This window comes from Apodemus sylvaticus, chromosome 10 (genome assembly GCF_947179515.1).
Source record: "Apodemus sylvaticus chromosome 10, mApoSyl1.1, whole genome shotgun sequence".
NCBI classification, from domain to species: Eukaryota; Metazoa; Chordata; class Mammalia; order Rodentia; family Muridae; genus Apodemus; species Apodemus sylvaticus.
This window is the reverse complement of record NC_067481.1, coordinates 6,273,808-6,405,532: the sequence shown is the minus strand read 5'-3', so window position 1 is coordinate 6,405,532 and position 131,725 is coordinate 6,273,808. Positions and strand designations below refer to the sequence as shown.

Here is a 131,725-nt window from a genome sequence, read left to right as displayed (position 1 = left end):
AAAATTGGGCCTTTTTCTAGTTCTTATGGAAGCAGCTTACCTTTTCTGTCTTGTGCTTTTTTTTATGCGCATGGTTTTTTGTTGTTGTTCGTTTTGTTTTGCTTTTTGAGACAGCGTCTTATGTAGCCCAAGTTGGCTTAGAATTCCTTCTGTAGCCAAAAATAAAAAAAATAAAATAAAATAAATAAAAATGATCTTGAGCTTGGGACTCTCCTGTTTCTACTTCCTGAGGCTAAGTTTACAAGCACGTGCCACCATGCCCAGTACCAGCTTTTGGGTTGTGTGTTGGCAGGGGTAATAATATTTTTTTTAATTTAAAAAATTTTGCAAAGTATTTATGTATACATATCCACACGTATGCCTGCATGCCAGAAGAGGGCATCAGATCCCATTACAGATGGTTGTGAGCCACCATGTGGTTGCTGGGATTTGAACTCAGATCTCTGGAAGAGCAGTCAGTGCTCTTAACCACTGAGCTATGTCTCCAGCTCTCTGTGTTTGGTTTTAGATATAGATTCTCAGTGTGTAACTTAGGTCAACCTAAGACTCCTACCCTTCCCTGTCTGATGTTGAATTGTTGGCATGCCCTTCGGTTCATAGGTTCTCTTTCTCTTTCTCTTTCTCTTTCTCTTTCTCTTTCTCTTTCTCTTTCTCTTTCTCTTTCTCTTTCTCTTTCTCTTTCTCTTTCTCTTTCTCTTTCTCTTTCTCTTTCTCTTTCTCTTTCTCTTTCTTTCTCTCTTTAAATTTATATATATATATATATATATATATATATATATATATATATATATATATATATATATATAGTTTTAAAATTTATTTTTAGCTCATGTGCATTGGTGCTTTGTATGTATGTCTTTGTTAGGGTGTTGGATCCTCTGGAACTGGAGTTACAGATAGTCGTGAACCACAATGTAGGTCCTAGGACCTAAACCTGGGTTGTCTGAAAGAGCAGCCAGTGCTCTTAACCACTAAGCCTTCTCTCCAGCCGGCTCATGGGTTTCCCAACAGTCTGTGTTTAGGACTGCTGTGAACTCAGCAGGTGTACCGGTGCAGGCTGGGGTGGGGATCAAGGCCTGTTGGTTATGCATATAGCTTGGACTGAGGAGGCATCATGGCTAGACTCAGTGGGAAGCGAAGAACTTGACAACGCTTCAGGAGAGGAATTTAGGAGGCTCACTAGTGGTTCAGCCTCCTGTCTTGCTCCCACACAGTGGCATGTGGTTGCTCGGGGTGGGGAGGGTGGCCCTGAGATGTGATTTGGAGTGAGTCAAAGGATCAGAGGAGAGACAGTGCTGGGATTTGACATTTGTAACACCTAGCTTCCCACTAGCTATGTGAGCAGGAGCGAATCTATATAAATAATTAACTAGGAGCTGGTCCTGGGTGATGGATGGCATGCACCTCCAATCCCAGGGCTTGAGAAGGAAACGCAGAAGGATTCTGAGATTGAGGCCCGCCTAGGCTGTTTAGGTAACTAACATAGAAAAACCAGAAGCTATTCTAAGGATTCTAAAGACAACAGGCACCACTCTCAAGCCCAGAAGACCAAAAGGAATGTTGGAATTCTTGCAACAGAAACTTCCTTACGGAAGGAACCCTCCCCTCACCAGGGCTGAGAAGGCACCTGTGCCCAGGGCTGGTGTGTCTCTGCTGCTGCTGGGGGCCTAGCATGCCAGGGCTAGGAAAGCAGGGTCAGGGTCCGACAGCTGCTGGGGAGCTAACTGTACCTGCCCTGTGAAGATCCCGGAAGCAGTGAGCAGACTGGAAACAGCCAGCCTTTCCCAGAGCTCCAGAGGTCCAGCAGCGGCGGCAACAGGAAAACTAAGACACTTTCCAAGAAGAGAACCTCAGGAACAATTCCTCACTAGGGAGAGCTCCAGGCAAAGATCAAGATGGAGGCCAACAAGCCAAGGATTGTGGCTTGCCAAACGAGGCCAGCAGGCCATCTACCAGATGTGGATCGTTCCTTAGCCAAGGAAGTGGGAAAGTGGACACAGTGAGGAGCTCTTGGGCTCCCACAGAGAGTAACCGAAGAAACAGTCCTGGTGTTACCAATTCCTCCGACCATGTGAACCACAGGTTGTTATTCCATAGGAGAAAACATGGCCCACAAAAGAACATGCCTGAGGTTAAATTCCTTATCTTTTTGTAAAAAGGTGGCTTTTTGGTTTCTTCTCCTGATGGCTGTGATAAAATATTCTGACATAGGTCTGGAGAGATGGCTCAGTGGTTAAGAGTACTGACTGTTCTTCTGAAGGTCCTGAGTTCAAATCCCAGCAACCACATGGTGGCTCACAACCATCTGTAATGAGATATGACACCCTCCTTTGGAGTGTCTGAAGACAGCTACAGTGTAGTTAATAAATAAATATGTCTTTAAAAAATATTCTGAGCCGGGCACTGGTGGCGCACGCCTTTAATCCCAGTACTTGGGAGGCAGAGGCAGGTGGATTTTTGAGTTTGAGGCCAGCCTGGTCTACAGAGTGAGTTCCAGGACAGCCAGGGCTACACAGAAACCCTGTCTGAGGTAAAAAAAGAAAGAGAGAGAGACCAAAATGGATACCTCCCCCACACTGGGATAAACCCTATAGTTTGTGTTTACTAGGCAACCCCCCCCCAATGGACTCTTTTAAAAGCAGATTTTTATTAAATTTATTTGGTTAGTGTATGTGTGCACATGTTTGTACACACATATTTATATGTGTGTACATGTGTATGTGTTCATGCATGCGTGTGTGCCTTCGTGGGCATGCATAGGCTAGAGGAAACCTTCCACGGTGTAGAGTCCAGTGACTGAACTCAGGTGGAGCCAAGACACCTTGCTGTCTGGATTTCTCTTATGCCTGAGGGCTATGAAATTATTCCTTTCTTTTTTCTTCCCTGGTCAGTTGTCTTCCAAATAAACTAAGGGAAGACGATTCTTGGAAGAGCCTCCTCCACAGTGCCCTTGCCGTGGGCCGAGCTGAGGTGGAGCCGCGTTTGCCATGCGATGGCTGTGTGGATCTGGGCTATTTCAGGGCAAGGCCTTTTTTGGCCACATGTATTTGAGGAACACCAGGTCCCTGCTCCTTCATCAGCGGGCAGGGCCAGCACATGTTGCTCTTTTTCGTTGCTATGAGCCGGAGCCCCACCCTTGGGCTCTCAGCCTGAACCTCTGTCCACTTCCAAATCCCCAGACACAGCTGCAGTTTGTTCTGAGTGATTGTTGATGGAGGAGTGTTTGTGCAAGTCTTTGCTGGACACTTCATTGCTGTGCCCCCCCACACCCCCAAAGATGACTCCAATACTGTTACTGAGGAGTTAGGGCAAATTGGGGAAGATTGCCACAAATTCAAGGATACGCTGAGCTATGTAGTAAGATACTGAGGCTCTGTCCTCAGTGTGTGTGTGTGTGTGTGTGTGTGTGCTGGTACACATGTGTATTCATGTGCTGAGGGGGGAGGTTGGTATTGGGTGTCCTTGTCCCCCACACTTTCTTGGGTTTTCTGAGACAGGGTCTCTCCCTGAACCTAGGGTTAAGCCCCAAGGATCTCCTGGCTGCAGCTCCCCAGTGCTGGGATTCCAGGCCCTGCCCAGTGCTGGATTTTCAGTGTTAGGATCTCCTGTTCTAACGTTCTCATGTTAGCATGTTGAATGCTTTGCTGCCCCGGCCGTCCCTCCAGCTCTGAGTGGAGACTTTCTAGTTCCACACTTTTCAGTACTGAGATAAATAAATACTTACAGCCTCTTGCTCGTCTCTTTCTCTTTAGGTTTTATCTATGTATTTATTTAGGCTTTTTAAAGACTGGGTTTCTCAGCGTAGCTTTGGCTATCCTGGAACTCACTCTGTAGACCAGGCTGGCCTCGAACTCAGAGTTCTGCCTGCCTCTATTTCCTGAGTGTGTCACCATTACCCCGCGATTTTGTTTTGTTTGTTTGTTTTGTTTTTTTTGGGGGGGGGGGATTTGCTTTTTTTCAAGACAGGGTTTCTCTGTGTAGCCCTGGCTGTCCTGGAACTCACTCTGTATGTAGACCAGGCTGGCCTCGAACTCAGAAATCCGCCTGTCTCTGCCTCCCAAGTGCTGGGATTACAGGTGTGCGCCACCACCGACCGGCTGATTTTGTTTATTTTTATTTTATGTGTATGGGTGTTTTCCCTGTCTGTATGTCTGTGTACCACATTCGTGCAGTGCCAAGGAGGCCAGAAGCGGGGTCAGATCTCTGGGACGGGAGTTACAGACCTTTGTGAGCCACAGTGTGGGCCCTGGGAACTGAACCTGGGTCCTCTGGAAGAGCAGCAAGCACTTCTAATTGTTGAGCCGTCTCTCCAGCCCTCCTTTAGTTTTTTTGTTTCTTTGATAGTGCCAGGGATGGAATCTCTGACATCCCACACCCTGGGTAAGCATTCTCCACAGGAGCCCCTTCCAGGGCGCAATCACATCTTTAGGGTGAGAACCTGAAAGCGCAGGGCAGGCACTTCTTGTTGGCACTGGGTGGGAACATGTGTGCTGGCTGTACACGGACGGACGGACGGACGGGACAGTGACTCTGCAACTAAATGTTCTTTTCCTTCCTGGGCCCCGGGAACGAGCTGCAGCCCAGTCCTGCTCTCAGGCTCTCCGCAAACCTCAGCCACACCCAGTTCAGCCCTTCTTTCTGGCCAGGCCCTGTCGCTTAGACACCGGCTCTGTCTGGGAGGAGGGGAAGCAAGTGTTCCCGGGGCGCAGGAGGACTGAGGGCCTCTTTCCTCCTGGAGGGCCAGCAGGGAGGTCCTGGGGCGGCCAGCAGGGCGGCCAGCAGGGCCTGGCAGTGCGCAGCTGCCAAGAGCGAGTGCGCCCCAAGTCCGTCCTCGTCCTCTGGCTGTTGTTTGGACTCTGAAGCTTATTTCCCCACAGAAACAAAGCTCAAGTAGAAGCTGGCTCCTTGCCTGGCCCTGAGGAATTGTATTCAGTTCAGAGCTACGGCCTCAAACCTTTACCCCTCCACATTGTCTGGGACTCGCTAGGGCTCTAGAGGGAGCCGCTAAGACCGCAGACCCGCCGGCACCTCTGCCAGGCTCTGGGGCTGTGGGAACGGGGCCCACAGAGAACCAATCTCGTTTAAGTCTTTTGCTTTGTTTTTCTTTTCCTTTCTGGGGGTGCTAGGGATCTAACCCAGGGCTTCTTTGTCCCTAAGGCTCATGGTCTACCACCACTGACGCTCACCTGAGCCAGGGTGTCCCGGACAGGAAGCCCTACCCTGCCGTGTAAGCGATCATCCTTTCACATTATAAAAGGCACTGGGGCCAGGTCCACAATTCCCTAGTTTTGTTTTGTTTTGTTTTTCTCTCCTCTTAACATTTTCTCACGGTGGTGTATGTTTACAGTCCCAGTACTTGGGAGACAGAGGCAGGAGGATTGCCAGGAGCTGGAGGCCAGCTTCGGCTGCAAAGCTCATTCCCAAGACAGTGTGGGCTGCAGAGTGAGACCTTATCTTTAAAAAAATTCTTTTTTTTTTTTTAAGAATAATCTTTTGTTTCTGTTTTGTTTAAGATAGGGACCACTGACTGACTCTGCAGCTCAGGCTGGCGTAAACGATGAGTATCTAGTGCCCCGAGTGCTGCAGTTCCTCGTGTGGGCTGCTACTCTGGGCTTCAAGCGGTTTTGAATAAAACAGATTAAAGCTTTGGTTAGGGGGTAAAGGGATAGACCATCTCATACTACCTATGGGGTAGGTGGTGATGCACTATGTTGCTGTACTTCTTCCTAAATGTTCTTGGAGGAATGCTGGAAAATTCTCAGGACTGGACACACCCCCTTACACAAGTATTCAACCAGGCAGACATCTACACGTACATATATGTATATATACACAACACACATGCATGGATGCAGACGGACACTAGCCCACATTGGCATAAGCTTAAAGTGCAGAGCTGTGTATCCCATTCCCGATGAGAAGGGTGTGTGTGTGTGTGTGTGTGTGTGTTCTGAACCCTGGGGTTTCTCAGCCCCCTGCACAGCCATGGGCCAGCCCACAGCACTCTGTTCTCCATTTTGGAGAACTCTGTCCTCCATTTGAAAGCTGCACTATAGGGACTTGGGATAATGAAGCTTATTTCTTTTCCTTTTTGACACTTGTTCATGTTACGTGTGCACACGCATGTGTGTGGGTGCACACAGGCCACAGCCCAGGCACGGGAAATTACAGAAGTGGACTGGTCGATTCTCTTCTACTGTGTGGATTCTGGAACTCAAACGCAGGGAGGGCATCAGGCTTGGCGGCGTTTACCAACCGAGCCATCTCACCGGCTTCCTGGACGGTCTTTGGAAACTGAAAGTCATTCTGCAAGCGAGACACTCGTAAGTGGCTGAAACCATCGCCATGAATGGTAGGGCCAGATTCTGCCAGGGAAGCTCCGGCCGTGGGGCCCTTGTCTGCCATGCTTACATTCCGGGGCATGCCAGGGCCTCCTGCACTTGGGGAAGCCCAGGCTTAGGGCTGTGGGGTGGGACGTGCCCAGCTGGGGGAGGAGCGAAGACAGCGCAGGCGGTCTAGGGATGCCAGGGTTCTGTGGAAGATGGAGGCTGTTTGCAGGTGAGAAAAGACTCTAGGAAGCCCGAGCTCACCTCCTGTGTGGGCCGGTGGAAGGGTCTCCTGTCAGCCCCGAGGTTGGATGCAGAGGGACCTGTGGGACCTGTAGCTGCCATGGGAACCGGGTTGAGAACACAACCCAGCAGGAGCAGTGAGGCCCCACCCGGAAAAAAAACATCCTGGCTGCTGGGGCCAGGCAGGCTCTGTGGGAGGGGTTATTTTTAGCAGTTTAGGCGGCTGGGGTTGGACTTGTATGGCCTTGTGTCTGGCTGTATAACTCACCCATTGTCCTGTCTGACCTTGGAGAGCTGAGGGAGGCCTCTCTGTCTGCCCCTTGCCCTCTAGGATGCATCTGGGGCACAAAGAATCTAGCGAGGGAGCTGGCCTGGAAATAGAGTCTCCCTCTATAGCCCCGGGTTGATCCCAGACAGGGCAGAGAGTTTCTGGGGTGGTGGGGGGTGTTGAGTCTTCCTGGAAACCAGCCAGGAGCTCTCCTGAGGCAGAGTACTGGAAAAGTGCTGTGTGAAGTCAGAGGACACAGGTCCCTTTATTGTAGATGTCTTTTCATTCCACGCACACCCGGGGTGGAGTGTGTGTGTGTGTGTGTGTGTGTGTAAGAAGCCCAGGTTGTCTTCTCATTTCTCTCGCCCACACCCAAGCACCCTGCTCAGCTCTTGGCTTTGGGCGTGTGACTTCTGTGTTTAATTCTGGATACAGTACACTCCAAGCAGGTCTAGAATTGGCAGGCACCAAGCATGAGAAACACTTGTGAGACAGCCTCAGCCAAAGCCATGTGGGCGGCAGGGATGAGCATGGTGCTGGGTTCTAGGAGACCCCAAGTCTGTCTAGCCAGGGTCCTGCGGAAGGACAGGCAGTCTGCTTCCGCCCGTCCTCCTGGGCCAGGGCAGCTCTACTCGCTCCTACCTGCTCATTCTGGTTTTTTGTTTTGTTTCATTTTTGTTTGTTTTGATGTGCGTGTGCGTGCGTGTGCGTGTGCGTGCGTGCGTGTGTGTGTGTGTGTGTGTGTGTGTGTGTGTGTGTGTGTGTGTAAAAGGTCTTGGATGTCATATCCATCTACCTTATTTTTTGAGAAACGGTTTCTTACCTGAAGCTCACCTATTACCTCAGGCTAGCACCCAATGAGCCCCAGTGACCTGCCTGTCTCTCTCTCTCTCCAGTGTGGACATTACAGGTATGATTGTCTTTGGGGACTCGAACTCAGGTCCTCCTGATCCTCATAGCAGTCACTGTACCAGCTGTGCTATCTCCCAGCCCTATCTGTTTTGCTTTGCTTTGCATTAATCTGTATTTATTCACCGTGTATGCATGTGTCCCCGCCTGTGCTTGCAGCTCAGGCACCAGTGGAAGTCAGAGAACAAGTTGCAAGTGTCCCTTCTCTTTTTCTACCATGTATGGCCCAGGAGTCAAACTGAGGTCCTACAACTTGGCCGCAAGCACCTTTACTGGTAGATTCTTCTTGCCTGTCTCAGTCCTCAGACTTTTTTTTTTTTTTTTCGAGACAAGGTTTCTCTGTGTAGCCCTGGCTGTCCTGGAACTCACTCTGTAGACCAGGCTGGATTCCAACTCAGAAATCTGCCTGCCTCTGCCTCCCAAGTGCTGGGATTAAAGGCATACATCACCACCACCTGGCTTTTTTTGGGGGGGTGCGGGGGGAGTCCTCAGACTTGAAGGCTGAGGAGTCATAGGAGTTTTTGGTAGATCAGGAAGAAAAAGGGGAGTCGTTCATTCAACAAATGTTTATTGAGCACCTACTGTGTGCCAGGTAGTTCTAGAGACCTGGAAAAGAAGGGACTGGGGCAGACTGGAGTTGTCCCAGCTAAAGATCTGTTCTCAAAACAAGTCCTGCAAGAGGCAGGGGGTGAGCACCCCTGCGGTGCAAAGTGGAAGGTATAGTTACAGAGGCGGGGAGGGCTCCAGAAGGAAGACAGCGAGGAGTCCGGGTCTCTGAGGCTAGAGGCTTCTCCCAGCAATTATGGGCAAAGCCTCTGCGGGAAGAGAGAGCCCCGCATCACCTCCTCTTCAGCACGGATATGCACGATTTCTTGAGGGGTCCGATCTGAAGGTGGGCGTCCACACTCTCCAGGAAGAAGGCAGGCTTGAGCCTGTGGTTGAAGAGCCCTGAAAAATGGCTGTCCAGGCGACTCTGGAAAGGGTCAGTGGGGGAAGCCAGGGCACCGCTGCGGCGAGGCCGGGAGGCTTTGAGCCTCCGAAGAAGGCTCAGCTTTCCGTCTCGAACAGCGTAGAAGGCTAGGGCATGGTCAGCATACTCCAGGCAGACCCCGACAGTAGGCGAAAAGGCGTGGGGTAGCGGGGCCTCCAGTCCGCAGAACCAGACTGAGAAGCCACGCCCATTCCACTGCAGACAGCACGAGTGCGCGTTTCTGCCCAGCCGGCCCCGGTCGTAGGGCTCTTGCGGGGAGAAGCCCTCGGCCATGACGCCCACACTGACCCATCCTTCGATGATCTCCACCTCCCAGTAGTAGGTGCCCCGGTCCAGGGCGCCCTCTCCCAGCACCTGCTCGCAGTGCGTGAAGCGGGTGGGTGACTCCGGGTAGTTGATGGGACATAGTACTCTCTTGACACCTTTGGTTCCAAAAAGCTGCAGGAACTTGTCTGCGGTGTCGCTGTCCAGGTCCACGATGTAGGCAACTGACCCCAGGGACGGGATAGAGACGCAGATCACAGCCAGGCTCAGATGGAATCGTTCCCCTCCCGTCCCACCCCGCCCCACCCCGCCCCGCCCCGCCCCGCCCCGCCCCAGCCAACCCTCCCCCAAACACAGCCATGGCCTTTCTTTAGGACTGGTGAGACTCAGAACTAATGGAGACCACCCACGGAGATGACCTTGTTCACCCCAGAGATTAAGGAGAGTGTTTTCCCAAGCTCTGTGGTCCCAGGCCCTGTTTCTGAAGCCTAACAGCTAAACGGAGGTCCCTTGGTGGCAGCAGGCTGCCTACTTACACTTGAGGAAATAATCCCTGGGAGCCTCACTGTCCAGCAGGTTGGTGCTGTCAGGGTCCTGGGACTCCACATCACCTGCAGAAGGAGAGTGACGGGGAAGCCACCTCTCTGGCATACCTGTGGCTGACTGCAGGACTACCCTTGGCAGTGCCCCGCCCCCACCTGTAGATGTAATCCCCTCCCATCCTTCCCTCCTCCCAAAGCCCCCAGCCACCTGGGGACAGACACCCATATGGGACCATGTTCTCGTGCATGGGTGGTGTTTGAGCGCCCCTCCCACCCCCTGCCTCCGTGCATGCAGGGCCTTGATCCAGGGGAGAACCAGAAGAGTCCCCTCTGCCCCCTGGAGGCATTGCTTCAGTTTCTGGCAGGTTTACGGCCCTTCCCCTAGTGCCAGACACTTTGCCTCCTTCACGCCTGGATGGACACCAGATATCTGGGGGCCCAAATGGCCTATCTGGGGGAAGTGAGTCATCGTGGAGGGGCACCCACCTTCTGAGCCAAGTTTCTGCAGCCCATCCTCGTCACTGCCCAGCCCCCGCAGCTGCTCCCACTGGCTGGCACAGGCTGAGACGAGGATGTCTCTCACTGCTCTGACCACTTGGGAGGACTTGGTGAAGCTGAGTTCCCTGGGGGGCCCGGGCCCAGGGCCGCTCCCCTCCTCCAGGGCCAGCCGTAGTGCCAGGAGCTCCTGTGCCAGACAAACAAATGCCCAGTAGGTCTGCTGACCACAGCATCTCCCAGCCAGGGAAGGTGGCAACTGTCCTGGAATTGCGTCTGCCATCATTTCTCAGCCCCACCCCATCCTATCAATTCCTGGTTTTGGGGTTTTGTTTGTTTGTTTGTTTGTTTTTTGAGACAGGGTTTCTCTGTGTAGCTCTGGCTGTCCTGGAACTCACTTTGTAGACCAGGCTGGCCTCCAACTCAGAAATCCTCCTGCCTCTGCCTCCCAAGTTCTGGGATTACAGGTGTGCGCTGCCGCCCCACCACCACCTGGCTCATCCTCTCAATTCCTTCTAAGGCTCCTGAGCCGCCCTCACCTGGAGAAAGCTGACCGAATCCGCCTCTGGAACCTGACTGAGGTTGTGACGTGCCCTGCTCAGGCGGCTGCGCTGTTCCTCTTGTCTACGCAGGTCACCCTGGGACCGGCCCAACATAGTAGCCTCTCCCTCCTCGATGAACCCCAGCACCTCGGTCTGGAAGCTCTGAAGGGTGGCTGTGGCCTCAGCAAACATCTGGCTCACCCTCTCCCGCTCTGCCACGGCTGCGCTCTGCAGGAGAGCAACAGTAAGGGCAAAGGCCAGGCCTGCCCGCTGCTTGTGCCCACCCAGCCCCACCCAGCCCCACCGGGAGGGCAGAGGGCCAGCCCCAGCCTGCTCTGGATCTGAGCTAGGCTGCAGGAAACAAGGTGTTGGGATGAGCAGTGAATCGGGCACGTCTCGAGTGGGTCGTACCACAGCAAAAGCTTATGCGTGAGTTCAGAGGCCTGCTTGGGGGGTGCACAGGGGGGTTAGGGTGGGCCCTGACCTTGATGAGGGCCACAGTACGGCGGGACTGCGCGATGCCGGCGCCCAGCTCATCCATGCGGTCCTCCACGGCGCTCAGGACTTTGGACTGCTCTGCCTGTGGACCAAGTTTTGTGAGATTGGTGTCTGACAAGGGTCCTTGACCTGCAGCAGATCTCAGAATTTTGGGGTCTTGGTGGTGACATTTGTGAATGAAAGGACTGGAAATGGCTATGATATCCCAGAATATGCCCAAGGCAGCTCTGGCCCAAACTGGTGCCATTTCCAAATGCCTGGCAAGAAAACAGGCTGTGGGCATCTGACTACCTGTTGACCTGAGTAGCCAGTATAGGGCCACCTATGATTCTCTATTTGGGATTGTTTTTCCCAGTGGGGAAGAGGCAAAGTGTGAGAGGGTGGGGTTGGGTGTGGCTGAACCAGAAGAGAGGACACTAAATAGTCCCGGGGATTAGTTTCAAAAGAGCCTTCACCCCCAATCCAGCTCTGAAAAATGGGGATTCCGGGCAAATCCCTCGGGTCTTATGAGTCACGGCTCCAGGCAGGAGAGGCGGAAAATCCCAAAGCCAGAGGCGCCAAGACCGGGATGGAGGCCAAAGGAAACTGGGGGCGGGAGGTAGCGGGACACTGGGCACATGCTCCCAACGGCCCCAGAGCACTCGGACAGAGGGGATCTGTGTGGCCAGCTCAATCTCCACCGCTCTCCCGGTGCCCGCCACACCCATCCAAAGTGGCTGACTCAGTTCGCGACAAATCTGAATTGGGACCAACAAGAAGAGGGCACCAGCTACGGGGCCCGGTCCGCACCCAGCGGCTCCTGATCCCCACAGCCTCTAAGGGCCCAATGCAGATCCCTCTCCGGCTTTCCACCGACACGAACCTAGCTTCAGAGCCCGCGCGCGCGCACACACATACACACGCACACATTCTTTCGGCTTTTTGCCACTCTTTCGCCTACTCACTGGTCCCTGCTCCCTCTCCTTCCATCCACACCAGCTCCAGCAAATGGCAGTGTAGACCGAAAGAGGGTTCAAAGGTCCTCCGTATGGAGGAGGAAACTACGGCAGGGTCTATTGAGTCAGAGAGATGAAGCCCATGAAAAGACGGGAGGAGAGCACCAACCCTACAAAGTTGCTTCCTTGATCTCCGTGTGCACAGCTACAGTGATAAAAACAAATTTTAAACAGACACACCCGGAGAAGAGCGAGGGACTAAATAGCTCTCCTGCCCTGCCTGTCACCCAGCTCCACGTGCCCGCTCAAGGCGCCCCACCTCCTGAAGCGCGCGCTCCTGCTCCAGCGGCACGAGCTCATGGCCGCGATGCTCCTGAGTGGCACAGGCCTCGCACAGACACACACGCTCCACGCGACAGTAGCGCTCCAGCGGCCGCAGGTGGCGCGGACACAGGCTCTCCTCCAGCCGGCGCAGCGGGGGCACCAGGCGGTGGCCGCGCAGGGCGGGGCTGCGTTCGTGCGGGGCCAGATGCGCGGAGCAGAAGGAGGCGAGACAGGAGAGGCAGGAGAGCGCGGCGGGCAGGGCGGCGCCCTCGGGGCACGCGTCGCAGCGCACCGGCTCCTCACCCGCGGGCCACGGCTCGGGCGCGCAGGGTGCTGATGGCTCCGGAGCCGGAGAGGGTGCGCTGGGCGCGGAGGGCTCGGGCGTGGCGCCCCGGGCCGAGCCTGAAGCCGGGGCGGACATGGATCCCGGGCCCGAGCCCTGGCGGAGCTGCAGCAACTCGGACAGCGTGTGGTTCTTGCGAAGCTGCAGGCCGTCGGGGAAAGGCTCCTGGCAAAGTGGGCAGCGAGCCGGACCTCCGGAACCACCGGTGCCGCCTGCGCTCCGGTGCGGCCAGAGTGCGCCCAGGCAAGCGAGGCAGAAGTTGTGGCCGCAGGGTAGTGTCACCGGCTCCCGGAGCGGTTCCAGGCAGATGGGGCAGCTGAAAGGCCCGCTGCCGTCCATGGCTCCGCCGCTACCCGGGCACCGCCTGTGCTGCTCCCGCCTGGGAGGGACGTGGGACGGTTCGCGCCCAGCACCGCCCCCTGGGACCCTGGCCAAGGGTCCGGCCCCCTCCTACCCCTCCGCCGCCGCTCTGCTCGCCCCAACGCGGCTCGCCGCCACCGCGGCACCCACCAGCCAGCAGACGCCGCGGGGCAGGCCAGCCTTCCAGGGGAGGACGACCCTCTTGAACCCCCTACCCAGCGTGGGCGGAGGCAGTGGGACTGCAGAGAGGGCCATGAAAAGGAGAGGACCCGAGCGAGAATGTGAGGGGATACAAGGGAAGGAGGCGGAGAGGACATTTGATTCTCCTCCACCTTGGTCAGCCAGGTGCCATGGGAGAGGTGGGCATGCACAGCCGTGTAGCCAGCACCTTTCCCCTCCAGACCCCACCCCGGTACAGTTAGCAAAGTTTCCGAGTTGCTGACATATAGAAAAAAATTACTGCTGGTATGTGTCTGTTTTGACATCTTAGCGACTCTGTTTACCCGCGCTGGGGAACTTAGCCATGTCTAGATCTGAAATGGGAAGCTGACATCATTTGACAAATCCTGTGTCTGAGGAATTTACTTCCGTTCATGGATACTCGCGGGTGCCTGTAGTTCCCCAAAAGGAGACACCGGTTAAGACCTGCCCAGCTATGCATTTACAACAGTGCGTCTGGTTGCCAGGACGTGTGCTTGAGATTTATTCTCTGTATGTAGCATCCTCATTCTCCTGCCTCAGCCTCCTGAGTGCTGGGATCACAGGCTGACGCTGTATGTCGGGCTTTTTCGTGTTGGTTTTGAGGTAGGGTCTTTCTTACATAGCCATGGTTAGCCCAGAGCTTATGTTGGCTTTGATTCCCACTCCTCCGCTTCTCCAGTGCTGAGATTTCAGGTGCACGCCACCACGTCGGGGAAACTGACACTGTAAATTATACTTCAATAATGCAATAATGTTAAGCTTTAAGCTCTGTAGAATTCAAATTGTCAAAATTATTTTTAATGGTTATTTATTTATTTTATGTATATGAGCACACTGTCCCTGTCTTCAGACACACCAGAAGAGGGCATCAGATCCCATTACAGATGGTTGTGAGCCACCATGGGGTTGCTGGGGATTGAACTCAGGACCTCTGGGAGAGCAGTCGGTGCTCTAACTGCCTGCTGAGCCATCTCACCAGGCTATTATTATTATTAAAAGAGTGGAGCTCACAGGTTATTATTATTTTAAATTATTATTTAAAAGAGTAGAGCCCACAGGTCCCTATTATTATTATTATTATTATTATTATTATTATTATGAGTGGAGCCCATAGTTGGTAAGGTGTAAGGGTCTGAGTTAGACTCTAGCCCCCGGTTAAAGGCTGAGCATGGTGTCCAGCAGAGTGGGTGGAGTAGTGTTATAACCCTCGATGAGGAAAATAAGCATCCACTGGGCAGCAGTGGTGCACACCTTTAGTCCCAGCACTTGGGAGGCAGAGGCAGGTGCTACCTCCCAAGTGCCACCATTACATTTGTGGGCCACCATGCGGAAGCCTGGCTGAAAACGTTTGTTTGTGGTGGTAAAGTGTTGCCTAACTCACACAAAGAACTGGATTCAGTCTCCAGCAGGGACAAAACAACAAAACAAAAAGCAACAAAACAAGCCAGTAGGGCAAGCTGGGACGTGTGTGTGTGTGTGTGTGTGTGTGTGTGTATGTGTGTGTGTGTGTGCCCGCACGCGCGCAAAGCTCACCAGTTAAGAGCACTGGCTGCTTCTGCTGAGGACTCAGGTTCAAGTCACAGCACCCACGTCATCATGGTGCTTGCCACTCCATCTGCGACTGCAGTTTCAGGGAATCCAGTGCCCTCATCTGGCCTCTGAGGTGCGCGACACTCGGTGCACATAAATGCAAGCAGGTAGAAACGTGTGCACATAGAAGAGGTAAAGACAGCAGGTTTATCTAACACAACGAAGTCATGGAGGCAGTTCTTACTGTAGCCGGCTAACCTCCGAGTACTGAGAGGGGTGCTGGTGCATGTCTTTAATCCCAGCACTTGGAGGTAGATGGATCTCATTAAACTCGAGGCCAGCCTGGTCTACAGAGCTAGTTTTAGAACATTCAGGGCTACACAGAGAAACCCTGTCTCAAAAAACCAAACCAAACAATCTTTATATGTATGGGTGTTTCGCCCATGTGCACAGGACAGCAGAGGTCACTGGATTCCCTGGGGCTGGAGTTACCAACTGTGTGGAGCACCCAAGTGGGTGCTGGGAATCGAAATCCCGGGCATCTGGCAGAGCAGAGCAGCCAGCGAGCGCTCTTACCCAGGAGCCCTCCCTGCAACCCCTTTACCACGAGGGTTCAAGGTCTGGAAGTCAGCAAGCACCTTCAGCTGGTGAGCCATATCTCCCGCCCAGAAGGCCCTCTTAAAGAAATAAGTAGGGCTGGGCTGGAGAGCCGGCTCAGGGCTTAAGACCATGTTCCCAACACTCACACCAGGCAGTTCACAACCACTCGTAACTCCAGCTCCAGGGGATGCCTCTAACCTCAGGCACATGCACATGCACAGACACGCACATGCACAGACACGCCATTCTGTACATGTGAATCAATAATACTGCCGATAACACATTTTTTAAAATAAATAAACCCAATACATTTCTCTGTATATAAAGACACAAGAAAATGAGTTAGGAACCACCCCACTCTAGTATGCTCTCATTCTAACTTGATTATGGTTGCCAAGACCCTATTTCCAAATAATGTTCCAGCCCTGGGCTTGAGGGTTAGGACCTGAACATATTATTAATGGGAGGCACACATTAATAGCGTGCACGTGAGGGAGAGGGTAGCGCCATCCCTCAGGGCTGCACAGAGGTGGCTATTCACGTCTCTCCTAGCTTCCCATCTCTATGTTCTGGGCCCCCACTTCTTGCACATCTCTTTGCACCCCAACTTCTTGTCCACTCTCAGCCAGACATGTGTCCATGCCTCTGTGTCCCCAGCTATTTGTGCTTAGAGAGGAAAATTTTCCCTTCGGTTTCTGAGACCAGGTTGGAAACTTTTAGTAAGTACTTAAGTTAGGAACCGAAGGGGAAACATAAACAAAATAGCAGCACAGAGTAGGCCCCATTCATACACACACATCCATGCACATGCACACACACATGCACACACATACATATACATGCATGCGCACACATACACACACATGCACACACATACACACATGCATATGCGTACACACACATGCACATGCACACACACACATGGACACACACATGCACACACACACACACACACACACACGTCCCAGTTTGCCCTGCTGGGTTGTTTTGTTTTGTTTTTTGGCCCTGCTGGAGATTGAATCCAGTTCTTTGTGCATGTTAGGCTGTTAGGCAAGCACTTTACCACCGAGTTACACCCAGTGCTGGCTGGGTTATGTCAACGTGACACAAGCTGGAGTCATTTGGGAAGAGGGAACCTCAACTAAGAAAATGTCTCCATCAGACTGGTCTCTCTCTCTCTCTCTCTCTCTCTCTCTCAAGATTTATTTATTTTATGTATGAGTACACTGTAGCTGTCTTCAGACACACCAGGAGAGAGCATCAGATCTCATTACAGATGGTTGTGAGCCACTATGTGGTTGCTGGGAATTGAACTCAGGACCTCTGAAAGAGCAGTCAGTGCTCTTAACCGCTGAGCCATCTCTCCAGAGGGTTTCTCTGTGTAGCCTTGGCTGCCCTGGAACTCACTCTGTAGACTACGCTGGCTTCAGACTCACAGAGATCCTCCTGCCTCTGCCTCCCAAGTGCCGGGATTAAAGGCATGCACCACCACACCGTGCTGCAGTGTACAGCTCATTTTCTTAATTAGTGATTGATGTGGGAGATTCCCGCCCACTGTGGGGCCGTCGTCCCTGGGAAGTGAGTGTTGGAATGCTGTGAGAAAGCAGCTGAACAACCACAGAGAACAAATCAGTAAGTGACACTCGTCCACGGCCTCTGCATCCATCCCTGCCCCGGATTCTCTGGCTGATTGACTGTGACAAGCTGAAATAAACTCCAGGTTGCTTTTAGCTATGGTGTTTTATTACAGCAATAGAAATATAACATAGCTGGATGGTGGTGGCGCACACCTGTAATCCCAGCACTTGGGAGGCAGAGGCAGGCAGATTTCTGAGTTCAAGGCCAGCCTGGTCTACAGAGTGAGTTCCAGGATAGCCAAGGGCTACACAGAGAAACCCTGTCTCGAAAAAACAAAAACAAACAAGCAAAAAACCAAAAAAAAAAAGTCTTCATAATTTTAAAGTTGTTTTTTAAATCAAGCTTTATATCAATAACAGATATTTAAAAAAGATTTATTTATTCTATATAAGAACACTGTAGCTGTCTTCAGACACACCAGAAGAGGGAGTCAGATCTCATTACAGATGGTTGTGAGCCACCATGAGGTTGCTGGGACTTGAACTCAGGGCCCCTGGAAGACTAGTCAGTGGTCTTAACCACTGAGCCATCGCTCCAGCCCCTAAAATTGTTTTTCTTTTATTTGTATTTGATGTGTATGAGGTCTTGCCTGTCTGTATGTCTGGGCATCGAGAGCATGTCTGGTACTGTGGAAGTCAGAAGTGGGCAGTGGATCCCCTGAAGCTGGAGTTATGGGCAGTTGTCAGGCATGGTGTGGGTGCTGGGAATTGAATCCAGATTCTCTGGAAGAGCAGCCAGTGCTCTTAACCACTGGGCCATCTCTATAGCTGTTGCCTCCTCCTCCCCGCCTCTCCCTCTTTCTTCATTCTGTATATGTATGCATGTGTATATGTGTGTATATGTGTGTATGTGTGTATGTTATATGTGTGTATGTGTGTATGTGTGTATATGTGTATGTGTGTATGTTATATGTGTGTGTATGTGTGTATATGTGTATGTGTGTATATGTGTATGTGTATATGTGTATATGTATGTGTATATGTATATGTGTGTATGTGTGTATGTGTATATGTGTATATGTGTATGTGTATATGTGTATATGTATGTGTATATGTATATGTGTGTATGTGTGTATGTGTATATGTGTATATGTGCATGTGAGGGCTTAATGTTTGCAGGCACCTGGGTGTTGGATCCCCTGGAGCTGGAGTGACTCTTAGCTATTTGCCTTGGTTCCTGGGAGAAGAATTGATATTGTAGAAGAGCAGGAAATGGGGCTGGAGAGATAGCACAGTGGTTAAGAGCATCGACTGCTCTTCTGAAGGTCCTGAGTTCATTTCCCAGCAACCACATGGTGGCTCACAACCATCTGTAATGAGATCTGATGCCCTCTTCTGGTGTGTCTGAAGACAGCGACAGTGTGCTTATATATAATAAATAAACTTAAATAAAATAAAATAAAAAACAACTTTAAAATTATGAAGACTTTTAAATGGTGAGTACCTCTCTAGCCTCTAATATTAGTTTTTATTTATGTATATGTTTCCGTGTAAGTATATGCTGTGTGAGCTTAAAGAGGCCAGAAGAGACCATCTAATCCCCAAGAGCTGGAATCATATATAGGTGGTTGGGAGCCACTGGCTGTTGATGCTTTAATCCATAATTTGTAGATAGGAAACAAAAACCAAAACAGAAGCACAGTGATCCTGGGGGTTCCTGGGTGACGAGACGTCAGACCAGCATGCTCACAAACTACCAGAACTCGGGCGATAGGGATGAGGTGGGAAAGGCCTTCTGGACAGAAGGAGCTGTGTGGGAGACGGCCTGGGTGGACCCTGCTTGGCAGGGAAGTCGATAATGAGTTCCATACGTTGGTCTCCGCAGGAACTCCTGGTAGTGACTGTGTCCCAGTGCTCGCCAAGCTCCGGGCGTGGCTGGGAGGCTGAGCCACACGCGGCACCGCCCTTCTCTGTGGTTTGGTGGCCAGGCAGCTTGGGCTTGCACAGATGGTAGATTCGCCTGGTTCTGAAGAGGAGGAGGTGTTTTTAGGTTGAGGATGAGTGACCCTGGTGTTCTCATACAGAGACTCACTGTCCTCTTTGCCCTGCTCCCGAATATGGAATCTTTTAATTTTTAAAAATGTCTCTGTGTGTGCACGCACACGCGTATGTTTCACATGTTTCCGACAAAGATTCCAAGGACTGAACTCAGGGTCATCGGCCTTGCATGGCAAGAACCCCTGAAGTATCTTGTTGGCCCAGGATAGGCATTGCTAAACATATTTAAAATTCTTGGGGCCTGGAGAGATGGTCCAGCAGTTAAGAGCACTGGCTGCTTTTCCTTAGGACTCCAGATTTTATTCCCCTTGTACCTGTGTGGTAGCTCACTTATAACCCAGTCCCAGAGGATTAGATGCCCTCATCTGGCTTCCTTGGGCATTGCACACATATTGTGCACAGACTTACAAGCAGGCAAAACACCCATACACAGAAAATAAGGGAATGAACTTTCCTTCCTTCCTTCCTTCCTTCCTTCCTTCCTTCCTTCCTTCCTTCCTTTTCTTCTTTCTTTCCTTCCTTCCTTTTCTCTCCTCCTCCACCCCCTCTCTCTTTTTATTCTTTTAAGTTTTAAGCATTAGAGAGATGGCTCAGTGGTTCAAGTATAGTAGTACATCTGTGAAGACCAAAGAACCCAAAAGAAAAAGAGATAAAGTTCCCGAACTTTGATATGTCTGTAAATGAGGCTTTTGTAAGTTACCTTTTAATTTAATGCCATTGTTAAGAATTCTTTCCTTTAGCAGTAGTTATTGTTGGTAGCACTAGCTTGTGCTTTTGATATTCATATGTAGAAGTAATATCACATCTAGATCTATATATCACATATGTAGATAGTGATATACTGTCACATGACTCATAATTCATACTATTAATTAAACTGACTGTCAAGTTGACGCAGCCTGGGAAGGCAAGCCTCAACTGAGAATCACCTTGATCAGGTTGGCTGTGGGCATGCCTACCGGGGGTTGTCCTTGCCGTCTGTGGGAGGTACCATTCCCTGAGCAGGTGGTCCAGGTCTGTATAGAAAAGCTACCTGAGGGAAACTGTAATCAAGACACATTGTATACACACACACACACACACACACACACATAATATATATATATGAAATTTATTTTTAATTTTTGTGCCTTGGTGTTTTGCCTGCATGTGTGTCTGTGTGAGGGTGTCAGATCCCCTGGACTAGGAGTACAGACAGCTGTGAGAGTTACAGACAGCTGTGCTGGGAATTCAACTCCAGCCCTCAGAAAGAATAGCCAACCTTCTTTCTTTCTTTCTTTCTTTCTTTCTTTCTTTCTTTCTTTCTTTCTTTCTTTCTTTCTTTCTTTCTTTCTTTCTTTCTTTCTTTCTTCCTTCCTTCCTTCCTTCCTTTCTTTCTTTCTTTCCTTTCTTTCTTTTTTTCTTTTACATATTCTTTATTTACATTTCAAAAGATTTCCTCTTTCCTAGATCCTCCCTCCCTGAAAGTCCCATAAGCCTTCTTCCCTCCCTCTGCTCCCATTCAATCCACCCCTTCCTGCTTCCCTGTCCTGGTATTCCTCTATACTGCTGCACTGAGCCTTTCCAGGACCAGGGGCCTCTCCTTCCTTCTTCTTGGGCATCATTTGATATGTGAATTGTGTCTTGGGTATTCTAAGCTTCTAGGCTAATATCCACTTATCAGTGAGTGCATACCATGAGTGTTCTTTTGTGATTGGGTTACCTCACTTAGGATGATATTCTCCAGGTCCATCCATTTGTCTAAGAATTTCATGAATTGGGCTGGAGAGATGGCTCAGAGGTTAAGAGCACTGACTGCTCTTCTAGAGGTCCTGAGTTCAAATCCCAGCAACCACATGGTGGCTCACAACCATCTGTAATGGGTTCTGATGCCCTCTTCTGGTGTATTTGAAGACAGCAACAGTGTACTTACATATAAAATAAATAAATCTTAAAAAAAAAAAAAAAAGAAAGAAAAAAAAAGAAAGAAAAGAAAATGCCAGTTATTTAAAAAAAAAAAAAAAAAAAAAAAAGAATTTCATGAATTCATTGTTTCTAATGGCTGAATAGTACTCCATTGTGTACATATACCACATTTTCTGTATCCATTCCTCCATTGAGGGACATCTGGGTTCTTTCCAGCTTCTGGCTATTATAAATAAGGCTGCTATGAACATAGTGGAGCATGTGTCCTTATTACTTGCTGGGGAATCCTCTGGGTACATGCCCAGGAGTGGTATAGTGGGATCCTCTTGTAGTATCATGCCCAGTTTTCTGAGGAACTGCCAGACTGATTTCCAGAGTGCTTGTACAAGCTTGCAATCCCACCAGCAGTGGAGGAGTGTTCCATGTGGTTTTTTCTTTGAGTTTGTTTATGTAGTAGATTAAATTGACAGATTTCCGTATATTGAACCATCCCTGCATCCCTGGGATGAAACCTACTTGATCATGGTGAATGATCGTTTTGATGTGTTCTTGGATTCGGTTGGCAAGAATTTTATTGAGCCGAGCAGTGGTAGCGCACGCCTTTAATCCCAGAAGAGGCAGAGGGAGGCAGATTTCTGGGTTCGAGGCCAGCCTGGTCTACAGAGAGAGTTCCAGGACAGCCAGGACTATACCAAGAAACTCTGTCTCAAAAAAAAAAAAAAAAAAAAGGAATTTTATTGAGTATTTTTGCATCAATAAAGGTTCTTTTTTTTTTTTTTTTTTTTTTTTTTTGGATCTTTGTGTGGTTTTGGTATCAGCGAAATTGTGGCTTCATAGAACAGGTATTGGTATTAGGTCTCCTTTGAAGGTCTGATAGAATTCTGCACTAAAACCATCAGGTCCTGTGCATTTTTTGGTTGGGAGACTGTCAATGACCACTTTTATTTCTTTAGGTGTCATGGGACCATTTAGATTGTCTGTCTGATCCTGATTAAATTTTGGTAGTTGGTATCTGTCTAGGAAATTGTCCATTTCATCCAGATTTTCCAGTTGTGTTGAGTATAGGCTGTTGTAGTAGGAGCTGCTCATTTTTTGAATTTCTTCAGTTTCTGTTGTTATTTCTCCCTTTTCATTTCTGACTTTGTTAATTTGGATAGTGTCTCTGTGCCCTCTGGTTAGTCTGGCTAAAGGCTTATCTATCTTGTTGATTTTCTCAAAGATCCAGCTCCTGGTTTTGTTGATTCTTTGTATAGTTCTTTTTGTTTCTACTTGGTTGATTTCAGCCCTGAGTTTGATGACTTCCTGCCTTCTACTCCTCTTGGGTGTATTAGCTTCTTTCTGTTCTAAAGCTTTCAGGTGTGCTGTTAAGCTACTAGTGTATGGCCTCTCCAGATTCTTTTTGGAGGCACTTAGAGCTATGAGTTTTCCTCTTAGCACTGTTTTCATAGTATGCCATAAATTTGGGTATGTTGTGCCTTCATTTTCATTACATTCTAAAAAAGGTTTTGATTTCTTTCCTTATTTCTTCCTTGACCAAGGTATCATTGAGTAGAGCATTGTTCAGTTTCCATGTGTATGTGGGCTTTCTGGTTTTTTGTTTGTTTGTTTGTTTGTTTTGTTTTTTTGCTATTGAAGACCACCTTTACTCTATAGTAATCTGATAGGAGGAGGCATGGACTTAGTTCGATCTTCTTATAACTGTTGAGGTCTGTTTTATGACCAATTATATGGTCAGTTTTGGAGAAGGTACCATGAGGTGCTGAGAAGAAGGTATATTCTTTTGATTTAGGATGAAATGTTCTATAGATGGCTATTAAATCCATTTAGTCAAAAACTTCTGTTAGTTTCACTGTGTCTCTGTTTAGTTTGTGTTCCTTCATCTGTCCATTGAGGAAAGTAGGGTGTTGAAGTCACCCACAATTATTGTGTGGGGTGCGACGTGTGCTTTAAGTTTTAGTAAAGTTTCCTTTACGAATGAGGGTGCCCTTGTATTTGGGGCATAGATGTTCAAAATTGAGAGTTCTTCCTGGTAGATTTTTCCATTGATGAGTATAAAGTGTCCTTCTGTGTCTTTTTTGATGACTACTCTAGGGGCTGGAGAGATGGTTCAGCGGTTAAAAGTACCGACTGTTCTTCCAAAAGTCCTGAGTTCAAATCCCAGCAACCACATGGTGGCTCACAACCATCCATAACAAGATCTGATGCCCTCTTCTGGAGTGTCTGAAGAGAGCTACACTGTACTTACATATAATAAATAAATCTCTCTTAAAAAAAAAAGAGTGGCTACTCTAGTTTGTTCCGTTTGCTTGGAAAACTGTTTTCCAGCCTTTTACTCTGAGGTAGTATTTGTCTTTGACACTAAGATGCGTTTCCTGTATGTAGCAAAATGTTGGGTCTTGTTTACGAATCTAGTCTGTTAGTCTATGTCTTTTTTTATTGGGGAATTGAGTTCATTGATGTAAGAGACATTAAGGAATAGTGGTTGTTGCTTCCTGCTATTTTTGATGTAATTCTTATGTTTGTGTGGTTATCTTCTTCTGGGTTTGTTGAAAGAAGATTAATTTCTTGCTTTTTCTTGTGTGTAGTTTTCCTCTTTTTGTTGGTGTTTTCCATTCATTATCCTTTGAAGGGCTGGATTTGTGGAAAGATACTGTGTAAATTTGTTTTTGTCGTGAAATACCTTAGTTTCTCCATCTATGATAATTGAGAAATTTGCTGGATATAGCAGTCTGGGTTGGCATTTGTGTTCCCTTAGGGTCTGCATGATGTCTGCCCAGACTCTTCTGGCTTTCATAGTCTCTGCTGAGAAATCTGGTGTAATTCTGATAGGTCTACCTTTATATGTTACTTGACCTTTTTCCCTCACTGCTTTTAATATTCTTTCTTTGTTTAGTACATTTGGTGTTTTAATTATTATGTGACGGGAGTTATTTCTGTTCTGTTCCAGTCTGTTTGGAGTTCTGTCAGCTTCTTGTATGTTCGTGGGCATCTCTTTCTTTAGGTTAGGGAAGTTTTCTTCTATAATTCTGTTGAAGACATTTACTGGCCCTTTAAGTTGGAAATCTTCACTCTCTTCTATACCTATAGTCCTTAGGTTTGGTCTTCTCATTTTGTCCTGGATTTCCTGGATGTTTTGGGTCAGGAGCTTTTTGCATTTTTAATTTTCTTTGACTGTTGTATCAATGCTTTCTATGGTATCTTCTGCATCTGAGATTCTCTCTTCTATCTCTTGTATTTTATTGTTGATGCTTGGATCCATGACTCCTGACTTCTTTCCTAGGTTTTCTATGTCTCAAGTTGTTTCCCTTTGTGATTTCATTATTGTTTCTATCTCCTTCTTTAGATCCTGGATGGCTTTGTTTAATTCCTTTATCTGTTATTGTTGTGTTTTCCCTTAGTTCCCTTAGTTCTTCAAGGGCTTCTTCTTGTTTACTTGTGTTCTCCTGTATTTCTTTAAGGGAGTTATTTATGTCCTTCTTGAAGCCCTCCATGAAGCCCTCCATCAGCATTATGACCTATGAAGTCTTGCTTTCCTGGTGTGTTGGGGTATCCAGGACTTGCTATTGTGGGAGAACTGGGTTCGGATGGTGCCATATTGCCTTGATTACTGTTAGCAACGTTCCTATGTTTGCCTTTTGCCATTTGGTTATCTCTGGTGTTAGTTGGTCTTGCTGTTACTGGCTGGTGCTTGCCCCTCCTGTGTGCCTACAAGCCTATCTCAGCAACCCTGGGTGACCTGCTTTCCCCTGGCACAAATTGCTGTGGTGCTGCTGAGTTCCTGGGTGCAGGTGGAGTCCTGGTGGAGTGTGTCCTAAGTGATCATCTACTCTGGTGATCCCTGCCTACCAATCTATTACACAGTCACAGGAGCAAAGATGGTGGCCAAGACCCACTCCCTTGTAGTTGTATTTGGGTATGTAGCTCTGTGGCCCGGATCAACTCTGGATGCAGGCTGTGATAGCTGTCTCCTCCGTGCAGCTCGAAGAAATTTCTTGATTGGATTAATATAGGTGAGAAGATGAACACTAATTGTGGGTGGCACCGTTCTTTGGCCTTGGATCTTAGTCTTTTAGCCCACCATCCACCAGAGGTAGTGGAAAAGAAAGGATATGGGGAAGTGGACCTGTTTAGAAAGTTTCTTTGGAGCAAATCTCGTGGTGTCTGGAAACTGGCAGTTGAATTCACAGGTCAGCAGCAGCAGCTCAATCCACTCGCAAAGACTTCACAGATACATCAGCAAACCAATTTGGTAGAATCTCTCTCAGCAAATTGAAGATCATCAAAGACTCAAGACCCACAAGGGTTACACAGCTAGCTCTATTAGCAAGCAAAGCTCAGCCTCTGTCACTGTTCGTAGAGTCCTATTTATACCCTCCAAACATCATGTGTCCTCCACAGGTCTTGCCCGAAGTCAGCCTTCTTAACCACCCAGCCACCTCTCTGGCCCTCGAGACAGGGTTTCTTTGTGTAGTACTGGCTGTTCTGGAACTAGCTCTATAGACCAGGATCACAGAGATCTGTATGCCTCTGCCTCCTGAGTGCTGGGATTAAAGGCCTGTCCCACTACTACCCTTCAAGAAATGAACCTATTTTCAATAAAAGGAATAAGAAATAAAATAATAATGATGATGATGATGATGATGATAACGATGAAAGCTAAAACATGTGCCTGTGAGCGAGCCAGCAAACAGCTGGCTGTTTCTCCATGGATTTTGCTTTGAGTACCTTTTCTGACTTCCCTCAGTGATGGGCTGTGACCTGGAAGTATAAGCCAAATAATATAACCCCACTCCTGGTTACTTTTGACAGAGTGTTTAGGCACAGCATCAGGAAGGCACCCAATAACTTTCTTGGGATGAATATGATTTTTTACTATATTACAAAATCAATGTTAACATAAGCATATCTACATGAGAATAATATACAATAGCACCGATGGGCCATGTCCCTACGAATTTTATAAAATCTCTGAACTTGCAGCTTAGTGTGACTGAAAAAGTGAAGGAAAAGTTGTTTTCTTTGTGTGTGTGTGTGTGTGTGTGTGTGTGTGTGTAGAAATGTGCAGAGGACCACATGATCTCAGGAGTCGAGACTGGCCTTGAACTTGGTGTATAGCTAGGAGTGGCCTTGCTCCCTTGCTCCTCCTGACCCAGCCTAAGTGCTGGGGTCACAGCTGTGTGCCACTGTTTCATTTTTTAAAAAGATTTTTATTTTTTCTTTCTTTCTTTCTTTCTTTCTTTCTTTCTTTCTTTCTTTCTTTCTTTCTTTCTTTCTTTCTTTCTTTCTTTCTCTCTCTCTCTCTCTCTCTCTCTCTCTCTCTCTCTCTCTCTCTCTCTCTCTTTCTTTCTTTTTGGTTTTTCGAGACAGGGTTTCTCTGTGTAGCCCTTGGCTGTCCTGGAACTCACTCTGTAGACCAGTCTGGCCTCGAACTCAGAAATCTGCCTGCCTCTGCCTCCCAAGTGCTGGGATTAAAGGCGTGCGCTGCCGCCGCCGCCACTGCCACCACCACCACCAGGCAATTTTTATTTTTTAAAATTATGTCCCTGTGAGGTTGGTAATGTGGACACCAGTGCAGGTCCCTGCTGAGCCAAAAGGTTGAAAACTGTCTGATGTAAGTTCTGGGAACTGAACCCGTGTCTGGGAGCACTACATGCTGCTCTAACCACTGAACCATCTCTCCAGCCCTTCTCTCATTTCTGATGATTAGGATGGGCATAGTGTTTTAACTTTAAGACAAGAAGTTAACAGTGTGACAATGTCCATAGCTGTGGGGAAGCAAGACAAACTGTCTGGGCCATTCCTGCCACTTGGCTGATAGGGTATCTTTTTGTTGTTGTTGTTGTTGGTTTTTTGAGACAGGTTTGCTCTGTGTAGCCCTGGCTGTCCTGGAACTCACACTGTAGACTGGTGGCAGCCATGCTGTAACTTACAGGAGGAGCCCTTGAGTGTCTGAGCTTCTTCTAGCAAGGCCCTTGGGAGATTCCCACCCGCCTGGCCAGGATCCTCGGGTGGATGGGAGCTTTGAGCCCTTCTAGCTTTCAATCTTCTCCTGCTCCTCCTCCTCCTCCTCCTCTTCTTCTTCTTCAAGATTTATTTATTTTATTTTATGTATATGAGTACTGTTGTGAGCCTTCATGTGGTTGCTAGGAATTGAATTTAAGACCCCTGCTTGCCCCTTGCTCACTCAGTCCCTGCTTGCTCCGGCCCAAAGATTTATTTATTATTATAAATAAGTACACTTGCTGAGATAGGCTTGCAGGCACACAGGAGGGGCAAGCACCAGCCAATAACAGCAAGACCAACTAACACCAGAGATAACCAAATGGCAAAAGGCAAACATAGGAACGTTGCTAACAGTAATCAAGGCATTATGGTACCATCCGAACCCAGTTCTCCCACAATAGCAAGTCCTGGATACCCCAACACACCAGGAAAGCAAGACTTCATAGGTCATGATGCTGATGGAGGGCTTCAAGAAGGACATAAATAACTCCCTTAAAGAAATACAGGAGAACACAAGTAAACAAGAAGAAGCCCTTGAAGAACTAAGGGAAAACACAACAAAACAGATAAAGGAATTAAACAAAGCCATCCAGGATCTAAAGACGGAGATAGAAACAATAATGAAATCACAAAATGAAATGAAACAACTTGAGACATCCCAACATCCACATGGTGGCTCACAACTGCCTGCAGCTCTAGTACACTTTTCTGAACTCCATGGACACTGATCATACATGTAGTGCCCAGACATACATGCAGGCAAAATATTCATACATGCAAAATAAACTGTCTTAGTTAGGGTTTTACTGCTGTGAACAGACACCATGACCAAGGCAACTCTTATAAGAACAACATTTAATTGCGGCTGGCTTACAGGTTCAGAGGTTCAGTCCATTATCATCAAGGCGGGAGCATGGCAGCATCCAGGCAGGCACGGTGCAGGAGGAGCTAATGTTTCTATATCTTCATCTGAAGGCTGCTAGCAGAATACTGGCTTCCAGGCAGCTAGGATGAGGGTCTTAAAGCCCATGCCCACAGTGACACACCTACTTCAACAAGGCCACACCTTCTAATAGTGTCTCTCCCTGGGCCAAACATACACAAACCATGACAAAACCTAAACACTTTAAGAGACAGTTTAAAAAGAAAAGCTTCCACTGCTTGAAATCTCAACAGGAAGCAGAGAGGATCTATTCCTCTTTTAGATTTCTCCAGCCAGGCAGTGGCGGTGCATACCTTTAATCCTAGGACTCCAGAGGCAGAGGCAGGTGGATTCTGAGTTTGAGGCAGGCCCATCTGGTCTGTAGGGTTCTGGGCTGTAGAAAAGATGTGTAAGTCAGTGAAAATGAGGAGTCTGACCACCAAACTGTCTTTCAACCAGATAGCTTTGAATAGCTTGAGCTATTTTATATATATTAATAATATATAAATAATATTATTTATATATAATAAATAATATATAAATAATAGTAATAATAAAATGTATCAATTATATATATTAATATATCTTTAATATATATTAATTAGATGTTTTACACTGTAGCTGTCTTCAGGCATGCCAGAAGAGGGCATCAGATCCCACTACAGATGGTTGTGAGCCACCATGTGGTTGCTGGGAATTGAACTCAGGACCTTGAGAAGAGCAGTCAGTGCTCTTAACTGCTGAGCCATCTCTCCAGCCCATTCTATAAGTTCTTAATGCCATCTTTTAGGAAACCATCTCCTTTGTTCTTGGACTTTAGTTCTCCCTCTCCCTGCCCCCCCCCCCCCACAATTAAGTAAGCAAGAACCTTTAACCTTATTGAGTTTCTCCTGCCGTCAAGATGACTGCAGAGGTAGTCATGGCAACTGGAAGAACCAGTTTCTATGACAACACTGCAAAGAGGTTTATTGTGTGTGTGTGTGTGTAAACTTTAGAAAAATTATTAGAATCAACTGAGGGGCTTTTGTTCCCAGGAAACTTGGCTGTGATCACAGCTGACAAAGCAAACTAAGATTACCATAAGAATAAGCATATCAGGCTGGAGAGATGGCTCAGTGGTTAAGAGCACTGACTGCTCTTCCAAAGGTCCTGAGTTCAAATCCCAGCAACCACATGGTGGCTCACAACCATCCATACCGAGATCTGATGCCCTCTTCTGGGGTTTCACCAACCTCGGGAAGTGGCAAGAAACTATAGGAATCTTCCTGAGTTCTTCGGCAAGTTTCTCTCTCTGACATCACCACAAGCAAAGCTCAACAACACAATGTAAGGTGAACCAGTACAGACGTGTTGTTAGGGAAAAATAGTGAGGTGGAGAAAAGCAGCCCGATGCCCGAGTCCCCAGTGTCTGTGGGGTCTTATTTTATTCCTTTTGAACATCAAGCATCCTCTCACCCGTGTTTGCTTCTGGAAAACATCCTTTCACCTGTGAGCTCCAGCAAAGCATCATTTGGCATCACTGACTTTCCAAAGAAACCAGAAGTTTCCACTTGGGGTTTGGAGCAAGTGTTCCGGGTGAGGGAGTCCACAGCTTTAACCACAGCATTTGGGAGCAGAGGAGACGGCGTCGCTCTGTGAGTTCAAGGCTAGCCTGGTGTATAAATCAAGTTCCAGATCAATCAGGGCCATGCAGGGAGATCCTGTCTCAAACCTGCCACCCGAAAAAGATAACAATTTGTAGGTATGTAGCCTGGTGGTAGAGCCATACCTATGTCGCGCCTAAGACCCAGGCTGCCATATTTATTGGATATAGGTCTAATAGGATATAAGATGTAATATCACTGTGTTGTCCAGGCTGGTCTGGAAATAATGGATTGTGGCAATCTCCTGCGTTAGCCTTCCGAGTAGCTGAGCATATAGACACGCATACCCTGAATGGTGGTAGTCTCTTTTGTTCTGGGCTTTTGAAACAGGTCTCTCTATGTGGCCCTGGCTGGCCTGAAACTAGCTATGTAAACTAGATTGATCTCAAAGTCATAGAGATCTCCTACGTCTGTGCTGGGGTTGGTCTTGTGCACTGTGTATTCAGATGCTAAGTTCTGTGCCCCAAGATCAGGTTGCAGTCTAGACATGGGCATTGTATTGGCTAAGGAGCTGTAAAGAATGTTCCCCAGGGGCTGGAGAGACTGCTCAGCAGTTAACAGCACTGACCATTCTTCCGAAGGTCCTGAGTTCAAATCCCAGCAACCACATGGTGGCTCACAACCATCCGTAATGAGATCTGTTTTTTTGTTTGTTTGTTTGTTTTGTTTTTGCTTTTGTTTTTGTTTTTTGTTTTTTTTTTGGATTTCGCTTTTTCGAGACAGGGTTTCTCTGTATAGCTCTGGCTGTCCTGGAACTTACTCTGTAGACCAGGCTGGCCTCGAACTCAGAAATCCGCTTGACTCTGCTTCCCAGAGTGCTGGAATTACAGGCGTGTGCCATCACCACCACTGCCTGGTCAAAATGAGATCTGATGCCCTCTTGTGGTGTGTCTGAAGACAGCTACAGTGTACTTACATATAATAAATTATAATAAATAAATCTTTTTTTTTAAAAACAGTGTTCCCAGGGGGCTGAGGAGATGGCTCAACAGTTAAGAGCACTGCTCTTCTGAAGATCCTGAGTTCAAATCCCAGCAATCACATGAAGGCTCACAACCATCTGTATAGTTACGGTGTACTCACATACGTAAAATAAATAAATAAATCTTTAAAAAAAATGCTCCCCAATAACTTCTGATTCGATAATTAAAGGCTTGTGCAGGAGAGAGAAGGCAGCAGGACTTGAGATGAGTGGGGGGGGGGGGTCTCTGCTAGGGACCAGGAGAAAGATAAAGGTAGGGGGAGGAGGAGGCTGTCACCATGAGGCAGGATGGACCTCGAGGATGGACCGTGAGCATGTGGCCAAGAGAAAATCACCCTAAGGACACACATGAGCAGAGCCAACGGAGCAAGTTTCTCCCCTTTGTGTAATCCCAGGACCAGGCTAGCCTCCATGTACAGAACTCCGCCTACCTCCGCCTACCTCCGCCTACCTCCGCCTACTAGGATCAAAGGTGTTCACCATTCTCCTTGGCTTAGACATTGTTTTCTAATGTCTGCAGTCTTTCAGAATTGTTTTGACATTACACAAATGACAACACTTCCTAGCGCTGCAAAGATGTGCTCATACCTGCCTCTAATTCCATCCTCTCTGTGTAGGAGAGGCAAGTGGAAACCCGAAGGCTTACACACCTCACCTCAGGCAGTCCTGCAGAGGAGGTCAGGCAAGTGCAGCATTAATAACCCTACACCTCTTAGGAGTGTGGCTGTGCTCCTGTGTAACCCTGGCTGGCTTCAGAAACAACAGCAACCCACACAAACCCGGCAGGTGTGGTGGCTCACAGGTGTGGGGGCTCACAGGTGTGGGGGCTCACAGGTGTGGAGGCTCACAGGTGTGGGGGCTCACAAGTGTGGGGGCTCACAAGTGTGGGGGCTCACAAGTATGGTGGCTCACAGGTGGCTCAAAGGTGTGGCAGCTCATGGATTATGCCTATAATCCCAATATTTGGGATGCTAAGCAGGAGGATTGCCACCTGATTGAGGTCACTGCAAGTTCCAGACCAGCCTGGGCTATAGATTAAGACCCAGTCTCAACTCCCCACCCAACAAAAAACAAAACACAAACAAACAAACAAACAACAACAACAACAAAATCAAGCCTACGATTCCAGGAGGTAGAGGCAAGGAGGAGGCTGCTTGGACCACAGTGAGTTTGAAGCTAAATAGGCTTTATAGGGAACTCCACCCAGCTAGGTTATATAGCAAGACCATCTGAGGGCTAAAGAGATATGACCCGGGTTTGATTCTCACTACCCTCTTCTAGCCTTCTTAGGCACTCCACACACACACACACACACACATATATATACACACACATACCATAATACATGTGGGCAAAATACCTATATACATTAAAAAATTTAAAGAAAGAAATGCTTAGTCATTTATATAAAACATTTACATTTTCCCTGGGGGATATATTAGTGCACATATAACCCTTTAAAAACTCTTAGAGGCCACTGATGGGGGCTCATGGCTTTAATCCCTGCATGCAGAAGGCAGAGGCAGACAGATCTTTATGAGTTGGCCAGCCTGGTGTACATAGTTCTAAGCCAACCAGGGATACGTAGAGATACCATGTCTCAAACAATAAAAACCTGTTATCGTTGGGTGATGGGATAACTCTGCAGACAAATGTGCTTGCTGTCAAGGGTGACAGTCTGGGTTCCACCCCAGAACACACATGGTAGAAGGAGGCAAGTTGTCCTCTGACTGCCACACGTACCCATGGCGTATACACAAGCCACCCCATCCTGAGTCCCCTACTAAATAAACATAAAAGAATTTATTAAAAAAAATTTATTGTGAGATGTTTGCCCAGGAGCATACAAAACAAATGCTTAGGGAATTACAAAAGAAAAGAAAAGGACATTATATAAAAGTGGGTATCCTTGTAACTACCGCCAACATCAGAACGTGGCGCATCTCAAGTCAATAAATTACACCAGGCTATAGATGTTGTCAGTGACAGAGGTCAGAACTTTGAATGCCAGCATTCGAAACACCCCAGGCTCTATGCCCAGTACAAAAAAAAATCTACTTCCAGAAATGTCAGCAAAAAAATGAAAACCAAAACCATCTAGGACCTTCACGGAAGCACGTCTACCGCACCTATACCCATCACCACATTGGCTGTCTACGGCCTGTGCCTAGTCCTCACTTCGTGGAACTGTTTGAGAGGGGTTAGGAGGTGTGGCCTTGTTGGGGGAAGTGGGTCACTTGGGGTGGGCTTTAAGGTTACAAAAAGCCCATGCCAGTCTCTCTCTCTCTCTCTCTCTCTCTCTCTCTGTCTGTCTCTCTCTCTCTCTCTCTGTATGTCTGGTAATCAGGATGTGAGCCTCTCAGCTACTGCTCAAGCACCATGCCCGTCTGCTTCCCACCATGATAATCATGGACTAAACTTCTAAAACTGGAAGCAAGCCCTGAGTTAAACGCTTTGTTCTATAAGAGTCGCCTTAGTCTGGCTGGGCAGTGGTGGCGCACACCTGTAATCCTAGTACCTGGGAGGCAGAGGCAGGTGGATTTCTGAGTTCAAGGCCAGCCTGGTCTACAGAGTGAGTTCCAGGACAGCCAGGGCTACACAGAGAAACGCTGTCTCAAAACAAACAAAAGAAAAAAAAAAGAGTTGCCTTAGTCACGGTGTCTCTTCACAGCAATAGAACAGTAACTAAGATAGATGCCCACGCAATGCCAAGAACTTGGGTCTTGCTTGGAGCTGGTGCATCCTATTTAATTTCTTCCTGGACCCTGGCTCCTTCCAAGAGAGTAAAAAGTAAACTTTGACTTAGGGACTCCTCTCCCATCTCTGTCCTCTGAGTCAACAGAGAGACCACCAGCTGTTCCGGCCTTTGGTCACCAAGCCAGAGGCGGCGCCACTTTGGGGCACACAGGCACAGTGGCACCTGTCTGTGCCTTCCTCAGCTGGGTGGTGTGGCCTCTTCCTGGGGCCTGGGAGGGAGCTTGGCCTCAGGCTGGTGGCAAAGAGCGAGGGTCCTCCCCTCAAGGAGCCAGAAGACAGGGAAGAGAGGCTGGCTGAAAACTGCATGGAACGTGTGCAGCGGCTGCGTGCGCGGCTCCAGGCTGTAGAAGGTGAGGCGGCCTGCGGTCAGGTTCAGATCCACGCCCAGGAGCCGTCCAGGCAGTCCACGCAGGCGCTGGGATTTGCCGTTGTGCCAGGCCTGGATACTGTCCTCCTGGATGCAGAGGCCCCAGGAGTGGGGTCCACGACCGATGTTATCTGTGTGGGTCCCCAGCTTTTGGCGTGATAGCTTTGGGTAGGTGACGCCCAGAGTGACGGAGTGATCAGAGGCACGTACCTCCCAGTAATGTCGTCCAGTCTGGAAACTCTGGGCACACTGTACCTGCCACAGCTCGAAGCTGCCTGACCTGGCTGGGCCCTGGGCCTGGAAATGGTGTGTCACCTGCTGGTCCTTGTGAGACAAGTGCAAATACTGGTTGGCAGTCTCTGGGTCAAAGGTCAGATTGCGATAATCTATTGGAGAGAGATGAACAGAGGTGGGCAAAGGTGCCATTTTCTCCTAGGGCATAGGATTACTGTGGCTCTGTCTATGAGCAGTTTAAATGTCTACCGGGCATACTGGGCTGAGCAGCAGGCACCATCTTACTGGTGGATTCCTCATGGTTCCCTCGGAGCTGGAATCCTCTACCTGCCCCATGTTACAAAGAGGGGAAACTGGGGCTCAGAGATTTAAGCTCACATCCTATATCCTATTAAGTGGAAGAACTAGGTCAGATTCCAGAATGTGACCTTTAACACTATGCTGGCCGCGTCCGCCTCAGGGCAGATGTGGACAAGGTTCACATTCGCTGCAGGGGTGCGGAGGTGGAGACAGGCCCAGGGAGGAAAGTGGACAGGACAGTCAGAGCAGCCCCCCATACATACCCAAGCATATGCATGCATTCATATACCGTCACGTGCACACAATTGTCACATGCACACACACAGGCATTGCGTCTCCTTACTCTGCCAGAGCTTCTTCCTCAGTGGACACACTGTGCTGGGGACTGGTGACAGGGGACTCAAGGCCTCTGAAGAACAAAGCAGAGGTAAGGGAGTGAGCAGGGGTCCCTGACTCCCGGCTTCTACCCAGTAGTGGGGGTGGGGGAGGGCCCAGAGGACAAGGACAAGTTAGTCTCACCCGCAGGGCCCACAGGGCCGGCATCGGCATCGGCAGCTCCGGCTGCGGCCTTGGGAAGGTCCTTCTCGTCAAGGAGGAGCTCACAGAGCGGACTAAGCAGCTGGTTCACATTGTTCAGCTGCTGCTCTTCATCCCATGGTGGAGAGGTCAGTGGCCTGAGGGACTCTATGGACTCAGGGAGCTGCTGTAATTCCTGAACCCCAGGGACAGAGGTCATGAGTGGCAGGCAGGGTGTGGAAGCAAGGCCCTCGCCCGCAGCCCTGATATCTGGTACCTGGAAGAAGATGGAATCATCCGCCTGCCCCAGGAGATCCTGGACACTGTGGTCATACTGAGACAGGGCCTTTAGGTGCTCAGTCAGCCGCTGTTTCTCACTCAGAATGCGGCCCAGCGCCTGATTCTTGGCTACCTCAATATCACTCAGTGTGGAGGCCTGCTGCTTCTCTAGCACCTGAAGCAGGCTACTGAATCTCCTGGAGACCGCCGAGGTCAGGGTGTAGGCAGAACTCTGCGTGGGCACAGGAGGAAGCTCAGTGGCCAGTCTCCACACCATGGGCAAGGCAGGCCAGGCCCTCAGACCCACTTGGCTTGAAGGGTGGGGACGTGGGGAGGAGCCGTTAGGACCCGTGGAACCTCTTCCCCACCGGGGCCTGGCTTCTTGGTCAACATCCCACTCCCCGGTGCTGGGAGGGATCTGCGGGGCAGCTCCCATCTGTTGCCTGCAGTCCAGGGACCAGATGGTGAGGCCAGACGGGAGCCCATGGTGAAGTACCTCAATCCGACTGCTTTGCTGCTGCAGCTCCTGAAGCTGTGTCTCTGCCTTGGTGACCTGTTGCCGGGTAACCAGTACTCTAGCCCTCAGCTGGTCCTGTGGCACCCATCCGGGGGGCGAGCAACAAAAGAGGGTTAGGATTGGTTATCACCTTCAAGCCGCCACCACCAATACAGGGGCTGGGTGTTCTTTCTCCTCATGGCCCTGACGGTAACTGCCTTGCAAAATGCCAAAGTTAGGTCAGAGTCCTGGGGGGCCTGGCTAGGGACCGTTCTCTCCATGGAGGAGGAATGTGGAAGTCTCAGGTCGAAGACCCCACTTCTGGTCTCACTCCTGTGCCTTGCAGGTTGAGTGACACAGGCAGACCTTCTTAGGTCCATAACCCCATCCCTATCCCAGGCAACAAAGGAGACCGGTAACTCTGGCTTACAGAGCCTGGGGCAGAAAGGGAGACTGGCCAGGGTTGTCTGACCAGTGACAAGTTCAGCTCCTCAGAGTCCAAAGGGAAGTCATTATTGTTATCCCTTGGAGAGTTGTCTTGCCTGGGGACCAGCATGTGCTGTTATAGGAGCTGGGACAGCATTCTCGTGCTTGAAGCCCATGCTTAGCCTGGTTAAGAGTCTCACGACCTGTTTTCACTCCTTCCAACGCCATTTTGAGTTTGAGTTGGGGCCCCTCATCATTGTTGCTCTGAGACAGGGTCTCATTGTGTAGCCCTGGCTGGCCTGGAACTTTCCATGTAGACCAACCTGATCTTAAACTTACAGAGCTCCATCCATTTCTGCCTCTAGAGTGGTAGGATTAAAGGCGGGCACCACCATGCCAGGGCAATCTCAGGTGTCTCAGTCCGTGCCCTCTGCCTCAAGACAGGGTCTCTTGTCGTTTTCCACTGTGTATGCCAGCCCTTGGGCATCCTGTGCCTCACACCCTTTCCTCCCAAGCACAATTCTGTCCCCTGGAGCAGGAGCCATGCGGCTGAGGTGTCCTCTGTGCCGTGGGCTTCTCACCGCCAATGCTGACTTTCGTACCCAGCTCTTTCCGGCACCCGTCCTGGGCAGCAGGCCTCAGCCTTCCTCCTTGGGGCTTCGGCAGACCCAGGGCTCACCCTTCAACCCCCTGAAACTCCCCTTCTTCCCTTCTGTCTCTGCCACTTACCCTTTGACCTTACCCTGGCCCTGTCACCGGCTCCAAGCATCTATCCTCATCCCCACTTTCCATCCCTCCCTGTTAGTCCTCCACAGGCCGCTAGGCTCCCTCCTCCCGCTAGGCTTCTCAGTCACTCTTCATGGGCCGCCACAGTGCCAATTCCGTGGTTACTTTTGCCTTTAACTGAAACCCCTCCGCAGCATGGAGCACCTGGAGAACTCTCCCTCCTGTAACTGCCTGTGCCCTGGCCGCCATCTCTGTAACTCTGTCAGGATGTAACCTCCGGCAGGACCTCCCTTGCCCAACACCTTTCCACTCCCTCTAGGGAACTTGGCTTTTTCCTTGCTCCCCGCCTCTCCTCCCAGCTCTCAGCAGATGCCTGTGGCCCCCTCCTCTGTGTGCCCCACTGCCTCCACACACTGCGTATCCCAAACCAGCCCCTCCCCACGCACCCTCAGCACACAGCCCAGTCTCCCGCAGACACCCCAGTCTTACTCTGTCCCCTGGGCACCTGCTCCCACTCATTTCTTTTGATTTGCAGCTGTGACCCCCTTCCTCTTATCCCTCACCCCTTACCCTCTCCACACCCCAGCTGGTGCTCAGACTCCAGAAAGCGGAAATCTGGTAACACCATTGCCCTGTCTCAAGCTTTCAAAGCTCTGCACATCCCGGGAGGAAGAGTCACGCCCACCATGCAGCCCGTCATGGTCTGGTCCCCAGTGACCTGGAAAGCCTGTTTATAGATCTTGGGAGCTTGTCCCCTGCCCATCATCTCTGCTCCTAGGTACTTGTCACTGCATCCTCTTTGGCTGGCACTTCCTCACCCCTGAGGAGTCACCTAAAGAGCACCTCTAGGGGCTGGAGAGATGGCTCAGCGGGTAAGAGCACTGACTGCCCTTCCAAAGGTCATGAGTTCGAATCCCAGCATCCACATGGTGGCTCACAACCATCCACAAAGAGATCTGACACCTACAGTGTACTTACATATAATAAATAAATAACTATTTAAAAAAAAAAAAGAACACCTCTCACTCTTACGCAGGCTGGAGCTGCTGTCTCTATAGAATGAAACTTTCATGGTTTGTTGAGACTATCTGACCCTTGAGTACATCTTCAGTTTCTGAAGGCCAGAAAGCACACTTACTGAATGCTGGCCACCTTAGCGAACGGGGCTGCCAGCCCTGGCCTAACACTTTCAGAGGACCTGAGGAGAGCTGCGTGGCAGTCAGGTGCACACGTCCCCTGGGTTCCTCTGGGAACCCGCAGCCTTCTGCAGCAGCCCCTGGCCCTGGCCACCAACAGTCCCCGCCCTCCGGGAGGGAGGCTCCGCCCGCACCTCGCGCACGCGGCGTTCCACGTCCAGCAGCGCCCGCTCGTGGTGGCTGCAGCTGTGCACCGTGCACGCGCTGCACACGCAGAGCCCCTCCGTGCGACAGAAGAACTCGAGCGGCCTCCCGTGGCGCGGGCAGCGAGCCTTGGGGCCTGTGGCGGACTCCGGGCGCGGGATGGCAGCGGGCAGCGCCTTCAGCAAGGTGCTCAGTGCCACGTTGCGGGACAGCCTGGCGCCCTCGGGGAAGGGCTGGCGACACTCGGGACAGGTCTTATCGCAGCGGCGCCACGAATCCTGGATGCAGTTCCCGCAGAAGCTGTGCCCGCAGGGCAGCGTCACCGGGTCCCGGTAGCGACACAGGCAGATGGAGCAAGTCACCTCCTCCAGCAGCTGAGCGGCCATGGCGGAAGCGAGGCCCGGTGCGCAGACCTCTTAAAGGGGACCGAGGCTACCGGTGCGACTGCTAGGGAAGGGCGGAAAGACAGTTCAGGAAGTCGCGGCAGTGCGCAGGGCTCCGGGACGCTGCACTCTGGTGGCCTAGAACGTTCCTTGGCAGGGACCCAAGTCACCCTTACCCGCCTCTGACGCACTGGCAGCTGGGGCACGCTCACTGCAGTTCACCCGGATACTTCTATGTTCCTTCTCTAGACCCTTATCTCCGCTCCTCTGAGGATCTGGCCTTAGAGGCTTGGACCGCCACCAGGCCCAGGGCTCTCAGTTGTTTGTGGCATGTTTTCCAGGACAGTGAAAGTGGGAGCGAGGGTTGTTTGGCATGGAGCCTGGTAATGCTTGGTAAAAGCGCCTCACCAGGACCGTGGGATTTTTGCAGGAACAGGATTTTAGGCATTGGGGTCAGTCTCGAGACCCCTGATATGTACTTTTGGTTCTTAATAATAATGACATGGAGCTGGGTGGTGGTGGCGCACGCCTGTAATCCCAGCACTCTGGGAGGCAGAGGCAGGCGGATTTCTGAGTTCGAGGCCAGCTTGGTCTACAGAGTGAGCTCCAGGACAGCCAGGGCTACACAGAGAAACCCTGTCTCGAAAAAACCAAATCCAAAAAAAAAAAAAAACCAAATAATAATGACATATAAATTTCTGGTTACTAAAACCCATTTAACCTTTTAAGAGTTCTCTTATCCTTTATTCGATAAGGTCTCACTAGGCAGCTCCTAGTGGCCTGTGGACTCTGGCTCCAGCTACCTGAATAAAACACCCTTTAGACACACCAGAAGAGGGCATCAGATCCCACTACAGATAGTGAGCCACCATGTGGTTGCTGGGATTTGAATTCAGGACCTCTGGAAAAGCAGACAGTGCTCTTAACTGCTGAGCCATCTCTCCAGCCCAACATCTCCCTTTTCAAAGGCCCTCCTCCTAAGTCACCAGCCTAGCCTTTGCCTGGTTTTCCAGCTGTTTTCGCACCCCATTTCTAGGGTGATGGGATGGTTTGTATATGCGTGGTCCAGGGAGTGGCACTATTCAGAGGCTGTGGCTCTAAATGTTGGAGGTGTGTCACTGGTGTGGGCTTTAAGACCCTCACCCTAGCTGCCTGGAAGTCAGTCTTCTCCTAGCAGCTTTCCGATGAAGATGTAGAACTCTCAGCTCCTCCTGCACTATGCCTACCTGGATGTTGCCATGTTCCTGCCTTGATACTGGACTGAACCTCAGAACCTGTAAGCCAGCCGCAATTAAATGTTGTTCTTTATAAGAGTTGCCTTGGTCATGGTGTCTGTTCACAGCAGTAAAACTCTAAGACAGGTGACTATCATCTCCTCTACAGCTGAGCAGAGGAGATGGGGGTCCTGGGGTCCCAGCAGGCTGTATGAATCAGATCATGTTTTCTACCCGAGCAGGCAGAACTGGCTTGTTTCTACAAGGTCTACCCTTTGGCACAGGAAAGAGTAGCCTCACAGTGGGGGCTCCAGGCCTTGGCTGGAGCTGAGGTCCCAAACACACTGCTGCTAGGTCTGACAGGGTTACCCAAGGCCAGGGGCAGGTCTGCCTCCCGGAGGAAGCAGTCTTTCACAAAGATTACAGGCTGGTTCATTTTTATACATATCCCCAGCTACCGGGCCGCGGGGCACCCTCCTCTCACCCATAGAGCACTATAGGGTCACTAAAAGGGTTCTGGGTGTCCGTAGGTGCATACATACTGGCATCAGGGAAAAAGTATTTTATTCATGTATAATCGAAACACCTTCACTACAAGCCCCTAGGTCTGCTGGGAGGGGCCAGCACGGGACTGTCTCAGTTGGCTGCAGATGGCTCTCTCCTGGTGTGCCCTTCCAGCTGTGCCAGTTCACCCTCTGAGATGAATGTACTGTGTCTCTCAGTAGATTCCATAGGTGGGCTCATGACTGTCCCTGTATCGGTCCAGGTAGCGTAGGGGCTGCTGGTGGGGGAAGCGCTTCTGTTTGGGGTGGTAAGGGGGTGGCCGTACAAATTCAAACACAGGTTCCTGCATGTCTGCAAGAAGAGTAAGGGGACAGGGGTGGACTCCTGCTGACCTGGGCCGCCTTCCTTGGAGTGAGGCTGGAGTTCTGCCAGGGACTTCCCACCTTGCTTTCAAAGGCCACCTCCTGGCACGGCAGACCACGGCCTGACCGCCAAGCCCTTACCTAGAAGCTGGTGGAAGGTGTGGGTGACAGAGTCGTCCCAGCGGCACTGGAAGAAAGCCAGACCAGCTGGAGTCATGGCTTCCTGGTGTTTCTTGTAGAAATCAAAAGTGCGGAAGGTCCTCTGAGCCAGCTGGTAGCTGTGGAGAGGGGCAGCGTCTGAGAGGGAGCACAGCAGGCAATCCTGGGAAGCCCCTGCAGTGCCCCCAGCACGCGGAACTGCTGCTGCGCAAGACCATACCAGGAGGAGGAAGAGCCACCTTCCCAGAGAGCAGGCTTGAGGCTCGGGACAAACGGTGCGGCTTACCAGGGTGAGGGACGGGTGTCATCGGAGAAGTTGATTGGCTTGTCCTGCTTGAAGAGCAAGAAGGCGAAGCGGTGGAGGCCAGAGCCTCGGGCGGGGAAGGGGGGCAGGTAGGGGCAGGTCTCCTGTCCTTCAGCCACCCTGCTGCTTGGGATGTTGGTGCTGGGTGGAGGAAAATACCCATTAGTGGCCATGTCAGCAAGATGGTAGGGGAACCCCAGTGTGGCACCCACAGGCAGCCACGCCCAGGGCCAGACCCTGAACACTCCTGCATTTGATGCCCACAAGCCAACCTCCAGGACCTCAGGGGCATGCTGCAAACAGACTAGGGGGCAGTGGTGGTTTGGAAACCAGAGAGGGGCTGGACATGGCTCAGTGGCTAAGAGAACTGACTACTCCTTCAGGGGACCTGGGTTCCATTTCTAGCGCCGACGTGGAAGCTCACAACCACCTGCAATTCCCCGGGAACCCAGAGCCACGGGCACAGGCACGCATGTGGTACACATGTAAAAAACACTTCTACATATGGAATATTTGTTTTGTTTTTCGAGACAGGGTTTTTCTGTGTAGCGTTTGCTGTCCTGGAACGCACTCTGTAGCCCAGGCTGGCCTGAAACTCATAGAGAGCCGTCTGCCTGTCTCTAACTCCCAAGTGCTGGGACTAAAGGCACCATGTACAGTGTACGTGTACATCACCTCCGACTGAGAGAATAACATTAAATCTGAAATAAGAAGAAAAGACTGGGCTTGGGACCGTCTGCATTCACTGGCCTCTGTTAAACAAAGCCCTCTGGCTGGAGGAGCGGCTGGCTCTCTCCACGTGGGAAGCAGACACTGGCCATCATTTAGGTCAGGAAGCCACACCTCCTTTGGCTGCTTCTCTCTCGTGTTGTAGAGCCTGATGCTGCCCGTGCTGCTGCAGCCACTGTACCCCCTCACCTGCCATGACCCCGAGAACCCTGCTAAATACGTTAGTTGCTGTAGCTGAGGGGGGGGGGCAGGGGGAGCCTCACAAAGCTCAGGGCACCTGTGTGACCTCTGCCCCCCTCCCCCAGGTACTCATAGCTGAAGCCACCAAGGACTGCTCAGGGGAGCAACACCCACGGGTCCAGTGTCTGGAGGTGCTGGTGCTACCATGAGCTGCTCTTGGTCCTTTTCTTTTTTTCTTTTAAATATGGAACGCTTCATGAATTTGCGTGTCATCCTTGCACAGAGGCCATGCTAATCTTCTCTGTATCATTCCAATTTTAGTATATGTGCTGCCGAAGCGAGCACTCCAGGTCCTTTTCTCCACTGTCTCTCTCTCTCTCTCTCTCTCTCTCACACACACACACACACACACACACACACACACACCCCACAGCGTGCACGCACGCATCTCAGAGCAATGAAGAGGCCTGTGAGGACTGGTCAGGGCTTACTGCGTGGGTGTTTGTTTGTTTGTTTGTTTTTTAACTGCACTTTTTTTTTTTTTTTAAGACTGGGCCCCATTTTGTTGTAACTTCAAACTCATAGAACAGAGATCTGCTTGCCTATGCCTCCAGGGTGCTGGGATTAAAGGAAGGCATCCAACACCACACTGGCTTCTGCCATTTTCTCCTGTACTGGCTTAAGTACATTCTTGAATCCCAGGGCCTGCCATCTCCAGGCAGGTCTCTAGGATGACCCAGCTGGCTTCCCGTCCCGATACTCACAGCAGCCAGTGAACATACTCAGCATCTGGCTCCAGCAGGTGTCCGTCTGCACAGAAACACAGATAACCACAGATAGCCAGAGCTGAAGCATGCCACCCTGCCCAGATCCCAGAGTTCTTGGCTCAGGAGAGGGAGAAGTGGGAGGCCGGAGGCCAGGTGACCCCCATACACCTACCCAAGTTGATGAATAGCAACGTCCACAAGGAATCCTTGTCTGCCTCATAGGTCACCTCTGGGGCCTGGGAAGCCTAAGAGGGAGAGATCACGCGAGCGCTCACCCTGGCCAGGGTGCGGCTTCTCTGCAGAGGGCTGGAGCTTACAGGTGCCCTGGAGAAAGGGGTGTGCACCCCGATTCAAACCAGGACCCCGACAGCTCCTCACACGTGACAGGATAAGAGATGTCTACAAAGCCTGCTGAACTGCTGCCGAGCTGCTGTGCTCAGAGCTGAACTATAAGGACCATGTGCCAAGAGATATGGTCTGGGAGGCCACGGCAGTGGCTGGTAACAGAACAGGCACTGAGGGCTCTTTCGTGATTGTGATTTTTAGCAAGTCACAGACAATAACAAAACCTCAAGCCCAGACCCTGTGATGCTGTGACAAGGACGGGAGAAGGGCCCAGAGACAGTACCTCAGTTGGAGTCACTTCATTGCCATGATACACCGGGATCAGGTCCTCATCTCCCACGGCATAAGCCACGTGTAGGGGGACCCAGGGCACGAAAGTGGCACCGTGGAACAGGTCTCGGTAGAGGCCATAGTACTCAGCCAGACGCTGCTTGTGGTAGGGTCCACACGTCCTCTCCCACTCGGCCCGCACTGCCTCCAGTGGGATGCTAGCTGGGAAGGAACAGCATTGTTCGGATACGGCCTGCAGAGGCTGCACCAGGGGGCCCCTCCTCTGGGAGGCTCACCCGTGCGCAGGCGCGCTGCCCGCTCTTCTTCCACGTTGGCACGAAGCTCCCGGAGAATGTGTTTGCGCTCCAGGAGCTTCTGGGTCCGCCTGACTCTGGGTGGAGGCAGCCCAATGTCAACCTTGTCTTTGGGATCTAGAGAAGTAAGACATGCTGGGGTAAGCAGTCAGATCTTCACTTTAGATTTGAGGCCTTAAATGTGTGTGTGGTTGTGTGATGTCCGTCTGTGTGGATGCAAGAGATTGAAGTGTTTTGCTCCAATGCCCTTCATTCCACACTGCCCCCACCTCCCCAAACAGGGTAGTCCTGGCTGTCCTGGAACCCACTCTGTAGACCAGGCTGGCCTTGAACTCAAGAGATCTGCCTGCCTCTGCATCTGGAGTGCTGGGATTAAAGGTGTGTGCGTGTGGGAGCTGGAGAGATGGCTCAGCAGTTAAGAGCACTGACTGCTCATCAAGAGGTCCCGAGTTCAATTCCAAGCAACCAAATGGTGGCTCAGAGACATCTGTGATGGGATGGAATCTATAATCTGGCCCTCAGTGTTGCCCCCCACCCCCAGCCCCCACAGGACCTCTCTCATTAAAGCTGTAACTTGATGATTGGTTAGACTGGCTGGTCAAAGTGCTCCAAAGATCTGCATATTAGGCTGCTCCTTGTGGGGCACGTGGAACGGTGGTCTCAGATCTCATATCTGAGACCGTAGGTGTTTCATCTGCTCCTGACCTGGTTCCTGGAGTATGTGGACCCTCCAAATTGGCAGTTAGTCACATAGCACAGAACACAGTTCCCTATGCTAATCTAGATGGGCTGGCCCAAGGTTTTAGACAATGAAACTTTCTGGACATTCCTCCCTACAAAAGGTGTTTAATCTCTGGTCCACCCTGAGTAAGCTGTATGCAGCCATTTTCACCTCAACTGTAAGGACAAGCCTTTGTCATGCAGAGCTGCACCACCTAAGTATCTCACAGAAGGCCCTCAGCGCTCGAACACTCGCCCTCAGATAAGCAGGAGATTCCCCTCCCAGCCCCCTCAACCCCAAGCTTATCGCCCTCGAGGTCCCTTGGTCACAAGTTTGGGAACCCCGTCCTTGCCTCAGCCTGCCTCATTTCTCACCCAGGCTGGGTAACTTAGGCTACGTTTGTAGCCTAACACCTCCCGTTCTGTCTGCCTGAGCAGAGTTCACATACTCCAGTGTTGAGGCGGAACGGAGAACCACAACCCCAGCACTGGGGTCAGAAGCAGACACTATACCTGGCTTCTATGTGGATATGGGCGGGCCTAAGGCAGGTCCTAATGCTCTGACTGGTCCAACCCCCTGGCTCCAAATCAATAGGCTGTTGAGCAGCCTGTCTTTATCTAGTTCTGTCATCCTGCCACTCCAGGAAAGGATGGAACTATTCCCTTGACCCACGAAGCTAACCTGTGCAACATGCTTCCCAGAACTAAATAGAATTCAGCTATTAAGCAAATCACATATAAGGTAAAACTATGGCATCTGGACCTGAGACTGGGTCACAGCATGGGAAACTGAGGCAGATGGACTTCCTAACTGGTTATCAGACTCACCTTTAAAATGACTCAAAAGGTGCTGGACTAAGGAAGTTTGTTGTTGTGTATTGTAATGCTAAATATTGGCCCTGGGTGTCCCCAGGGAGGGTTCTCACATAGATCCTAGACACAAGTGATGCTATGTAACCTTGCACCACAAGTTATCCCTGATTGGTGAATAATGATGCCTACAGCTGGGCAGAAGAGACACAGGTGGGATTTTGGTTCCTGGGCTGGGCGTCTGAGGTGGGGACTAAGAGGGAGAGAGAGAGGTACACAGAGAAGACACCATGGTGTAAGGGATCACAGTCAGTGAAAACTGGTTATGAGGGCTGTCCAGCTGGAGTAAGAGTAACCAAGAAGAAATGTGGCAAGTCGTATCTCGGGGTTTCTGGCAGGGAAGGAGAGAGTAGACACGGGCCCAGCTCCAGTGCTTCTTGAGGCTTTGTGTCTAGGATCTGGGAACTGAATGGTCAAAGGTGGGTAGGAACCCCTGACTGAGATTAAGTAATTATAACACCTGGCAGTGGTGGCACACACTTTTAATCCCAGCACTCAGGAGGCAGAGGCAGGCAGATCTCTGAGTCCGAGGGCAGCCTAGCCTACATACAGTGTGGGTTCCAGGACAGGCAGGGCTATACAGAAAAACCCTGTCTTAACAACAACAACAACAACAAACAGAAAGAAAGAAAGAAAGAAAGAAAGGAAGAAAGAAAGAAAGAAAGGAAAGAAAGAAAGAAAGAAAGAGAGAAAGAGAGAAAAGAAAGAAAAGGAAAGAAAGAAAGAAAGAAAGAAAGAAAGAAAGAAAGAAAGAAAGAAAGAAAGAAAGAAAGAAAGAAAGAAGTGACTCAAAGGTGGTTATGAACACACACCTAAGTCTTGGGTAGAATTAGTAATAGTTTCAGGCAGATTTAAGGAAATGGGACTCCAGCTGGTGGCAAACGCTTTTAATTCCAGAACTTGGAAGGCAGAGGCAGGTGGATCTATGGATTGAGGCCAGCCTGGTCTATATAGTGAGACCCGAGCCTCTAGCCAGGCCTTGGTGGTTCACAGCTGCAATCCCAGTAACTGGGAGGCAGAACAGGGCAATCAGAGTCAGCTTCAGTTACATAGTGAGTTCAAGGCCACCCTGGGCTAAGACCCTATCTCAAACAACAAAAACCAAAAAGCAAAGCAATGCATCTTTTACTCCATACTATTACTCCATCCCTGAGACAGGGTTTTACCGTGTAGCTCTGATTGTCTTGGAACTCACGGTGTCAAGAGCTCTTAAGTCAAGAGCTCCACTTGCCTCTGCCTTGGTTAAGGCTGCGATTAAGTGCATGGGCCTCCACCACCTGGCTGAGTCTCAGTTTTACAGACAGATTAAACCATGCATATGTCATTTGGCCGTTTAGATTCAGAACTACATGTCTGGGGGGCAAGCAGGTCCTCCTCGTTCCGGGGCACACAGGGACCAAGCTGGGGGAGAATACGCTAGCGGGTCTCCGGCCCGCCCAGCTCCGAGCCCGTCGCCCCCGCACCTGTCTCCTTCATGAAATGCTCGCGGTAGGTCCGCCACCAGTGCGGGGCGCGCGCCTCCTGCTCCGCCCGGCGGCGGTACCGCTCGAAGCTCCGGTACTTCTCCAGCCGCTCCAGGTTGCTCACGTCAATGTCCTCATTGGGCATGGGCCCGAGCGGGGCTGTCCGGCGGCTGAGGGAGGCTGCGGGCACAGACGGGGGCGTCACGCCGGCTCAGGGCCGCGACTGGAGCTACAGAGGCCCAAGAGCTCCACAACCCACACCACTCACCCGAGGTGCTGAAGCCCCGGCATCTCCCAATTCCGAAAAACGCCGCACGCCACCAGGGGGCCGCCATCTTTCTCCCAGGTCGCCAAAGACGCCCGTAGGACCCAGACAGAGGTGGCCGGAGAGAAGCCTGCGCGCCCCGCGGGAGGCTCCGCCCCGCGGCCTCAAGCTCCGGACGTAATTCTGAAAGCCCCGGGACTTTCTTCCCACTAGAGTAAAGCCTAAGAGGTGCAGGCCGGGAAGATGCCTGTTGGACAGCGCGGGGCCTAGAACTGCCACTAGGGAGCACTAATGTCGCTCCAAGAACAACTATGGGTTTTGACCCCAGGGATCTCACTCAGCTTCCTCTGCCCCTGACACTGGGACTGATGGAGGAGGATCCTGGAGTCAGACTTGGGAATAAAACAGGTAATAATAGTGCTGGCTTCATCATAGGTCTATTAGGAGGATTTGCACCTTGGTGTATCTGTTCTCTCTCTCTCTCTCTCTCTCTCTCTCTCTCTCTCTCTCTCTCTCTGGTTTTTTTTGGATTTGGTTTTTTCGAGAAAGGGTGGTTTTTTTCGAGAAAGCCGTGGCTGTCCTGGAGCTCACTCTATAGACCAGGCTGGCCTCGAACTCAGAAATCCGCCTGCCTCTGCCTCCCAGAGTGCTGGGATTACAGGCATGTGCCACCACGCCCTGCAGTGGCTGTTATCTCTTGATCATCTCCAATTTATAGTTCTAATGATCTCTACTGCTTTTGTCCCAACCTCAGCCTTTCTGCCCTAGAACCCAAGTTTCCAGTATAGCATGGCTTTACTCCCTCATCTTCTCTGCAGCTCACAGGGTGTCTGCAGTGCTGTTGTGTCTTTTCCCTCTGTGACCGGCCTGTCCCTTCCCTCCAGGAAGTCCTGACATCCCAAATCCAGGCTGATGACGACTGGCTAGTTGTTCTGCTAGCAGAAGTCTGACCCTCGAGTTCACAGTGAAATGCAGTGAGGTCTCTATATCCAGCAGAAATGGCCACAGCTTAAATCCCACAGCTCCCAGCGGGCTAAGCCTTTCACCATCACTTCTAATTCCTCCAGTAGTGAGAAGCGTGTGGGAGCTCACAGGTCAGGGCACCAGAGCCGTGCCTTGAGGTGATGCGCATTGAAGGGTTCTTGCGGAATGTCGGGGAACTGAACACTGGCAGCGTGCTTATACGGTCTCACCTGTGGGTCATCCTTTCGTCTCTGCACCCTCCTGTATGAACCTCTGCAGCTCCTCACTCTGCCCTTGGACCGCTGAGGCGGCCCAGTGTCGCCACGAGTGGGTGGAGGCTCACTGCTCGGCCGGCAGCTTGTTCTTCCTTCTGATCCTCCCCGTCTGGGAAGCTCTGAAGAGAGGGGCTTGCTTGTAGTTCGGCTGTTTGAGAGACCTAACAAGGACTCACACATGTCCTGCCTGGAAGCAATGGCTTCAACAATATTAACTTGAAATGAGCTAGGGTTTTACTATATATCCCTACCTACCTTGGCACTTATTTTGTAGTATGGCTAGCCTTGAACTCCTAACAATCCTTTTTATTCCTTTTTTGTATATTACATCCCAACCCCCAGTTTCCCCTTCCTCCCAGTCTCCCTGCCCCGATCCACCCCTCTTCCCCAGGTCTCCCGAATGCTGGGATTACAGGTATGGAGTGGCACCACCTTGTCCCATGGCAGAGATTCCAGTTCCTCTTCACATCCTCCTGACACGTGTCAAGGTCCCTGGAGGCACTTCCGGTGCCCCTCATGCTGTCAAGTGCAGTTCTGCCCTCTGCCCCTTCCCCTGCTTGGCAGTCTTCTGACACACTCACCCTTGCTCTCTCTGGATCCTTGATCACAGTCTCAATGGGTTTTCAAATTGGTTTTTGAGACAGAGTTTCTCTGTGTAGCCTGGTTGTCCTGGAACTTGCTCCGTAGAGCAGGCTGGCTTTGAACTCAGATCTGCTTGCCTCTGTTGCTTAGTGCTGGTATTGAAGGCATACATGACTACTGCCCGGCATCATTTATTCTTTTTATGAGACAAAGTCTTTCAGTGCAGTGCAGACTCTCCCGACCCTCAAGCCTCCAGCCAGCCTCCCGAGAGCTGGGATTTCATGTGTCGCTAGCAGAGCCAGCTAAGCTCAGACTCTGCATGAGCTTCCTTCATCACTCAGGAAGATCAAGGTTTGGGGGAGTTGCCACACCAACCAACCCCAGTAGAATCTGTGTGACAAGCTCCACAGACTGAGGTGATAGACTTCAAAAGAAGGAGGTCTCCTGGAAACGGTTGTGGAACTCCTGGCCGGAGCAAAAATATTGAGCCATAGTTCTCATGGCAACTTATCTGTTTTGTTTTCTTCCTTTTCTTATTTACATGTTCCTGTCAGCCTAGGCCAAGATCTTAAGCAAGAATAATGGGTAAGAAACCATCCCTTGAGATGGGGTCACTAACATGACCTTTATCTCTGGGGAAACCAACGCTTTACTTTATAAATCATTTACAAAATTATATAATAGTATTATGATAGATAAAAACTTTCCCAACAATAAAATTTCATAAGGCTGCATGTGTGTCATCAAAGGTGGGCTTTGGTATATGGTAAAGAAAGCCTTAAATAGAATTGAAATAGTTATGTGTTGAAGATTTATAAAAAATAAATCAGGCATTAGATGTTAAACAATCATTGACCATAAAGATTTATTAACCTTCTCTTGGAAATATGCCACTAGCCTAGGATGACTGCCCCACTGAACACATCCTTTCAAAGTTGTTTACACTTCAATGATTTCTATTAACAATCATGTCACCTGTTCTGTTTGTGATCCACTGATCATCTTTTCAGAGTTGTAACGCTTGGATGATTTTGTGCTTTACTGTGCCAAATGATAATGATAGTATTTGTGATTGCTTCACTGAAAACATTTTCTAAGAGTTTGTTTTTTTAATGTATTAAAAATCCCTGCTTGAGAGCTGTAAAATACACTGATTCAAACTGCCTGTGTTTGTTTCTGTTTGTCACCGTCCAATCCTCACCCACCTGGACTTCGGGGACCCTCATTCTAGGGACCCCGATACCCACCTGGGGTGGTCTGATACAGGGAGTCTCTTCCCATGTGCTGGGAGTCACCCACTTTCCCTTTGGGAGATGGCAAACATGCAGGGTGGCCCCATAATGCCAGCTGATCCTTTAGACCCACAATTCTCTGTATAGGTCTGACTTGGGACAGTTTATGTGTTAGGAGGACTGAGTCCCAGGGGCACCAGGCCTGACTCGTATGTCACATCCTCCACTAGGTGGTATCAAGGAGATATGGTTGACAGCTTGGCCTGGGCACAACTCTTTTTTTTTTTTTTTTTTTTTTTGTTTGTTTATTTGTTTGGAGACAGGGTTTCTCTGTGTAGCCCTGGCTTTCCTGGAACTCACTCTGTAGACCAGACTGGCCTCGAACTCAAAAATCCGCCTGCTGGGCACAACTCAAACCCAGCCCTGCCGCCTGCCACTTTGTGCAGGGTTTGCAATCTCCGATTCCTTTCCTACCCCTAAGGCAGGGATGATCTGTGGCCTTCTCCAGGTGTCCTGAAGGTGCCAGAGAACAGGGCGGAAGAGCACAGAGGCCTTGGCCTGGCCACTGCAATAGGCCAGCTCTCTCCAGAGGTGGCCTATTCTGTGGAGTTTTGTTTTCCAGCAAATAAGAGGAGCAGAAAGTAGACACTGTATTTTTTCTTTTTGAGACAATCTCTCTCTACATAGCCCTGGCTGTCCTAGAACCGAGTTGACCAGGCTGGCCTCAAACTCAAGAGACCCCCCTGCCTCTGCCTCCCATGTGCCGGGGTTAAAGGAGAACACCTTCTCTCATTCTGTAGTCCAGGTTGATGGCTTGGAACTTCCTGTAGCTCAAACGCGTCTTGAACTGGGGGCAGTCTCATTCCCTCAGACTCCTGAGTACAGAGATTACACATGAAAGCCACCACACCCGGCCAGGACAATCGTTTTCTAATAACTAAGGACACATTCCAGGGGGGACTGCCAAATTCTAAGAATCCACACACTAGAAACATAGCAGATGGGAGGCAGGGGCAACTCGGGAAGAACCTTTTCCTTCAGGGTGTACAGCCCCAGGGTTGATGCAAAACCAAACAGAACTTGAAAGAACATAGCAGTTTAATGGGTCGGACAGCAAGGTCGCAGGAGAGGTCCTGAGGAGCAGAGCAGCGGTGCCTTACCGTCCACTGTGCCCCTCCTCTTCCCACCTGCCCCTGTGGACAAGCCCTCTCAGGTGGCAGGGCAGGAAGTGCTCCTGAATGGAAGCTGCTGTGAGTCCCAGGTCTGCAGGACCATTTCCCCGAGGGCCCTCTCCTGACACCCTACTATCGGTCAGGCACACTAGATACTGGAGGGGCGGTGGCCCAGCCACAGGGCTCCTTCCTAGGCTTCAGGCAGCCCCTAGCTCTCACAATCTCCCTTCTTCCTCCGCTTCTCCACACAGCCTCTACTCCTACAGCTGCCCACCCCACCTCTGGTGGGGACCCAGAGGGGGCGGAGGAAGCCAGTGTTGCTGCTGAGTTAGCTAATCACGGGGAGGTAACGGGTGTGTGAGCTACCTGACCGTGAGCTGAAGTGCTGGAAGAGGCCGATGCACTGAAGTCCAAGAGTCCATCTGGGCATGGTGCCCCCGCACAGTGCCATCCTTGTCCTGGCCAGGCCGCCCGCTCATTCAGCTGGAAGGCCCTTCTCCCCCCCCCATCTGAAGGACGTCTCATTGACAGCAGAGGCTGTTCACGGTGCACGGCCCTACTGCCCTGAGATAAACCCTGCCTCAAAAGGAGCCCAGGCATAAGGACCCGCAGGGGCTGCCGTGGAAGGCGGTGATGAGTTTGGGTCTTGCTATGAGGCAAGAGTGGGCAATGGGTGCTAAGATGGCCTGACTGTTACTGCTCCCTCTGAGCTGCAGGTCGGAGCGCCTGGGAAGAACACACAGATGTCCTGTCCACACAAGAAGCTGTAATCAGGCTCTGGGCAGTGCAGTCCTTCCCTAGGAGCCTTTCTCATGGAGATGGGAGCTGGTCAGCAGTGGGAGAGAGCTCCATGGCCAGATGCTCGCTGAGGAGGAAGGGGCATTTTCAGGCAGAATGGTACGCCATATTGTAGGGCGCTTTCTTCAGAGTCTCCAGGAAGAACTGTTCATTCTCCAGGAAGTCGTGGTCCTGCGAGGCAGATTCAGAAGAGTGCTCGCACTTTTGTGCACTGACAGGACTCCCGATACTCGAGGAGCCAGCCTGCACTGGGAACTCCCTCCACCGGGAAGCAGGAGGGGTATGCGGGAGCTGAGGCATGGAGTGAGACAGACAGGCTAACCCTGAGAACCTTGGAATTTATCAGCAATGACCTCCTGTCTCTAGACCCCAGTATCTTCAAGTGCAAACTAGAGATAAGAACATCTCCTATCTGTGTGCTGGTTCACACCTATAATCCCAGAGCTTGGAAGGAGCCTTCCAAGGTTAGCCTGGGCAACAGAGTGAAAAATCCCATCCCAACCAAAGAAGCAAGTGAAAAACAAAGGGTCCAGCTCTGGGCAGTAGATGGAGCACCGCTGCCCTGATGCAGGGCTGTGAGACGGACGTTCACAAGGCACGCAGTTTTCAGTGTTGAGCCCAGCATGTGGACGTGCTCCTTGGTCCTCACTGGTGTCCCAGGTTATCTGCAGCTTAAGGGGCACTGCAGCCCCTTGTGCCCACAATGGGTCATACAAGCTGTGTATGTAGTTGGCCTCCTCTGTTTTTTTTTTTTTTTTTTTTTTTTTTTTTTTTTGTGGCAGTTTACACTGTGTAGCCCAGACTGGCCTAGAACTCACGTAGATTTGCCTGCCCCTAGGCACTGGGATTAAAGGCGGGTGCCACCACCTCCCGGCTCAAAGTCAATTTTCAACTGGGGGTAGCACTGGAAACTGAATCCGGGCCCTGTACAATCTAGACAAGTATCCTACCACTTCCCGTATCCCCAATCTGTCTCCTTTCTTCTTCCCTTTCTGCGGCCGTGGAAGGCGTCTGCCTGCTGTGAATGTGAGTGTGGGCTCGGCCCAGTGGACACTTACCTCTTCTGCTGTGTGCTTTAGCAGCAGCAGCTTGGCAAGAAGGTGTGTGGGCACCTGGGCAGCAGCTGGTTGGCTACACTGAGGAGTGGTGGGAGCAGGGGCCTGGACAGCTGAGGAGAAAGGCGGGAGCCGATGTCAGGGGACGGAGGGGCCTGGCTTTTTCCTGTAGGACCTGCACCCACACTGCCCAAGGAAGAACCAGGGCCAATGGCCTAGGGACTCTTCCAGAGAAGCCAGGTTCCATTCACAGCACGTACATGGGAGAATACTGCCACCTGTAACTACAGAGCCAGGGTTCTAATGTCCCCTGGCCTCTGTGGGCACAGGACCCACACACAGCATTTTTTCAAAAGGACAAGACAGACTGTGCTAGAGCAGGACAGCCAGGAATCTCCTGTGGGCTCTGCGTATGCATGTGTGTGCACATACCCACACAAAAGTGAAAGGAAGAGAGAGGACTTGGAGCCTGTGGTGGCAGAGCACACCTGTAATCCCAGCACAGGGTGGCAGAGGCAGCAGGATTACTCTGAGTTCAAGACCTGCCTGGTTTTCAAGGTGAGACTCCAAAGGGCAAAACAAACAACGGAAAGCAATGGTGGCTCACTAGTCCTCATACTCAGGAAGACGCAGAGGCAGAAGAATCTCTGTGACTTCAAGGCCAACCTCGTCTACATAGAGAGTTCCAGGCCAGCCAGGGCTACATAACAAGTCTCTGTCTCAAACAAACAAGAAAAACTCCCCTCAAAAAGGAAGGTGGGAGCTGGGCGGTGGTGGCGCACATGTGTAATCCCAGCACTCTGGGAGGCAGAGGCAGGCGGATTTCTGAGTTCGAGGCCAGCCAGGGCTATACAGAGAAACCCTGTCTCGAAAAAACAAAAACAAAAACAAAAACAAACAAATAAAAAAGGAAGGTGGGGCTAGAGAGAAGGCTCAACAGTTGACACACCAGCAATCTAGCATGCAGGATGCTGAGGCAGGAGGATCCGAGCATGAATCCAGCCTGGGCAATAAAGCATGATCACATTTTCAAACAAAACCCCAAACAGGAGCTTCCGGCAGCCCCTAACTATAGTAGGTAAGGAGATTCTGCCGTTTCCTGCTCCAGGCTGTGTCCCCCCAAACACCCCCCCCCAGTCACTGACCATCAGGGCTGGAGGCTGCGGGGCCCTGCACTCTGGAGGGCAGCCCTGGAAGGCTGGAAGGCACGTCCTGCCGCACACGGTCCAGCTGCAGCCTCTGCTGAGCCAGGCTCAGATGTTCCTGTGCCGACACCAAAGAGATGGGCTCAGTGGGAGGACAGGAATGTGGTCTGAGGGACAGAGGGGGCCTGGAACCTGCCTGGTGCACACGCTGCTCCTGCTGCCGCAGCCACTCCTGCTGCCGCTGGACCACCTGCAGCCGGCCCTGCTGTTCAGTCTGCATCTGCTGGGCCTCCTGCAAGGCCTGCTCGCCCTCCTCATACTTCTTGGAGGCTACCTGCAGGACGGCCCGGGCGGTCAGGGCTGGCTCGAAGGAAGCACGTGTGGCTTGCGCGGCAGCCCTGCCAAGGCTCACCTTACTCATGTGCTCCACCTCCTGTGCGCGGGCCTGGAGGCGCAGGCTGGCCTTGTGTAACCTGTCCTTCTCCAGACGGAGCTCTTGACGCTCTCTCTCCAAAGCCTCCCTCTCAGCAACCAGCTTCTCCTCCTTGGCCCGGAGCTCACAGGCCCTAACTGTCAGCTCTGCCTGCTCCTGCAGAATGCAGCCATGCTGCAGTCACTGATCCAGAGCTATACAGCCATCAGGGTCCCTGCATCCCCCCGGCCCCGCCTCTGGAAGTGGACAGTAGAGCAAGGGGCTTCTGACATGGACCAGCGAGGCCTGGGGCTAAGCTTGGAGGCTCCTGCAAAGCCACACAGATTGCCATGTCCAGCTTCTCCGAATATCAGGGTACTCATTTAAATATCTGAATCAAAAGAACCAGCTAGCCAATAAGAGAAATATGCAGAGTGCTCAGAGGGCAAGTTACCTGAGCTGCTGAGCGCTGGCCGCTTTCGTGCTCTTGGTTCCCAGGCTTGGGACCTTTGATACCCAGGGCCCCTGGCTGTGCTCGGTCCTGGGCTCTGGGCCCTACCTTGGTTAGGCTGATGATGGTGCCCTCTCGCTGGGAGTCTGCGTGCATCGCCCTCTCCGCCTCTCGCTCTGCCCGCTCCTTACTCAGTTTCTGCTGTGTGAAGTACTCGGCCCACTCTGCAGCCAGGCGCCGCCGCTCCTCGCCACACTTATTCATGACAGACTTCTGTTCCTCTAGCAAGGCGCTCTGTGGGGGCAGTGAGGGTAGTGAGCGCATCCTTGGGCAGGGACGGTGGGCTCAGCAGCGGGCTGTGGGGCAGGGATGGTGGGCTCAGCAGCTGGCTGAGGGTCTCCACTCACCTTGGCTCGCTCCAGCTCCTCCCTCTCCATGGCAATCTGCTGGCCCATGACCCTCCTCTGCTCTTCCAGAGTGCGCTGGGCTGACTCTGCCTTGGACTTCTCAGCCGCCACCCGCCAGCGTTCCTGCAAGGCCAGGCCAGGGCTGAGGGCTGGCTCCCCTCATGCTGTCAGAAACCCCTCATTTCCCAAAACACATGAAGGGACACGCGCTAGGGGAGTGACTGGCGCTAGGGGAGTGCTGTCCAGGTCCGGCTCCTGCAATTCTGAATTAGGAGGCTCCAATACTCAGGTCACCCTGCACCTCAGAGAACGTTCAGGAGTACTCTGCCCTGAGCCTCTGGTCTGGGGTCTGGCCCATCACTTCGCAGCCTCAAGTGTGAGGAACCCAGTCTCTGTAAGCATGAGGGCAGAAGTTCACAAGGTTTAGTCTTCATTAAACACTAGGCCTAGGGCTGGAGTCAGGCTCAGCAGCTCACAGCACTGACTCTTCAGGGGACTGGGGTTCAGTTCCCAGTACCCCAGAGTGACTCACAACCGTCTGTAACTCTAGCTGCCGAGGATGTGATGATGCCCTTTTCTGGCCTCTGAAGGCGAAGCAACCCATACATATGAAAACAAAACAAAAAGACTAAGGCTGCTGGGTGTGGTGGTGGCGCACGCCTGTAATCCCAGCACTTGGGAGGCAGAGGCAGGTAGATTTCTGAGTTCGAGGCCAGCCTGGTCTACAGAGTGACTAAGGCTTGGTTCATCAGTGAACGGCCTGTAGGGAGTGCAAACGTCCTTGCACAGGACGGGCGAGATGACAGTAGGCTCGTGTCATCCCAGAGCCACAGGTGTCAGGTCGTGCGATGGACAGGTCTGAGGAGGGGAAGCACAGTGATGGTGGGTCTGTAGGACGCCTGGTGTTAAGGTGAACACAGAAGCAGGGAGAGACAGCAACAGGCCTCGGCACTGCGAGCTTGAGCAGCTGTCAGAGAACCACTGAGCACGGGTTAGGATCGGATGCAGAGCGCTGGGCTCGTCCCGCGTGGCCCTGAAGAACAGACTCACCTGTTCCAGGAGCCGGCTCTGCTCGCTCAGGCGCACCTCCATCTTCCCGATGACCTCCTGTAGCCTGCTGCGCTCTTCCTCCATGTCTCGCTGCTGCCGGCCTAGCCGCTCCTGCAGGGCTGGAGGCAACACACAGACGGGATGCTCACTGCCTGCCCTCTTTTCCAACACGGGGGTCCCAGTCAGAGGGGTGGGGAGCTACCTCGCAACTGCTCATCCTGCTGCCGAATGCCCATCTCCCGTTCCTGTGAGGTGGTGAGGTGTGAGGCCTCCACGCGGGAGGACAGCGTGCTCAGGCTGCTGGAGAACTTCTCCATCTGCTCGATGATGCCGTTCAGGGACCTGGGGGATCATCAGGGCGTCTCATCCTGGGGACAGCCAGGACAGCCTTGGGTAGCAGCAGCAGGCAGCAGGCAGCACATACCGGGTATGGGAGGTAGCGCTGGTCACAGCATCGATCTCCTGGTCCTTCAGCATCTTCAGCCGCTGCAGCTGGTGCTCATGGTCCTTGCGCATCTCCAGGATGGACGCCCTGAGGAAATGGCACAGAGGCAAGCAAGGCTGAGGGTCACTGTGAGGGGACCACCTGACAGAAGACACCAGAGAGCAAGAAAGGAACACCTCTGAGCACTGTCTCCCCTTCCTCCTTCAGGCAGAGCCTCACTGCCTCAGTTTCCCAGGCTCTTCTCTCTCATCTATCGCTGCTCCCATGCCACAGGCACCCCATGTCTTTCCCAGTGCAGGAAAGCTGGATGCCTAACCCTGCATGCTGGCCCATGGGCTGCTCTGTCCTCCCTTAGGAGTCTTAGTTTCCTTCCCACCCAGGAAGGCTCCACGCTTGGCTTCCCAGACCCTTCCATCCCAGGAGCGGGGAGAGCCCCACCCGCCCCTGAGGCCCAATGGTCTGGGGTGCTCAGCCTCGAGCCTTCATCTCAATGGGATCGGGAAGGGTGAGGCTGTGCACAGGCTACAGAGCCACACTGCGGTCTCGTGGGCACTGCTGTCCGCCAGCCAGTCCTCGCAAGCCTGCGCCCCATCCCCTTCCTGTCACCTGCGAGACCACTCCCAACTCCAGTCCCTGCCTCTTGCCCTTACTGCTGAAGCTCCCGAAGCCGTGCCACCTCCTGGTCCTTCTCCTGCTCGGCCACGGCCATTTGCCGCTGGTGCTGGGCTATGAGCTCAGCCCTGGCCTGCTCAGCTTCCCGGCAGTATGCTGCATGCTGAGCTGACAGCACCTCCTTCTCTCTGCGGAGCTGCTCCTCCCGCTGCTGGTAGGATGTTTCTAGCACCTTGATACGGCTCCTGTCAACAGAACGCCCACCTAGAGGGCCGCACGGAGCACCCCAGCATGTTCCTGGGTCCGGGGAGGGGACCTGAACCTGAGCTCAGGGACCCCATGGAGCCCGTGGGTACCTGTGGGCATCCTCAATGAGCTCCAAGTCTGCCTGGTGCCGCTGCTGCAAACTCTCCAGCAGCATCCTGTGCTGGGTCCGCTCCAGCTCCAACTTCCGCACCTAGGCCCAGGCCAATCGATGGTTCATCTCGGTTCTTCAGCAAGCAGACTCCAGGCTTGCACATCCAGTCCCTCCTCCCTCCCGCCCCGGGATGCCCCCCGCCCCGGGGATGCCGCACACCACTTCCTGTGAGAAAGTGGTCCTTGCTGCACAGCAGCTCACCTGGGCCTCCAGCTCTGACATCTTGGCCTGGCTCTGCAGCAGCTCAACCTGAAGCTGGGCAGTGCTGCTCTGAAGCTGCCCTTGGGCAGCCAGGAGCTGCTTCTGATATCCCGAGCCTGGCAGCAGACTCTGCATCATGGACTCTGGGAGGAGCGTCTGTGGGGGAGGAGAGGATGAGAGTTGTCCTGAGGTGGGGCTGACAGGCCTGCTGAGCCTCACCACCTTCACGGTCTCTGTTTATGGCCATCTGCTCTAGGTGGCTCCTGCAGGACAGGACCTGGGCGAGTCCTCTGCCTTGCAGGGAAACAGTCAGAGTTCCCTTGAGCTCCAGTCAGGAAACTGTGCACCTCCCTCCCCAAGAATATCTCCTCAGTGAGGTATCTGTAGCCTCAGTTCTGACAAAGCTTCTGACCCTGGCCCATTTGGTTGGCCTAAAGGCCTGTGTTGACAGTTGGCTCCAATAAGCCCTTCACCCATTGTTTCCCGGGGTCACATTCCTAGCTGTCATACCTGCTAGGCCTGGGTGTCAGAAGTGACATTCCTGGCTGGTGCAGTGACAGGGAAGATGCAGTGACAGACAGGGAAGTTGGGCCATCTATACTTTTCTTTCTTCTCTCTCTAAGATAAGATCTTACTCTGTAGTGAGGGCTAGCCTGGCATAGAACCATAGCCCAGGCTGGCATCAAACTTGATCCTCCTACCTCAGTCTTCTGACTAGGATTACAGGGGTGTGTGACATGGGGCGTGGTGGTTCATGAATGAGAATGGCCCCCAAGGGCTCACATATTTATATACTGGTTAGTGGAACTGTTTGGGAAGGGTTGGGAGGTGTAACCATGTTGGAGCCGATGTGGCCTTGTTAGAGGATACACAGCACTGGAGGTGGGCTTTGAGATTTCAAAAGACCATGCCCCATCCCCCCACCCCCAGCCCAGGATCAGGGTGTAACAGTAACTAAGACAGATTCTTTTTTTCCCCAGTACTGGGGACTGAACCTTGGGTCTTGTACATGCTTCCTCTAGGAAGGCAAGGTTTCCTCTAGGGAGCGACCACCGTCCCTCCTTCCTGAAGCCGGGCTGGGCCGGACCTCACTATGTAGTCTTAGGCTGGCCTCAAACGTGTGGTACCCTTTCTGTACCACCAGGCCGGGCTTGTGCTGACACTTTTGCACTGGAACAGCCCAAGCTCCTCCGGCAGATGCCGTCGCCAGCTCCCTACTGATGCTGGCTGAGTTACAAACTCACTCGGGAGCAGAGAGGCTAAAAGTTCAGGAAAGTGCTAATGGGGGATGCTGTCCTGCTGGCTATAGCTGTATATTCTAGCAGAGTGTCAAGTCCAGATCCTTAGCTGCCTCTGAGCAGGGGGGCACTGTTCTCTGGGCCCATAACACATGCCTGTTTGTCCACCTTCCCTACCTGGACAGGCACAGAGAGCCCCATAGGTTCCTGGGAATGCGGAATGTAAACTGCAGGCTCTGAAAGTCACAACAGAGAAAAGAGCAGGAAGCTCAGAGGCTGACAGAGCTTGCTTGGCGTCGGGGAGGGGCCAGGGAGAGTCCCTTATCAATCATCTTCCAGAGTCCCCAAAGGAGCCCAAGGCACCCTCCCGCCCAGGGCTGAACCCCAACAAACCTCTGCTAGAGAAGTCCCCAGAGGCAGAGGCTGCTCCTCTCTTGGCGTCATCTACAGGGAGAGCAGTGGCTTGGCCCCAGCTCATGGAGGACCTGGACATGGAGATGAAGGTGTGCTCAACAGCTTCTGGGTAAGATGGCGGCTGGGGAGGGGAAACAGAGGAGCCCACTGGGAAGCCTGGGTGGAACTGGCTAGGGCTGGTCTTTCCCGCCAGTGTTGTAAAGGCCATGATCTGTGCCCTCAGACAGCGCTGTCATCAGGTGAACAGGCACAGATGCTGACTTGGGTCCCAGCACATATCCGCCTTCCATCTGTGTCCACGGAGGGAGGCCTGGGGGGTCCTCTACCTCTCACACCCCCAGCCCAGCCTTTGGACACACCCCGTGACACCAGGCCTGACAGCTGCAATTCCTTGTGTAGTTGGTCTCGAGGCTTCTCCAACAAGGGCCTGCTCCAGGACCGGAGTGCCAGCAACAGGCAGGCTGAGGAAAGTCCAGGGGAAGGTGAGGGCTGTGTGAGCGGCAGCAGACAGTCCCAGACACGCTCCTAGCCTAAAGCTCTTCCATGGCCTGCTGCCCCCTCAGCATCCATCACGGTTCAGTGACAGCGACAACGGGCGCCTCACACACTGGAGCTGGGTTCAAGCCCGTCTATCTTTGCTCAGCCTTGGGCTCCAGCGCTGCTCACAACCTCTCCATGCCCCGCGGGTCACTCTTCTACCATCTCCTCTTCTGTCTTGGCTCTTGGGGCCATAGCTTTACCCTCTGTGTCAGGGCAAAGTCAAAGCTGCTCTCCTAGAACTAGGACCTTACAAGTCACACCATGCCTCCACCTGCTCTGGCTAAAGGCTATTTCTGCTTCCTCTGGCCTTGGCCTTGGCAGCTCCTTTGCCTTCCTGCCTACAAAGGTCAACACTAACCACCCACCCTCACTGGGCTGCCATCTTAGTCCCAGGAGCTGCCCCTCCGCGTCCGTGTGTGCTCCATGCACACGTTAGCCACTTTTAGCCCAAGGTAAAGAAAAACCAACACTTGGCACAGTGGGTCTCTTTGCCACTTTGACTGGTGCTGTGGACAGGGCCTCTGCTCAGAGGAAAGGCCAGTGGATCCTGCCACCTCAGACCCTTTGTTTTCTCTTGCCCAATCCAGTGTGCACCTGTCCCCGTGGTGGTCAGGGTAGTGTTACCAGCCCGCCTACCCGCACCTGGGCAGCTCCTTCTATGTTGGTAAGGAAGAGAAGCAGAGCCCAGCCGGCATCAGTGCCCACAGCGGTATCTCCACAGAGAATGGAGCAGGGAGGGTGGGTAAAGCTAGCCCCTCGGACCCTGCCAAATCCTTTCTACCAACCAAAGTAGCCCAAGCTCATACCTGCTAGAAGGGGTCTGACCCAGTGACCCCAATGAGGTCGGATCCTTAGAGGGCCCAGCACGCTCCTCTCTGGCTAGATTTTGGGATTTCTTCTGAGATATGACATGGCTCAACCAGTCATCTTCTTTCTCCTCAGATGCTCTCGGTGAGGAGGCCTGGCTGGCTTTGACAGAGGGCCTTGCACCCTTGGCTGGTGGCTTCGCTGCTGAGGGAAGCCCGGTTGGGGCAGACTGTGGCTCTGGGGCTGAGGGCTGGTTTGTAGGAGGCAGGAGCGAGGGTGTCACTGCTGAGTCTTCCTGTGGGGCCTTTTGAACAGGAGAGGGAGACAGCAGGTCCAGGCCATCGTCCTTAAGGCCCAACCAGTCAGCACCTCCTTTCCTGGGGTGGATGGGACTGGAAGCTGGTGGAGGGCTCTGTTTGAAGCTTAGGGTTTCGCCCTTAGAGTCTGGGCCACCTTCTCCCAAGAACCTGCTTCAAGACAAAGAGGAGGGTGTTAGACGGAGAGGAAACCCATTCCATTCTCAGCCTTATCAGCTGTTAACGATGTGCATATCTGGCCCATAGCAAACTGGGCATGGGAACTCACTCCTGTAATCCCAGCACTCGGGAACTGAGGCAGCACTGCTGTAAGCTCAAAGCTAGCCTGTACTACAAAGACCTCATGTGAAAATACTGGAATAATAGCAATGAAACTCCACTGCAGCTGGAGCACAGCTCTGAGGGCAGGCTGCCTGTCTCACATATACTAGGCTGTGGGTTCGATCCCCAGCACCACAGCCAAGCAGGCATGGTGCTGTACACCTGCATTCTGCCTAGGACAGAGGCAGGAGGACAATAAATTCACAGTCACCTTGGACTATATAGCGAGTTAGAGGTCAGCCTGTCTCAAAACACAGGTCAGCTGTCACATAAACATGGGGACCTGACATCCTCAGGCATCAGTACATGCATAGTACACATACATACATACATACATACATACATGCACACATATGCATAGTACACATACATACATACATGTACACATATGCACAGTACACTTACATATATGTACACATATGCATAGTATACATACATACATACATGTACATATATGCATAGTACACATACACACAGACATGCAGGCCACACACATACAAAGAGTGAAATAAATCATCTTTAAACAAACATATATGCTCAGAGAAAATGACAAACTCAGCCATTGCTGCTCCATTTCCATTGCAAATGAGGAGTGTGCCATGGGGATACGGCAGTGGCAGGGTCTCCGGGGTCCCCAAAGCCACTGGAGAAGGCCCCAAAGCCACTGGAGAAGGCCCCACTGCTGCAGAGTGGTGGCCGCGATACTCCTGAGCTGCGGTTCCTCTAGGACACCGAGTAGCCTGCCATGCCACTCAGGGCTTCAAGCACAAGCAGGCCCTCCTCCCTTTGCTTCTGCGTTTAGGAGTGGGAGTGCTGGTCTACTTCCTCTGCCTGGCCTATGGGGGGCTCCTGCCCTCCCTCTCCCTTTAGCACCTGCAGACTCGTGGCTGCCGGGGCGGGATGGGGACGGCTACAGGGACAATCCTGTCCTCAAGGCCGACTTCCCCAGAGGTCTTACCTGACTGACTGTCTGCGGGACTGGCGGCCCTCCGAGGAGGCCACGGTAGGCTGGTAAGCCCCAAAGGTGAGGATTTCGTCATCCCAGCTGTCTTCCTTGTCTGTAAGTTACAGGACGTGGACATGATGGAGAATGAGAAAGGCCAACCTTTTACAGGAGCTGGCGGACGCTAGGCTGGGGCTTGCCACCAAGCAACGTCTGCAGCCCAGGAAGACAACTAAACAAGTGGTGGCCGTAAGTCAAACAGCAGGGACAGAATCCAGAGGGCTACACAGCCATAGGTAGGTCATCTCATGACAGAGTTCAGCAGTGTGTGTTTGGAGTGAAACTTGTTACATGCTGTGGAAAAGCTGTGTTTGAGTGAGATCTGGTGGCTCCCACTGACAATCCTAGCACTTGGGAGGTTGGCACAAGATTATGAGTTCAAAGCTAGCCCAGAGTAATATTTTATCTCAAATAAAGGAAAAAACTGGGAATGGTGACTCATGTCTTTAATCCCAGCACTTGGGAGAGCAGAGGCAGGAGATCCTATGAGTTCAAGGCCAGCATGGTCTAAACAGTTCCAGGCTAGCCAGGAAGACCCTATCTTGACAAAACAAAATAAGACAAAACAACAACAAAACCCAAGGGGTCAGGGGCGAGAGAGAGAGAGAGAGAGAGATTGAGAGACATGGAGAGAGAGGGAGAGGGAGAGAGAGAGAGCAGTCACCTCGTGGCGGTGCAGCCTCCCCCTCCGGCTTCTGATACTTCTTGTCCATCTTGAACTCCCTGCGTTCCCCAGTGCCAGGGCGAGTGAGGAACTTGGCAGCTGTGCCTCGACCCAGCAGTTCATCCAGCTTGGAGCGAGCTGGCAGCGGCCCTTCCCTGTGGGAGGGTATAGGAAGAAGGGATGCGCCCTGATGCGGGGCTCCCATGCTGCCCAACCTTTGAGCTTCCCCCGGGGCCTTAGGCATCAGCCTGGTCAGCTCCCTTCATAAGCATCCTTACTGGTCTCCTGTCTTCTTGTTCCCTGCCTTGGGGCTGTCTTCAAAGCCCAGCGTAGTCATGATGTCGTCCCCATCATCAAAGAGCGGTTCTTTCTTTCGGACAGGCGTATCCCCAGGGGTTAGAGGAACAGAAGGGCCTAGGAAAGAGAGCCAAGGCCCAGTGCTTGGCAGCTGACTGGGGTGGGCGGGGCAATGGTTTGCACCCATCTGACTCTAACCCTGACCTAGGCTCACATATTCCCCTCCTTACTCCTGATAATGTCTTGGTCTGGACAGGAAGACACAGGGGCCTGCACTGCTGAGGTCTGGCCCTGTCCTAGAACTGTCAAGACCTCCGGGCCTAGGAATACACCTCTCTACCCTACCTTGGCCTGCAGCTGCGCTCGGGCTCTTGGGAACAAGTTTACTCTCCATCACAGGCAGCTTCTTGGCAGTTTCTTCTTCCTCATCAGAGAGAAGTCCTGCCAGTGGGTCTTCAAAGTCTCACAGCCAGAAAGAAAGACAGAGGTCAGTCTGCTGTGCTCTGCTTAGGAAAAACCACCTGGAAGCTGAGGCGGCCATCGCTCATGCTTAACAAGCTCTTGAGCTTCCACAGAGTGGGGTCTGTGGGGGAGGGTAGACACAGAGGGCCTGAGCAACAGGGCAGGGAGTTGGGTGAATCCTGGGACTCCTAGAAATGTCCTTAAGACATGACTCCATGGGGCTGTTGATGGCTCAGCGGTTAAGAGCAAAGGTCCTAAGTTCAAATCCCAGCAACCACATGGTGGCTCACAACCATCTGTAATTAGATCTGATGCCCTCTTCTGGTGTGTCTGAAGACAGCTACAGTGTACTCACATATAATAAATAAATAAATCTTAAAAAAAAAAAGACACGAATCCATTCGTGAAGAAAAGGCATTTTCCCCTTATATTTCAGAAAATGTTCAGTTTGATGCCTGGCTTCAAAGTCTTTGCAACACTTTAAGGAACTTTTTTTAAGTTCCTTATACACCCCAGTGGGGGGAACACTTAGTTCCTCTGGGAATTCTGGAGGACTAAACCGTGACCAGCTCTCTTGACTGAACACAGAGACTTGGCTTTCAGCATCATTACCCAGACTGCTCTCAAGCCAAGTGTCCAGAAAGTGGGGGTGGGGGAGACAGGACTCTGATACCTTCAAAGGAAAACTTCTTATACTGATGCCCAAACTTGCTGGAAGATGGTGGCGGCTTCTTAGCGGGAATGGTGTCCCCTACAGGAAAAACAGAAAAAGCAGCCATGGGATTGGGATTTCTTTTGTTGTTGTTTTTCTTAAAGATGTATTTATTTTATGTATGTGAGTACACTGTCACTGTCTTCAGACACACCAGATGAGGGCATCCGATCCCATTACAGATGATTGTGAGCCACCATGTGGTTGCTGGGATTTGAACTCAGGAACCTCTGGAAGAGCAGTCAGTGCTCCTAACCACTGAGCCGTCTCTCTCTCCAGCCCTGGGACTGGATTTCCATGCATACCTCCAGAGCTTGAACTGGAGCCCCAAGGACAGTGAGCACTTTCTGTTGACAAGCTGAGGTTCTTGGCTGTGGGCACAGCCATGGGGGAATCCGCACCCCTGTTCTCACCTGAGACCCTGGAGGGGAGACATGGTTGGCAGCAGCCTCCACCCCTTCCCACTACTCACTAGAGACAGTTCGGAGACTCACGAGACGCCGTCAAACTTCTCTCCCTTCTTACATAGCTGGAGCGGAGCCCAGGACACCAGGCTCAGGCAGTGTTCTGTCCCCGAGTCATATTCTCCAGCCCAAACTTTCCATTTTAAGTAAAAAAGATCCTCTAGAAGCTGCCTATGCTGGACTCAAGTGTGCTGGAGAGTTGTATGTCAACTTGACATAAGCTAAAGTCATCTGAGAGGAGGGACTCACAACTGAGAAAATGCCTCCCTAAGATCGCACTGTAGGAAGGCTGTAGAGCGGCAGTTCTCAACCCTCCTGATGCTGTGACCCTTTAATACAGTTCCTCATGTTGTGGTGACCCCAACCATAACATTATTTAATTACTCCTCTATAATTTTGCTACTATTAGGAATTGTAATGTCAATATCTAATATGTAGGCCATCTGCTAGGCAACTCCTGTGAAAGAATAGTTAGACCCCATGGGGGTCATGACCCACAGGTTGAGAAACTGTGCTGTAGAGCAGTTCTTAGTGATCAATGGGGAGGGGCTAACATCTTGTGGGTGGAGTCATCCCTGGTGGTCCTGGGCTCTATAAGAAAGCAGGCTGAGCAAGCCACGTGAACAAACCAGTAAGGGCTCCCTCCATGGCCTCTGCATCAGCTCCTGCTTCCAGGTTCCTGCCCTGTGTGAGTTCCTGTTTCGATCTCCTTTGATGATGAACAGTGCTGTGGAAGTGTAAGCAACATCACCCCTTCCCTCCTCAGGCTGCTTTCGGCCATGGTGCTTCATCATAGTAAAACTCTAAGACAAGGAATGGAACAGACCTTTCTCCACATAAACACACATACAATTTGACGCTTGACCCCACAGTCTCATACATTTGAAAGGATTACAAGGATCGGGAGGTGTGGCCTCGGAGTGCCCTCTCTGCCCGCAGCTCTCAAGTACTTGGGCAGCACCAAGTGTGCCACCATGCTCCCTGCCATGACGGTAACGGATGAGACTTGTGACACTGACAAGCCCTCGAGAAATGTTTGTCTGCCTGTCTTTTATAAGAGTTGCCTTGGTCATGATGTCTCTTCACAGCACTAGAACGTTGACTAAAACAACACAGAAACCTCACAAGAGCTCTTCCACGTACCTTTCTCATTAGCTGTTAATGTGTCAGCAGGCTTGGGATTGCTAGGTCCTTCTTTCCCAGAACCCTTTGCAGTTCCTTTGCTGGAGGGTGGGTGAGACTTCATCCGACCAAAGAGATCATCATCCATACTGTCCAAGTCCTAGGACAGCAGGGAGAGCGAAGCCTGGAGTCTGGGAAGGTGCCGTGTGGTTTGACCCCAAGGCCCCTAAGAGAAGTCGTGGCTCCAGGGCAGTGGTGTTAAGAACCTGGTAAAATTCCCTGGCCATTGGTGGCAGCCCTGGAAAGAACTGCAGGACCGCACCCACACACATTCTGCCCTACTGCCATTTGCCACCCTCAGCAGAGGCTAAACCAAACCCCGCTCCCAACCTCATCCTGAACACGGAGCCTCCCAAACTGTGCTAAGGAAATGTTCTTTGTAATGGAGTGCTTTGCTGTGGCAGCATACAGCAGGATGGCTTAGTGGGGAGTGCTCTGGGCTGAGGAGTGGGGCCCAGGCACAGCACTGTGGAAGGACAAAAAGAGGAAACTTGTGAGAAAGCAAAGAACATGGCGCCAACGGCAAGTGGAGTAGGGATAGGGAACTGGATCGTGAGATCACAAGAGCCACGAGGTCGCTACAAGGAGCACGTGAGGACATGCACGTCACGCCAGCACCAAGCTCTGCTGGTCCTGGGGATGGAGACGAGAAGAAAACAGACACAGAGCGTCACAAGGCTGGAACTAAGAGCTCAGCCTTGGCCTGGAAGCCATGGTGAAGCTGTGTAAGAGTGCTGCTGACTGAGGACTGAGGGCCAGAGGGGCAGAGCTGCAGGCTCCCCGGGCACCGTGAGCCTATGTGCTTATCTGGTACAAAGACTCATTCCAGTCCTGTCATGAGCCCTCTTGTCAGGGGATTTGGAGAGAAATGCAGGAAAGGCAGGGATAGACGTTAGAGGGGACTCCAGCCTGCTCTGCTCTTCCAGGGGGCTGCAGATGTCAGAGACCCAGCTAGGAAAGTCTCTTGGTTCCCACTAGAGACCTGGTGGTATACTTTCCAGGGTCCAGACATGGAGAACTATAAAGGAGACGTTCCACATGGTATGGACTGCTGACCCCACCCCACCCCCCAGCCCTGAAGAGGCAAAGCTATTTTCTACCTTCATGTTCTGCAAGAAGACCTGTGGATCTGCATCCGAGATGCTGGAGACCTGAGTCCACAGGCGACAAAAAAACAGGAACTAATATCAGTCAGGACCCAAGAGCACGTGGAGTCCCCAGCCCTAGTCACTCTGCTGCTTAGCTCGGGCAGACAGCCTGACTGACGGGGTATAAACAGGAGGGTCTCTTACACCCACCCTCCAGGGATCGGCTTTTAAGTCAAAGCTGTCCGTCCATGGAGACCTAGAAAGGGTTTCCCACTATCTGCTCCTCTCAACCACAGAAGCCATTTCCAGCACGGGACCAGAGGACAACCACCTCCTACTCATGTGGCCAGACAGCTTGGGCTCTCACAGGCCAGGCTACCCCCAACTCCTGCAGTTGGGAGGGCTCTACCATGGAGCTCTTTGTTCTGGTGGGAAGAAAATGGATGCTGTCTGGGTCCGTTTAGCAGTCCGTGGACATTGCTCTACTTTAAGAGTCAAGTATACACTTGCTTTTCTCTCTGCCCATACGCTCTTGTCCCCCTTCCCTCTCTCTCCCCATTCTTCTCCCCTCTTTCCACATGGCCATGGCCAGCTCTCACCCCTCTATCTCTTTCTCTCTTTACTTCTCTATCTTTTTTTCTCTTCCTACTTCTCTATAATAAAGCTTTGAAACTAAAAAAAAATAAAACCAAAAAAACAAGAGTCAGTTATAAAGCTGGGAACGTGGAGGCATATGACACAGGCCAGCCAGTGCCACATAGTGAGACTCTATCTCAAAAACCCAAAACGAACCAGGCAGTATCACATGCCTTTAGTGTTTTGGTTTTTGGGGTTTTTCTGATTTGGTTTTTTTCGAGACAGGGTTTCTCTGCATAGCCCTGGCTGTCCTGGAACTCACTCTGTAGACCAGGCTGGTCTCAAACTCAGAAATCAGCCTGCCTCTGCCTCCCAGAGTGCTGGGATTACAGGTGTGCGCCACCACCGCCCTATCACACGCCTTTAATCTCAGCCTTTGGGAGGCACAGGCAGGTGCATCTCTGAGTACGAGGCCAGCCTGGTCTACACATCAAGTTCCAGGACAGTCAGGGCTACACGGAAAGATCTTGTTTTGAAAAAACAAAACAAACAACGAAGAAGGGAAAAAAGTGCAGCTTGTGCATCTGTAATCCCCGATCTTGTCGGGCTGAGGCAGAAGGCTTGAGTTCCAGGCTAGCTAGGGCCACAGTGAAAAATCTACCTCAGAGTGAAACAAAATGATCCAACTCCCTGGCTTTCCTAAAGCCTTCTGTGAGCAACGCTAGGCCACTCCAGTCTCACTGTCTGCAGGACGTTAGGAAGGTCAGGGACGGGGAGTGCACCAGGCTCACCTCAGCATCGGCTCCTGCCAATCCTTCAACACTGTCCTTTGGGAGGAACCTGCAAAGAGATAAGGTCAGCAACAGTCCCTGCGTCTGGACTACTAGATTTTAAAACATTAAGACTGAGGCGTGGGGGTGTAACTCTGTGCTAGAGCACGTGTTAGCATGTGCCAGGCTCTGGGTTCAGTCCTGGCATCAAAAAAGGAAGGAAGGACGGACGAAAAGAAAGAGGGGGGGTGAAGGGAGGTAGGGAAGAAGGAAAAGAGGGAACGGAATGGAGGCAGGAGGAGGAAGAGCAGGCAGGCCAGCGGGGCAACGGCGCACATGCGTAATCCCATCACTTGGGCAGCAGAGGCAGAACAGTTAGCATGACTCAGGGCCACCCTCAGGTACATATCCAATTTTAGTGCAGTTTAGAAAAATGAGACCTTGTATCACAGAGTGGTAGATCAGCCTCAGAGTAAAAGTGAATTTGGAGAGATTTTTGCAGAGGACCGAGATAGGATCTCAGACAACAGTGGGTACTAGCACACACCTTTAATTCCAACCTTTGAGAGGAAAGGGCGATGGAACTCTGTGAGTTCTAGGACACCCAGGGTTACATAAAGAAACCCTGTCTCAAAAAATAAAACAAAAATCCAAATACCACATAGTATAAAATTTTCATATTTTTGTTTCTACTTTTTTTTTTTTTTTTTTTTTTTTGGTTTTTTGGATTTGGTTTTGTCGAGACAGGGTTTCTCTGTGTAGCCCTGGCTGTCTTGGAACTCACTCTATAGACCAGGCTGGCCTCAAACTCAGAAATCTGCCTGCCTCTGCCTCCCAGAGTGCTGGGATTACAGGCGTGCGCCACCACCGCCCGGCTACTTTTTTTTTAAAAAAGCAGTGAAGTCTTGTAAATATAAGTTGTTAATAAATGAATAATTATTGAGGCCGAGGGAATGGCTCAGTCAGTGAAGCGCCTTCTCAGGAAGCATCTTCAGCATACCCATTCCCAGCACCATGGAGGAAAACTGGGTGTGCTCCCGTGTGCTGCCACCCTGGTGCTGGACGGCTGAGGGACAGGCTGGGCAGAAGCGTGCTGACAGCGCTCACCTTGCCTTTGAAGGCCACTGGGGTGAGCTCGCTGTGTCTCTGGCATGTGAAGCTGGCTCAACAGGCTTCTCAAGCAGTGCTGCTGGAGCCAGGGGAACAAGAAAAGGCATGCTGTTCAGTCACTGAAGCAACAACGCAGGGTGGGGGTTCCTCCGCTCAGCTGTCTCCTACACCTTCCCACAGACAGGGCACAACCTGACACCACCCCTGATAACCACGAGTAGAAGAGGGAACAATTCCAGGTAGGAGCTAATCCCAGATGCCTGGAGTGCCGCGGACAGGTTAGCCCACCCTCCCTGTGTGACATGAAAAGGCAGAGACACCAGGCTTCCCCAAAGTCCTAACCACAGACTCCCTGGAACAGGAGCTGCTGCCGGGGAAGCCCTGTACACCCCTCAGCCCAGCTCCTCAGTGAGGCGACTTGGGTGGACACAGACTTGGGTGGCTAGCTGGCATGACAGCTAATGCAAGGGCATCTACGGCAGGAGGCTTCCCAGGAGCTCGAGGCCAGCCTAGGCTACACAGTGAGACCTTGCCTCAAATAAACATTAATTAGCCAGCAGGATGGCTCAGCAGGTAAAGGTGCTTGCCACCAAGTCTAATAGGCTGTGTTAAATTCTTGGAACCCACACAGCAGTTGTCTCTGACTGTCACATGTGTGCTATGCTATGAGTGGACCACCCCTCCAAAAACAAACAAACAAACAAACAAACAAACAAACAAAATAAACCCAAGAGACTGTTTAAAAGGAAGACTATATAAGGAGCCTAGGGCTGGGCTGGAGAGATGGCTCAGCGGTTAACAGCACTGTCTGTTCTTCCAGAGGTCCCGAGTTCAAATCCCAGCAACCACATGGTGACTCACAACCATCTGTAATGGGATCCGATGCCCTCTTCTGGTATGTCTGAAGATAAGTGACAGTGTACTCAAATACATAAAATAAAAAATGAAAAAAAAAATCCCTAAAAAAAGGGGGGGGGGCGGCCTGGGGCTGAGGAAGTGGCTCAGTAAAAGAGCCCCGGGCTCCACCCCAGCACTACAGGAAACCAGAACAGAGCACCTGGTGGACCAGGAGACCTCTCACAGCTGTGTGCCCATTCACAAACCAGCAAAGCCTCTGAACAGACACATCTCCAGATGACAAAGAGAGTCACAGGTGTCACATGGGAAGACAGCAGCGGGAACAGAATCCCAGTCATTCAGAGCATGGTCAAGACCCAGAAGACAGAAAAACCCAGACCTGGTGGCCCAGGCCTGTGTTCACAGCTGTTCTGGAAGCAGAATGGAAAGCTCAGTGGCTCCCTGGGCCACTGTGAGTCAAGACCAGAGCAGGCATTGCACTGAAAAGTAATGAAAAATGAAACTGTCGCAAATGAAAAGTAATAAAACTATGAAAAGTAATAAAACTAGGAGGGCTGGAGATGGCTCAGCTGTTAAGAGCACTGACTGCTCTTCCAGAGGACCCGAGTTCAATTCCCAGCAACCACATGGTGGCTCACAACCATCTGTAATGAAATCTGATGCCCTCTCTGGTGTATCTGAAGAGAGCAATATTGTACTCACATACACAAAATAAATAAATCTTTTAAAAAATAAAATAGAATAAAATAAAAACAGGGTCAGGGAGCCAAACACCGCTTGGTACTACAATGGCTTGAATCAGGCCCTGCAGTCAATCCCTAGCTCAACAAACAAATAAGAAAACACAAATCAATCAATCAATCAAACAATCAATCAATCAAACAATAAAATAAAGTCGGGAACTAAGCACTGACAGCAGGAACAAAGCAGGAGCTTCTGGCATCGCTGTGGGATGTACACTGGCATGGCTGCCGTAGGAACCATTTGACAGTTTGTGAAAATAAAAAACAGGGTCACCACCCGGTCCAGCAAGCACTATGTAAGAGCAGGTTCTCTCCTTCCCCGCCTGGGTACTGGGGTAGAACTCAGCCCGTCAGGCTTACACCTTCACTGGCTGAACCTCTTACCAGTCTCCCTCTCCTGCCCAGGGAAAGTAAGGGGTACTTACTGTCATCTCCCAGGAGATCACCAAGGACATCATCGATGGATCCTGAAAACAAATAGGCCATCAGGACTTTGGGAAGCAAGAGCAGTGTTTATAACCCCGAAGGCGGAGACTTCTGTGCCCCAGAGTTCCCTGGTCCCAGGCCTCAGGCTGACATGGACTTTCCCTGTCCAACAGATGATTTCTAAGGGCGACAATCGATGATGCCTTGTTGACACCCTGGGCTAGTTCACAATAACTTTCCTAAAGAACGATGTTGGTTTGTCAGTGAAATCTCCTTTTCCCACCTCACCCAAAACACCAGGGCCAGCACTCAGTCTTCCAGCCTCCTAGAGGCCAGCGTGGCTCTCTGAGATGGCATCTGCGCCTGTCCCCTCCATCTGACCCCTCCCAGAGCTGGCTGGCAGCACCCTTCCAGTTACTTTCTGACACAGCGGGCAAACACATGTTAAATGAGGCTCCTAGCCCACTCTACCTCCCTTAACTTCAAACAGTATTCCCCTGGATCCAGAGCTCAATGAGAAATATTTTTTCTAAAACTTCATTTATTCACTTGACTTGAAATGTCAGGCGGTACAGTGAGCTTTCTTCAGGAAGAGCTGCTCTCTCCACCCTTTGCTGTAGGAGGAGTGTATCAGCAAAGTCTTGCTTCATCAGACTCAGCCTTCTTGGTCCTCTAGCTTTTTGTTGTTTTTCTTTTTTCTTTTTTCTTTTTTTTTTTTGGTTTTTTGAGACAGGGTTTCTCTGTATAGCCCTGGCTGTCCTGGAACTCACTCTGTAGGCCAGGCTGGCCTCGAACTCAGAAATCCACCTGCCTCTGCCTCCCAAGTGCTGGGATTACAGGCGCGTGCGCCACCACGCCCGGCTGCTTTTTTTTTTTTTTTAATTCGATATATTTTTTTATTTACATTTCAAATGATTCCCTCTTTTCTAGCCCCCGATTCCCCGAAAGTCCTGCAAGCCCCCTTCTCTCCCCCTGTCCTCCCTGCTTTTTGTGGTTTTATGACCCAGGGTCTCTCTCTCTCTACGCAGCCCTGGCCGTCCTGGAACTGTGTAGAGCAGACTGGCTGACTCAGAGAGACCAGCCTGCCTCCTCCACCTGAGTGCTGGGACTCAAGTGGTACAGCAACACACCCAGCTTTTCTTCTTTTGTTTTTTAAAACTGGAGCAGAAATCTGTGTCATGGCATTCCTGTGGAGGTCAGAAGACATTCTGCAGGAGTCAGCTCTCTCCTTCCAGGCTTAGATCCTAGAGGTTCAGGCATCAGACACTTTATCTGCTGAGCCTACTCACCAGCTTGTTTTGTTTTGTTTGTTTAAAAAGAAAAATCTCAGTCGGTGGAGAGGACACACGCCTTTAAGGCAGCACTTGGGCAGAGGCAGGCAGATCTCTCTGAGTTTGAGGCTGGTCTGCTTTGCAGAATGAATTCTAGGACAAAGGAAGAAAAAAAGAAGGAAGAAGGAGAAAAAAGAAAAAAACAAGGCAAAGGAGAAGGAAGGAGAAGAGGAGGAAGAGGAGGAGGCAGATGAGGACGCGTACTTGGATTTAGGGTGAGAATCCACGTTTCCACTTACCTTTCAGTCCTTTCTTGGTTTTCAGTGCCTAAATGGGGGCGGGGGGTGGGGGGAAATAACATCAACAAAATCCAACTGTGAGCATGGTTAGAACTGGGCAAGAGATAAGCTTTGCCTTCTCTAGGCCCCCAGAGGATGGAACCTTTATAGATGCAGTCAGTTCTGCTTTCCTGCAGCTTCTGAGAATGACTTTACTCAGAGCCCAGAACCGGTCCTTACTAGTCAGCAAAGCCAAGACAGTCTCCTCCCTCCGCGTTACAGAGACCGCACACAGAAGCCTCCCGGACACATGCAATAACCAGAGCGTTTTCTTCTGAGTGTCTAAAAACACCACCAGTGTCCCTGAACAACTGGATCGGGGGTGGGGTGGGAGGGCGTCCCTAAATCTGTTGCCTGCCTGTGGATCCTGTTGCCCTAACTGAGCTGCCTTGTCTGGCCTCAGTGGGAAAGGACTGGCTTAGCCCTGTAGTGGCTTGATATGACAGGATAGAGTGATGCCCACGGGGACCTCCCCTTCTCAGAGTACAAGGAAGAGGGGCTCTGCGAGGGAGGGTACCAGGAGGGGGGCCCGGGCTTGGGATATAAAGTGAATAAATAAATTAATGAAAAAATGTTTCTGGCAGGAAATTCAGAGGACTCGGAGGCTCAAAATATAGGCCAGCGTGGCTCTCACCTTCAATTCTAGCACTTAGGATTCAGAGGCAGGGGGATCTCTATGAATGCCAGGCCAGCCTGGTCTTCTACATAGCAATTCTAGGCCAGACAGGGCAACAGTAAGACCCAAACTCAACAAAACAACAAAAATTGAGGCTCAAGAGAAACTTTGCTTAAATTTTTTTTTGTTTTTTTTTTGGGGGGGGGGCTGAGAGGGGTCTCCCTGTGTCACTATTGGTCTGGAGTCTGCCATGTCAAAACAGCTTGGCCTGGAATCATAAGAGATCTGCCTGCCTCTCCCTTTCTCTCTGCCTCTGCCTCTACCTCCACGTTCTGGGATTAAAGGCCCCGCTCAATGCTTGATTTTCCTAATGCTGCCCTACCATGGGACCATCTGCCTGTCTTTGCCACAAAATGTCTACTCTATGCGGCCAAGATGTTTTGGGCTGGGGTGGGGTAGGGTGGGGTGGGGTGCGTCTATCTTCAAGTGTCTTATGCTGGACTCTGCCTACCATCCTGGGCTTCGGGGCTTTCTGCAGCTCCTCACAGCACTGTCCAGTCCTGCGTATTCTTGCCCAGCAAGTTCATCTTCCCTAATAGAGAAAATTAAAGGAGCTGCTTAAAAGCTGAAGCTGGAGAGACGGCTTAGGAGCCAAGAGCACAGACTGCTGTGCAGAGGACCTGGGCTGGGCTCCCAGCGTGGTTGAGTAGCTCGCAAGCCCCTGGAACTCCAGGTCCAGGGGCACCCAAGTCTGGCATCCATGGGCATCTGGGCCCACATGCACGTAGACATTCATATAATTAAAAATAAAATCTGGACATGGCATAATCCTGAAATACCAGTACTTGGGAAGAGGTTTAAAAAAGTCCACAAACTCAAGGACATCCTCAGCTACATGGCAAATTCAAGGCCATCCTGGGCTATGTAAGTCTCAAAAATAAATAAATACGCTAATAAATAAACAGGTAAAATTCAGCATTTCCCAGTGCTTGACTCCAAGGCTATAAAGGATCCTTCACATAAGAGATCAAAGACACAGCAGGGCAGCAGTGGCACAGGCCTTCAATCCCAGCACTCAGGAGGCAGAGGCGAGCGAATCTTGTTGAGTTTGAAGCCAGCCTGGTCTACAGCGCAAGTTCCAGGACAGCCAGGAATTGGTCAAACCTATTTCTACAATCCCAGAGTTTCTGAATTGAATGTCATTCAGTGAGGAAAGGTGCTTTTGCCACCATGCCTGACGGCCTGAGCTGGGTTCCCCAGGACATAAGTTATGGAGTGCAGAGAACTGGCTCCTGCGAGTTTTCCTTTTACCTCCATGTGTGTGTGTGCTCCACTACCCCAAATGATTAAGGGAAGTTGAAAAAGAATTCCTGAGGTGGGTGTGATAATATATACACTTAGGGTCAACCCTAGAACTTGGGAGGCCAAGGCAGAAAGATCACAAGTTCTAGGCCAACCTGAGGTACGTAACAGAAAAAGTGGCCTGGAGGTGGTTGCGCTCAGGAGGTAGAGGCAGGTGGGTTTGAGGTCAGCCTGGTCTACACAGTGAGTTCCAGGACAGCCAAGGCTACACAGAGAAACCCTGTCGAAACCCTGTCTCGAAAAAACCAAAATCCAAAAAGATTGGGGGAGGGGAAGGGAGAGAGAATATATGAGAATTCCTTATTCACTTACTAGCCTTTCGTCAGCATGGAGAGTATTTTAAAGTAGTCCACATCCTTTACCCTGGAAGTGGTGAAGAGCCATTTGGAAAGAGAAACCACATCCTGGCCCAAATCCCTTGCCAGGAAACTCTCTACAGGCAGCAGCCAGCACAAAGTCTGACAGTGAGTTCTGGTTTCTCCTTTCACGTATGATAAACAATTCACACGGGGAACAGACTGTCCCAGCATTTCCTACCTTCTTCTCGCCTTTTTCACTTCCACCCAAACCCACCTTCACATGCCTAGGAAGAAAGGCCGCTGCGGCGCTCATCTGTCTCCTCGGTGGGCCTAGCCTCTGTTAGAATGCAAAGTGTATCTGGGGTTGTGGACACAGGGGGATGCTTGTGTTTCTCCTGTGCAACGGCAACTTTAGCGACCTACAAGTCCAAACGCGTTTTGGCTCATAGCACATCAAAGAATCTCTGCCATCTCCTATGCATCCCGTCGCAGCTTCCCAGACTCGGGCGGAGGGAACATTTTCTAGGGGCGGCTTGTAAGGGCCAAAGTGGTCCAGAATAACAACGTCACGTCTTCACATAGTCAACCAACTCCATGAAGGCATTTTAAAATTCGCGAGCCCGCCCCTCAGCCACAGCGGTTCCGGGAGTGTCGTGCCAGGCCAGGCATGGTGCCCCTCAAAGTTCCATCCCCCGCGCGCCCATCCCGTCTGAATCCAGACACAGCCGAGCTTCTCCCTAAGTCCCTACGGGCCCTGTTAAGAGCCGTCCTTTCTGAAACAAGGCCACGGAAACCCAGCCCAACCAGATCCCAGGTTCCGACTCCACTCGGTCCGCTTTGTTCCGCCAGGCCTACCACCTCAGCGCCCGCAACAGTCCCACCTCGCCGCCTCCGTCCTCCAATAGAAGGTGGCGTGGAGGATTCTAGGAACTGTAGTTCGCCGCCCGCTCACTAGTGGACCGAACCACAGGAGGTGCCGGGAAGGACTACAACTCCCAGCATGCCCCGCAGCGGGGGCAAGGCGTCAGTTGGATGCTCCGCGAGTTGCTAGGAGCTGTCTCAACGTCACTCCCACAAAGCGCAGGGAAAGCCTCTCCTGACTATGTGCAATGGAGTTTTCCTCAAGTTTGTAGAGCTAATTGGTTACCATGACCTTCTTCTTGGTCAATCATAAGGTCAAAGCTGCTCTGTCAGGAAACCCAAAACTATCCACAAAGGCACACAGTGGACGTGCCACGCCCAGAATCAGCGTTTGTAACCTAGGCTAAACCTAGACTGTAAATTTCCTACTGGAAGTCAAAACTGGCTGTAGCACAAATTTGAAGCCAGCTGCATAATAGCGTCTCAGAATTACACTCAACACACTTTCTTAGGTGCATTTCAAAGAATAGATCTCTAGCCAGAGGCAAGGTGGTGGCTCTGCCAACACAGATGCTCCAAATTTCTACACATTTATTTTTTGTTTTGTTTTTTGAGACAGGGTTTCTCTGTGTAGCCCTGGCTGTCCTGGAACTCACTCTGTAGATCAGGCTGGCCTCAAACTCAGAAATCCGCCTGTCTCTGCCTCCCAGAGTGCTGGGATTAAAGGCATATGCCACCACTGCCCAGCTCAAGCGCTGGGATTAAAGGCTTTCGCTACCACTGCCCAGCCAAATTTAATTTTTCAAATTTGAGTTTTCTATGTGTCGACGTTTAGATCAAATCCACCCTCCATTGTACCTGCTCCAAATCTTCCCATTGCTTTATTGCTTTTTCCCTCCCAACTTCATGTGTTCTTAGAGAAAACAACTTAGTGCCTTGAGTACTTACATGCACAGGTACACTGGAGCATGGGCTGTCTATTGGGAAGAATTCTTTGTGTGTGCTGGGGAGGGGATTATTGAATAAAACTGGCGCTCGCTCCCCCATCAGCCATCAATTGCCAATAGCTCCTCAGCTAGTGGCAATGCTATGTAAGCTTCTCCTCAACCACGTTGAAAGCTTGGCGTGATCTTCAAAGGTCAGTCAGTCAGCCTGTGAGTTCTTGTGTGCTGCAGCCCTGTCATGTTTGAAAACATGCGTGTGTGGTATGTGTGTGTGTGTGTGTGTATAATGTCCCATTTAGGACTGCATTTTCATAGTGTCTTACTCTCTGCACATTGATCAGTTGTCTCTGTATTGTCATCTGTCTTAGTCAGGGTTTCTATTACTGCACAAACATCATGACCAAAAGCCAGGCAGTGGTGGCAGATTTCTGAGTTTGAGGCCAGCCTGGTCTACAGAGTGAGTTCCAGGACATCCAGGGCTATACAGAGAAACCCAGTCTCAAAAACAAAAACAAAAAATACAAATCCAAAAAACAAAAACAAAACAACAACAACAACAACAACAAAAACCCCACATCATGACCAAGAAGCAAGTTGGGGAGGAAAGGGTTTATTCAGCTTACACTTCCACATTGCTGTTGATCACAAAAGGAAATCAGGACTGGAACTCAAGCAGGTCAGGAAGCAGGAGCTGATGCAGAGGCCATGGAGGGATGTTTCTTACTGGCTTGCTTCCCCTGGCTTGCTCAGCCTGCTCTCTTATAGAACCCAAGAATACCAGCCCAGGGATGGCACCACCCACAAGGGGCCTCCTTGATCACTAATTGAGAAAATGCCCCACAGTTGCATCTCATGGAGGCACTTCCCCAACTGAAGCTCCTTTCTCTGTGATAACTCCAGCCTGTGTCAAGTTGACACACAAAACCAGCCAGTATACCATCTATTGCAAAATGGAGCTTTTCATGAAGTTAACCCAAATTTAATGGTTAAACCAAACTGCACTATAATCTAGCAATTTGCAACCACTAAAAAAAAACAGGTTTATGACCAAAAATACGGTTTGATGTATGTTTACCATCATAGACTACCCGAATGTTTAAACCCTCAGTAAGCTGCCTGTCCTGGTGGTGCTTGCCTTTAATCCCAGCACTCAGGAGGCAGAGGTAGGTGGATCTCTGTAAATTCAAGGCCAGCCTAGTCTACAAAGTGAGTTCCAGGCAGGCAGGGCTACACAGAGATACCTGTTGTCTTAGGGTTTCTATTGCTGTGATGAACCACTATGACCAAAAAGCAAAGTTGGGGAGAAAGGGGGCTTTTTTTTGGCTTATACTTCCATATTGCTGTTCATTATTGAAGGAAGTCAGGACAAGAACTCAAGCAGGGCAGGAACCTGGAGGCAGGAGCTGATGCAGAGGCCAAGGATGAGTGCTGCGTGCTGGCTGGCTTCCCATGGCTTGCTCAGCTTGCGTTGTTACTGAACTCAGGACCCCCAGCCCCGGGATGGCACCACTCACCATGGGCTGGGCCCTCCCCCGTCAATCACTAATTGAGAAAATGCTTTACAGCTAGATCTCATGGAGGCAATTACTCATCTGAGACTCCTTCCTCTCTGATTCTAGGGTGTGTCAGGTTGATCCACAAAACCAGTATGTAGGAGGAAAATGGAAGATTCAGGAGAAAGCAACCATACAATGGATGATGTCAGCAGGAAGCATCAAAGGAACACAGGCTATCTCAGGTGTACCACAGACCAAGCACAGTCTTGGGACTGATTACTCAGTCTCTTTAGGAAGGAAAAGTCAACTTCCCACAAATGGAATCCTTAATCCTTCAAGGCCCTGGTCCCAGCCTCAGACCAGACCTTGTCAAATCTTCCCCTGGTAAGGGCACAGACCTAGCAATCCTTCTGTCCTTTCACGGGGCCTCTGAGAAGCCTTCCTACAGGTTAGATTAGTTAAAATAGAGTTTGGACGAGACCTCCAAACTGTAACAGGGCCCCAAGACCTTAGCACAGCTGACTCCATGATGATGGAACTATCACTGAGGCTGTAAAACTCGGTGAGTAGACAGTACCAACTGCCAACACTAAAACAAAGGCCTAATCCATCAAAGTCCATAGTTCTGAGAAAGTCTCAACGTACTAACCTTGCCTTTAGGATTCTGGAGTTCCCCTTCTGACTATTCTTAACTGAAGTATGTCAATCCAGAACATGGGTTTTGTATTTAAAAGCTCATTCTGAGAAAGGCTCAGGGCTGGGGTCCCAAACACCCAGTGACTTGGCCAGCCAGCTGATAAGGACTATTGGCTTAAGGCCATGTCTGAGCAGTCTTCTCTGGTGGATACCCCATGACACCAACCCCACATGTTCCTTTCTCTATTTAGTCTCCTGGTCCTTCCCCTCCCAGGAACCTGTCACTTAGGAAGCTGCTGGTCCTGTATCTAATTCACTTCCTGTGACAACATCCTTGGGTGACGAACTTGTAAAGTTCTAGTCTGCAGCTAAAAGCTGTGCCATGAAGGAAAGCCAGGAATTCAGATTAAAGCCTGAAGCTGGGTGGTGATGGCAATGCCTTTGATTCCAGTCCTTGCAGGGCAGCGGATAGCAAGGGCTACACATAGACTGTGTCAAAAAACCAAACAAAACAAAAAACCCCACTATGACTTCGAGAGTTTTAGGGTCCTGGAAGCATCGCAGGTTCTAAGCACTGTGAAACCACAGAGAAGCAGGCAGAATAAGCAAAGCACCCAGGCTGATTTATCCAGAAGCTGAAAACCAAGGGGCATTGCGAAGATAGTGTTGTCAGCTTGACAGAATCGAGAAACATCTGGAAGATGGGTGTGGGTATGTTTGGAGGGGACTGTCATTTTATGTGGGAGACTTGTCTTAAAAGTGAGCGAGCCTGGTCCTGGGCAGGATGCTCTGGAGTGGAGAGCTGAGCAACAGTAATCTTTTGTTTTTTCCTTGCCGTAGCTGTGCAATGGCCTGAGGCCAGCTAGAAGGTGTGCTCAGATCCCGAGGAACTGGAGCTGCCCATACGGAGGACTAACAGCGCTCTGTAAGTCCAGTTCCTGGGGGGTCCATCATGCTCTCTTGCCTCCAAGGACCCCCCAGGAACAGATTACGTGGTGTACAGATTACGTAGGCAAAGCAACTGTGCACACTTAGAAAAGCCCCGAGTGCAATTCTGGCTGCCTGGAGCATAGTATGTAAACTTGGCTGGCCTTAAGCTCACACACATCTGTTCTTGCCCCCACGCTTTTACTTTTAAAGTAGAATTCAGTGTTTAGTTGCGATTGGTTCTGTGGTGTAGACACCCTCTTCAGCCCTGCTAAGAACCAAGGCCTAAGCATCCGGATACAATGGGTGGGTTCACAGAATAGATGTCGCCTGCTAATACTCATCTTTGGATACATTTTTTTTTTGTTTTTTGTTTTTTTGGATTTGGTTTTTTCGAGACAGGGTTTCTCTGTATAGCCCTGGCTGTCCTGGAACTCACTTGGTAGACCAGGCTGGCCTCGAACTCAGAAATCAGCCTGCCTCTGCCTCTCAGAGTGTTGGGATTACAGGCATGCGCCACCACCGCCTGGCTGGATACTTTATTTTTAATTAATTTATCTATTATATGTTAAGCACACCGTAGCGGTCTTCAGACATGCCAGAAGAAGGCATCTGATCTCAGTAAAGATGGTTGTGAGCCACCATGTGGTTGCTGGGATTTGAACTCAGGACCTCTGGAAGAGCAGTCAGTGCTCTTGACTGCTGAGCCATCTCTCCAGTCCTAAATACAGTATTTAAATTCAGAAATCAGTCTACATGTAACAGCCAAGATTCCGTCGTTTAAATTTATTTGTTATTTTCCAGAATATGAACTACTGTCAATAGAAACCCCAACAAGGTGACATGCCGCTTACTGTCCATCTTCAGGGATTAACAGCCATTCCAGGAGAAATGTTAAGGCTTCTGTCAACATATCCGATGTTTTTGATTTTATGTCAGAGGTTAACATTTCCACTCCATTTATATTTGTGTTCTCAGAACTGTTCTAAAAGAACTGTTCTCATGATGCAAATGCCACAGACTTAATAGGTTTCAATAATCTCTCTATTGTGCTTGTAAGAAAGAGTTCCGATTAGCCAGGCATGTTGGTGCACACCTGTAACCCCGGCATTTGGGAGGCTGAGGATCAGAGTTCAAGACCACTCTGGGCCCTGTCTCAAGAAAAAAAATCACCACACACAAAAAAAGCATACCATAAAAAAGACATATTCCACCTTTAAGGTCAGGATGATTGTAGAGGCTGCTCTGCATCTGAAGGGGCTGTTTCACCACCTCCTAAGGCTGATGGTGGTTAGCCAGTACTCAGCAAGAAGAAACTCCTACAGCCTGCACTCATTTCCCAGCCGGCCTCAATGATCCATCTCAACACTCTCAGCAGATGGCTGTGGCCCAGGCTTTCCTGTTATTTCTGGTGTAAAAGGTGACCTGAGTGATTTATATTTTTATGTCAAATACTTTGATGACCACCAAGCATTTTAAAAGCTTATGATAACATGAGGACAGAATCTTTCAAATCTCGATTGTCCCAGGAAATTTACTTAACAAAGTCACCAAAATATAGTGATAACCATAGCTGAGGACTCTCACTATACTTAATCTATGAGGAAAGACTGGGTAGTGTCTTTTATCTCTTTCAGGAGAAGGTAAGCAAGAAAGGGAAAGTCAGCCGCCATGATTGAAGTCCAGGCAATGGCTGAAAGCCTGGAGTTTATAAAGACAAGAACTTAACTGTGTCAGAAAGTGGGGTCAAAGGTCAGAAAGTGGGGTCAAAGGCTCACTCCCATCAGGAGCTCTGGTTTCTTGGTGGGTGGGTATTTAAGGAGTCCTCTTGTTGACTATGTTAATGTGACAGTTAATAGGGGTGACACACCCACACAACAGGTAGCTGGGGCATATGTAACGGGCCACATACCCATATCAGGGTTTCTATTAGTTTCTGGCCCTCAAACTCCTCTTCTTAGTGGTGGATCAGAAAGTCACAGGTGAAGGACTAACCTGGAAGCCCTAGGGCAGTGAGTCAGCAAATCTTGTCTTCTGCTCCTTTTCTCTTGGAAAAAATATCATTACTTGTCCAAATCCTCTAACACTCACTCCAGCTGGATCCATAGGCAATCCTTCTGACTGTTATCTGGCTTTTTCTGACTTTGAAATACTGTGTCTATCTTCCTGAAGACAAGATGGTATTTTTCATTTCGGATTTTGGCCTTATGTGGTACTTGAGAGAACTAAACAAGAAGGAATTCATGAAGTTTAAGGACTTTCTCATACAGGAGATTCTGAAATTCTCATACAGGAGAAGCTGAAACAGATTCCTCTCAAATAGGAGAAGCTAAAACAGATTTCTTGGACTGAAGTGAAGAAAGCATCTTGGGAAGATGTTGCCAACTTCTGAAATGTTATGGGGAGAATCAAGCCTGGGATATGGCCTTCAAAATCCTCCAGACGATCAACAGGAAAGATCTCACCGAGGGGCAACAGGGGAGACTTCGGTCTAGGTACTGGTGCTCAGGTGGATTATCTGGAGCAGTCTGAACTTCCTCCTTAAAGGAGTGGACCTGGAGGAAGCAGTCTTTGTACTGGAAATTTGACCCCCTCCTCAAAGAGAGCCTTTGTGCCAAATCAATAGAGGAGGCCGAGAAACAGAAGGAACTAGCTGAAGACGGAATCCAAAGGTTTTAAAAGAGAGATACCAATTTAATGCAGACCTGAAATTCAGGGAGAAGTCCTTCTCTGACCCTTTCAAGCAGTTTGAGAAGCAGAAGGAAGTGATTGAAGGTGACCAGAAGAATGAAGAGTCCCTGGAGAAGTGTGTTGAGTCCAGAGTGAAGACTGGAAAGGAAGGCCAGAGGTACCCGGAGCTGCAGGCCCAGCAGAAGGAACGCTCGGGCTGGCAGATGAGGAGATCGCCTGAGTATGCAGCATGGCCCAGCAGAGGCCCGGCTTTCCAGGCACGCCTGAGGAAGGCACAAACGCACATCCGCTCACGGGAGAAGACTGCGGAGCAGAAGGCTAAAGAAAATGAGGAGCTGACCAGGATGGAGGTGGTTGACCATGGCCAACTATCACCAGCCCTCTTCTGTCTGTCTGTCTGCGCCCATTTCCTTGCTTCATTTCTCTCTTATGTCTGGCTTATTTAACCTCTATTCATTTCTAAGTTACTTTACTTTGAAAAGACTAAAGTTTAATTTCAAACTAAAAAAAAAAAAAAAATCTAGTAGGCCAGAAAGCCTGGCAAGTTCTACTCTACATAACACCTTTGCTTAAAAAACATATCCAGTGATTAGCAGTAAAAATGTGAAAATAGCTAAGTATTTAGTAGTTAAACTCTGTTAATTCCCCCAGAGTCAAGGCCTACAGAGATTAGCAGCAGTACAAATAAATGCAAGTCAGACCGCAGCTCGGAAGCTTTCTGAGTTCCCAAGTCTCCGTCTGTGTTACTATACTTAAAACACCGACTTTCTCATTTAATCTCTAAAGTCTGTTCATTTCTCTTTACTTATAGAGAGGAAAAGCTCAACCCATCATTTGCTCTATAGCTACACAAATTTGATGACGATTTCACAAGGATTAGTGAATCAAGAAGAGATTTTCCACTGCTTTGTGGAGCTCAGACTTGTCCCATGGAAAACTTCAAAGCTTGGACTGCAGGGGCTTCAAGTGCTTGTGGTAAGATTCGTGGACCTACAGGGAAAGTGGAGACGGTGAGTAAGGTACTTTGTTGGTAAATTAGCATTTTTCTTAAAAAACAAAAATTTTAATTGAGAAAATATATCTGCCCGGCAGTGGTGGCACATGCCTTTAAACCCAGCACTTGGGAGGCAGAGGCAAGTAAATTTCTGAGTTTGAGGCCAGCCTAGGCTAGAGTGAGTTCCAAGATAGCCAGGGCTACACATAGAAACCCTGTCTCAAAGAAAAAGAAGAGAGGGAGAGGGGGAGGGGGGAGGGGGAGAGGAGAGAGAGAGGGAGAGAAAGAGAGAGAGAATGAATATATCGGCCTTATAAAAATACAAAATCAAATATTTTTGTGGTTTTTTTTTTTTTTTTTTTTGGAGACGGTGTTTCTCTGTGTAGCTCTGTCTGTCTGCAACTCGCTCTGTAGACCAGGCTCGCCTGAAACTCAGAGATCTACCTGCCTCTGGCTCCCACATACTGGAATTACAGGTGTGTGCCACATTTCTGGATTTATTTTTTAAGAAAATTAAAGCTGGGTGTTGTTGTATGCCTTTAATCCCAGCACCCAGAAAGCAGAGGCAGGCAGATGTCTGTGAGTTCGAGGCCAGCCTGGTCTACAGAGACAGCTCCAGGACAGCCAGGGCTACACAGAGAAATCATGTCTTGAAAAACTAACTAAATAAATGTATTCAATTTTCCATTTATATATATATGTATATGTATATGTATATGTATATGTTGGGGGGAGGGGGAGTGTCAAACCATGAAAGGCAGTATGTGTTCTGGTTGAGCTAGGCTGAGTTCTATGGCAACCCAGTAGAGGATTCTACAAGGGATGGAAGGTCTGCCTGTGCTCCCAGACACTTAGGCTCCTAACATGAGACTTTAGCTCTCCATAATTCTGTGACCATCAGTCATGCCAAGCCCTGGCATTCTGTCTGGACTCCACCCGCACAGTTACCTGGCACATCCAGGCATGCTTCTCCCCACAGTTACATGGCAATAGCCAGGTAGCCCAGCCTTATAGCCCACTGTAAGAGGGGCTGTTCTGCCCCTTCCTCTCTCTCCTTTTACTCTCTTCTTCTCTTACTCTCTCCTCTCCCTCCTCTCTCCCTCTCACCCTCTTGGGCTCTTCCTTTCCACCCTTTATTTTCCCACAGGGAGGGGGTTTTGAGAGAGGGTTTCTCTGTGTAGCCCTGGCTGTTCTGGAACTCACTCTATAGACCAGGCTGACCTCAAACTGAAAAATCCACCTGTTTCTGCCTCCCAAGTGCTGGGATTAAGGGTGTGTGCCATCACTGCCGGGCTTTAAATATATTTTTAAAGACTTTGTTTATGCAAGTGAGTACGTTGTTACCGGCTTCAGACACACCTGAAGAGGGCATCGGATCCCACTACAGATGATTATGAGCCACCATGTGGTTGCTGGAAATTGAACTCAGGACCTCTGGAAGAGCGGTCAGTGCTCTTAATCACTGAGCCATCTCTCCAGCTCCAATTTTCCTATTTAGGTGTGTGTGTGTGTGTCTATTTTAGTATGTTCTTTGGGTGCCATTAGAAGTCAGTCAGAAAGGGTGTTAGATCCCCTGGAGCTGGAGTTATAGGGAGTATTTTGCCTAGCACCCGCCAGGGCACCCCTGAGGTCTATGCCTAGGACCTGCACAAAATTAAAAGAAAACTTCAGGAGCTCAGAGGAAGCTTTTGCTGGCCTTACCTCTGTTTTGTTCAGTGGGGATTTCTTGGCCCACTCAAACAAGTTTTCATACACATTCCCGTCATAGCGGCCGAGAACAGAGCCAAGTGTCACATCCTTAAAGTCAAAGGCATCCACCAATGCAACAGCATTGGGGCGGATCAACGTGAGCAGTTCCAGTATCCGGCTGTTCACTTGTGACAGCTGAGCCCCTGTGATGATGCTCCCCTATGAAAAAAATAAAACAACGGATAAAAGCTCAGAGCAGACGAATTACACACAGGACTATGAAATGGACAACAAGCACACACACAAAGACTTGCTTCAGAAACACTGACCTCAAGGAAATCTCCTCCTTTCTGGCTGATCCCATAGAGAGAATATAAGAGACACAGATTCCTCAGCACAGCCTGCACGGCTCTGTCTTGAATCTTGGGGAGTTTATCTGCAAAGACCTTAACGGTCACGTAGTGGCAGTGTGCCTAGAAGAAAGGGACACGGGGTGGGGCGTGGGAATCCTTGGAAAGGAGGCTCTGGTACTCAGGCCTGAGTCCAACACTTGGGAGGTCAGGGTCAGCTGCCAGCTGAGTTCCAGGGCCGCCTGCCTCAAGGAAGCCACTACAGAGACCCAGTCCTAAGGCAGGGCGGCAGAGCGAGCTGAGGGCTGAGGGAGCGGCCGCCACTGACCTCACTTGCCCGAACAAGATCAACAGAAGTCAAGTTCCAGGCCACTTCCTTGCTCTTCCTGAGACTCACTTGAGTCTGAAGTTTTTTTGCAGCAATTTCTACCAATCTGTTAAACAAGGAAGAACAGAGAGTTGAGAAAGCACGGCTCTCACACCTCTCCCTGCCCCGGGCAGCAGGCCCCACAGCCGCCGCTTGCCCACGAGGGGAGCTCACCTGGCTGCACGGAGCTTGTAGGCTTCTGTCAGGCTGTCCAGGCTGTTGATGTCCACCACAGCTGGCCAGGCCGCCACCTGCTGGGGCTGGATGCGCTGACTCGGCAGGTCATTCAAGTAGGACACCATACCACCCACCAACTTCCCCGACTGCACCTGGTCGTAGATTTTCATCAAGAACCTAGAAAGCACCAGAGCACACGCTTTTAGCAACTCTACTGAAATGACTTCACACTACGGACAGGCATTCAGTACCTGCTAGGGAGACCATGTGCTATGCTGGCTAAATGTATGTCAACTTGATACAGGCTAGAGTCATCTGAGAGAAGGGAACTCAGAAAATGTCTCCACAGTCTGGGCTGTAGGCAAGCCCGTAGAGCAGCAGTCTTCGACCCGGGAACCCTGACCCTTCCAGGGCCGAACGGCCCTTTCAGGGGCGCCTAAAATGATGGGAAAACACAGATATATACATTATGTTTCATAACAGTAACACAATTACAGTTACAAGGGAGTGACGAAGATAATTTTATGCTTGGTCACCACATGAGGAACTATATATATTTAAGGGTTGCAGCATTTGGAAGGTTGCTGTAGAACCACTGCTATAGAACATTTTCCTAATTAGTGATTGATGTGGGAGGGCCCAGCCCATTGTGCATGTCATCTCTGGGCTGGTGGTCCTGGATTCTGTAAGAAAGCAGGTTATAATAGAAGATGCGCCTAGTCCTACTGCAAGCTAATATGCCAAGGTGGTTGGATATCCTCAGAAGGCCCCCCTTCTCTGATGGAAAGCAGGGAGGAGGGGAGGTAAGAGGGAAGGACTGGGAGGAGATACAGGAGGGGAAACTTTGATCAGGCTGTAAAGTAAATGAATTAATGAAACAAAACAAAGCAGACTGAGAAAGTCAGAGGAGCAGGCAAGGAAGCTCCCCCCCCCCCTCTGATGGCGAACCAAGGTGATGTGGAAGTGGAAGCCAAAGCCCCCTTTCTCCTCAAGTTGCTTTGGTCATGGTGTTTCATCACAGCAGTAGAAAACCTTAACCAGGAAAGAGTTGGTACCAGGATAGCGGGCTGTGGCTGTGACGGACCTGACCACGTGTTTTATAGGACGACTGTGGAACTCTGGGCTAGAGAAGCCATTGGGAGTTGAGAGCTCAGTGAGCTGTCCTGTAGGAGCCGGGACGGTGAGTACTTGGCGAGCAGTGGAGACGGCGGAGGCCTGGCTCGTGACGGTTCAGAGGGATACAAGACTCCACACGCAGTGTATGTGTGGAGTCTGGTCAGCTGGAGCTTGGCTGACTAAAAACCAGAACCACTAAAGTTAAACCTTGGCTTCAATAAGACAACCGATGCTGGTCAGCTGGGGCTGAAGAATCAGCTGTGATTAAGAAGAGACCAGCATCACCGAGGTGAAGCCTTCTGGGAGGTGCTTCCTCAGGGTCGGCACACAGAAGCTGTGGTCCTGAGGCAGCCAAGGCTGTCTGTATTTGTGCTGGCAGCTGAACTGGGTGGTGTGAGAGCCACCCAGGTGGTGCTGGTTTTGAAGGCAGGAAGGGGTCGTGGAGAGCAGCTGAGGCTTGGCACTGTGTGACAGGGTCGGGGCCCCTGAAGAGAGCCCAGGAGGGGCTAAGGTGAGGGGCAGCCCAGTTGCAGCAGAGACCCCAGCACCGTGGAGATGCCAGTGCCACAGGATGATCACCATGAGCAGCAGCAGCAGTGGCATGGAGCCAGCTGCGGTCCAGAGGAGCAGCTGTGTGTGCTGCAGGGGAGGAGCTGCAGTGACCCAAGCCACCGGAGGAGCCCAGAAGATCCTGAGGGAATCCCAGACATGGGACATTAAATTGTTTATCTGCTGGAGTTTGGGTTTGCTGTGTCAGACTGTGACTGTGCGCTGGTTTTTCCTGCTTCAGTAAGAAAGGATTTAGCTTACTTTTGCTTTTATAGGAGCTCCCCATTGAGAGACTTTGAATTTCTAAGAGATTTTGGATTTTTACAGAGACCAAACTTTTTAAAACTTTTATTTTTATTTTGTGTATTGCTGTTTTGCCTGCATATCTGTGTGAGGGTATCAGAAATTGTAATCTGCCACATGGGTGCTGGAAATTGAATCTGGGTTCTCTGGAAGAGCAGTCAGTGCTCTTAACTGCTAAGCCATCTTACAGGCTAAACTTTTGAAGTGTTTGAACTGGTAAAGACTGTGGAATTTGCAAATTGTAATAACATTTGTGATATTTATTTATTTATTTTGGATTTGGTTTTTTTCGAGACAGGGTTTCTCTGTATAGCCCTGGCTGTCCTGGAACTCACTCTGTAGACCAGGCTGGCCTCGAACTCAGAAATCCACCTGCCTCTGCCTGCCAAGTGCTGGGATTACAGGCGTGTGCCACCACCGCCAGGCATTTGTGATATTTATTAATATGAGATCTTGGGAATGAATAAGAAAGAGGACAGGTTATGTCTTAAAAACCCTTTCCTCCCCCAGGGTGCTTTGGGCATAGTGTTTCATCACAGCAACAGTGACCCTGACTAAGACACACCACAAGGTAAGTGAGTCTGGCCTGTCTTTCACGGTGGAGAGAGTGAAGCCCCAGAGCCTTGAAGAGGAGCCCAGGGAGGAGAAGACAGTGACGTGACGTCATTCTCACCTGGCTGTCGGTAGCATCATAGCAGTGACATCATTCTCACCTGGCTGTCTGTAGCATCATAACAGTGTTCTCTCCTTCAAAGGTGCAGGCTGGGGTAAACGTGACGTAAATATTCGGAATCCCACTGCTGTGAGAATAGCCATGCCCACCGCAAGCCATTCGACATTCTTCAATACCAGCATTGGCTGCCCAGGTAGTAAAGGCCTTCAGCCCGGCAGTGAGGGCATGAAGCTACGGGACAAGCACAGGCCATGAAAACCCTGGCTTCAAACCCACCTTCTAACGAGAAAACACATTCTCTCCTAAGTGTCAGAACAAGCTGTGTGCACAACCCAGGAGGCAGTCACCTGACCCATTGGAACTAGTAACAGTCTCACACCTTTTTCTCAACTTCTATACATGGTCAAACAATAATCTCTTTCCTTTTAAATTCTATTAATAAAAATTCCATCTTGATATCTGGTCAGCTTTTAATGAAAAAAGTTCCAGGATTTTGTAATTCCTTTCAGGAAACTTCGATGTGTAGCTTTTGGAAGTTTACCATCAGGCAAACATGAAGCTTAAGGGTATCCCTGGAGGAATAAGAAAATCGAGGGAAGTGCGTCTGACGTACCTCAGGCAGCTCACTCAGGTCCCCTTGGCCAATGCTCTCGTTAATTCGAAGGTAGGTCTCCTTTATGTGTCTTCCTATAAAGTGGAAGGCGTAGGCAGTAGCCAGGAGTGGGAAGAGTTTATACTGTTGGGTCTGAAAGTCCAAAATCTGTGGTTCTGGTTCACTAACAGAGAAAAAGCAGTCAGTGTTTACTTGCGCCATTCCAGGTTTCAGTCCAAATATTCTACACAGCAAGTGAGCTCCTCCTCGGAGACCCTCCCCATGAGGCTGCTGCTGACATCTTACAAACGGGGAAATGAGATGTTAGGGAATCTGCCTGAGGTCACACAGTTCAAAATGGCAGTCTCCCTATCTCCATAAGATCAAAATCTTTTTTCTTTTTCCTGTTTTTTTGGAACAGAGTCGGTCTCCCTACATAGTCCAGCTTTCCGGGGGAACTCACTCTGTAGACCAGGCTGGCTCAAACTCACAGGGAATCTGCCTCTGCCTCTGCCTCCCAAATGCTGAGATTAAGGGTATGCACCACACCCTTGGTGATGCTCTGACTCACTCTACTGCCCTTGACATCAGGACAGTGCCCTAGTGCTCCAGTGTGACTGAGACAACTACATTTTCAAACTACCCAGAAACCCAATGGTCCATTCACAAGTAAAGAGGATGATAAAAAAGGCCCAGCCGCTAAAGAGATGGCTCAGTAGGTAAGAGCACTGACTGCTCTTCCAAAGGTCATGAGTTCAAATCCCGGCACCCACATGGTGGCTCACAGCTATCTGTAAAAGAGATATGACGCCCTCTTCTGGTGTCTGACGACAGCTACTTACATATAATAAATTAATAAACCTTTGCCAGGCAGTGGTGGCGCACGCCTTTAATCCCAGCACTTGGGAGGCAGAGGCAGGCAGATCTCTGAGTTCGAGGCCAGCCTGGTCTACAGAGTGAGTTCCAGGACAGCCAGACAGGGCTACACAGAGAAACTCTGTTTCCAAAAGCAAAAGCAAAAACAAAAACAAAAACAAAAACAAAAACAAAAACAAAAACAAAAAAACAAAAAAAAAAAAAAAAGAAAAGGCCCAGCCTCCCACAAGTCACAACACACTGCAGTGTAACCACAATTGGAGATATAGAGCAGCCTGCTTGCCCTCACTTCCGCCCACCATGGCGCTGGCACCAGGGGAGAGGAGTGAATAAAGTGGTTATTGTAATCTTCCCTCTTCAGGACAGGGTCAGAGCAAGCCCTCAGCACTGGGCTGCCTCAGACCCACCCTCACCTTGGCTTGATTTCAGACTGGCGTCTCACAGCACTGTATCGTATGGCAATGGTGCAGGCCTTGGACAGACTCTGAGCTGCATTTCCCACGAGGAAGGACCTTACGAAAACCATGGTCCCGTACGTCAGCTTGTTACTCAAAGGCTTGACGTATGTGCCGTCAGGCTTCACCTGGAAAACAAACAGGCTGAAGTGTCTTCCTGTGAGGCTGTGTGCTAATTCTCCAAGTGTGTTTCCTGGAACAGCAGGAAACCTGGCTTCATTAGGACCAGGCAGGCCACCTGATATACTAAATTTCCATCCCTACTCTGATCTTCTGAACCAGAGATTTTGGAGCAAGGGCTCACTTTGAAGACATGGACTTGCTGTGTAACCGAGGCTGACCTCAAACGCACTTCCGCCTGCCTCTCCAGTGCTATACTGGGCTAACGATCTGATGTCTGACTGGCCTTCCAGGTGATTCTAAGTGACTCAAAGACTTGAGAAGCGCAGGTTCACCAAGTAGGTGATGTTTTCACACATGCACATCCAACTGCTTCTAAGTCACTGTCAGAAGAAAATGCCCACCACCTTCTGCAACTGGGCCAGAAGGCCTGTTCTGATCCTCAGCTTAGCTAGTCTGGTTCAACAATAACAATCTACTACCAAATAAAATGAAAAATAAATAAATATACCTGGGCGTATTTCATCAACATGTTCTCTCTGGGTATACGGTAATTGTCCATCTTCAGGTAGCCGTTATCCATCTCTTCATAACCAAACTTGGGGCCGATATCCCCAACAGTGATGCCTACCACAGACAGCAGGAAGTACGTGTGATACCCACGCTTGCAAAGCCCTTGCCTCCCTCCGAGGCGCTGACTGGCGCCGTACACTTCTTACAATTACTTATTTTCATGATTTTGTTTTATGTGTGTGGGTATTTTCCATGCATGTATGCCCATGTACCACATGCATGCCTGATGCCCCAGGAGGCCAGAAGAGGGTGTTGGATCTCCTGAACTAGAGTTAGAGCTGGTTGTGAGCCACCTTGTAAATGTGGAACCGAACCCTGGTCCTCTGAGAGATCAGTGTTCCTAACTGCTGAGCCATCTCCCCAGCCCCTTGCAGTTTTAATTTTTACCTTGAGATCAGATGAACAATCCTTACCTGGCAAGGGTTTGTGGGTCCCGAGTTCACGGATAGGGACAACGAAGGCATGTAACCCGTAGCATTCCCCTTGCGTGATGAGCTGAGCCAGAACTATCGCATGATTGGACGTCTTCCCAACTGCAACAGCAAGAAGGGGGGACAGGGAGTGTGTGTGCCTGCTCAAGGGACGGTCTCACCTCCTGATCTTCCCACATCTGAGTGCCGAGCCCTGGGACCGTGAGTGTGAACTTCTGATCTTCCCACATCTGAGTGCCGAGCCCTGGGACTGTGAGTGTGAACTCCTGATCTTCCCACATCTGAGTCCCGAGTGCTGGGATTAAGTGTGAACCTGAAAGTCCCGCGTACTAGGATCACAAGCATGTACCACACTTGGTTATGTTCTTGTATGTTGATTTTTTATGTTTATTGCTCTCTGGTGCAATGCAGGCTTTGGTTCTGGACCTGTCTTTGCACTTTACCTCGATTCCTTTCCTGGGAATGCCTTTCTTCTCTTTAATAAACTGCCTCTATCTCTGTCACAATCTCATAATAAGGCCTCAAAATGGTAAACAACAACAACAACAAACATCCAAAACATGTTTAAAGAAAAAAAATCCAACTTACGTCCCCCAGGCCACCACTTGATGGAAGTCACAGTGGGGCTGTTGAGAATGAACTCTTGGGTCTTGGGGTCATATGTGGCAGTGGTTTCCAGGCCTCGAAGATGAGTTCCTGGAGGCACAGATCACATGATCAGTACAGCAGAGAGGGAAAAGGCCAAGAAAACAGACCAGCTGGGCTTCAGAGGAAGCTAAATACCAGCAGTGAGTCTGTAGACGAGACGGGCACAGCGCAGTCACTGTCCCAGTAGACAATCCCGCTATGTCAGGCCACTAGCAGCAGTGTTCTGAGCATTGCACTTGTAAAGTGTGGCTCAGTGAATGTGCCATATTTATTGAGACTAATAAAAGAAATTTAGAGGCAACCTGTGTTCCTCTATATAACAGAGATGGCCACTTTCCTTTAAACCCAGTTCTTTTACATTTTACATTTTTTTTAATTACATTTCCACTGGGCAGTGGTGGCACACTCCTTTAATTGCAGTGCATGGGAGGCAGAGGCAAGAGGATCTCTGTGAGTTCGAGGCCAGCCTGGTCTACAGAGAAAGTTCCAGGACAGCCAAGGTTACATGGAGAAACCCTATCTCAAAACACAAAAACAAACATTATATTTACTCTGTGTACACATGAGCCACAGCAAGTGGTGGCAGTCAGTTGTCACCTGATAGTGGGTTCTGGGGGTGAACATCAGGCCTGGCAGCAAGTGCCTTTCTTTAGCACAGAGCCACCTTGCCAGCCTGGGTCCTATTCCTAAGTTTCAACATGATAACTTAGACTCTAGTGAACTGTTTACCTCTGTACTTGTGAGGACATTAAGCAGTGTGTGACAGAGGCAGACTCCAGTTAGACCTTCTGTTCAGTCCCAGCAGCTTATGTGAGAATGATCACTAAGATGGAAACTAACAACTTGAAAACATTTACTAATTCTAGGTCCGACAAGGCCTGCTCACTCTGGGCCAGGCTCCACCCGAGGCTTGCTGCTCATAAGTGAGGAGGTTCATGTTTAGTCTCCTGTGTGGCTGGAGATGGACGTTATACATTGTAATTCTTTAAAAAGAACTATTAAAAAAAATGTGGCTGGCATTTTACATTGAAATAAATGCTGAGGGCCTTTTTAACAAGCTACTTTGAGAGCCTCTGAGGCCTCACTGAACACTCTGAAACAGCTAGAAGTTTCCAAACTGAGCCACAGAAATGGACAGTTTGTGAGCCACAGCCTTCGAGGGAGAAGTCAAGAAACCAGGCAGTCAGTAAACTCTGCGGCCAGAGAAGCCCTTGGGGCCACACTAGACAGCACAGGAAAGATGAAGTGTCCTCGCAGGCACAGCCAACTCAACTGGAAGCTGCGCTGCATCCTGTGAGGGAAACTATAAAATACTATCCAGCACTAAGGAGGCTGTGTGGCACACACACTTCGACTCCTCAGAGCATGGGGATAAGCTGACAGATGCACATGAAAGGTAGACACCAATTCAGAAAGCATGAGAAAATCACCACCTCCAGCCCCTCCTAGGCAGCCTGCAGAAGGTAGACTAAATCCACTGTACCATGACCCATCTCTGTCTGTGCATAAGTGCCCGTGATCTCCAAATTCCAGGCCGGCATGAAGAAGCGCTCCTGCTGCTCTTCGGTGGCCTGGTGAAGCAAGGTGGGCAGGAACATGCCCAAGTGAAGGTCCAAAGGCTCAGGATGCCCTCGGTGCACAGAGCTTCGAAGAAATACCAAGGATGGGCATTTGAGGAAGTATCATCAGGTGTGTAAGAATCAGAAAAGTGAACAGATAGAGCAGGGAAGGAGAAAAAACAAACTGTGAGTACGAATCATCCGGGTGCACCTCCCTGGGACGGGAGCACTGCCTTTCCTGTGTTAGCTATCATTCTCAACAATGTCATTCTTAAGCAGCAGGGATGGGCTGTGGAGACCCAGACCCATACAGCACAGAGCAATATGTTCAAGGCAAGACTCTGGCCTGGTGATTAAATGAAAGGAAATAAAAATTTGCAAAGGAGATCTGAATGGGAACAAAGGTGCCCTTGGGCGGGGCAGCAATAGGAGAACATGGCAGTTCTCTCGGTGGTAACACCCCTGGCTAAAGTTTTCTTGGATGCAATTTCAGTGAAGTGTCTAGACTGGGATACTGTTTGTTCAGAAAATATCTAGGACAGACCCACAGTCTTCATATAACAAATTCATTCAACTTCACCATATCAAATATTCAGCCAGGATCTACAGGTGCAAATTAACACAGAAACTGACAGTGCTCCTCATCCCAATAATGGCAGCAATTAAAGACATGCAACTTCTAGTGACACCATTATAGCTGCTAACTGCAGACCTGTGCATGACAGGCTGTGTTACATTATGATGCTATTGCATTTTGCATTTTCTTAGAGATGAACCTGGACCACAGACCTTTCATCCTCTCAGAGTCCTCCATCTAAGCTGGAGAGGAGACAAGCAGCGCTTACCCGGCCCTGTCCAGGGCCAGGGGCTGCACTTCAGCTAACCGTTCACAAGAGATGCAGTGACTCTCTCCTACTCCTAAAGGAAAATGGATGGTCACATGCCACACGTGCATCAGAACAATGGTGGCAGACCAGGACAAGGGTGTGCAACCTAGTCCTTAGTCCTGTCTCTGGCCTCTAGTTGGCGAGCTTAATCTCCAAGTCCAACATGGGAGAACATCCAAAATCCACATGGTGCTTAGAAACATTGCAACTCAAAATCTCAAAATGTCGGCCATAGGCAGAGCGGGTGAAAGGTTTGTGGGGGCTCTTGTGATGCTTTTGCAACTCCCTATGAATTTGCAGTCATTTTAAAATTACAGAAAAACATTGAAACTAATCAGTGGGACTGGTTGTGATGGTGCACATCTGTAATCCCAGCATACAGGAGGCAGAGGCAGGGGGACTCAAGTTCAAGGCCAGCCTGGGCCACAGAGGAATCCTACCTTAAAAGCCAAACAAAGCCAACCAAACTGTATTCTTTAAATGCCCTTTTCTTTTCTTTTCTTTTTTTTAATACATAATTTATTTTTATTTTATGTTCTTTGGAGCTTTGTCTGTCTGTGTCTGTGTGAAGGTGTCAGAGGCCCTGGAACTGTCAGGGATGTGGGCTGCCAGTGGGGCCTGGAAATCCAACCCAGGTCCTTTGTAAGAGCAGCCACTGCTGAGCCATGTCTACCATCCCAAGATGCCTTTCTCATTCATGAACTTTTAAAATGCCAGTGCTGGGAATGGTAGTATATCACAGTGGTAAAACAATCAGCCTTGGGTTTGTTCTAGCACAGACAAAAACCAAACCACTGTTAATCCTCTACACCCAAACCTAGAACTTGTCAGGAGGCCCTGGATTTAAGTAGGGATGGGGAGAGTACCAGGCTGGGGAACTCAGGGTGGAATTCACGCTTCCCTTCCCAGAAGGATAGTACCTGGTAAGCAACACAAACACATGCCAGGTCCCCAGAGCAGTAACCTTGACCTGGGCGGGGAGCCGGGGGCTGGGAGCACCCCACTTTCTGCTTTCAGCAGAGCTGCTCAGTGTTGCTGATGGTGAAGGCAGAACCTGGAAGCAGCCCCCTTCAGCCTCGGAAGAAGGTATAAAGTGTGTGACAGCTTCTCTACTGACGTGATTACTGATTACACAGTGAAGCATACTACTGGGAAATAATTTGTCATATGTTATAATGCACTAGCACTACATTTGGCAAAGTGTTAAAGTCAGTTTTTTACAGCTGTTCTGTGGAAAGGTCTCTTCAGACTCTCCTTCCAGAGGCTACAAAAGCCGGGCAGGCTGGCAGCCAACAGCCGGGGAATACGCTCTGGCTGGGACATAGCTGAGCCTTTAGCACAGTGGTTGCCTAGACTGCACCAAGCCAAGCTCCATCCAAAGACAAACCAGGCCTGGTGACCCACACCTACAATCCCATCAGGCAGGAGGATCCCCACAAGTTTGAGACTAGGCTGGTCTATAAAGGGACTTTCACAAGCCCTGTCTCCCACAATACCCTCCTCCCGGGTCTGACTAACAGGAAAAAGTTAGCTAGCTTCTTCTGCCTGAGAGGAGCATGAAAGAATTACTTCCCAAGAAAATAAAAAGCTTTGCTAGAACCCTAACTCAAATTTCTGCAATATTTTCTTTTCGACTTGACAAACTGAGATCAGCATTCAAAGTCAGTAGCTGGTGCTGGCACCCGACGGGCAAAAGCTGTAGGTGAGGAAGGAGGACCGAAAGGTAGAAGGTAGCCTGGGCTATACCTCTGTGAGGTACTGCAGGGATCTCCTGCAATCCCCACACTACGGGGGCAGAGGTGAGGACTGACAGAAATTCCATGCCAGCCTGCTCCACATAATGAGTTCTGAGCTACCTAGAACCCTGTCTCAAAACAAGACAAAAAGCAAAGGAGGGGCTGGAGAGATGGAGAGAGCACTTGGTACTTTGCCAAGACCTGAGCTTGAGTCTCAGTGCCCGTGTAGAACTCACCCAGGACTTCTGTAACTCCGGCTCCAGGGGATCTGCTATGCTTTTCAGACCTCTGAGGGCACCAACAAACACACACACACACACACACACACACACACACACACACAAGAATAAAAATAAATCTAGGTGTTTTTGTTTTATTTTTGAGACAGGGTCTCACTGTGTAGCCCTGATCAGTCTGGAACTTACTATGTAGACCAGGCTGGCCTCACAGAGATCTGTCTTGCCTCAAAAAAAAAAAAAAAAAAAAAAAAGAAAGAAAGAAAGAAAGAAAGAAAGAAAGAAAAGAAAAGAAAAAGAAAGAAAAAGAAAAAGAAAAGAGAAAAAGCAGTCTTTCCTTCAATGAAGTGATTCATTTCTGATAACAGACAAAAGTCATAAACCCAAATAGTATATATGTTTATGAACACATGCCTGTGTATATATAGTTTTCTTTTCTTTCTCCACAGCAGTGCTGGGAGTTGAACTGAGGGCCTTCTGTGTGCTAGGCAACCATTGCTGTTACAGAGAAGTTAGATTATAGCAGCAAGAAGGGACTATGGATTCCAATCAGTGCTAGAGAGCTTGGCTAACAAGCATAAAGACTGGGTTCCATCCCAGCATCAAAGAAAAAGACAGACAGACTGACAGAATAAAGCTGAGAAAATTGCAATATCCCAAACCCAGACACAAGTCTCACGGGAACCCACAGGGTCCAGTCATCTTGGAAGAACTCAAGACTAGGACAGGGGGACGGCAGGGGAGCTGCAGTGCAGGAGGATTAAAGGCTCATGAGCTCAATTTCGGTATCTCTCAAGTTTGATAGAAGACAGGCCCCTTCTTCAGTGAGAGGAGCCGGCCAGGGCTGTCCAGGGAAATGTGCTCCTCCAACACTAGGCCTGCAGAGCATCTTCCTCAGCCCAGCCCGCTCCTTGCCTGAGACCCAGGAACAGGTCTGTCAAGATTTCATGTGTGATGGAACAGGAAGACATAAAGGGAAAAGGCAAAATTGACACTGATCTGCCTTTTCCTTTATGGGAAAGGACTGTGTTTTAAGCTGTTCTTCATTAGGAAATACTGTCATATGCAAATTAACCAACAGATTTGACCTCTTTACCTGAAGGACAGAATGAGGGTGGGAAAGAAGACCGAAAACGAACAAAACACCAAGAAGCAAAACAATCCTCTACCACTGCACCCTGGCAGCTGACACAACTGAAGTCACTCAGACACAAGAAAATATCCCAAATTAGAAGCATGCAAACTCCTCCAGAGAAAGACCTATGAGTTCACTTTCTTTGGTTTTTCGATACAGGGTTTCTCCATGTATCCCTGGCTGCCCTGGAACTCACTCCGTAGACCAGGCTGGCTTCAAACTCAGAAATCCACCTGTCTTTGCCTCCCAAGTGCTGGGATCAAAGGTGTGTGCCACTATGCCTGGCTAAGAGTTCAAGTCTTAAACCTGTTCCCTCTGTAAACGTAAAGCAGTCATATTAGGCCAACAAGCAAAGACCAAAAAGACATATACACTTGCTTACAGTTCATGCCTAGGGCTTCCTATGAAGGATGCAGGTCAGTACGTCCAGAGAGGAAGACACAATGTTAAAGCATTCTCCCCCCGGGAGATGTTCCAGGCCTGTTTTTCCAGTTTTGGCATCCTGAACAAAGCCTTGGGTGTCTGTGACACAGGTCACACACACCATCTAATCCCTAAACACAGTCATAATCCCCTGGAGAGAACAATGCAGATTTGTTCAGCATCCTCACCCATACCCTGTATGGTTCTCTGATAGGGTTCAACTTCCAAGTCCAGGTTCACTTCAAACTTGCAATCTTCGGCCTCCTGAGGGCTGGGCTGTGAGACTGCTCTATCATGCCCTACCCGCTTCTCTACATGGTCCCTCTGTCACAGCAGTGAGGTAAGTAAGAGGCAGGCCGCCTCAAATCTAAAACACTCACATCTGCTGGGCACATGGGAGGCCAAGGGAGGAAGACTGCATGGTCAGCCAGCCCAGGCCAGCAAGGCCAGCCTTCTCCTAAGAAAGCCAAAGCAAAGCCAGGCAGTGGTGGCACACGCCTCTAATCTCAGCACTTGGGAGGCAGAGGCAGGCGGATTTCTGAGTTCAAGGCCAGCCTGGTCTACAGAGTGAGTTCCAGGACAGCCAGGGCTACACAGAGAAACCCTGTCTCGAAAAACCAACCAACCAACCAAACAAAAAACCCGAAGCTAAAACATGGACACTTACCATGAGTTTTGTGTCTGAAAACAATCCTATTCCACACCGAGACTACAACTTGCTGAATATACCCAAGCATTTAGGAAGGACTTAACCCAAAGCTCCCGGCAGTAAAGACTACACAGACATTCACAGAGGAACTACAACAAACAGCTAGAGAAAACCGCAGGATTCGTTTTACAAACTTTGGAGCAGCTAGCGGCAACAGCAACGTAAGAGCAGAACAGCTCCCTGCTTCCATCGTGTCATTACAGGTGCACTTCGGAAGTCACCTCTAGACACTGCTGAGGCGTCAGTACTCAGGGGAACTGCCAACAGAGTCCTTCAGTTACACAGCCAGCACAGCTGTGTGCTCTCACACCCTTAAATGCCATCTCTCCAAGCTGCACAGCACTGTTAGCAGTAGGGGTCGGTGACAATGACAAGCTTTAAGGAGTGACACTGGAAGATGCTCGTCAGAGCCCTGGACCTATTTTATGAAGAAATAAATGCAGAAAGAGAAAATTTGGGTTTTGATGCAACAATTTAAAAAATAAAATCCCAAACATAGCAGCAGGAGGAAGAAAAAAACAACCAAATGGCAAGAGTCACTTTTCTCAAACTCATTTAGTGGTCACCCCGGGACCCTCCGATGTGGACTAACCGTGGCCCATCTCCGTCTGGGCGTAGGTGCCAATTATCTGGAGTTCTTTGGACGGGTCCATCCATTTCTCCTGCTGAGCAGTGGTGCCCTGATTCAGCAAGGTAGGGATAAACATGGAGTAATTGAGGCCAACAGGTTCCACAAAATTAGCCAAAAGTAGTCTACAGGAGAGAAAAGAAAAGCATCTCAGCCTCACGCTACAGACTGTCCACCACACATTCTCTTATTATCACTTTGTTTGTGTGTGTGTGTGTGTGTGTGTGTGTGTGTGTGTGTGTGTGTGTGATGTATGCCACAGTAGACGTGGAGGGCGGGCAGAGGACAACTGTACAATAGTTCTCTTCCCACCTTTACTTTCCAGAAATCAAACTCCATCTGTCAAGCTTTGTGGTATGAGCCGTGAACCACTCTGTGCCGTGAGTTACTCTGCTAGCCCCTAACCTCACAAAAAAAATCTTGACCCTCTGGATGAAGGATGGAAAACTAAAGATCTCTTCTATTAAACGAAATGTAAAATTTTCCACTTTGCAAGCCCATAGCCAGATCTCCTGTTGTGTCTCTCCCTTCTCACCTCCTGTAGTGTCTCTCCTGACCTCCTGTAGTGTCTCTCCTCACCTCAGGGCCAGATTCCTTTTGTTTCTTCCCTGGTGCTGGGGATGGATGAACAACAGACCAAGCACCTCAGAAAGGCTCAGTCTAGTTCCATTCCTGACACAACCAAAAGCTTCTTGTTTTGTTTTTAAAAAAAGAAGTCTTGTATAAATTCTACACTTCTCTAAAACAATGGACTTTGTTGTTACTCTGGTCTGACTGGCTGGCTGGTCTGAGTCAGGGTGAGTAACTTTCTGTGTTACTTTCGGGTTTAACTTGCTTTGAAGTTAAGGAACTCCACAAAACACTCTTTATAGAGCTGTTAAAAAATAACAGAGAATAATCTATTTAATTTTTTTTTGTGTATGTGAGACACAGTCTCACTCCATAGCTCTGGCTGACAGAATGTATTCTCCTTATTCAGTGTAGTCTCCTGGGAATCCTCATCCACTAGGTCCAAGTGCTGGGATTACACACACACACTCATCATTGGGCCTGACATGAGGAGAACAGTCTCTGGCCAGGTGACCCAAGCAAGTGCCCTAAGGAGTAAGTCCATATTTCAGGGCAGGATCACTCATCTGTAAAAGTTTCCAGATTATCAAATGTGAGTCTTAAAAGTCACCCCCAGTAGCCAGCAAACACTGCTTCAGATTAAGGAAAGTATACATGATGCTGAAATCTGGCCCTTGCATGCCTTGCCAGAAAACAGAACCCATGAAAGACGAAGACACAAACGAAGCTCACCAGTCACGTGCTTCCCTACGGGGTCCCTAAGGGCCCATCTTACATTTTGGCCCATTGTGCACCAAAAGAACTTGAAGTACAAATGGTATGTCCGCTATGTGACTTTGAAGACCTCTCACCCAGGACGCCCTGGGCTTCACAAGGAGCAGAGCACAGACTACAGTGGGAAGGGAAGACATCTCTCCGCGGAGCCCATCACTTTAAAGCAGTAGCAACAGCAAACACAGCGACTGCCTACTATTCCGTTTCAGAAATAACCACCACACAAAGCAGCCCTGTACTCTGCTTCCACCGACAGTCACTCCAAGACTGAGCCGCTGAGACTGAGGCTGCCAATCACCTACAGCGATGACCAGAGGGGGTGGCATCCTCCGTCCTGGGGGACTACGGTGCCAGGTACTGCTCAGTGACTGACTGCTCCATCACCATTGTGGTCTCAGTTGGTGGTTAGGGCAGAAAGGTCACTTTTCAGCTGCCTAGCAGAAGACACTCTGTTCACTGCCCAGCAAAACAAATAAATCACGTTTTGGGGGATGCTGGAAAGAAATGCCTGAAAGCCCATGAGATAACTGACTGACTGACTAGTCAACATAAGTACGGGCAATGGTGACTGGCTTTCATCCCAGCACTTGGGAGGCAGAGGCCGGTAGATCTCTGTGAGTTTGAGGCTAAGCCGGTCTACGGAGTGAGTTCTAAGTCAGCCAGAGCTACATAGAGAAACCCTGTCTTGAAAATAAAATAAAACAAAACAGTACAGAGATGATAATAAAAAGCCCCAAAAAATGAAGTGCCCTTTGTCTGATTTCTATAACATCACATTCATCAACTGTTATTGTAAACTGTGTGGAAGCTGGAATGGAACATGCCTGTAACCTCAGGAAAATATCAGGGGCTGAGGCAAGAGGGTTGGAGTCTGAAGACAGCCTGGGCTACAAAGCAAAAGCAAGATGGGAAACTGGAGGAGAGAGGAAAATAAAGGGAGAGAGGAAGCTAAGCACTAATAGCTGGATGAGAGGGACAGAGGCGTACATCACCTCCAAGGTAAGATCAGCAAAGCGTCCTGAGGTGTCTGAATCTCACTAAAACCACCACCTATTCACACGCTCCCTCCCCTTTCCCTCATAGGTGGATGGGTAGATGGATGGATGGATGGGACAGAAAGAGAAAACATGGGAAGTTCTGAGAAATAAGGTATAATTAGAGAGCCAAAAATGGTGACTATATAATGCACCCACATTCCATGAAGGAACTGAAAAGACTGAGCAATTCAGTAAAATACTCTGAAAACTGGAAAATGTAATTATAAGGATACTAACCCAAAAGCTCCTGCCTTAGTCAGGGTTTCTATTCTTGCACAAACATCATGACCAAAAAGCAAGTTGGGGAGGAAAGGGTTTATTCAGCTTATACTTCCACAGAGCTATTCATCACCAAAGGAAGTCAGGACTGAAACTCAAGCAGGTCAGGAAGCAGGAGCTGATGCAGAGGCCATGGAGGGATGTTACTTACTGGCTTGCTTCCCCTGGCTTGCTCAGCTTGCTTTCTTATAGAACCCAAGAATACCAGTCCAGAGATGGCACCACCCACAAGGGGCCCTCCCTCCTTGATCACTAATTGAGAAAATGCCTTACAGCTGGATCTCATGGAGGAACTTCCCCAACTGAAGCTCCTTTCTCCGTGATAACTCCAGCTTGTGTCAAGTTCACACACAAAACCAGCCAGTACAACTGACCCCTTGTCAACTTGACACACAAACACATCACTATTACTTTCCTATCACCTTACTTTCCTATTCATCCCCAAGATCTAAATAAAAATCCCACGGTCTTGCATATTAAAAGTTCAATCTCTTTAAAATATCCAATACCATTTAAAATTCAAGGTCTTTTAAAAATTCAGTCTCTTAACTGTGGGCTCCACTAAAATACCTTCTTTCTTCAAGAGAGAAGAATATCAGGGCACAGTCACAATCAAAGGCAAAATTAAACTCTTAACTGTCCAATGTCTGGAATCCACTCACGATCTTCCAGGTCCCTTCTCCAGCTCTGCTCTCTGTAGCACACACCTTGTCTTCTAGGCTCCAGTTGCCTGTACTCCACCGCTGCTGCTGTTCTTGGTGGTCATCTCATGATACTGGCATCTCCAAAACACTGCTGTCTTCCACTGTAACTAGGTTTCACCAATAGCCTCTCATAGGTTCCCTTCACGGGGCCAAGTCCTTTGCATCACTCCTTCAGTCCTGGGCTGTCAACTGCAACTGAGGCTGCATCTTCACCAATGGCCCTCCGCAGCCTCTCAGAGTGCTGAGCCCCAGCTGTTCTTCATGACCCCTTCATGCCTTCAAACCAGTACAACCTAGGTGTCTGTTACACAGTACCAAGTCCTGCTGCAGCACAAGGCACAACCTTGGCTATCTCTGGAACACAGCCTCTGTGCTCTCAGAAAACACTTCCCAGAAGATTTCACCTCAGTGATGCTGGTCTCTTCTTAATCACCACTAATTTCTTAGCTCCAGCTAACCAGCATCAATAGTTCCAGTAACACAAAGGTTCACTTTAGTGGTTCTGGTATCTTGTTAATCTCAGCTGATTCTTCAGCCCCAGCCAACCAAAACCACAGAATTTTCACAATCAAAACATGTCCCAGATAACAGTCTTTCATCTTCCCTCTGAAATTTCACAAGTCATGCCTCCATCTTCTGCACTGTTCAACATTATCTTCCAAGCTCCTACCCAACATTCCACACAGCTCTTAACACCAAATGGCTCTTCTAGCAAAAAGTTCCAAAGTCCTTCCACAGTCCTCCCCATAACATGGTCAGGTTGTCACAGGAATACCCCACTATGCTGGTACCAATTTGTCTTAGTCAGGGTTTCTATTCCTGCACAAACATCATGACTAAAAGGCAAGTTGGGAAGGAAAGGGTTTATTCAGCTTACACTTCCACACTGCTGTTCATCACCAAAGGAAGTCAGGACTGGAACTCAAGCAGGGCAGGAAGCAGGAGCTGATGCAGAGGCCATGGAGGGATGTTTCTTACTGGCTTGCTTCCCCTGGCTTGCTCAGCCTGCTTTCTTATAGAACCCAAGACTACCAGTCCAGAGATGGCCCCACCCACAATGGGCCCTCCCCCCTTGATCACTAATTGAGAAAATGCCCCACAGTTGGATCTCATGGAGGCATTTCCCCAACTGAAGCTCCTTTCTCTGTGATAACTCCAGCCTGTGTCAAGTTCACACACAAAACCAGCCAGTACAGTTCCTGTGCAAAATGAGAGGAGCTGGGCATGGCGGCATATTCTAGGAGCCTAGTACTCGGAACGCGGAGGCAGGCAGACATCTGAAGAGTTCAAAGGCGGCAAACTCTACATGGTGAGCTCCAGGCTAGGCTCCTCCTCTTCCTGACTGGAAGGAGGAGGAGACAGAGAGGACACATATGCTATTGATTTTCTTCTTTACTAAAATTTTTGTTTTAATTAAACAAACCACATGAATTTTAGCTGAAGAACACACTGAGCTGGAAGTGGTGGTGTACACCTGAGACTCCAAACATGTAGAGCTGGGATGGAGGAAGTGAACGATTCAGCTATGCAGGGAGATGCTGGGGTACGCTGGGCCAAGTGCGCCCCTGGACCAGCAAAGAGCTAAGTGCTGGCATTGTTATTTCTATGGCCTCTCAATGGCCTTATTTATTTATTTATTCATTATATGTAAGTACACTGTAGCTGTCTTCAGACACACCAGACGAGGGCGTCAGATCTCATTTATGGATAGTTGTGAGCCACCATGTGGTTGCTGGGATTTGAACTCAGGACCTTAGGAAGAAAAGTCAGTGTTCTTAACCGCTGAGCCATCTCTCCAGCCCCAATGGCCTCATATTTTATAAATATTAATTCTTCCTCACTAGTCTGAGGCAATATAGAAGTGTATCTGGTTGGCTATAATAAAGAGCTGACAGTCAATGGCTGGGCAAGAACTGCAGGGCGGAACTGGGGGGGCAGTAATAGGTAGGGGGAGGGGAGGGGTGTTGGGAGAAGAGACACAGCATGCACAGAGGGAACAGGACAGACCTCAACACAACTAGCCTCATGACTGACAGCTCATGGCCAAGATAGTCGGGTAAGTTACAGTAGCTGGAAGACTGCCCTAGCTAAAGGTCCAAGCTTTAACCTATATTAAAAGTCTCCATATCTTATTTATACCTCTGGTAGATCCAAGAAAGGCCTGCTATAAGGAGACCCTGTCCTCATCAAAAGAAAAGAAAACAAAGAATAAAATCTGATAGATCTTATAGTTTAATGATATGTGTATATATATAGTTTTGTTTTTGTTTTTTGAAACAGGGTTTCTCTGTATAGCCCTGGCTGTCCTAGAACTCACTCTGTAGACCAGGCTGGCCTGAAACTCAGAAATCCGCCTGCCTCTGCCTCCCAAATGCTGGGATTAAAGGCATGCACCACCTCTGCCCAGCGTTTAATAATATTTAATCCCTCCTGCAGATGCTTGTCAAGAAATCGGATTTAATTAATCAACATAAGGACTGGATAGGCTCTAGAACCTCAGAAATGCTGAGTGCTCTAGCAGACACTGTGTACCTTTACCAGCCTCAGTGAATCAGTTGTAAAAGCCCAAGGAGCCTACAAACACCCAACACAACCCTTGTTGGACCTTGAGAGCAAACAACACAGTCAAAAGCAGTCAGCAAACCAAGGCAGGAGGGAGTCCAAGAGTCCAGGGGTACTGGGAGCCACAGTCAAGACCCATCTGTGAGCCAGGCGGAGGAGGACTCTCAGTGGGGAAAAGCACTGGCTGCTCTTCCAGAAGACCTAGCTTCCGTTCCTAGTACTTACAGGGTAGTTCACAACCATTTGTAACTCCACTTCCAGGGGATCCCACACTGCTTTTGACCCCCTCTGGCACCAGGCAAGAAAGTGGTATATAAAGAAATGTGCATACAAACATCCACTTTCGTCAAATATTTTTTAAAAATCAATTTTGTAAAAACAACACATTAAAAAGAAACGGAAAGAAAAGAAAAAAGATGACAAACCCCAAATAAGATATAAGAGACCCAGTCTTAAAAAGAAATAGATTGCCAGGTGGTGGTGGTGGCGCATGCCTATAATCCCAGCACTCTGGGAGGCAGAGGCAGGCAGATTTCTGAGTTCGAGGCCAGACTGGTCTACAGAGTGAGGACAGCCAGAGCTACATAGAGAAACCCTGTCTTGAAAAAAATAAATCCAACCGCCGCCCCCCCCCCCAAAAAAAAGAAAGAAAGAAAGAAAGAGATCCTGGAGAGATGGCTCAGTGGTTAAGAGCACTGACTGCTCTTCCGAAGGTCCTGAGTTCAAATCCCAGCAACCCCATGGTGGCTCACAACCATCCATAATGAGATCTGACCCACTCTTCTGGGGTGTCTGAAGGCAGCTATACTGTATTTACATATAATGAGTAAATCTTTTTACAAATTTTGAAAACAAAACAAAACAAAAGAGCACTTGATGGTTTTGCAGAGGACCTGGGTTCAATTCCCAGCACCCAAATAGCAGCTCACAACCGTATGTAACTCCAGTTGCATGGGATCTGACATCCTCACACAGACATATGTGCAAGCAAAATACCAATGTACACAAAATATAGATCAATAGGTTTAAAAAAAAAAAAAAGAAGCCTTATTTGGAGGAGGAAGAGGAAGAGAAAAGGAGGAGGAGGAGGAGGAAGAAGATGAAGAAATAGAAATAATAATAGTTAGTAGCTGTGCAATCCCAGCACTCAGGAGGCAGAGGCAAGCAGATCTCTGAGTTTATGATCTATGTTGATCACATAGTCAGGGCTACACAGAAAAACCCTGTCTCAAAAAACAAAAACATTCGGGGAGTGGGGGGGCTAGAAAAGGGGAAATCATTTGAAATGTAAATAAATTATATCGAATAATAAAAAAAAACGAAAAAAAAACAAAAAAACAAAAAAACAAAAAACAAAAACAAAAACAAACGGATGGGAGTGGATTAGTAATAAACACACAACAAAGAGAACAGTAAACGTCCTAAATTCCTGGAAATCCCCCTGCCTCATCAACTCTAGTCCTTGACCCTCACTGAGCAACCATATCCTCTGTATTTTACAATTAATGGGAAGGGGTTTTTTTTTCCCCTCTAAATTTTTATTACTAGGTGAAAAATAAGCCATCTCCAGCAGGTGACAAGAAACTGGGCAAGAGGGCTGGAGAGATGTCTCAGTGGTTAAAAACGTACTGTTCTTGCAGAGGACCCGAGTTCAACTCCCAGCACCCTCCATCAGGCAGCTGGTAACTCCAGGTCCAAGGAACGCCCCTAACCTTGGGCATATGCGCACACACAGGCATACACACATGTACACGTAAATAAATAATAATAATAATAATAATAATAATAATAAATGGGGGCTGGAGATGGCTCAGCGGTTAAGAGCACTGACTGCTCTTCGAAGGTCCTGAGTTCAAATCCCAGCAACCACATGGTGGCTCACAACCATCCATAATGAGATTTGATGCCCTCTTCTGGGGTGTCTGAAGACAGCTACAGAGTACTTAAATAAAATAAAATAGATAAATCTTTTTTAAAATTTAAAAATAAGAAACTGGGCAAATGTTAAGTTTTTCTTGGTAGTACATAAAATCCTGATGCTGACTTACAGTCAGAGTTCAAGAGACTGAGGGACCTGTATGCTCAGAGACCTTGACAGCAGTCACCACCAAGACTAACTACTAGTTTCCTCCTCCAACTTAAACAGCTCTCCCCCCACATCCGAGGAACACTTCCCAGTTCAAAGGGCACTGAAACTTATCGCTAGGATTTCATGGGAAAGCAAGGCACGGTCCACAGGAAGGACTTTGTTCTAGGTCTCCGTGACCTCACTTGAGTCTGGCTGCATGTCATGCAGTTACAAGGGTTATGAAATATGCTGTGTCACCCACTCTGCCAAACAAAAAACCACACTCCTCCATGTTGTACCGAGAAGGTATAAAACCTCGGCACTTTTTGTGTGTGGACCTAACTTAGTCGATTTGGTAACACTTTCCTAGGATTTACTCAAATCCTACAAATTACAAGCTTTAGAAACAAAAATAAGTATTTGGAGGTTGGTGAGTCTTCTGATTTGGGCTGTTGAAACTAACCATGAAAAAATTGTAAATGTAGCTCTGACTGGATATACGTAAGGCTGACTGTGACCTGGCTCCACCTCCCATGTGCATGGATTACAAGCACAAGTAAACAGTATTTCTGATTAGAAAAACTGAGTGGAGTTCTGAGGAAGGCCTAAGGAACAAAGCAAACCATTTCACTGTCATGGTAATAGGTAAATTAAGTCACAAACAGATGCCGAATGCATTGTATCTGTAACTCAAAGGAAAAAGAAGGAACTATTACCACATAAGGGCAGGACTTGTCATATTTATATTAGTTCTTAAAAACTTTTTAAGCCAGGCAGGGTGGCTCACATCTGTAACCCCAGCTGGTAAGAGGCTGAAGAAGAAAGAAATTTTGGAGTTGGAGACCAGCTTGGACAACACAATGACTTTGAGATTAACCTATCTCAGAAAAACAAGCAAAACTTCAACAGAAAACAAAAACAAGATTTTTGGTTGTTGCTAAGGTGTTGCTGCTTTAATCTAGGAACTGGAGCAAGTTAGGCAAAAGTGAGTCTTCTGGTCTAAAATTTTCATTTTATTTTTTAAAAAATTATTTTACATGTATGAGGGCTCTATCTGCATGTACATCTGCAGGCCAGAAAAGGGCATCAGATCCCATTAAAGATGGTTGTGAGCTACCATGTGGGTGCTGGGAATTGAATTCAGGACCTCAGGAAGATCAGCCAGTGCTCTTAAGAGCTTACTGATCCTTGTACTATTTATTTATGTATTTATTTGTTTGCTTGTTTATTTGGTGATGCTGGGGGATTGAACCTAGGTAATTGTGCATGCTAGGCAAGGCAAGGGCTCTACTGTTGAGGTATATCTCTAGCCTCCCAATTTTATCTTTATTAGTGAAAACACTGGAAAGTTCCTCTACTATGTAAAAACCCAACAGAAGTTTTAAAGGAAATAAGTAAAAATCCTTGTACTAGAATGACTTTAAGGCTAAGGATGGGGTGGAGGATCTTTATATGTAATTTTTAAGCCTTTTTTTAGTGATTTTTTTTAATTCTATACGCATTGGTGTTTTTCCTGCACGTACATCTACGTAGGAGTGTCAGATAACCTGGAACTGGAGTTAGAGACAGTTGTGAGCTGCCATGTGGGTACTGGGAATTGAACCTGGGTCCCCTGGAAGATCAAACAGTGTTCTTAACCACTGAGCCATGTCTCCAGCCCCCTTATATATAACTGAAAATCAAAGTGCAACAGAGTGAGTGTCTGAGAAAAAAGCAGCTTTCCTCGACTACATGACTGAGGCAGGTTTTCCGGGCAGGACAACGGTCAGGAAACGACAATGCGAGGTTCTTAGAATGTGGGTCTGAGAATATCAGATTCATTCTGAGGTCTGATGGGATCTCTGTGGACTCTCACATTTCCTATTACTTTATACTCAAAATACCCATTACATAAAAACAGAATCTGCTAGTGTTCTAAAATAGTTAAATGTCTGGTCTTGCAACTACAGTTCCTCAGAAAATCAGTAGGCTACTTTCTCACCCCCCCTCCTTTTTTTTTTTTGGTCTTTTTGTCTTCACTGTTGGGAATCAAACCCATTGCCTTGTGACACTAGGCAACCTGTGTCCCACTGAGCCACACCCCTGGTATCAGGCTTTCTTCCAAAGTGCAGATTCACCTTGCACTTAAATAACTTTCATTGGGATGTTTGGTACAAATGGGCTTTTTTATTATTTGCTTATTTGTCTCTCCCATTCCCCACAGGGCTTCACATGGTCTCTCCACCCTCCCCCACAGCTTCTCTGTGTAACCCTGGCTGTCCTTCAGATATGAAAAGACAGGAGAGACAAGAACTGGCTCTGCAGACCAGGCTGGTCTCAAAATCAGCGATCAGCCTGCCTCTGCCTCTGCCTCCTCCAGAGTGCTGGGATTAAAGCCATGGATCACCATGGCCCAGTTCAAAAGAATTTTTTAAATTAAAATTTAATTTTAATTTTATTGTGTGTGTGGGTACAAAAGCTACCTCTAGCAAACGGTCAGAGGGCAAGCTAAGGGAGGTGACTCTGTTTCTACAATGTGGGTCCTAGGAATTGAAATCAGATGATTAAGCTGGGTAGCCAACTCACCAGCTTAAAGTTTTTTAGGATAAAAAACAGTTTTGGGCACAACCATTCACTATTAGCATTTTACAAATATGCTATACTATTCCACTAAAAGATCTAGATGCAAAAGTAATATTTCTCACACATAAAATTGAATCATGAAATGTTCAATTTAAGCCTTTAAACGCCATGCAAGATAAACAAAAAAACAACAACAACAACAACAAAAAAAAAAAAGACCTCCCCAGATTGGGCACACACTAATGTGCTAAGAACACCTACTTTTTAAACCACATGATTTCTTCAGGGTCTGAGATGCCATAGTCCCTCATCTTCTTCACCATGGTGGCGCTCTTCTTAACAGCCACCTCGTAACGCTGGCTTCGAGTGAGGAAGTTATAGTCCTCATGTTGGAAGTCTGGGTCGTTCAGAATCAAGTTCTCTGCAAGAGACGTAAATGACATCAAGAGGAACAGGTACTCACCCTCCCTGACTCCCAGCAGATTAGAACGGAGAACGATCCCCTCCCAACCCTGCCGCTGGACGCCCATCGAAGCACGGGTGCCGGCTTCTCCTAAACTCCGGAGGCCCCAAATCCTCGCTCAGGGGGCGTCTTTCGCCTCGTTCCGTAGGAGAGAGAGGCCCGGTCTCTCCAGTCTCACCGATTTCTCGACGGCGCCGGGTGTTCTCCGGACTGCCATCCAAGATGTGCGTGATTAACTCGGGATTGAAGGTGGCGGCGGCTCGCTCCTTGCGCAGGTCGGGGTTCATGACGGAGGCTAGCGTTGGTGATGGCAGAGGAGCTGGCGACAGAAGTGACTGACAGCAAAGCGACAACCTGTGTCCGCAGCTCAGGCGCCGACCGGTCCTTAAGAGCTGAGCGAGACAGCCCTCGGCCCCGCCCCCTCAGGCCGGCCCCGCCCCGCCGCCACTCCTCACGTGACCGGCTGCAATCCCTCCGGACGCTGGTACCGCCCGCCGGACGGACGAATCCCCTGCTGCGGGCCAGGGGAGGTCCCTGACCGGCTCCTCGCCAAGGAGAGCAAGGTAGAAGGTCAAGAAACCTCGGTGGCACTGGAAGGGGAGTGGGACTATTTCCGGACGTCACTTCTCCAGGTTCACGTGATCTTTCCGGGCAGCAAAAAAAGAGCCCAGAGACACGCGCAACCGATTGGCCAGTGCCTTGAGGGGCGGGATTGCGCCTGCGCTGTGGGACTCACCTACTTCCAGGCTGAACTGTCCTCGGAAACCAGAGGGAGTGGGTGTCAAGAGTCTCGGGGGTGCGGGTGAAGAGGCTAATAGAGGAAAACTGTTGATTTTACTGGAACCCAACCAAATTGGGGCAAAAGGGTACCAGGACAGAGGTCACGTTCGGGAAACGGTTCGTTGTCGTTGGCTAAAAATATTGTCGACTTGACTGACTTTAGAGGCATGGGATGCAAGGGCCTGGTACTGCGAAGCTTCCCGGTTTATGCAGTGGGCCTGGATTTAGAGCGAGAGGGAACAGGTCCAGTTTCTCTACATTTTATAATCCAAGACTTTCCCCACCTAAACTGGCAGGTCCTAGAAATTTTGAAATCTAGACTTGACTTTGCGGTATCATTATCATCATCGAAGATGTACAATATATACATGCCTAAGAAGTTCTAGCTTAGGATTTGTTAACAAAGAGTTCTGTAGCTTCAGAGGCAGCCAGTTTGGTTTTTAGTTCTTATTCCTTAAAAAAAAATTTTGCTAAGTAGTAGGCTGGAGATGTCTAGCATGCATTAAAGCCAAAATCTGATCTCAAAGCACAGCGTAAACTGGGCGCTGTGGCACAAGCACTTCAAATGGAGGTCTGAGGAAGCTAGGCAGTCGGTGGTGGTGGCACACACCTTTAATCCTAGCACTTGGGAGGCAGAGGAAGGCAGATTTCTGAGTTCGAGACCAGCCTGGGCTACAGAGTGAGTTCTAGGACAGCCAGGGCTACACAGAGGAACCCTGTCTCAAAAAACAAAACCAAACAAATAAAAACTGGAGGTCTGAGGACCTTGAAGTCCAAGATCCGTTATCAGCTGTATAGAATGGAAATGAAGGCAGCCTGTGTGATGCCTTGTTTCAAAAATCCCTTAAGTACTAAGTAAATGCACTCTGTCCTCATTTGATTTCATGCCACACAGAACTACATTTCTTCATTACCTCTCTAACTTGCCCTGTAACAATATATGTAAAGACCCTTTTACAGTAACAGTGCTGAAAACAGGTTAAATGAATAAAGGCTTTATCTTGCATATAAAATTTAAGGGAGCCCCCAAATTTCATTATTTCAATGCACTTTTTTTCTTGATGCGGGAGATAGAGCTCTGAGTTATATCCTCAACTCCACAAAATTTAGAAGTTGAAAAGGGAAAATAAGAACAATTCTGAAAAGTTAAATAAAGACCATATCATTGTTGTTGGTTGTACCTTTGGCTCAGGCCAAAGCAAGTTTCCGCTATTCTCAAGAACTCTCAGGCACTGATACCTTGTTTAGTTTGGTTATTATGAATTTTATTCCTCTTAGCAAAAGCTTGGATCCCAAATACAATTACCACAAGTTATTAATGAGATAAAACCAAGGTTATTGCTTACAGGGGTAAAGGGGGAAAAAAAACCTACATGGCAAACCTCTGGCAGTGCCTTAAACAGGGAGAGGTATGGGCAGACTTACTGACAGTTGGAAGTTTGACCTGGCCTGTTGGCACAGGCCTGGAATCTCAGCTACCCAGAAGACTGAGGCAGGAAGATCACAAGTTCAAGACCAACCTGGGCTGCAGAGAACTGTTAATTTGCTTTAAGGCAGCACTTTCAACCTTGAGTCTTAGTTATAACTGCATAAGAATCGCAGTCCAGATTGGGTGGGGTGATGATGCCGGCAGTCCTCCCACTCGGAGGCGGAGGCAGAGGCAGAGGCAGATGGGTTATAGTGAGTTCCAAGCCATCCTGGTCTATGTGGTGAGTTCCAAGCCAATCAAAGCTACATACTGAGGCCCTGTCTCAAAAACAACAACAACAACAAACAGCAAAACTCAACAAAAGAATCAGTACAAAATTGGATATGGCAAGCTGAGGGGATTCAGATAGCCTCTGAGAGGGGACTGACAGTTAATATGGAAGCCATTAACCTGGGTGCACAGTAAAGAAGAACTAGCTACATATGTGGATAAAGGCAGATTCTGGCAGATTAACATTTGTGTGGGAAGCAAGGCACTGCTTGAGCTCAGTGCCCAGGAAGTGTGGGATCGGTGTCTTGATGTCTATTCTTTTCGTGGATCTGTTTGTCCATTCATAGTTAATAGAGCCCCCAAACTGGTAGGCATGGGCTGGACAGATGGCTCAGTGGTTAAGGACACTGACTGATCTTCCAAAGGATCTGGGTTCAATTCCCAGGCCATACATGACAGCTCACAACTGTCTGTAACTCCATCCCTCACACAGACATACATGCAGGCAAAATACCAATGCATATAGAATAGGAATAAATTGCTAGGCGGTGGTGGCGCATGCCTGTAATCCCAGCACTCTGGGAGGCAGAGGCAGGCGGATTTTTGAGTTCGAGGCCAGCCTGGTGTATAGAGTGAGTTCCAGGACAGCCAGGGCTATACAGAGAAACCCTGTCTCGAAAAAACCAAATCCAAAAAAAAAAAAAAAAATAGGAATAAATTATTTTTTTTTAAAAAAAAAAAAGCACAGTAGGTGCAAAGAACACAGTCATCAGAATCTCTGCCCTCATGGGGATGGTAATCTAGTGAGCAAAATCACACTATTTAAACACATCCCACTATTTGAAATCTGATTACTCAGTATACTGCAGTGAGCGAGATAAAACGATGTGGGGGTACAGAGTGGGCAGGGCAGTAGATAGAGGAGAGAGACCCAGTGTCAAGGAGATACTTAAAAATATCTGATATAAAAAGGGGTCTGGAAGAGTCACGTAAGTCTGGAAAACAAAACGAGCTGTTCACATGGGTGTGAAGAGATGACTCAGTGGATAAAGGCACTTGCTTCTGACATTCAAGCCCACAGGCCTGCTGCAGTCAGACCCAGAATCCACATAAAAGGGGTTTTTTTCTTTTTTCTTTTTTTTTAAGATTTATTTATGCTGTATACGTGACTACATTGTGGTTCTTCTTAGACACACCATAGGAGGGCTTCGGACCCCATTACAGATGGTTGTGAGCCATCACGTGGTTACTGGGAACTGAACTCAGGACCTCTGGAAGATCAGTTAGGGCTCTTAACCACTAAGCCATCTCTCCAGTCACACACAGAGGTTTTGAAAGAAGAGAACCAGCTCCACGAGGTTGTCTTCCGACCTCCATTTGTGCGATGTATCATGCACACCATGCGCATACACCAACAATAAATGCAATTTATCTTTTTTTAAAAAGACCGTTGTCGGACTGGAGAGATGGCTCAGTGGTTAAGAGCACCAGCTGCTCTTCCAAAGGTCCTGAGTTCAAATCCCAGAAACCACATGGTGGCTCACAACTATCAGTAATGGGGACAACCTTTTCTGGAGTGTCTGAAGACAGCTACAGTGTACTTACATATAATAAATAAATAAATCTTTAAAAAAAAAAAAAAGACCGTTGTCAGACTGGAGAAGTGGCTCAGTGGTTAAGAGCACTGACTGCTCTTCCAGAGGTCCTGAGTTCAAATCCTAGCACCCATATGGTGGCTCACAACCATTTGTAATGGGATCGGATACCCTCTTCTGGTATGTCTGAAGACTGTGACAGTATACTCACATACATTAAATAAATAAATACATAAATACATAAATCTTTTTTTTTTTTTTGAGACAAGGTTTCTCTGTATAGCCCTGGCTATTCTGGAACTCTGGCTGAGTTCAAGACCAGGCTGGCCTTGAACTCAGAAATCTGCCTGCCTCTGCCTCCCAAGTGCTGGGATTAATTAAAGGCGTGTGCCACGACTGCCTGACCTAAATCAACAAATCTTAAAAAAAAAAAAAAAAAAAAAAGAAGCCATTGTCAGGCAGCAGAGGTAGGGTGATCTCTGTAAGTTTGAGGCTAGCCTGGGCTGCTACATAATGTTGTGAGTTGCAAGCCAGCTAGAGCTACATGGCTGGCTGGCTGGCTGGTTGGTTTTGTTTGTTTGTATACAGGATAGCTCTGTCTATCCTGGAACTCACTCAGTGGACCAGGCTGACCTCAAACTCAGAGATTTGTCTACCTCTGCCTCCCAGTGCTGGGCTTAAGGAATGTGCCACCAACACCCAGCTGCTACATGTTTTTTGTCTAAAACTAAACAAATAGAGCCTGTTTGAGTATCAGGAAAAGCTCAGATTCAGGTTCTGAGTTTGTGAGCCAGAAGACAGGAAATAAAGGCCAAGGCGACTTCCAGCGTGGAACCACGGGCCAACCAAGACTGACTCCTGTTGGTTCTAGTGAGAGGTGATACCATTTATAGGGAGCTCTGTAGTCTGACCACCAATTACGGATGTGTGTGTGTGTGTGTGTGTGAGTGTGTGTGTATGAGTGTGTGTGTGTGTGTGTATGAGAGAGAGAGAGAGAGAGAGAGAGAGAGTGTGTGTGTGTGAGGAACAGGAATCTCAATAAGAGAATACAGAAGCAATCTACCTTTCACCCAGATCCTCTAGTTAACGTTTGCCAGTTGCTTTATCTGTCACCTGTAGGGCAGCTTTGTTTGCTCACTCTGTTTTGGAGTTTACTAATATGTACAAATTTCTTACAAATAAGGACGTTTACAAAATGACTGCAGTTAAGATAACTGAATGTCGATGCGAGCTCCATCGGCTTTTCACGGCTTTGCTGTTGACTGGCTCTATCCTTTACCAGAGGTTTTACTCATCTGAACCTAATCTAGCATCAGAAGTGATATCATGGGGGTGGAGCGATGGCTCAGCGGTTAAGAGCACTGACTGCTCTTCCAAAGGTCCTGAGTTCAAATTCCAGCAACCACATGGTGACTCACAACCATCCATAAAGAGATCTGACTCCCTCTTCTGGTGTGTCTGAAGATAGGTATAGTGCACTTACATATAATAATAAATAAATCTTAAAAAATAAAAAAAGAAGAAGTGATATTATGTTACCCGCCCTGGGCTGTTGCAACAGAATGACACAAAGTGACCTAAATGACAGATACTTACAGGCTCACTTCTGAAAGCAGGAAATCTGGGGTCAAAATATCCATAGTGCTTCTTGTAACAGCGCATATGATAAATGCAAGCATTGGGAAGCTGATCTGTCTAGGAGGAGGAGAGTTAGAATCGAGTGGGACGCAGAGCGAAACCCAGTGTTTAAAAGAAAATGTTCAGGGGCTGCAGAGATGGCTCAGCAGTTAAGAGCACTTGCTGCTCTTGCAGGGAACCTGAGTTCAAATCCCAGCACACACATGGTGGCTCACAACTGCCCAGAACTCCAGTCTAAGGAAACTGACACCCATAACTCAGTAGCTCAGAGCACTTTTTGTTCCTGAAGAGGCCCTGGTCCCAGCAGTCACATAGCTGTTCATAGACCTGGGTAACTCCAGTTCCAGGGGATCCGACGCCTTCTCAGCTCCACAGACCACGGCCATACAAGCAGTGCAAGGATACACATGCAAGTGAAACACTCACACATTTCAAAACTAAACTCACAACTTTACAAAGGAGTTCTGGATGCATTACATCCAGTGTATGACGTGCCGGGACCCGGCCGATGCTAGGCTACCCTGAGCCACACCCCCACCTGCCAGTTACAGACAGGACAAGCTGGATTTAAGGCACAAGGTGACAAGGTTACCAGGTTGTAGCCGGTGTTTGATTAGAATGAGTCAGGCTCCTTGTTTCTGTTTCCTCTATAGCTGTTCTCAAATAGTAGGGACCGGAGAGATGGCTCAGCAGATAAGAGCTCTGGACGCTCTGGCAGAGGACCTGGGTTGGATTTCCGGACCCACATGGTAGCTCACAGATGCCTGTAACTTGAGTTCCAGGGGATCCTTCATCCTCCTCTGGCTCCTCAGGCCTTTGCTCGTACAAACACATGCAGGCAAACACTTATAAACAAAAAATAAAAATAAAAATCCCCTCTAGGGCAGAGGTGAGCAGCTGTAGAGACCCTCTTGTTCACAAAGACCGAATACATACGTGCATTCTTTTGTTTTATTTTCTGAGACGTGGTCTCTCTGTGTGTTCCTGGCTATTCTGGAACTTCTCCGGTAATCCAGGCTGGCCTCGAACTCGGAGATACCTGCCTCGGCCTCCCAGTGCTAGGATCAAAGGCGTGCGCCACCACCGCCCGGCTAACATGTACTTCTTTACAGACCTCTGCTTTATGAAATTAATGGAGATTGCAGTGGAACAGTGATTTTCTCTGTAGCTTTTACTTATGTATAATGTATGTGGGTCAGCATATGATGCAGGCTTGTCCATTAACGTGTAAACTTATAACATATATATGTGTGTGTATATGTGTGTGTGTGTGTGTGTGTGTGTGTGTGTATATATATATATATATATATATATATATATATATACCCTTTCACTTTCAAAGCCCTTCCTGCTGGGGTTAGTGTTATGTTTTATAAAAAAGAAAGAAAGACCTCGGACGTGTTTGGTAGAAGCGAGGTGTGAGGGAAGGGAGCACCTCTGTGGGCCATGCTGCGGCATCCCCTCCCCCTGAGGGACCAGGCACACGATGGTATAGTATAGAGTAGGGTTATTTTGTTGGTATAGAATAGCATGGGGAGGGGAGTTGAGGAGGTAGAGGAGTAGAGACAGCCATGACCACGTGGAGAGAGAGGGCGAAGGGGCAGAGAGTAAGAAATCAAGGAGGGCCCAACAGCTCCTTTTATAGTAAGCCAGGCATTACCTGGATATTGCCAGGTAACTGTGGGGCAGAGCCTAGAAGAAATGTGAACAGCTAGTCTTCCAGATGTGGAAAATCTCTCATGTCTTGTGGTTGGCTCTGTTTATCAGGAATCTTCAAAATCGCATCTGAACTATTTGGATCCTGGTGCCAACCATGCTGCCTAAACCTGGGATCTATTACTTTCCCTGGGAAATCAGTAATGGCCAAGTCCCCGAAGGAAGCACACTGAGGACATTCGGCAGGTAAGTTCATCTCTTCATGTGCTGGGAGAGAGCTGAACAGCTCCCCTCTTAAAACACTCTATTAAAATGGTTTTAATATAATTTTGCCTAAATATAAACACACACACAATTGTGTTAGTTATATGTTGTTATGTCGCAAATTACCTGAGAGTACTGACACAGGCATGGGACACGCTGTCCCCTTCAGAGGCTGGTGCAGGAGCATCTCAGGTTTGCGGCCTGTGTGGGTAGCTGGGCAGTGTAGTGTCTCAAAGGAGAGAGAACTAAGCTGGTGCAGTGGCCCCGCCTTTAATTCCAACCCTGGGAGCAGAGGCAGGTGAGCTCAGGGCCTGCCTGGTCTACACAGTGAGCTCCAGACCAGCCAGGGAAACACTGAGACCTTGCCTCAAAAAAAAAAAAATTTACAAAGTTCAAAGCAAGAATAAGAACTTGAAAGATACTGTATCTGGAGGGTAGTGGGAAACGTGTTGTGTTCAGATCTGTTGCTCACATTTTATTTCTTAGATGAGATGGAGGCCAAGCGTGGACTGGCTGGGCTTGTCTGTGAGTAGAGGTGACACTCCCTGTGCCCTCCAGGTTGTATCTCTATGACATGGCCCGCTCCCTCGTGACCCTGGCGGCTCCGCAGAAACCTGATCAGTGTCAGCTGCTTGTCTGCACCAACCTGGTGGAGCCTTTTGAGGCGCATGGGAACTTCCTGTACATGGTTCTTGGGGAGCTGGAGCGTATGGAGGGTAAGGTGTGCTACCCACAACCTGCGTCACCCTGGCTCCTGAGCCGGGGGGTCTTTTCTGTAAACTGAGAATGCGTTGGACCTGGGAGGCAGAGGCAGGTGGAGCTCTGTGAGGTCAAGGCCAGCCTGGGCTACATAGAGAGACCCCGTCTAAAACAAAAAGAAGCAAAAAAACAGGGAAACGGGCTAGGGCTATAGCTCAGTGGTTAAGTGCTTACCACAGAAATGTGAGTTTCCCAGAAGTTCAGTTTCCCAGAACACAATGAAACTCAATAGATTTCTGACTCCAATGTTCCCACAAGGAGACGGGAAGCAGAGACAAGAGGCCAGACTGGTGTGCGCAGGGACAAGCAGAGGCCTCACCTCAGATGAGGTGGAAGGCAAGGCCCACGCTGACACACGAAGAATTAATTAGGATGGGAATGGGCTGGGCCTGTCCTCTGACCTAGAGGGATTAGAGGTGTTTACCGATCACCTGTGTGATGCCAAATCAGAAAGAGGGTTGGTGAAAAGATGTCACCATGGAGGCATGACAAAAGAGAAAACCCAGGTTCTGAGCACCGGTGAGGTAGTTTGCTTAGATCTTTCCTAAGATGCCCACAAGTCCTTCATCTCCAGCTTATGACTATTTCATGGATACCAAGGCTCAAGAGAGGCCAGGAAGCCCTGGTGAGAGAGGGGACATGCAAGGGAGGGGTTAGAAGCAGTCTGGAGCAGGGTCTGTCTGCTGGAAGCGTGGAAGGCCAGGCTGAAGTCTGGGTAAGCGATAGATGCCCAGCATGCGTCAGTCCCGGGTTCCACCCCCCGCTTTAAAAAAAAAATACAAGAGTCATTGAGAAGTGTGAGCTCCCAGGTCATGGAGAGGGCGCTGGTGACTCTCCTCTCCTCCTGGGGAAGGGTCTATCGATGGCATCGTTGGGTGTCTGTTAGCATTTGCCTCCCTAACTCTTTACCAAAGGAATTCATTGTAGAGAATGTAGAGTTAAAAGAGACAGGAAAGGGGCCTGAGGCTGAGCAGGGGTGCGCTGCCTGGCGAGTGAGGCGAGGCCGAGTGTGTAGTCACCGACAGTGCAGAGATGGGTGGGGGGAAGAGCAGAGAGGGCGGGGGGGGGGGGGGGGGGGGAGGGAAAGAGACCAAGGGGTCACCTTGAACCTTTAACCCTGCCTAGAGTAGTTGAGTTACTGACTTCCCTCAGCTGCTTTCCAGCTTTTTTTTTTTTTTTTTTTTTTTTTTCGAGACAGGGTTTCTCTGTGTAGCCCTGGTTGTCCTGGAACTCACTCTGTAGACCAGGCTGGCTTCGAACTCAGAAATCCTCCTGCCTCTGCCTCCCAGAGTGCTGGGATTACAGGCATGTGCCACCACTGCCCGGTTCCAGCTTTGTTTTATTAGAGAAAATGTCTCATTATATTGTCCTGTCTGGTTCACCCTGACGTCAGCTGATCTCTTGCCTCAGCCTTCGAGGTAATCGGCACTGCAGGTGCGTGATGCTGAACCTGGCTCCGGCAGTCAGTAGTCTGTCTGTCTCTCTCAGCAAGCAGCAAGGAGTTTTAATTAAATAATTTTTAATTAAATTTATTTATTTGAACAGTAAAAGGGGCTGGAGCCACATCTCATCAGTTCAGAGTACTTGTTGCCCTTGTAGACAAAGGACCCCAGTTCAACTCCCAGCACCCACGTGAGGCCTCATAGCCTCCATGACATCAGGCTCTGGGGCTCTGACCCCTCATCTGACCTCCACGGGTACACAGACAGACAGACAGACTAAACACCTATATGTACAAAATAACAAAATAAACAAATCTTCACAAAATGATTAAAAAGAGAAACATTCCAGGATCCGCTGCCAGGGAGCAGTAGGACACTGGGCCGAGTGTCCGAGTCTCCAGGATGATTTTCTAGACCATTTTCCTCTACGTGGTTAATAACATTGTACTTGGTGCCTGTGGGGTTTTGTTTTGTCTAAGTTTAAAAAAAAAACATTTAAATTTGTTTTTATTTATTTAGTGTGTGTGTTGTTTTTGAGACAGGGTCTCATATATCCTGGGCTAACCTCGAATAAGTAGTATAGCCAAGGCTGGCCTTAAACGTGCAATTGGATCTGGAGAATGGCTCAGCAGTTAAGAGCATTTGTTGTTCTTGCAGATGACCACGCCTATTATGACACATATTTCTAGCGCCTGCATGACAGCTCATAGCTGCTCATTAACTCCAGTTTCACATGCTTGTCTGATCTCTGTACAGACATCCATGTAGATGGTCATACACATAGGTAAATATTTAAAAAAAAAAAAAGCTAAAAACCGTGATCCTCCTGCCTCTGCTTCTGCCTCTGCCTCCCTCATACTGGGATTACATGCATGTGCCACTAGGCCCAGCTATGACATGAAACTCTCCCTCCCTTCTCCTTGCTTTGAGATAGATTCTCTCACTGTATAGCCCAGGCTGGCCTTGAATTTGTGATCCTCCTGCCTCTAACCCCTGAGTACTAGGATTTTGCATATGTGTAACCACAGCCATCTAATTTTTAGACTTTTCTTAGCATTTTTTGGGGTTTGTTTTTTTTTTTTTTTCCCGAGACAGGGTTTCTCTGTATAGCCCTGGCTGTCCTGGAACTCACTCTGTAGACCAGGCTGGCCTCAAACTCAGAAATCTGCCTACCTCTGCCTCCCAGGGTGCTGGGATTACAGGCATGCGCCACCACCGCCTGGCTTTTTCTTAGCATTTTAAAAATTGATTTTAGCAGCCAGGCAGTGATGGCACACGCCTTTATTCCCAGCACTTTAATTAATGTAATGTAATGTAATTAATTAATTGAATAGTGCTGATTTTTAATTATATTGGATTTAGTAAAAGTTCCTTGTACACAAATGTAAGATTTGAAGGTCAGAGTTCCTGCCCTCATATCTGAGACATGAGAGGAAGCACTAAGGGCCTTTTATCTCTAAAAAAAAAAAACAGAACAAAGCCCTTCTTATTTATTTGTGGGCACATAGCCTCATGTCCACCTCGCTGAGCAGTGTGCTGGCCCGGTGCTCTCTAACGCCCTCGAACCAGCTTCTGTTTGATTTCCTTTTTCATAACCTTTTATGCATTTTCTGAGTGTTTAACGTGCCGCTGTGACGGGGAGTAAGGAACTGCAGCGAGAGCAGTGGTTGGAGCCCTGGGCTGGCTGAGCGCGGCGGCCTCTCACCTGACCTCTCACCTGACCTCTCACCTGACCTCTCACCAGGGCAGAAGGCACACTGTGTGGTGCCTGTCATCATTCCTGGGCCCGGCCTCAAGTCCTGGCAAATACAAAGGTCCATCAAACATATGCTGTGCCCTGTGTCCAGGTTGAACGTTCTGAGGACGAAGGAGAGGTCGGTCAGACGAGCGTTTCTCACAATTTTTGCATCTAGAGCCAGACAGGAGACCAGCATGGACCAGCGCCAGCACCAGCCCTGGGATCTGATACCTGAGGGGTCCCTGTCTGAGGTGTTTCTAAACACCTTCCCCTGTAATTAGTAATAATCACATCTTTTATAAGTTTACCAGCTGTAAAAAGTGCTACCTCACAATTCTCCTTTCTCATTCTTTTTTTTTTTTAAGAAATATGTTGGATTTTTTTTTTTTTTTTTTTTTTTTTTTTTTTTTTTTTTTGGATTTGGATTTGTTTTTTTCGAGACAGGGTTTCTCTGTGTAGCCTTGGCTGTCCTGGAACTTACTTTATAGACCAGGCTGGCCTCGAACTCAGAAATCCGCCTGCCTCTGCCTCCCAGAGTGCTGGGATTATAGGTGTGCGCCACCACTGCCTGGCATATGTTGGATTCTTATACTTGCTTTTATTTCTTTTTTTTTAAAGGATTTATTTATTTATTATATGTAAGTACACTGTCTGTCTTCAGACACTTCAGATCTCATTACAGATGTTTGTGAGCCACCATGTGGTTGCTGGGAATTGAACTCAGGACCCTTGGAAGAGCAGTCAGTGCTCTTAACCGCTGAGCCGTTCTTCAGCCCCTCTTTTCCTTTTTTCTTTTTTTTTTTTTTTGTTTTGTTTTTGTTTTTTTGTTTTCTTGGATTTGATTTTTTCAAGACAGGGTTTCTCTGTATAGCCCTGGCTGTCCTGGAACTCACTCTATAGACCAGGCTGGCCTTGAACTCAGAAATCTGCCTGCCTCTGCCTCTCAGAGTGCTGGGATTCCAGGCATGCACCACCACCCGCTCCTCTTGTAAAAAACTTTTAATTGACACATAGTGATTGGCTAGCCAGGACACAGAAGAATTTCTAGGCAGAGAAGGACAGCTGCTAAGTGAGATAAGACACTGAAGTAAGTCTTTGTGTCAGAGGAATCTGTTGGAGGTCCATGGCCTTTCTGCACTCCTCAGGCATATGACCGGGGAAGGTGGGGCTGCGGGTGCCCTGGGCAGGCAGGGTGGAAGGCATAGGCTGATTCCCACTATACCAGGAAAATGGCTGTGAGGTACTTAGGCTCAGCTGAAGAGACAGAGAAGATAAGAGAATCCAGGAGACCCACGGGCTGCAGTGGGAGCGAAAGGTCAGGAAGATACTGAGAACAAAGTTTCTACAGCAGGGGTGGAAGATTCTAGAACAACCAGTCCAAGGTGCGAGGTGGGTGTGGGAGGGAGAACTGGAGCAGAGGTGAACACGCTGTAAATGGTTATCAGTGGGAAGGAGGCAGGCGTGGACCGTGAAAGCTGTGCAGTAGGTGACCTCTGGACTCACCTCCTGCGCGGTGGGGGGTGGGGGAGGACCTGTGGGTGTGGATAAAGCCAGGTTTCAGCCAAGTCCCCGACAAAAGGTGAGGACATTATAAAGACACTGGAAGACGAGGCACAGTACAACAGAGGAAGGACACAGGATAGGACAGGGCGGGGATGAGAACTTGGTGGGGTTTGGGGTGACAGGACAAGGACTGCCTCTGATGACTGCCTTTCAGTGACTCAGGCCAGCGCTAGTGGTCTCGGCACAGCCGGGCAGCAGTGGTACATGACAGTCGCATGTGTGCTGAGGCTTAAACCTGGGCCTCCTGCGTGCTAGGCCTGCGACTGTGGTTCAGTGTTCTTACACGTTCTCTCATGTACAGCAGACTCCCCACAGACTGGCTGTGATCGGAGGATACTGCTGACCTCCTGACCTCTTGAGTGCTGGGATTACAGGCACATGCTATCTTGTGCATTTTCTGTGGTGCTAGAGGGAGCTGAGATCCTAGGCCGAGTGAGCGTGAGCTGAGTGCTCTCCAGCTGGGCTGCACACCCAGCCTTTGTCCTTCTTTGGAATATTTATTCTACTTTTTATTATTATTATTATTATGTTTTTTGTTTTTTGTTTTTTTCAAGACAGGGTTTCTCTGTATAGCCCTGGCTGTCCTGGAACTCACTCTGTAGACCAGGCTGGCCTCGAACTCAGAAATCCACCTGCCTCTGCCTCCCAAGTACTGGGATTAAAGGCGTGCGCCGCTGCCACCACCACCCAGTTTATTCTACTTTGAAGTGTGTGTGTGTGTGTGTGTGTGTGTGTGTGCGCGCGCGCGCGTGTATGTTTTTGCCAGTGCGGAAGGTCAAACCCAGGTCCTTGCACATGCTAGACCATTATCTATTTATTTTTTGAAATGGGATTTTCGTTCAGCCACACCCTGCCAAGGGCTAGGATTCTAGGCAAGCCCCTTCATGCCCATTCTACCTCACATCTTCTACCCCAGTTAAAAAATGTGACCACGGGCTGCTGTACTCAGATGTACTCCTGTCTTTCCTCCTTCCATCCAGAATGGGCTAGAGCTCCTGGCCTGACGGAGCCACTGAGAGGCTCTGTAGATGATAAAAGATAGAGCCAAGTAAGATTGATGAACGTTGTGAGCAGGAGAGCTGGCTCAGCAGCTGAGGTCACAGAATCCAGGCCTGGTTCCCAGCATCCTCACAGGCGACTCACAGCCACCTGTAACCCCAGCTCCAGGGCAGCCAGTATTCTCGGGTCTTCAAGGGCACCTGCACTCATAGGCACACATTCACAAGTACACACATATATACCTAAGCTACAAGTTTAAATCTTCTAAAAAGTGTAAGCAAACACTTTTTAAGATTCTGTGAAGTTTAAGCAGATCTCCAAGAAAATCTTCACCCCAGAAGTTTGGAACCATTTGGCACAGGATCCTGTTTTGAGCTCTGTGTCTCCCACCTCTCATTGTGGAGCACTCCCTCGCCCCCTCCCCATAGCATCACAATCAAATCAAAACCTCATTCACGATAAGAAGGGCTCTCAGCAAACTCCTCCCGTGCCCTCCATTTTTGTTTCAATTTGTTTTTAAACAGGGTGTCTCTGTGTCATTCTGGCTGTCCTGGAACTTGCTATATAGAACAGGCTGGCCTTGAACTCAGATCTTCCCCCAGTCACTCCTCAAAGTTGGGTTGAAAGATGTGCACCATCACGCCTGGCTTCTGTTTTTTCCCTTCCCTTCGTTCTGATTTGTGTCTTCACTTGGTTTTTGTTGTTGTTACTGCTGCTGTTTGTTTGTTTTAAGTTATGAGTGTGTGTGTGTGTGTGTGCGCGCGTGTGCATGCGTGTGTGTGTGTGTGTGTGTGTGTGTGTGTGTGTGTGTGAGAGAGAGAGAGAGAGAGAGAGAGAGAGAGAGAACAGGTTACCACAGAGGCTGGACCTGATGCCTATGAGTCACCTGACATAGGGTAGGAGTCAAACCCCAGAAGAAGAGCAAGTGCTCCTAACCGAGCGTCTCTCCAGCCCCCAACCATCTGTTTGGATGTTGTAAACGTCTGATTCTGTTCTTGTTCTTGCAGCTCTTATAAACCTTTAGAGGGGCTGGAGAGATGGCTCAGCAGTTAAGAGCACTGACTGCTCTTCCAGAGATCCTGGGTTCAATTCCCAGCAACTGCATGGTGGCTCACAACCATCTGTAATGGGATCCAATGCCCTCTTCTGGTGTGTCTGAAGACAGTGACAGTGTGCTCACATACATTTAAAAACAAACAAACAAACAAACAAAAAACGAAGGGTGGTGGTGGTGGTGGCGGGCGGCCGGTGGCGGCGGCAGCGCACGCCTTTAATCCCAGCAGTTGGGAGGCAGAGGCAGACAGATTTCTGAGTTCGAGGCCAGCCTGGTCTACAGAGTGAGTTCCAGGACAGCCAGGGCAACACAGAGAAACCCTGTCTCAGAAAAAACAAAAACAAAAACAAAACAAAAACCCAAAACAAAAGCAAAAACAAAAAACCCTTTAGAGTTAAGTGTCCCCCAGGCTTCTCAGGCGGTGTGAATACTGGATTAGCGTGTGTAGACATCCCCGTCCAGAGGCCTGCGAGGAGATGACAGGCAGCCAGCACCCATCAGGAGATGCAGACAGGGTCGCACACCAAGACCTCTGCAAGCACAGCATCTCTGCAGCTTGGCACCAAGGCCCTGAGGCTCAAATAGGTCCATTTTTCACGGGTGGCCTGTGAGGTGATTGAAACCTAGACAGCTTGAGGAGAAGTTCTGCCCCCAGACTGGCCATGGTGAGTAAATGACCTAGGTCTGGAAGGTCGGGCTGGACTTGAGCCGGATGTCCCAAGTGCATCCAGAACAGATGAGGTAATGTCCTGGAACACCAAGTTGTTCACTGAGGTTCCTGGGAAGCATTGAGAACTGGAGGAGAGAGTGCGTCTAAGCCAGGCACGTGACATGCACCTGTAATCACAGTGCTTAGGAAGTAGAGTGAGAGGATCAAGTGTTCTGGACCATTCTAGGATACACAGGAAATTTCAGGACAGCCTGGACTGTATTAAACCGTAATCTAAACCTAAGTAGGGGCTTAATGATGACTCCGAGATTAAGAGCATGCATTGCTTTTGCAGAAGACTTTGGCTCCATTCCCAACTTTCATACGGTGTCTTGGGACCATTCACAACTCCAGTTCTAGAGGATATGACAGCCCCTTCTGTCATCCAGGGGTACCAGGCACTCACGGGGTACACATGTCTCCATGCAGGCAAAAGTACCCATGCATATACAATAAACGTGAATAAGCAGGTGTGGGGGCTGGAGAGTTGGCTCAGCGGTGAAGAGCACTCGCTGCCCTTGCAGAGGACGTGGGTTTGATTCCCAGCACCTAAACCCCACGTCCAGGGGATCGGGGCTCTTTTTGCCCTGTCAGCACATGCGTGCACTCTGTGCAGCTGCATGCTTGTAATTGAGGAGCAGTGTCAGGGTGACTCGTCCCATCAAGGCCAGATTTATCAAACATGGTTTCTCTTCACCCCAGTTTCCCAGAGTGCCAGAGAGGGCTTTCCTCCAGGGCAGACAGTATTTCCTCAGGTCCGGGCTTTCGGAAGGCAAAGAAATAATAGTCGGGGTAGAAAGTGTGGTGGTCCAACCTCCTGCCCCCTGCAGTGCAGGGCAAGCCCAGGTTCTGAGTGTCCTGGAGAGAGTGCCAGCTTTCTTAGTGCCTCAGGAGCAGACTAGTCTGAGAACCCCAGGGTCGTCAGTGAAGTGTCCCAGACCGTCCAGGAAATCCCTGCTAACGCCTGCCTCGCATCTGTCTTTCAGGTGGAGCTTTTGTGGTGAGAGCCCGACTGCTCACCTGTGTGGAGGGGATGGATCTGTCCCTGTTAGAAAAAGCCATCTTGGAGCAGAGGCTCCACATGCAGAAGAGGCAGCAGCCAATAGGAGACACCAGCACCTTGCAAGCCCCTCCACCTGCTCCCCAACCTCTTCCCAGTGACAGTCTGGAACCAGAGAGCATGGAGCAGGTGCCCCTTCCCTAAACTCTGTACTGACTTGAAAGCCCACCCAAGCTGGCCACAGTGGCCCAGTGCTGAGGAAGGAAAAGCAGGAGGAGGCAGAGTTTAAAGCCAGTCTGAACTACACAACATACACACACACACACCCCTCTCTCTCTCAAAAAAAAAAAAAAAAAGAATATGATACCCCACCCCAGGGCCCTGGAGCTGCGGCTTGTGAGGAACCTGAAGGGTTCCTGAATGAATAAAGATTATGAGCGGACAGTGTGTGTACTGATGGGGAGTTGGCTACAGCCAGAAGGGGCCAGCAGGGGGAGCCACAGGCAGACAGCTGTGGCCTGCTGAGGGCTTCTGGTGAATTCTGGTCTAGGAGGGTGAAGGGGGAGGAGGCCTTTGGGGTTCCCCTGCGCACCTATACCCACGAAGTAGTGGAGGGCAGGGGATGAGAGGGACAGCCAAACTATGTTACTAGAACTCAGCCACCATGAAGGATGCTGGTTTTTGTCCCCACAGGTGGTGACACTGTGGTACCGTGCCCCCGAGATCCCCTTGGGCAGCAAGTTTTATTCAATAGCTGTGGATGTCTGGCACATCGGTTGCATCTTTGCAGAGATGGCAGCTGGTGACCATGGAGATGGCTTAGTGGGGAAAAGTCCTTGCTACCCAGCCTGACAACCTGAGTTGGATCCCTAGAACCATCCATGAATGGTAGAAGGAGAGAACCGAAGCTCTCATCTGACTGCCACACATGCACTGTGACACACACACACACACACACACACTATAAATCAGTAAATGTAAAACAAAAAACTTCAAACCAACGAATTTGAGCTGGGGACACAAGTCTCATTCCAGAAAATATGAGAATTTTAACATAGCCCTGGGAAAGACATCTTTATAGCTTATTTTGAGACAAAGTCTCACTATCTTTGACTGGCCTAGAACTCACTAGGTAGACCAGGCTGGCTTTGAACTCAGAGATTCACCTGCCTCTCTCTCTCTCTCTCTCTCTCTCTCTCTCTCTCTCTCTCTCAAGTTCTCAAGAACTGGGATTAAAGGTATGCACAGACACGACACGCCCATCTTGTGACTGGTGCTCCTTCCTGTGCCTGTACCATCCGTCAGTAGTGTTATATAGAGTACATACTTCTCTCCTGCTCTAGGTGACTGGCAAAGCTCTGATTCCTAGCGAGTCAGAGTTTGACCAGCTCTTTCGGATCTTTCGCACCCTGGGGATCCCTCAGGGAAGCCACAAGACCAGGGGCCTCCCAGCTGCCTGACTATCAGAGTAGCTTCCCCAAATGGAACAGGAAAGGGCTGGAGGAAATCTTGACTAGTCTGGGACCAGAAGGCAAGGACCTGCTGCTCCTGGTAGGACACAAGGACAGCATCCCACAGTGGCAGCAGTAGTGGCCCCAGAAGGTCCCCTCTTTCAAGCCACCCTCTTATGTAACTAGCCGAGTGAGACTGGACTCCTCTGACCTGTGTGCACACTTGGCTTGTCTCTGCACATATTTGGTCAAGAGCTGCTCTCCTGATAAATCCAACGTTCACCTTCCCTTTTGAAACTCTTCAAAAGTAGTTGGCTTTGGCTTTGTGCCCTGGCTGGCGTTTCTTTCTCCTAGTGGTCTTGTGTCTGACTCTCTTGTGGGCTCCCTGCCCCATCTAGGTGGAGCACTTCTCTGAGCAGAGGCCACAACTCCTCCTGCCTTGGTGTCCCCCTTAGGACCTGTCTGGCGGGTCAGTCTTCACACGGGCCGGCTCTGCAGGGCAGCTCTTCCCCACTCTCTGGACCCCTGGCGCGCTGCACATGTCTCAGCTGCCTACTGGGCCTCAGAGCCAGCCCTGTTTGCCCACAGCCCACAGTCCCCATTGCTGTGTTTACAGATGTTGGGCCAGGGAAGAAAGGGCAGGGTCTCCATCAAGGCCACCAGAAGGCTGTGCATGTTGTCTGCCAACCTAGTGACAGCTATGGCCACTTTTCCTTCCAATGCGGTTTCCTGGCATCCTGCCTGGGTTATGTCCGCGATTGCGGAGATGAAGCTGCACAGGCCTGGCCTTGGCTGTTGGCTCCTCCTCCTCCCCTTGCTGGATCCCGCCCCACCCCAAGTGCACACTCTATGGACAGGGTTAGGGACTGCTGCTTACCATGACACGCACTGTTCTCAACCAGGAGCAGGTGGAACCTCGATGAGTCGGAGGCCTGGAATAAAAACTAATTTATTTTTTTAGATTTATTAAGTTTCTGTATATGAGCACACCTTAGCTATACAGTTGTGAGGCATCATGTGGTTGCTGGGAATTGAACTCAGGACCTCTGTTCACTCTGGCCCAAAGACTTATTTATTTATTATTATATGTGAGCACACTGTAGCTGTCTTTGGACACACCAGAAGAGGGCATCAGATCTCATTGGTTGTGAGCCACAGTGTGGTTGCTGGGATTTGAACTCAGGACCTTCGGAAGAGCAGTCAGTGTTCCCAACCACTGAGTCATCTCTCTAGCCCCCTCAAAACTAATTGTTTGACCTGGCTTAAAAGCAGGGACACACCAGCTAAGGTGGCTCAGTCGGCAAAGTGCTTGTCACACAAACATGAGGACTTGACTTCAGATCTCCAGAACCACACAAAGCCAGGGGCTGGGTGGCTCAGTGGGTAAAGCTCTTGAAGCACAGTCAGTACCTAAAGCTGAACACAGAAGCAGGAATCTATAACTTCACTGCTCCTAGGGTAGGATGGGGGCCTGAGGCAGGGGGAACCCTAGAGCTCACAGGCCAGCTAGCCTGGCCCATGCAGTGCTGGCAAACAGAGACCCTGTTTGGGGGACTGGAGAGATGGCTGCTCTTGCAGAGTTCAGATCCCAGCACCCATACCAGGTGTCTCATAGTCAACTCTAACTCCAGTTCCAGGGGACCTGATGTTTCTGGGGTCTATGCATGTGCAGGCGCGCGCGCGCACACACACCCACACCCACACCTAAGAGGCAGGCAGTGGCTTCACTAA

The 131,725-nt window shown here is 49.5% G+C and overlaps 6 protein-coding genes, 1 long non-coding RNA gene and 2 other non-coding genes across 19 annotated transcripts; 2 read left to right on the top strand and 7 right to left on the bottom strand.

Moving 5' to 3' along the window:
• Positions 1–8,297: 8,297 nt before the first annotated feature.
• On the bottom strand, positions 8,298–13,067 carry Trim47 (tripartite motif containing 47). The gene is made up of 6 exons (XM_052196744.1): positions 12,333–13,067; positions 11,065–11,160; positions 10,578–10,808; positions 10,030–10,228; positions 9,538–9,612; positions 8,298–9,225 (listed from the first exon to the last, which is right to left on the bottom strand). Exons 1-6 carry the CDS (start codon positions 13,017–13,019, stop codon positions 8,585–8,587), a joined length of 1,929 nt encoding a protein of 642 aa, XP_052052704.1. The 5' UTR covers positions 13,020–13,067; the 3' UTR covers positions 8,298–8,584.
• A 19,196-nt stretch (positions 13,068–32,263) lies between these two features.
• Trim65 (tripartite motif containing 65) lies at positions 32,264–38,904 on the bottom strand. Its single transcript, XM_052197425.1, has 6 exons — positions 37,893–38,904; positions 35,411–35,506; positions 34,913–35,146; positions 34,639–34,831; positions 34,463–34,528; positions 32,264–33,971 (listed from the first exon to the last, which is right to left on the bottom strand). Exons 1-6 carry the CDS (start codon positions 38,286–38,288, stop codon positions 33,397–33,399), a joined length of 1,560 nt encoding a protein of 519 aa, XP_052053385.1. The 5' UTR covers positions 38,289–38,904; the 3' UTR covers positions 32,264–33,396.
• A 1,142-nt stretch (positions 38,905–40,046) lies between these two features.
• On the bottom strand, positions 40,047–46,883 carry Mrpl38 (mitochondrial ribosomal protein L38). Its single transcript, XM_052197426.1, has 9 exons — positions 46,755–46,883; positions 46,487–46,666; positions 43,416–43,550; positions 43,133–43,341; positions 42,677–42,749; positions 42,502–42,547; positions 40,811–40,969; positions 40,507–40,643; positions 40,047–40,354 (listed from the first exon to the last, which is right to left on the bottom strand). Exons 1-9 carry the CDS (start codon positions 46,819–46,821, stop codon positions 40,218–40,220), a joined length of 1,143 nt encoding a protein of 380 aa, XP_052053386.1. The 5' UTR covers positions 46,822–46,883; the 3' UTR covers positions 40,047–40,217.
• LOC127695771 (U6 spliceosomal RNA) lies at positions 41,976–42,082 on the bottom strand. The gene has a single exon (XR_007980118.1). It is a non-coding gene; the product is annotated as a U6 spliceosomal RNA (small nuclear RNA).
• On the top strand, positions 46,844–49,736 carry LOC127695351 (uncharacterized). Its single transcript, XR_007979968.1, has 2 exons — positions 46,844–47,159; positions 47,636–49,736. It is a non-coding gene; the product is annotated as an uncharacterized LOC127695351 (long non-coding RNA).
• Positions 49,737–50,079: 343 nt separating this feature from the next.
• Fbf1 (Fas binding factor 1) lies at positions 50,080–76,753 on the bottom strand. 9 transcript variants are annotated; one of them, XM_052197419.1, is made up of 30 exons: positions 76,122–76,753; positions 74,698–74,778; positions 73,532–73,559; positions 71,961–72,002; positions 69,932–70,013; positions 68,846–68,894; positions 67,491–67,541; positions 66,352–66,490; positions 64,706–64,783; positions 63,916–64,032; positions 63,552–63,687; positions 63,274–63,428; positions 62,565–62,664; positions 60,968–61,438; positions 59,981–60,082; positions 59,601–59,692; positions 59,385–59,443; positions 57,970–58,125; positions 57,707–57,807; positions 57,389–57,595; positions 56,718–56,825; positions 56,496–56,635; positions 56,294–56,412; positions 55,244–55,366; positions 54,945–55,130; positions 54,386–54,562; positions 54,170–54,307; positions 53,974–54,091; positions 52,832–52,941; positions 50,080–51,944 (listed from the first exon to the last, which is right to left on the bottom strand). In XM_052197419.1, exons 2-30 carry the CDS (start codon positions 74,698–74,700, stop codon positions 51,861–51,863), a joined length of 3,471 nt encoding a protein of 1,156 aa, XP_052053379.1. In that variant the 5' UTR covers positions 74,701–74,778; positions 76,122–76,753; the 3' UTR covers positions 50,080–51,860. The 9 variants fall into 9 exon arrangements, with proteins under 9 accessions (XP_052053379.1, XP_052053381.1, XP_052053380.1 ...); XM_052197421.1 differs by having other exon boundaries at positions 69,932–70,010; XM_052197420.1 differs by lacking the exon at positions 76,122–76,753 and adding an exon at positions 75,861–76,112.
• Positions 72,519–72,638, bottom strand: LOC127695690 (small Cajal body-specific RNA 4). The gene has a single exon (XR_007980060.1). It is a non-coding gene; the product is annotated as a small Cajal body-specific RNA 4 (non-coding RNA).
• Positions 76,754–81,470: 4,717 nt separating the features above from the next.
• Positions 81,471–112,029, bottom strand: Acox1 (acyl-CoA oxidase 1). 3 transcript variants are annotated; one of them, XM_052193926.1, is made up of 14 exons: positions 111,826–112,029; positions 111,446–111,605; positions 100,593–100,753; positions 93,256–93,363; positions 92,650–92,769; positions 92,175–92,290; positions 91,502–91,671; positions 90,234–90,396; positions 89,661–89,851; positions 86,977–87,156; positions 86,764–86,869; positions 86,415–86,558; positions 86,098–86,304; positions 81,471–84,392 (listed from the first exon to the last, which is right to left on the bottom strand). In XM_052193926.1, the coding sequence occupies exons 1-14, from the start codon at positions 111,932–111,934 to the stop codon at positions 84,342–84,344; spliced, it is 1,986 nt and encodes a 661-aa protein (XP_052049886.1). In that variant the 5' UTR covers positions 111,935–112,029; the 3' UTR covers positions 81,471–84,341. The 3 variants fall into 3 exon arrangements, with proteins under 3 accessions (XP_052049886.1, XP_052049885.1, XP_052049887.1); XM_052193925.1 differs by lacking the exon at positions 100,593–100,753 and adding an exon at positions 94,799–94,959 and having other exon boundaries at positions 111,826–112,027; XM_052193927.1 differs by lacking the exons at positions 111,446–111,605; positions 111,826–112,029 and adding an exon at positions 94,799–94,959 and having other exon boundaries at positions 100,593–100,747.
• A 67-nt stretch (positions 112,030–112,096) lies between these two features.
• On the top strand, positions 112,097–128,902 carry Ten1 (TEN1 subunit of CST complex). The gene is made up of 4 exons (XM_052193929.1): positions 112,097–112,210; positions 119,127–119,261; positions 119,838–119,995; positions 128,530–128,902. The coding sequence occupies exons 2-4, from the start codon at positions 119,173–119,175 to the stop codon at positions 128,745–128,747; spliced, it is 465 nt and encodes a 154-aa protein (XP_052049889.1). The 5' UTR covers positions 112,097–112,210; positions 119,127–119,172; the 3' UTR covers positions 128,748–128,902.
• The last annotated feature ends 2,823 nt before the right edge of the window (positions 128,903–131,725 follow it).

Bases quoted from the DNA above. Each gene is read 5' to 3' on its own strand.
- Trim47 (XM_052196744.1), bottom strand. From the start codon at position 13,019: ATGGACGGCAGCGGGCCTTTCAGCTGCCCCATCTGCCTGGAACCGCTC. The intron at 10,229-10,577 runs GTGAGGGCGGCT...TGTCTGGCACAG, and splicing joins ATTCGGTCAGCTTTCTCCAG to GAGCTCCTGGCACTACGGCT. The intron at 9,613-10,029 runs GTGGGTGCCCCT...CTCCTTCTGCAG, and splicing joins GCAGAAACTTGGCTCAGAAG to GTGATGTGGAGTCCCAGGAC.
- Trim65 (XM_052197425.1), bottom strand. From the start codon at position 38,288: ATGGCCGCTCAGCTGCTGGAGGAGGTGACTTGCTCCATCTGCCTGTGT. The intron at 35,147-35,410 runs GTACTTCACCAT...GTGCCCACGCAG, and splicing joins AGCAAAGCAGTCGGATTGAG to AGTTCTGCCTACACCCTGAC. The intron at 34,529-34,638 runs GTGAGACTAACT...TTTGTTCTTCAG, and splicing joins CGGCCCTGTGGGCCCTGCGG to AGGCCTTGAGTCCCCTGTCA.
- Mrpl38 (XM_052197426.1), bottom strand. From the start codon at position 46,821: ATGGCGGCCCCCTGGTGGCGTGCGGCGTTTTTCGGAATTGGGAGATGC. The intron at 40,970-42,501 runs GTGAGTATCGGG...TCCTCCACCCAG, and splicing joins GAGTATGTTCACTGGCTGCT to CACCAACATCCCAAGCAGCA. The intron at 40,644-40,810 runs GTAAGCCGCACC...CCCTCTCCACAG, and splicing joins GACACCCGTCCCTCACCCTG to CTACCAGCTGGCTCAGAGGA.
- Fbf1 (XM_052197415.1), bottom strand. From the start codon at position 76,160: ATGAGCGCCGCAGCGGCCTTTCTTCCTAGGCATGTGAAG. The intron at 68,895-69,931 runs GTGAGCGCTGTC...ATCTCTTTGCAG, and splicing joins CAGTGGCCTTCAAAGGCAAG to GTTCCTCCCAAAGGACAGTG. The intron at 52,942-53,973 runs GTCAGTGACTGG...CTTTCTCCTCAG, and splicing joins CGCAGCCTCCAGCCCTGATG to CTGTCCAGGCCCCTGCTCCC.
- Acox1 (XM_052193926.1), bottom strand. From the start codon at position 111,934: ATGAACCCCGACCTGCGCAAGGAGCGAGCCGCCGCCACCTTCAATCCC. The intron at 92,770-93,255 runs GTAAGTTGGATT...TTGCTGTTGCAG, and splicing joins CAAGTGGTGGCCTGGGGGAC to TTGGGAAGACGTCCAATCAT. The intron at 87,157-89,660 runs GTGAGAATGATG...GGTGCTTTCTAG, and splicing joins ATGATGCTACAGACAGCCAG to GTTCTTGATGAAAATCTACG.
- Ten1 (XM_052193929.1), top strand. From the start codon at position 119,173: ATGCTGCCTAAACCTGGGATCTATTACTTTCCCTGGGAAATCAGTAAT. The intron at 119,262-119,837 runs GTAAGTTCATCT...TGTGCCCTCCAG, and splicing joins ACACTGAGGACATTCGGCAG to GTTGTATCTCTATGACATGG. The intron at 119,996-128,529 runs GTAAGGTGTGCT...TCTGTCTTTCAG, and splicing joins GGAGCTGGAGCGTATGGAGG to GTGGAGCTTTTGTGGTGAGA.